The following is a 139290-nucleotide window of genomic DNA, read 5'->3' on the forward strand; positions in this document are numbered from 1 at the left end:
AGTACAGAGATCCTGAAGCAAAGAGAACACATCTGACAGGGAAATTAAGGCATTAAAAACAAATGCATAACTCTGGGTGCTTTTATTTTCAGACAAACAACACAGGAGTTAAAAGGAGTTAACACACAGAGTACTTCCCTCTTGCAGCCCACCCTGTGGGGCTGTGCAGCTTTGATCAGCAGATTTATGGGGAAGCTGGACTTGAACTTTTCTCTTTGCTGTGATTTGCAGCAGTTGGTGCAGGGAGGAGACGGCGCTGTGGGAGCCTGGCCCTGCTGGGAATTGGTGTCTGAGCCCCAGGAGCAGCTGTGGCAATGGATTAGTGAGTCCTGCCTGTAGATCTTTTCAGCTGCACCATCTCTGCTGCTTTCCAGCTTGGGATATTTGCTTAATGCCAGATGCACTTGTGCTGTGCTGCTGTTGCCTGCTCTGCTCTGCCTCCAGCCTGGCCACAGCACGAGCAGCAGAACTCATCCTGGAGCATGGTTTTTTTGTGATACACCCCAAACAGCATGAAATTGCACAAATCCCTTGTTGTGTATTGTAAGAAAATCCTTTCAAGTGTGGAAGAGGAAAGAGAAGTATCTGCCTGCTCCTTCTTTCTTCAAGGGCAGCTCTGGCAGCCACATAGCAAGGCTCCCATCCTCCTGGCTCCTTTGTCCTTTAGCTTAAAAAGTCATTTGTCAGCAAAAGCAGCAAAGTTTTGTTTTTCAGTCTAGGTCTGGCTGTCCTCCCACTGAGACTTTCAGCTCTTTATCTCAGGAATTGATGGGCTCAGATTCTGATCCTTTTTTCCTTGGTGTTTGTATTGATTTTTTTTTCCAGGAGGGTTATTTTCACTGTGGTTTCAAAACTATCTTTCTGTCTCCACTTAGAGCAGGTAATAGCTCAGCTCAGTGAATTACACATTTGCTGGGGCTGTGCTGGTCCCAGCTCTTTGCAGAAGTTCCCCTGCCAATCTGGAGCCTGGAGGCATCTGCTTTCACATTCTCATCTCTCCAGGCTCATCCTGGGGCTGTGGTAGCACTCAGGAGCAGGGGAAGGGAAGCTACCTGAGTGCTGGATGTGAGTGACAGCCCAGGGGTGTTCCTCTCCCTTCACTTACAGAAACTGGCCCCTCACTGTGGCACTGGTGCTGGAGGAGATAGCTGGTGTGCTGTGCCATCCTGGGGACAGCATCCCTCTGCCCTGCTTGCTGCCCTTCATCTCTGCATCATTTGAATCACAGAATCATTAAGGTTGGGACAGACCTTCAAGATCATTGAGTCCAAGTCCCCTCACCCTGACAAGCCCATGGCCCTCAGCACCTCATCTGTGCACCTTTTAAAGATCTCCAGGGCTGGGGACTGCCCCACCTCCCTGGGCAGCCAGTTCCAATGCTTAACAGCCCCCTCAGGGAAACAGTTCTTCCTCAGCTCCAATCTCAACCTCCCCTGGTGCAACCTGAGCCCCTTTCCTCTCCTCTCCTCCTGTTTCCCCTTGAGCCCGTGGGGCCGTGTCCTTGGCACTGACTTGGCTGTGCCACAGCCCATGTGTTGGCTCAGAGGCCCATCCCTGGTCATCAGAAGCCTCCATCTACATGGAAAACACTCTTCCCTGGTTTGTTCTTTGCTGGCATGGATGTGTCCACCTCCCACGGGCCTTGGTGGTGAACGAAGCTGTCCCAGGGCTCTGGATCAACTTGCCTCATGACATGAATATCTTCCAGTGTAGCAGCAGCAAGATCCTGGGCATGAATACTAAATGGTGGCTGTTGTGCCCCAGAGGCTGCTGAGCAAGATCCCATCTATTACACCATGTGAGCTGTGTGTTATATTAGAGCCATCTAGGTTTAAAGGGCATCTTTCAAGCACAAACCAGCTTTTTCCCTACACCTGACTGATCACACAAATAACTGTGATTAAAGGTCAAGTGCTTGGGTTTTTCTGGTTTACTTCTTAAAAATTTACATGCAAAAGCAACCCCAGAAGTTAACATGGCATGAAATTGTGATGCAGGCAGGAGCCTTTAATGACAACTAAACATCACTTTTCTTCCTGGGTGGCTTGGAAAACTCTTCAGTAATAATGGGCCACTTCTTCTGGCTTCCACTAGAGGAGGATTATAAATAAAGCCTGTCTTTTTCTTCCCTGCCCTGGCATGGAGGGAGAGTGTTAATTGAATGAACTTGTAACCTCAGCCAGCAGGGCTGTACCCTCAGCTTGCTGGAGCTCCTGGGCTGCAGGTAGGAGCACCTATGGAAACATTAGGTGTTAAAAAATGCTTGGAAAGGCAAGATTCCTGTGGAACAGGTTAAAGAAACAGAGCATTTGGGGTTTTGAGCTAGTACCTGGGTCACTCAGGATTCCTGATCCTGCAGGGACTTTCACACCTGCTTAAATGTATTCACATGGGTAGTCTTAGTAACTTCAGGAAGAGAGCACTTGGAAGCTGGAGTATGAGGCAAATGAACTGCAATCACCATCTCTAATTAATCCTGTTATGCAATGTGTAAATCTGAGTCTGGCAGCAGGCAGCAGCAGGATACCTGCTCCAGTAAAATTCTGCATGTTGGGACTGTAATTTGACAGGGCAGGACAGGCCCTCTCACAAGGGCACTGGGATATTTGGGAACAGGCTGGCCAGCTTGATCAAGAGGGCTTTAAACTGAAGGACTTGGGGGCTGGGGAGTGAAATGGCAAAGAATGAGCCATCAAGAAGCCAGCAATGTGGCCTTGTGGGCAAGAAGGCCAATGGTGTTCTGGGATGCAACAAAAACAGTGTGGGCAGCAGGTTGAGGAAGGTTCTCCCCTTCTGCTCTGCCCTGCTGAGGCTTCAGCTGGAGTCCTGTGTCCAGTTCTGGGCTCCCCAGCTCCAGAGGGACAGGGAACTGCTGGGGAGAGGCCAGTGCAGGGCCACCAAGATGATCAGGGGACTGGAGCATCTTCCTTATAGGGAAAGGCTGCTATTTTATGAGGAAAGTACCTGGGGCTGATTAGTCTGGAGGAGACTGCAGGGGGATCTCATTAATATTTACCAGTACCTAACTGGTGGGTGGCAGGAGGTTGGGGCAGCACTTTGTTGTATCCAGTGACAGGACAAGGGGTGATGGGAAGAAGCTGGAACACAAAAAATTCCATTTAAACATAAGGAGAAACTCTTTGAGTGCTGAGGTGAGGGAGCCCTGGCCCAGGCTGCCCAGGGAGGGTGTGGAGGCTCCTTCTCAGGAGGTTTCCAACCCCATCTGGACACGTTCCTGTGCCCCCTGAGCCAGGGGAAGCTGCTTTGGTTGGACTGGATGATGTGTACAAGTCCCTTCCAGCCCCCACCATTGTGTGATTGTGTGAGGCACTGCAGAATTCAGGCTTTAGTGCCTAACACCTGCAGGTGTTGAAGGGTTTTGCAGACACATGGCACTGCTCTTCCCCTGCAGGGCTGTGCCTACGCCAGCTCACACGGGCACATTCAGTGGGCCTCACACACCTCATGGCGTGGGTGGTGATGGTTTAGCTGGGCAAATCTTTGCTGCCAGGGCAACCCAAACCTCAGCTTTCTGTGCCCAGGCACAGCCCTGTGCTCTGAGTGCTCTTCATGCCTGTTGTCAGTGGCTGAGGCCTGCATTGCCCACCGTGGGGGCGATGGCTGCAGGCAGGGCCTGGGCTGTGGTCAGAGCACCCACCCCCATGAGCATGGGTGTACATGGAGTGCCACAGCCTGGCCAGGCTGTGTGAGGTCTCCAGTTGGCAGCTGGTCAATAGTGATCTTCCCCAGGGCTCAGTGCTGGGGTGTTTCACGTCTTTATCAGTGGGTTGGGGAAAGGGCTTGAGCACACTCTCAGTTCACTGATGGGAGTGTAGATCTGCTTGAGGGCAGCCAGGCTCTTCAGAGGCCTGGAGTGATGGGCCAAGGCCAGGTGTATGAGGGCTAACAAAGAAAAGTGATGGGTTCTGCACTTGGCCATGACAATCCCAGGCAAAGCTACAGGCTTGGGGGTGTGTGGCTGGAAAGCTGCCCAGAGAGAAAGGACCTGGGGGTGTTGATCAGCAGCAGCTGAACAGGAGCCAGCAGCGTGCCCAGGGGGGCAAGAAGGCCAAGGGCATCCTGGCTGGGCTCAGCAGTGGGGTGGCAGCAGGAGCAGGGCAGGGATTGTTCCCTGTGCCCTGGGGAGGCTGCAGCTCCAGGGCTGTGCTCAGTGCTGGGCCCCTCACTCACTGCCACAGGGACACTGAGGGGCTGCAGCGTGGCCAGAGCCGGGCACAGAGCTGGGGAAGGGGCTGGAGCACAAGGGGCTGGGGAGGGGCTGAGGGAATGGGGGTGTTGAGCCTGGAGAAGAGGAGGCTGAGGGCAGCCAGCAGCACTCTCTGACACTCCCTGACAGGAGGCTGCAGGGAGCTGGGGGTCAGGCTCTTCCCCTCAGTGATGAATGACAGGACAAGAGAAAATGGGCTGGAGTTGCCCCAGGGGAGGTTGAGGTTGGAGCTGAGGCAGAACTGTTTCCCTGAGAGGGGTGTCAGCCCTGTGCCAGGCTGCCCAGGGAGCTGGGGCAGTGCCCAGCCCTGGAGGGATCCCAAAGCCGTGGAGCTGAGGTGCTGAGGGCTGTGGGTCAGTGCAGGGCTTGGTAATATTAATGGTCTTTTTCACTCAAAACGATTCTATGATTCTCTGGCTAGATGGAGACACAATATTTTTAGTCCAGATTTGCCACGTTTTACACCTGACAGCACATAATGACAGCAAAGGGAACATCCCACAGGGACAAGTGCTGCCACACAAACAAGCTCTGGCGCATCAGGTGTGAAACTGATGGGCATTCAGCCTCCCTGAATTGTGCAGGGACTCACAAAACCTGCTGCTTACAGCAAACCTGGTGGAGTGTCTCCCCCAGCGCAGGAGGCTGTGGGCCTGGCAGCACACAGCTTGTCTGCACCCCCTGACAGCCAGCCTCTCTGCACTCTCCCTGTGCCTTGCTGGCTGATGCAGCGCTGCCCTTTGCAGGGCTCTGCCAGGACCTGCCCTGCCAGGACCTGCCTTTTGCTGTGGGGTTTTTTTCAGGCCACTCTGATTTTTACAGCAGCCTCTGGGGCTTGGAGGAGCTTGGCACAAAGTCAAGCCAGCAAGGCAGAACAGAGCGTTTGAGGTGAGACTGGCATTCCTGGGCATGGCCTGCAGGCAAGGGAGGTGTTGAGACCCGTGCTGCTGCTCTCGTGGTCCCTGCAGTGCCCAAGTAACACAAATAACGCTCTGAATCGTCACCAACTGCCTGCCAGTGGCAGCTGGGAGCAAATGTCATCTGCTGCGAGGGTCCCTCAGCACCCTTAGTTACGGCTTTGACCACAAGGACAGAACGTTTCGGCATCGCCAAGGGCTGTCCGTGCTCCGGCCGTGCCCCGGCTTGCTGGGGAGGCCAGTCGCGGCTGCGGGCGGCGGGCAGGGGGCAGCCCCAGCTCAGGATCCCGCAGCGCGGCCGCTGCGGCAGGAGCCGCCGTTGCCATCAGTCGGCTCCGGAGTGAACGGCGCGCGCCGCCCCGCCCCGCCCCCGCCTCGCGCCCCGGCGCTCGCCGCCGATTGGCCGGCGGGCGCCGGGCCACGCCCCGGCGGCGGTTGGCGATTGGCCGCGCGGGGCAGGGGGCGGGGCGCGGCGGCCGGAGCGCGGCGGCGGCGGCGCGGGGCGCGCGGAGTCGGCGGCGCCATGGCGACGGCGCGCGGCGGCCGCGGCGTTCCCCGCGCGCTGCTGCCGGTGCCGCTGCTGCTGCTGCCGGTGCTGCCCCTGCTGCTGCCCCGCGCCGCCGCCGAGCAGGGTGAGCCGCGGCGCCGGCAGAGTCCCCGGGGCTCCGGCGTTGCCGGCCACGCCGCGCCGCGTCTCCCGTGCCCGGCGGCGGCTCCCGGCGTTAATCGCCCGTGGCGGGTCGAGCGGCGCGTTGCGGTGGCCGGCGCCCCCCCCCCCCCCGGGAGAGGCGGGCGCGGCTCGCTGGCAGAGCCGGCGGGTCCGTTCCGGTGGCGGCAGGTCGGATCGAGTCCGGCCGCGCTTCTCCTGTGTCCCCGCAGGGTCCCCGGTAACCCCCCGCGGGCGCGGCGGTGGCTTCGGGAGGGGGGGGGGGGGGGATGTGCCGCCGTTCTCCGGGGCGCGGGGACCCGCGGGAGGAGCGGGACGAGGCGGGAGGCTCCGAGCGGGAGGACTCGGGAGTCCCGGACCCTGCGATCCCGGGGAGGAACGAGCTCCTGTCGGTAGCGGCCGGGCGGGCGGGAACGGCTCCGGGGCACGGACCGTACCGGGCGGGGCCAGAGCCACCGTGCCTCGCTGCCACCTGGAGAGGCATCGGCGGAACGGCTGCCGAGGATGTGTCCTCCGTGCGTGGTGTGAGCCGAGTCTGAGACCAGCCAACTTGCCGGTCGGGGGCTGCCGCTGCTTGCTGGCTCTGGAAGGATCGTGAAACCTTGAACATGGGGAAAACACCTTCTCCTGTCAGCCGGAGAGTGAGGTGTTCTGTGGAGAAAAGGACATCGTCTGCCAGGGAAGTTGTGTCTTCCGAGCGGTACCTGCAGTGGTGCAGTGGCACCCTGGGCTGCTGGTGGCAGAGGGATCGTCCTGCAGAGTGCCTGGAGAAGGGCAGCAGCCTCCCCTGGGATGTCAACCTCCCTAGGTCAGGGTGCTCATCACCTCGCTGCCACATCACCTCGGGATGCTTTGCCCAGAGCTCTGCAGCCTGTCGTGCTCCGTGCCGTGCTCGCTGGTGGGAGCTGCTGCCTGTGCTCTGGGGCACGTCCCACCGCTCAGGCAGGGGGTGTCTGGGAAGGGGTGCAAGGGGAGGTTGTTTCCTGAGTCCCTGAGTTTGCTCTCTAACGTCTTGTGTTCCCTGCAGTTGTCCTGCTGGACTCAAAGGAATCGCAAGCGGAGCTGGGCTGGACCTCGCACCCATCCAACGGGGTGAGTGTGGAGGTGGGACTGTCACTGCACTGCTGCAGGGCTTCTGCCCTTTGGTGCTCAGTGAGTCCACACGTGGAGCTGGGGAAGGGGGTTGGCAGCTTTGGGGTCTCCCTGAGCTGGGGGTGAATGGGCAGCTTGGCATGAGCTGTTGATCAGCACTGGGGAGCTGTTGATCAGCACTGGGGAGCTGAGCAAGAGGTGAGGTGCTGGGTATGTGAGTGGGAAGCCTCCTCAAAACCAGCTGTGTGCTGCTGTAGTAAGCAAATGAACACCATCCAGTGAAGGCTTTACACTGCAGTTTGTGTGCCAGTGTGTGCTCCTGGGGAGCAGGCTGGCTCTGTGGCTGGGTGGGATCCTCAGGAGCTCTGCATCGTGTTGGGTTTGTTTGATCAGGTCCTTGCACTGCTGCCAGGGTCAGTCTGTAGCTGCTCTCAGGACAATGTGTTGGGAAATGCCACTTTGGATTCATTTTCCAGAGTAGAAACAAAGCATCCAGAGGGAATAGTGTTAGATCCTGGTGTCATCTGCATTGCCTGGGTGTTAGTCTGCAGAAGAAACTCTGGTTTGGGTATGTTTGGCAATCTTGTGTAAATGTACCCCCAGAAAGAATAGCTTTGGGAATTGCCAGGTCATCCTTAAGGCTGTGAGGGTTGAATCATCAGATTGGAGGTTAGACTGGAAATTAGGAAGAACTTTTTTACTGAGAGGGTTATTAAGCATTGGAATGAGCTGCCCAGGGAGCTGGGGCAGTGGAAAGATCCCAAAGCTGAGGTGCTGAGGGCTGTGGCTTAGTGCTGGGCTGAGCAGGGTGAGGGGAGGGCTGGGACTCCATGAGCTTAAAGGTCTTTTCCAACCATCATGATTCTGTGACCTTCTATAATCATTTCACTAATCAGAATGTCTGCTGGTAACTTTGGGGAAACACTATTTCACTTGCAGCCAGGAGTTGTCCTTTTCCAGCTGAAACACCTGCTGGAGAAGCTGCTGTTGACAATATCTGTGCTTGTATGATGGTGTCACTGGTGTCACATCTCCTTTGACTTCTCTGGGTAGCCCAGCCCCCTCTGGCATTGCTCTGTGTGGTAGTGCTGCACAGGGACAGGAAAATCCAAGGAGTGTGTGGGAGACAAAGGCTCTGCCTTCTCAGAAGATGATGTGTCCAGTTTCATGTTAAGCTTTGTTTAAGAAGGTCTGGTGCCAGTGCCTGGTGTCTCTACATCTGCACCAGTGCCTGGTGTCTCTTTCTGCTGGTGTCTCTACATTTGCACCTTGTGAAGGGCTCAGCTGGGTGACGGTCCCACAGCACTTTGTGGGTTTGGTGGGCTGAGTGCCTGTGACACAGTGGCCTGTAGGTGGAGAGGCTCGTGCTGGTGATATTTATACTGCTGGGTGTGTTTCTGCTGGGGCAGCTGGTTCTTGCTCACAGCAGCTCCTGAGCTGTCACAGCTCTTTGTGTTCTTTCCCCAGTGGGAAGAGATCAGCGGCGTGGATGAGAATTACAAGCCGATACGCACGTACCAGGTCTGCAATGTCATGGAGCCAAACCAGAACAACTGGCTGCAGACAGGCTGGATTGCCAGGGGTGATGGGCAGAGGATCTTCATCGAGCTGAAGTTCACCCTACGGGACTGCAACAGCATCCCTGGCGTGACAGGCACCTGCAAGGAGACTTTCAACCTCTACTACATTGAGTCTGACTCTGACCTGGGCCGTGGTGTCCGTGAGAGCAAGCACACCAAGATTGACACCATTGCTGCTGATGAGAGCTTCACACAGGGAGACCTGGGGGAGCGTAAGATGAAGCTGAACACTGAACTGAGGGAGATTGGGCACTTGAGCAAAAGAGGCTTCCACCTGGGCTTCCAGGACGTGGGTGCGTGCGTTGCGCTGGTCTCTGTGCGGGTCTATTACAAGAAGTGCCTCAGCACCGTGCAGAACCTGGCCCTGTTTCCAGACACAGTGTCAGAAACAGCCTTTGCCACTTTGGTAGAAGTTAAAGGCACTTGTGTGGCTCATGCTGAAGTGGATGTGGATAACCCCCCCAGGATGCACTGCAGCGCAGAGGGCGAGTGGCTGGTCCCCATTGGCAAGTGCTCCTGCAGTCCTGGCTTCGAGGAGAAGGACGGGGGATGCAGAGGTAAAAGTGCCTGTCAGTGTCCTCTGCCAGTCTCTGTCCCTGTCAGTCTGTGTTGCTGCCAGACCTCCCCAGTCTGCCTGCTGCCTGAGAGCGGCTCAGAGGAGTGGGATTGCCTTTTGTCAGCACTGTGACTCCTTTAGTTGATTGCAGCTCCCCAGCTAACAGCCAGACCTTCATTTGAAGGGTGGCAGTGGGGTGTGTTGCTGGGAGCTGCTCTGCAGAGTGGTGTTGGCTGGGCAGAGGTGCCAGAGCTCTGGATGCTGTTGGGCATTTCCCACAGCTTTGTCTGTAACTGTCAGATTACTCTGGGACATTAACATCCCCTTGTCATGCTTTAGACACAATAATTTGGTCGCTTTGCAGCTCACAAGGTTACATTTAACAACAGCTACAAGAATGGTTATGAGCTCTGCCTTAATGGGGATCTCTAATGGATCTGATGCTGTGGCCACTTTGATCTTGTGTTCAAAGGCAGGAGGGAGGATCAGCCCTGGGGGTGGGATAGCAGCTGCCCTGCTCCTCTCAGAGCCTGGGAGCCTCTGAAAGCAGAGGGGTGCTGGGCTAATGTCTCCTCTTGGGCACCCTCCCAGTTTGGGATGTGGTCCCAGCGTGGTCTCTGTGGTCCCAGGTGAGCAGAGGCTGTTGTGAGTGTGATGTGGAGTGCAGGTGGACATCTCCTACCCCAGGATCAGGGGGTTCTTCTCTTCCTCTAGCTGTTAGCACCTTTCTTCTCTGAAAGGTGTAATTGGCTATGGGGTGCTAACTGGCTGTGTGCATGGCTGGCCTCTTAGTGAGGCTCCTCTGGGGCAGAGGAGATGGCAGACCACCAGCTGGGATGTGTGAGAGCTTTTCTTCAGTGAGATACACCTGAAAAGACCCTTTGCTCCCTGTGCCTGGTGCCCAGGGGATACCTTGCACCTCTTCCTTTTCACCTGGTAGAAAATAAATAGAGAGAAGAATAGCAAAGTAAGCCCCAACCAATCCATCTGCACTGCTGTCAGATGTGGTAGGAGAGAGGGAGCTTTTCCTGAGGAATCAGAGCTGCCCTTCAGGAGCTACTTGAAGCTTTTCAGGTTTCAATTGTGTCAGCTGTGCTGCTTTCCTCCAGGAGGTGGGAAACCTCCCCCTGTGCTCTGAGTAGCTGCTTTTTGCTTGGTGCCCTCCTTAAGAAGACCTTATTTAAACTATCAGATTGCAATCTCAGGGCTGTTGGTTGCTTCAGTGGCTGTGTGGCAGCTCACCATGCTTTCCCCATCTGTTTGGAGGGGGGAGAATTTACACAGTGAGTCCCAGGAGGCTTTTGCTAATGTTTCAGGTTTCTCTGTGTTGAGCTTAAATAATTCACATTCTCTGAGGACAAATATTTGAGGTAATTTAATGGACATAATTAAGTTTTTCTCCCCTCTCCCAGCAAGCAGGTCATTAGTCACTCTCTGTGGAGCAGTGTGTGATGTCTGGTCAAATATCAGAAAATGGCTTTTTAAGGGTTGAAAGTTTCCTGGTGTGTTGTAGAGCCCTGCATTAGCATAGTGCTATGGGAATAATTTTGGGTGCTTGCATCAGAAATCTTTTAAGGCTTGCAGAAAGTCTTTACCAAGGACAAAAACCCCTGAGCTAGAGGCAGGTCAATATGATGGGAGTTTAGGGGTGTTAAACCAGCCAAGGTGATGGCACAGCAAATCTGGCTCTGCCTCTATGGCCCTGTGGTGGTGGCTTTGGAGGGCTCAGTGGGGGAAAGTCTGCTGGATCCTTCTTGCCTGTGAAACTTCTCAGCCACTGTCTTTGTTGCAGCTTTTGTAGCCACGGGAGGTTGAACCCTGAGTTTGTTCAAGGGCTGGTTGCTTTGGGGAGCAGAGACAGCCCCAGGGCTGAGTCCCCACCTGGCTGGCAGCTCTCTGAGCTGTCTCAGGTGCCACTTTGCAGCTCTGGATCTTCTCTCTTTATCCTTTGATCTTCTCCAAGGACTTTCTGGCTGCACCTGAAGTGTGGGATGTGCTGGTGTCTGAAATCACTTGGCTCACCCTGATGGGCTTGGCAGTGTGAGGTGAATGGTTGGACTTGATGATCTTAAAAGTCTTTTCCAACCATGGTTCTATGATTGTAGGGCTGCTGAGGTGTCTGTGTGTCTGGTGATGCCGTGGGGCCTGGATCTGAGATGGATCTGGGATGGATCCAGGGTGCTACTTAGGGCCAAGCACATGGTGCAGCTTCTTGTGTCTAAATCCAAAGGAAATCACCTGGCAGAAGCAAAGGGGAAGTTTCTCCACACCACTTGCCATCTGTGGGGACTCTCTGGGGCTGGGAGGTGAGGGAGGGATGGGCTTCTCTGCTCTGATCTTCATTTCCCACTGAACTGGGGAAGCTGTTTGAGCTCAATCCCCAAGCCAGCACGCCTGTAACCATGATTTAAGTGCTGAAATCATCCTGCTGCTGCAAGAACATTTGTATCCTCACACTGAAATTAGGAGAGATGAGAAAAGACTAATAGGATTTATGGCACTGCTAATTACTGCTGTGTGGAAGCTGAGCTGCTTCAGCATCCATCCTTCTGTACTGCACCTCTGCCTGATGGAACCCCCACGTACCTGACAGGCTTCCCTGGCTTTGCACCTTCCTGATGGATCATTTCAGGGACCACTGAGATGCAGCCATCTCTAGGGTGGAAGGGAGTAGCCTTGGCATCTGTTTAACATCTCCTCTCAAATAAAAAGAGAGGTTCTGTCACTGTAAATACATTTAGAGTGCTTTTCTTGCCTAATGCACAGCTAGAGCCAGATGCTGCTCTGCTCTTCACTCTCATCACAAACCCTATTTCCAGCAGGTGCTTGGGAGGCGAGTGAGAAGTTCAGTTGCACTGTGGATGATCACCTGTCCATCCCCATTTTGGTTCTGGTAGGCTTCTCAGCACTGATGCCTTTGGACTCCCAATTTCAGGAGGCAGGAGCTGTGGCCCCTTCACACCGTTTCCTCTGTGGTGGCCTTGCAATGGCTTTTGTGTAAATGAAACGGTGACCTGCAGGATCTGCCTGACATTTGCTGTAAAGTTGTCTCTTTCTGCTTCATCTTTTCCATCCAATCTCTTGTAATATCTGCAAGGAGAATTTCAACAAAGCCCAAGGTTAATATTTACCAGGCAGATTTGCTGCAAATGAGACAACTTCAAGCTGATGTTGAATTAATCTGATGGAGGCCAGGTTCCAGAAATAGCTGTCAGCCACTCTGCTTTGACAGGAACGTGCATTTGTGCTGTAGATAAGTTTCCCTCTCAGTTTATTTCCCTCCATTTCTGACAGCAGGAGCTGGCTTTGCTGGGGAGGTGCCCTGTGTCCTGCTCTCACTGTGTGGGACAGCTTGGCCCTCACGCTCCTTAGGGCTGGTGATGGTCTAACTAGTGGGCTGTGTCCCTGCCCTACACAGAGGTGACACTACTGAAACCAGTTTTAGGGAGGAAACAGTTTCTAGTGCTTTGTCAGGATGTTTAAATGGTATTTTAAAGTGAGTTTGCTGGACCAGGTTTGACACCTCTGGCCTTGGGTAGCGAGGGAGGGAGCCCAGCCCAGTTGTGTGAAGGCTCCAGCACATGAGGCTGTTTGGGTGCATCTGAGGTGTTTTCCTCTGGCTGAAGTGTCTCCAGTCTGTGCTGGCTTCATCCCTGGCAGTGTCTGTGTGAAGGACTTTGGAGGCTTTACAAGGTGAGCTGGCACAGCTGCTGGTCCCACAACACAGAGATAAGATGAAAGGCACAAGTCAATGCTCATTAGAAGAAAGGAGTCTCTGCCAGTAGTAACTGGGAGTGATAGAAAATGTAACTTGTCATGAATGCTTGACACTGTGCAGCAGGCAAGAAGTGGCTTCTCTGATCTGCTGTGGGATTTGTCAGTGGTCTGCTGAAAAATGAAGGACACAGGGCTGCAAGTGCTCTTTGCTCATCAGCCTGGGGGGTGTCATTAATGGCTCTAATTGCCCCATGAATCTAACACTGTGTGTAGCATAATTATGCTTCATGACAGCTTATAATTGTTGCTGTTAATGAGGAGACAAGATTTGTCACAGCTCAGCCTCTGTTGTGGCCCTTGTTGCTGTTTCCCCAGCCCATTTCAGCCTCACCCCCTTGGTAATTCCTCCCAGACTCCAGCCTGTGCAAAGGCATCTGGCTGAGCTGCTCCCTTCAATTCTGCCTGCTGGGGCTCTTGGGTGCTGCAGGTCTCTCTAGGATCAGCTCTGCTGAGTGTTTTTCCTCCTCACAAAGCCCTCCACTGATGCCTTTGCTGCCTGCCCAGGCAATCTGTCCTAGCACCTCTCTCTCATGTCTAACACAAATCTCTCTTGCAGTCACTTAAAGCTTCTAACTCCTTGTCCTCTCTCCAGTGAGCAGTGAGAACTTTACAGATACCCCAGGAAAGTCAGGGTTAACTTTGCTCTGCTTGGCTTCTTGAATAGCAGGAGAACAAACAGATGAGCAAAGGCTTTGAGAGGACTGTCCTGCCTGTGGTGAGTAGGTGGTTTGTGGATAAAACCACAGCTGTAAATACTGTGAAATGGAGTTTCTTCCCTGCTGCTGGCCATTGCTTGGGCAGAAACTTGGTCAATGCTTTGAGCAAATTTAAGGGGAAGTGTTTCTTTTTCTGTAAAAAAGCAGCTTTGGATGAAGTCTTTGGTGCTACACTAGAGAGAGTGCTTGCTTTAGTTGGGTCCTGTTGTACCTGCCTTTTTGCTGCTGCACATCACAAGCTGAATGTGAGGAGAGCAGTTGCTCTGCTGCTGGACCTGATTGTTTTATGCTGATCCATTGAGGCTGCCACAATGAGTGTCTTTGCCTTACTACTGGTATCCAGATGAGGCCTCAGCAGGGCAAAATAGAGGGGGAGCAGAACCTCCCTTGACCTGCTGCCCACACTCTTCTTGCTGCCCCCAGGCTGCCATTGGCTTCTTGCCCACGAGGGCACGTTGCTGGCTCATGTGTGGTTTGTTATCACCCAGCACTGCCAGGTCTCTCTCCCAGAGCTGCTCTCCAGCAGGTCACCCCCAGCCTGTGCTGCTGATGGAGTTGTTCCTTCCCAGCTGCAGGACTCTGCCCTTGCCCTTGTTGAACCTCATCAAGTTCCTCTCTGCCCAACTCTCAGCCTGTCCAGCTCTGGCTGAATGGCAGCACAGCCTCTGGTGCATCAGCCAGTCCTCCCAGTCTGATGTCATCAGTGAACCTGTTGAGTGTACACTCACTCCCTTCATCCAGGATTTGCTTGGTAGCAGAGAAAGAGGGAGGAGAACATCTGGAGACTTCCTGAGCTGTCTCCTTCTGGAATGTTTGTGGGAATGGAGTGCACATGTGCTCTGCCAGGCCAGAGCTTTTGCTGAGGAACAGTTTGTGGTGTGAGAGCTGGTGCTGGTCAGATGCCTTTCTGTGTGCTGCATATGGGACCATCGAGGCATCATGTCACTCCAGTGTCTTTTAGATAGCAAAGAACCAGTTCAATTGAAGTTTAGGATAATGAATTGCAGTATTTGGACATTTAGTGCAAAGATTCCCCCTGGAGTCTGCTTCCTTTGTTTAAATACACAGCAGATGAATCCAAACCCACAGTGCTTGGGGCTTTTGATTTGTTTCATCTTTTATACATTAGCTCATAAACCTGTATGTGCTTCTGGAGTTTGTTTTATCTGCTGACTGTTGCTTGAGTATTATGCATGAGAAGTTTCTTTTCTCCTGGGATTCTATAAGTTGCACAAAGCACCAGGTTTTGCTTCCATCACTGATGCTGCCACTGGCATCCTGCACAGAGAGACTCTGCCCTGCTGGGGCTGTTGCTGATGTGCAGTTTTAGCAGCCCCTGTCAGGGTTGTGTCCAAGCACCATGTGGCTGCATTGATGGGGTGAGAAACAGGGGCTACACAAGTAGGAGCTGGAGGGGGTGAAATCTGTGCCTGTAGCTGGGGAAAGAATCACTAAGGAGCTTTAAACTTGAGTTTCATGGCTGGATTCCTTGCTTTCTCCTCCTGGATGTTGTGTTCTAGCAGAAGGTGGCTGGAGCACCTTTGTGACCTGGATAAAGTGAGAGTTTGAAGGCATGGAGAGCTTTGTACTGAGTTCATTTGGAGTCTCTCCCTCCATCTGCCCATTAGCAGTAGCCTCAGTGGTGGCTGTTGATGCCTTCTGGTGGATGCTGCTTTCCATCAGTCCTGCCCATGAAACACCCATGGGAAAGATGCTTTCTGCTCAGTCTCTTGTTGGAGTAATGCTCAAGATGGGAGGTATTTATGGTTGGGGATTGGGTGTGCCATTGCTGTTTGATGTGTCTGAAATGATGATGGCTGTGGAAACTGTGGCCCAGCCAGACACAAATCACTGGCTGACAATTTTGGAGCAAACTACTCCTAAAATTACAAGTGTCACAATTGGTTTGTTGGATTCTTGTCGGGCTGAAGGTTACAGATACTCAGCTGCTGCATGGACATGCTGGTTATCCTCTTGAAATACAAGGGGAAACACATCTTGCCTAAAGGGGAGTGTGAGTGAGACAAAGCCCTTGGCAGGAGCAGGGTGTTGGAGACACAGGTCAGTCAGCCCTTTGCAGGGAATCATTTGGTAGATCCATTAGAGAACTGAAGGAGACACCAGTAAATTGCAGATGTGCCTACTTTAGTGTGTCCTTGAGGAACATTCCTGCATAACTAGCAGTGAGGGTTCAGTTCAGTGCTGCCCTACCACTGAATTCAAGCAAATGCATTCTTTTAGCTAGTTCAGACTGCCTCACTAAATATTTCTGGGTATTGAATTATCCTCTGGACTCAACCACTGCATTTGAATTTCAGCTACTGAGAGCTCATTGTTGGAGATGCACAAAGCCCCTGGACACAGGTTTTGCATTTCAGTGCTCTTCAAATTACTTAACAAGGGTAAAAATGACTGAGTAGTGTTGTCCTGAAGGTTGCAGAGATGCTGGGAATGTGTTGGACTGTGGAGAAGGCTGCTGGAAAACCAGTTGTTGGAAAGAAACAAGTGTGAAAGACAAGCTGCCTTTGAATTGTCTTGGGTGGTGTGTCCTGAAATGGCCATGCTGGCAGGCCAGGTACCAAGGTAAGAGGAGCTGGAGACTTGATCCAGGGCTGGTATTGATCATTCCCTCACACTGACTTTGTTCCTCTTGCACAGGCACAGAGATTGGACAGGATTTCTTTCCCTTCCTCACAGTGGGGCTCTGTCATGGCTTTGCTCTCTGCCTGCAAAGTATTGATTACAGCTTTTGCAATAAGACAAGGCAAGATTGCAAACCCAGCACATAAAGAGAAAGACAGGAGCCTCTCTATTACCTGAGGATATTTGTTGACAAGGCTCTTTCACCAGCTTGATGCACTGCTGGAACTTTACTCTCTTGGTGTGTTTCTGCACAAGGTTCCCTGTCTGGTTTTGGGGTAACTTGTCCTTTGTGTGCAGGCACACACTGATAGCCACCCCTCTGGGGTACCTGCTCCAATGCTGCTCTCTCTGCTCCTCCTTGGGGCCTGCTGCCCTGTCCCTCCCCCTGTGCTGGCACCAAGCACCTCTCCTCTTCAGCACTGATGAAATGCTTGGAACATAATAAACAGTGACTAGTTTGGCTTGATAATGGATGAGAGCTGGAGGCTGGATGTGCCAGCCTGGTCCAGGGAGGGGTCAGCAGTAGCAATAGCTCTTGAGAGACACATTGAAAACAACTTCATATTTTAGATGGCATGAGAGCAGTGAGTTTGCAGAGACATGGGAGATGGATGTTGATGCAGCGTGTGGTGTGAGCATTGACTGCTGGTCTGGGTCAAGGGGAGCAGAGGGCTTCTTCCCCTTGATGTGAAAAGGGGCTGGTGTGGACCTTTATCATAGAATGGTGGGGTTGGAAGGGTCCTGCAGAGCTCACCCAGCCCAAGCCTCTGCTAAAGCAGCTTCCCCTGGCTCAGGGGGCACAGGAACGTGCCCAGGTGGGTTTGGAACTCTCCTGAGAAGGTGCCTCCACACCCTCCCTGGGCTCCCTGGCATCTGTTCTGTGTCCCCCAGGCACAGAGACCTGCCCTGCCCCACTGGAAGCATGGAGCCTGGGAGGAATGATGTGCAGTTACAAGTGGACTGCAGCATTGGAAGGAAGGAGCCTGGGGTCTGGAGGCTCAGGCATGTGTGTGGGGAGCTGGGAATGGGGATGCTCTGCATCCTGCCCACACTGGGCAGAGGGACAGGGCAGAGCTGCCTGCAGGACATCCTCAGAGGAGCCACCTTGCCTGGGGAGGGATGCTTTCCAGTTTGACCACAGTGCAACTGAGACCTTAATGAATCTAGTAAAGGATTTTGTCACATATATTTTTCCTTGTCTCTTTTTTTCATGGTTGCAGCTGCAAATTGGACTGTTGCTAGGTGAGAGTTGGATGCAAGCCTGAGAGCTTGGGGAGCCCAATGCTCTGAGGTTATCCCTCACTGGGAGGCACTGTGGGTGCTGTGGTAGCCCTTGGTGCTGGCTGCTTGCTTCCCTTAGCTGCTGTCTTTCCTAAGTAGCATCTCCACAAATGGCAGAGCACATTAGCACATGTTAAAAGCAGATGATCTTTGTCAAATACAATTTCATCCCTCTAAAAAAAAAGAACCAAAGAGAAAAGAATGGCAAGGAATTGATTTGGGAAGAGAATGGAGTTGTAGTGTTAATTCTAAATGAGTGGCTGGGCCTTGGGAGTGGAGCTGCAGGTGTTATTGATCCTGCTGGCACACACACCACGCTTCCAGCAGGAGCTCAGCAACCTGCAGTTCCACAGTGCTGAGGCAGGCACTGGCCTTCCTGGCTTTGCTTTTTCTCTCTTCAAAGCTATCTGTAAGGTTTGTGGGTCAACAAGCTGCTGGGAGATGGTTGGAGAAGGAAAAAAAACAAAAGACAAAAAAGGCAGAAGGTATGGAAAGGGCTGAGGAGGGATGCTGAGGAGGGATGCTGAGGCTGGATGCTGAGGAGGGATGCTGAGGAGGAGGATGTAAAGGAACCAACAAACTGTGGTATGAGGAAGATGTAACCAAGATGCTGAGGGGATGGAACATGTGTGTGAGGAGGAAAGGCTGCAGGACCTGGGCTGTTCAGCTTGGAGAAGAGAAGCCTGAGCTCAGGGAGACCTCAGCAACACTGACAGGTACCTAAAGGGTGGGTGTCAGGAGGATGGGGGGACAGTTCCTTCTCTAATGTCCAGCAACAGGACAAGGGGTGATGGACATGAGCTGGAACACTAAAAAGTTCCACTGGAACACAAGGAGCAAGTCCTTTGGTGCTGAGGTGAGGAAGCCCTGGCCCAGGCTGCCCAGGGAGGGTGTGGAGGCTCCTTCTCAGGAGGTTTCCAACCCCACCTGGACACGTTCCTGTGCCCCCTGAGCCAGGGGAAGCTGCTGGAGCAGGGGCTGGGGCTGGAGCAGCTCTGCAGGGCCCTTCCAACCCCACCACTCTGGGGTTAAGGAGGGGTAAGCATGGCTATGAGAGCACTGCTGGAGCCCACTGCTGACACAGCAATGGCCTTCCATGACCAGCAAGGGCTTTGTCCTGCAGGTGCCCAAAGGAGCCAAGCTCAGGCCATGGTCTTTGCCAGGTGCAGATGCCAATGTGGCCATGCTTGTGCTGTGGCTGTGCTGTATGTCCCTTCCTGCCCTCAAGGGGAGTCACTGACAGACCCTTTGAGAGTCCTGGCTGCCCTGGCTTGGGTGCTGTGCCCCAGCAGGGTCACTCTGAGCAGAAGCTGCATTGATATGTACAGGACCATTAACAGCATCATCATTAGCAAGTGGCATCTCCATTGCATGGTGTGAGGCTGGGCTCTGAGCATCCTGGTGCTCCATATCTGCATCTGGGCCCAGGAGGGGAAGGGGGGACATGGCTGAAGATGAGAGGAGCCTGTGCCAATGCTGTCACTGGTGGTGTGTGGGCTGAGAAGTGCAGACCCAGAGCAGCATCCTGAGATGTTCTTTAAGAAGATTCTCCTGAACTCCATCCCAGTTGGGTTCTTCAGGCGAGTCTTTCTCTGTCTGTGGCATAGCACAGCACACCTGAAAGTGGAGCAGGGAACATGCCCCTGCACACATGTGTTTTCCAGCTGTAGAGATGGGCAGGAAATGTGTTTGATGGGTTTTGCCTCATTTTTGTATTGACATTAAGATGAAGGTGACTGGGTTAAGTAGCTTTATTCCTAAATCCATTCTATGAAGCAGTTCCAGCCTAGTATTTAATCTTCCATCTATGCTCATTCTCTTAGTATTTGATGCTAAGCTTCAGTATTTACTTGGGTCTTGGCCCCTTCCCTCTGCTAAATGATAAACACTTTATAATTAGAAGAGACTTGTAAGCTGCAGGAGATGGCTGTTTGTTTTTACAGGACCCTGCAATGTGTCTGTGGCAGTGCTGGTGAGTGTTCCCCTACTGCAGCTGATGTTTGTCTATTGATACCCACTGCATAATTTACAAACCATTTTGCAGCTGATGCTGCTGCATTGTGCAGAGCAGCTGGACACTCACACAAGCTTGGGCAAGGAGGAATTACTTCACTGCCTCAGCCAGCAGTGGCATCAACACCATGTGTGGGTGCAGGGCTCAGTTGAACAGGGGGATGGAGCTGGGATGGAGCTGGAGAGCCTCTGCCTGGCTTCCTCTGTGGAACTGGAATTTGCTTCTGCAGTATGTCTGTCACAGGCATGTCTGGGGGTCCTGCCCTTCAAAGAATCCCTGGATGGTGGGGTTGGAAGGGCCTTGCAGAGCTGCCCCAGCCCCTGCTCCAGCAGCTTCCCCTGGCTCAGGGGGCACAGGAACGTGTCCAGGTGGGGTTGGAAACCTCCTGAGAAGGAGCCTCCACACCCTCCCTGGGCAGCCTGGGCCAGGGCTCCCTCCCCTCAGCACCAAAGGACTTGCTCCTTGTGTTTATCTGGAACTTTTTAGTGTTCCAGCTGATGTCCATCACCCCTTGTCCTGGCACTGGACACCACAGAAAAAAAGCATCCCCCCATCCTCCAGACACCCCCCTTTAGGTACTTGTCAGTGTTGCTGAGGTCTCCCTGAGCTCAGCCTTCTCTTCCCCAGGCTGAACAGCCCCAGGTCCCACAGCCTTTCCTCATAAGAAGGATATTCTAGTCCCCTGATCATCCCATTGCTGCTGCCACCTGCAGCACCTTCCCTAGGGGCACAACCCCAGCTCCCTGGTCCCCAGCCACACAGCCCCTGGGGTTTCCTTTACACTTGGGGAGCTGCAGGGCTGCAGCTCTGCTCTCTCAGCCAGGCTGGCTGCTCTTCTGCAGAAGATTGTCTCTTCCCAAGGAGGTGAGTTACTGCCAATGCAATTACAGGCAGAGACGTGCTGCTCAGCTCTGCCCTCAGCAAGATTGCATGTGGGAGCCATGAGCCTGCAGGGAGGGGGATGCTCTTTGGGCAGCAGCTTTGCATTGGGCTGAGCTGCTCCATGGGAGAGTGTGAGCAGGAGCAGCACTTGTCCAAGAGACTGCTGGAACGAGGTTCATTGCTCTCATTTGCTTAAAAGCCTTTCCCCCCTCCCCCTTAGTGTGTGTGTAAACCAACATGCAGAGCATTTGCAGAGGAAAGCTGTGATCTTTAAGGGTCAGCTTCTGCCTGTGGTTGTGCAGTCAGCATGCTGGCTGGACCTCTGCTGACCTGAGTCCTGCTCTTGGGCCTGTTTGTCTTGCATGACTTTGTGTAAATCATACACAGCTGCTCTGACCCAGTTTCTTGTCAGTGTGGTTGATGTTTCCACGCTTCAAAGAGCAATCAGAAGCTAATGTAATTGTCTGAGATGCTCATCACTGCAACACTGAGGTGCACAATGTAAAAAGGCTGCTGACCAGCTGCCAGGGTGACAAATGATTTGACTGCTGCATGCAAAATCTTGGCCATGCTTCACTCAACAGCAACTGCAATGAGCCCTGGAGCTCACACAGCCTGTGTTCTGCACTCAGTGTCCTGCACTTAGTGATCACTGTTAATCGCTGTTCATCTGTTAACAACATAAAGCTGGTTGGACTCTGATGCCCCTTTGGCTGGTGAATCAGGATCTCTTCTGCCATTTTTAAGCTAAAACTTGAACATACACAACCAACTGTGGCTTAGCAGATGTTGAGATCCTTCCTGGTGAAAGGAGAAGCTTCAGCATCCTTGGAGCTGTGGCTCCAAATGCCTGGCTGGAAAGGAAGGTTACCCCTAAGATCTGCTGATGGCAAAAACTAGTTGGCAGGCAACGTGGTGCTGTGAGATGGAGATGTCTGAGCTGCTGGGGAGGGGAGAATAGAGCTGTGCCATGCATGCATTTTTCCACTGTGCATCCTCAATTGCTCCTGCTCTCCCTGTGGCAAAGGCTGAGCATGAGAGAGGATGATGCTTTCCCCTCGTCCAAGGAACCGCAGCTGAGTTGGTGAGAGAAACCCTTCCCGTGGGTGCATCCTGCCAGATCATCTGCCAAGCTGCAGCACAAATCAATGTTGCTTGTTCTGCTACTGGTTTGCTTGTGTGTGCACACACAGTGTTACATCAAGGAGGGAACATGTGCTCTTTCTGTCAGTGAAATGAATAAGGCATGGCTGGTGTACGGGGAGTAGCTTGTGTGGGCAGCAAATGATGGAGCTGGAGAGAGGCAATTAATCTGTCTGACCCATCCAGCTGCTTCTTTTTGGCTCTTGGAGAGTGTATTATTGAATTTTATTGTTTAATAATGAAGTTGCAGTAGTAGCAGAGGACAAGGAACAGGATAGAGAACAGTGTACCCAAAAGAAGGAGAGGGTTTTGTTCTATAAATGGATGGCCTGATGGCTCGAGAGCTGTCACATACCCACTGCAAAATAACAGGGACACCTCAGCCAGCTGGGTACCTAGAAAAAGACTTGTAGGATGAGGTGGAAGAGGGTGGGAGTTTATCTGAGAAAAGAAGAGGGATGCACACATGATGCATCACTTGTGCTGGGGGTACTTTTGTTCTCAAGTGGAAGATTCAGACAGCCAAGGCACAAAATTAGCTCGTGGGACACTCTCAGGCAGGGTCCTGCTGCCTGTGTTAGTGGGCTATACAGATTGGGGGTGTTCTGTAGTTATTAACTGACATACCTTCTGACAGACACTTTTATAAACTCTTAGAAATCAGGGAGGAACAGGCTGAAAGGAGCTTCTAATTGAAACCACTCCATTTCCCCCATGGAGGTGTCAGATCCGTGTGGCTGTCAGGCTTGCCTTTAAATCCAAGGGATGGTGGCAGGATGCTCTGGGTTTAGTGCTCAGGGCCCATCAAGTTTGTAAACAAGATTGATTTTTTTCTGTTCTGCCTGACAGAGGCTGTGAGCAGGAATCTTGTGCTGGGATGCAGTAACGAGATGGGCTTCTCCCTGTGGGGAGTGATGAGCTGGAGCTGTAGTGAAGGAGGCTGCAATTGATGTGCAGCACCTGTGAGCCCCCAGCTCGAGGTGACCATCTCTCTGGGTCCTCAGCCATGGGGATACAGGGTGGTTCTGTGCTGGGGATTGTTCTATTTAACATCTTCATCAGTGATCTGGATAAATGGATCCAGGGCACTCTCAGTCAGTTTGCAGATGGCACCAAGCTGGGTGGTTGCATAGATCTGCTTGAGGGCAGGAAGGGTTTGCAGAGAGCCCTGGCCAGGCTGGAGCCATGGGCTGAGGCCAATTGCATGAAGTTCCACAAGACCAAGTGCTGGGTCTTGCACATGGGCCACACCAACCCCAGGCAATGATCCAGGCTGGGGCAGAGGGGCTGGAAAGCTGCTGGAGGGAAAGGCCTTGGGGGTATTGACAGACAGTGGCTGAACATGAGCCAGGCAAAGGAAGGAGCCCAGGGAACCATCTCTTCTCTCCAGTAATGAATGCCAGGACGAGAGGACAAATGGGCTGGAGTTGCCCCAGGGGAGGTTGAGGCTGGAGCTGAGTCAGAAGTGTTTCCCTGAGAGGGGTGTCAGCCCCTCTGCCAGGCTGCCCAGGGAGCTGGGGCAGTGCCCAGCCCTGGAGGGATCCCAAAGCCATGGAGCTGAGGTGCTGAGGGCTGTGGGTCAGTGTTGGGCTGGGACTTGATCATCTTAAAGGTGTTTTCCAACCAAAACTCCGTGATTCTCTGTGGCAGTGTGAGCCCCAGCACTCAGGTCACTGCTCTGCACAGCCAGGAGGAAACACTTGAGCATTCAGGGAGGTTCAAACCTCATCCCCAGCATTCAGGGACTGCAGGGTCTGGGGTCACCTGCTTCTCTGCCTCTTTGGGAGATGGGCACAGCATATGCTTGACTCACAGTTGGTGGCTCTTTCAGCAGAGACCTCAGTGCCTGTGCTGGATTTCTGTTTGGAGACCTTGCTGCCTGCTCCATCATGGAAGGATGTGCTCTCAGGCTTCTGCTCCCTGGCAGTGGCTGTGCTCAGTGCAGGCAGAGCATTGGCATTTTTAGCAGGCCACTGGTGGTATTTCTGCCCTGAATTGTGGTCAGTGCTGCTTAACTAGAGGAAAAAGCAAGCTGTGTCTGCACTGTATGAATGGAGCATTGAGTTTGGGTTTGATTTCTCCAATCAAAGCTGGAAGTTTGGGGAGCAATTGAAGCACTTGCTAGTTTTAACTGGTTTATCCAGCAGCCTAGGCAGGGAGTGACATTTGCTCTGCATTGTGGCTCACTGTCCTCATTCCCTTCTCTGTTGTGTTTGTCAAGCCCATGCTTGTAAAGGTTGTTATCTGGTATTGGGAGCATGCAGGCTGTGTGACAAGAGAGCTAGATACACATCCACAGGCTCTGCAGCCCCATACTGCCAACAGCAGCTGCTGAGAGTTTGCAAGATCACAGAGCAAATGTCAATTCTTCCTGGAAGCTCATGTTTTCCTAGAACTCCCTCTTCCAGCAGCTCTCAGGAGAGGATGCTCCAGCTGTCTGGCAGGTGGTGAAGGTGTCTGAGCTTCCCTTGCAGCCAGTGAGAGCCACGAGGGCTCCTGCCATGGGGATTGTCTCAGCCAGCACAAGAAATGCCCTGTGTGTCTCTGGTGCCTGCTGCAGGGTCCCCAGCTCAGCCAGAGCCCACTGCTGGGGCTGCCCTTTGTGTCTGGGCTGCAGCCTGTGCTCAAAGGCTTTGCTTGCTGAGCCAGCAATCACAGACAAGGGAAGCCCAGCACTAACCTGCTCATTTTGATCCCCTCATTTGTAAAAAGTGGGTGGGTTTTGATTCTTTTCCATTTGAATCATGTAACTCCTCAGTTTTGCTGTGGAAATGGAATGCTGAGCCCACAGCAGGTGGGGAGCTGCCATTTCCATTCCAGATGCAAAGAAGTCTCTCTTCATTACATGGGTATGGCTGGAATGGCCCTGAGGAGCCCAAATGTGTGGCTTTCTGCTGGCTTTGCTTGTGCTAGGTGACAGAATCAGATCCTGTCTGGCAAGGAGTGAGGCTTTTAGCTCTTGGAAAGGCTCTGTCTGTTATGTAAGGGAAGCAAAACCACCCCATGTGTGTTGCTGCCTCTCAGCTCTGCCAAGCTGCTGCCTGTGCTGTGCCGGGGGATGGAGGGACAGCTGGGGGTACAGACCTCATCTGTGATGCTTGTGTTCCTTCCTCTGAAGTGAAATAACCTCCTTTAAGTGCTCACCCATTCTCAGCATCCCAAGGGAAGGCTCCCTGCTGCCCTGGGAGGTGTCTGGTGCTTTGTCCTCAGATCACAGCTGTAGCTGCCAGTTTTCTGTCATGCTAAAATGTAATGAACCAGAGTGCACTGGAATAATCTGCTGTAAAAGGAACAGTCTCAGCAGCCAGCTCCTTAAAAATGATAAGAGAGGGGACTGCCTCAGTGGAGCTATTCATCTAGGAACTTTACAAGTGATTAAGTTGAAGTATTCAGGGAGCTGATGAGGGGATAGCAGACAGCAGCACCACAGCAAGGAGATGAAGCAGTCAAGCAAAACACAAGTGCATCTGTATGGTTTGAGATCCAGTTGAGACAAGATTCTACACCTCAAGCTGGCCCTGCTGGGGCCACCCCTCAGCCTGAGGGGACCCCTGTGCTGTGGGTAGGAGCCAGGATGGCACACCAGCCCCATCCCCTGTTGCTGAGGACACCAGCAATGACAAGCACACATTTGTGTGCAGGCTGCTTGCTTTTCAAATGCTTTAGGGTCAAACTGAAGCTGTTGCAAGCTGCTGGATGGAGTTTTGCAGCCTTTCTTGTTGTGTTTTTTGTGTCAAGTGATGTTTCATGCAGAAGTGGCTTCTGGGTGTCCTGCTAGGAGGCTACATGCTGCTTGTAGGGAAGATCAAGCAAATCCTTGACTGGGCTATGAATTATTTGTTTGTTCATGTATCAAAGGTCCTTTTCAAAGGATAAGGGAAGCTTGTGCATGACCTATAAAAGGAGGTTTATACTACTGTGGTTTCATTTCAGCCCATACCTCACTGCCCACAGTGGCTGTTCCATAATCCACAAGGATAAAGCTGTAGCTGCTGGCCTGGCCTCGTGGCTTGGGTTTGTAGATGAAGCTCTGGTGACTGATGAGGTCTCCATCTTCTCCATTTTCAGTATTCCTCTCTTTCTGGGGGTTGTTGCTGAGTCTTGCTGTGCTTCCCATGTAATTTCTGCTCTGCTCACCTGACTCTAAACCCCAAGCCACGTGTTTTCTATATTCTGCATCTATCTGCACCCACCTCGTCCCCCACGTCCCTCTGGAACCTCCAGCTCCCTTCACACATTGCCTCAGCTGATGTCTGACTTCTTCCAGTCCCTCTCCAGCCCCTTGGAAGGGTCCCTCAGCCTGGAAATCCAAACAGAGCTACAGCACCCAAATGTTCCTTCTGGGTCAAACCAAAGGCACATCTCTTTTGGTGCCAGGATCATGGAAGTGCTCAGGGAAAGTAGCTTGGAGAGTGGTACCTGCTGGCCAGTGACAGGCAAAGGATGTCCCAGGAGACAGGGGAATGCAGTCATCAATGTGTCCTCTATTCACCTTGTGGTGTTCTCCCCATAAATCCCTCTCTCTGTCTTTTTCAGCTTGCCTGCCTGGATTTTACAAGCTTTCCCTCCGTTTGCCTCTCTGCTCTCCTTGCCCTGAGCACAGCTTCACACATGAGGAAGCCTCAACCTTCTGCTCCTGCCAGAAGAACTACTCCAGGTCTCCATCAGACCCACCATCTGCTTCCTGCACACGTAGGTCCTGGCAGCTCGTGGGGACACGAGGGAAGGGGCTGCGGGTGCCATGTCTGGGGCACAGATCCTGCTGGGCTCTGGGAGGCTGTCAGAGCTGGCTCCTGCCAGCATGGTGTGCCAGGGCAGCTGTGCCTGCCCATGTGTGTGCCTGGGAGGGCCTGCCTGCACTAGGGCACTGCCACAGAGGGGGATGAGCCAGCAGGATGCCCTCATGGGCAAGAAGCCAGTGGCATCCTGGGGTGTGTTAAGAAGAGTGTGGGCAGCACATTGAGGGAGGTTCTGCTGCCCCTCTGCTCTGCCCTGGGGAGGCTCATATGGAGTCCTGTGTTCTGGGCTCCCCAGCTCAGGAGAGACAGGGAACTGCTGGAGAGAGGCCAGTGCAGGGACAGCAAGATGCTGAGGGGATGGGACATGTGTGTGAGGAGGAAAGGCTGCAGCCCTGGGGCTGCTCAGCCTGGAGAAGAGAAGGATGAGCTCAGGGGCACCTCAGCAGTGCTGATAATCCCTAAAGGGTGGGTGTCAGGAGGATGGGGACAGTGTTTATTGTGTGGTGCCCAGTGCCAGGACAAGGGGTGATGGACATGAGCTGGGACACTAAAAAGTTCCAGTTAAACACAAGGAGCAAGTCCTTTGGTGCTGAGGTGAGGGAGCCCTGGCCCAGGCTGCCCAGGGAGGGTGTGGAGGCTCCTTCTCAGGAGGTTTCCAACCCCTCTGGACACATTCCTGTGCCCCCTGAGCCAGGGGAACCTGCTCTAGCAGAGGGTTTGGGCTGGATGAGCTCAAGACCCACCAGGACACATTCCAGCATGACCTAACCTAGGCAAGACCTACTTTGGCAGTGGGATTGGACTGGCTGATCCCTAAAGATCCCTCCCTTACCACTCAACGTTTGCTTCTGCTTCCAGGCCCTCCCTCAGCCCCGAGGAACCTGGTGTACAGCCTGCGCCAGTCCTCGCTGGTGCTGCGCTGGAGCGCTCCCGCCGACGCGGGCGGCCGCAGCGACCTGACCTACAGCCTGTGGTGTGGCCGCTGCCCGCCGGCCCCGCGGGGCGCCTGCCAGCAGTGTGGCAGCAGCGTGGGCTTCGTGCCACAGCAGACAGGGCTGGTGGATCCTACAGTGACCCTGGTGAACCTCCTGCCCCACGTCAACTACACCATCCGTGTGGCGGCCGTCAACGGCGTGTCGGGGCCCTCAGGGCAGCCCTACGCCGAGGTGAACGTGTCCACGGGCCTGGCAGGTACAGCTCAGCTGGGGCCTGAGCTCCAGGCCACTGGGGAGTGGCTCCTGTGCTGCCTCACAGCTGTGTGGCACTGCAGGTGTTTGGGGGGTGCTTGGTGGTGGGGTCACTGGGAGGACGTGGGGTCTGGATGAAGTGTTTCCATGAGAGGGGTGTCACCCCTGTGCCAGGCTGCCCAGGGAGCTGGGGCAGTGCCCAGCCCTGGAGGGACCCCAAAGGCATGGAGCTGAGGTGCTGAGGCTGTGGGTCAGTGCTGGGCTGGGTGAGGGCAGGACTGGGATTTGATCTTAAAAATCTTTTCCAACCATAATGACTCTATGACAAGAATCCTATGATTTCAGTCATCTGGTTCCACAACAAGTGGCCTCAAGTTGCACCTTTGGAGGTTGAGGTTGGAGATTCATGAAGGACTTTTTCCCTGAGAGGGGTGTCAGCCCCTGTGCCAGGCTGCCCAGGGAGCTGGGGCAGTGCCCAGCCCCGGAGAGATCCCAAAGCCCTGGAGCTGAGGTGCTGAGGGCCAGGGGGTTAGTGCTGGACAGGGTGAGAGGAGGGCTGGGAATTGATCTTAAAGGTATTTTCCAACCATAATGATTCCATGACAAGAATCCCATGATATGAGTCATCTGGTTCCATGACAAGTGGCCTCAAGTTGCACCTTTGGAGGTTGAGGTTGGAGATTCATGAAGGACTGTTTCCCTGAGAGGGGTGTCAGCCCCTGTGCCAGGCTGCCCAGGGAGCTGGGGCAGTGCCCAGCCCTGGAGGGATCCCAAAGCCCTGGAGCTGAGGTGCTGAGGGGTGTGGGTCAGTGCTGGACAGGGTGAGGGAAGGGCTTGGATTTGATAACCTTAAAGGTCTTTCCCAACCAAAATGGTTCTAAAGGCTGCCCAGGGAGGGTGTGGAGGCTCCTGCCTTGGAGGGCTTCAGGACCCACCTGGACACGTTCCTGTGTGACCTGATCTAGGTGGGAGCTGCTTCTGCAGTGGAGTTGGGCTGGATGAGCTCTGAAGGTCCCTTCCAACCCCCACCATTGTGTGATTCCATGCTATGAGTGTCATCTTGGGCTGTTCATGTCCAACACTGCAGCAACACCCTGGCTCCTCTGGGTTGGCTCCATGGCTCAGCAGTGGTGCTTAGCAGGGGTGGGCAGCCCAGGCAGGATGGGGAGATGGAGACTGACTCCATCAACTCCCAAAGGAGATGAGATTGGTGCCACAGGGAGAGGAGGAACTGGCTGTGCTGAGGGCATGGCATCAGCCAGCCTGCCTGTGAGGACAGGCCCCTGACTGGCTGGAGGGGTTTGATTGTTCCTCAGCTGTGCCTGGGGAAAATGAGCCCTGGCTTGTTGTGTCCTTGTCTGTTCCTCTGCAGTTACATTATTAATTTGCATGAAAACCCTTTGCCAAGCCACAGTTAATGGAGACAGATGATCCTCACATACCTCTTGGCAGGAATTGGCCAACAATTTCATCTGAAGAGATTAAACTTTGATCTTGTTATAAATAATTCTCCCACCACTTGATCAAATGGGGGTTTATTTTACATGTGTTGTTGCTTTCTCTTCCCTCACATGATGATCTGTGTGAATCTGTTGGGTGGATGCTGTGCCACAGACTGCTCCTCAGTGGAGGTGTCATCCCTTATTAGGATCTTTGCTGTTCAAGGATGGATTCAGCCTCTGGGAAGATCTTCTCTCTCCTGAGTTCAGGCTATTCCTGAGTCAGTGTACAAGCTAGTGAGGGGTGAGCTTGATGAGATCTAACAGGTTCCTCCAGAGGCCTGGTGTCAAGCAGTGCTCCATCCCTAGAGCTTCAGGTTTGAGTGGGGACAAGAGGCCAGGTAAAGGCAGCAAGTGCCCCATCCTCTGTAGGGAGTGAAACACCAAGTCCTGATACCAAACCATGCCCTGGCCATTCATCTACTACAACTTCTGAGTCGGTGGGAATCTCTGCCTCTTCCTCATCACTGCATACTCCTGAAGGAGCTGAAATGCACAGCAAGAGTATGGCATCATTAATCTTGTAATCTGTTCAAAATCAATGTCTCTTGTCAAGCTGTCAAGTCTCTGGATGCAGATGGTGCCTCACAATTGTTTGTGCAGCTGAGCCTCAGCAAGTTTCTTGAAACACTGAGGGGTTTGTGCTGCTGAAGGTGTCCCCTTGCAGGGGCAGTGCCAGGCTGGGGCTGCTCGTGCCCAGCTGCCCCAGTTCCTCTTGCTATGGCACTGTGAGCAAAAAGGGACAGTGAGGATGATTAACTTGTGCCTATTGGCAAAGAGGTGGAGAAAGTCATCTCCTAGGGATGGGTTTCTCTGGCTTCTCAGTCAGGTTTGCCTTGAGCACCCCTCCTGAGCAAGATTCCCCCCCTCCCACTGTCAGGAGTGGACCCTGTGTGGGCAGGACACAGAGCTGTGTCTGGCACAGGCAGCTTCAGAGCTGCTCAGGGGACTGTGCCATCCCCAGGGCATCCTGAGCCCTGAAGTCCCTCATGGTTACAGCCCAGCACAGAAGTGGACATCAGCACAAAGTGAGGCTTTGGGGTGCCTGGAGCAGCAGTGCCTTCCTTGGCAGCTGTGATGGCATGGTCTTAGAGAAGTTATTTCCAGCAGCAGGGAAGCTCTGGCTGCAGATATGCAGATTCAGAGGGGAAAATGAAACAAGCCCCCATTTAGCTGTCAGATCCCTGCTCCTCTGCATGTGGCTCTGAGTGCAGCTTCCCCTCTGCCCTTCCCCTTCAGCAGCTGCAAGAGGGAGTTAGCACTTGTTCATTGTATTTGCAGGGGAAAAGCCAAGATGCTGTTTAGTCTCCAGGAGGCAAAATTAATACTAGGGCTTTTATTTTTCTAATCTGGCCCCAGCATGGGACTAAATCAAACTGTTTGAGGAGAGAAGGAGCTGTTTACCTGCAGGAGCAGAGCTGCATTAGCTATGTAAATGTAGACTCTGGGACGATGTCATTTGTATTCCCTGCAGGGATCAGCTTCTGTCTTAAAGGGCTTTTAAATCTGTTGCAGATTAATAATGCAGCCAGAGCTGAAATGCATTCTGCTTTCTGTGACTGTGGAGATGCTGTTTGTGCTGAGTTAGGTCCTCTGACACAGACTTCTCAGGGCCTACTTGGTGGTGGTGCAGCAGCACCAGTCCAGCCCTGGGCAGGGAAGATGAGCTGCCTCTGGGGTGAGGGTCTGCACCCAGGGGACATGGAGGAGCTGCACTGTAACTGATGAGGCTGCTTCCCTGCTTGCAAAGACAGACCTTGAGGCAGGAGTTGCCTGGGACAGTGCTCAGTGCATTTTCCATCTTGGGGTGTTGATAACTGGTGACAGAGGGGTGAAACCATCTCTGCCCAGCACGAGCAGTGCCAGGGCACAGGGTGGCAAAGGTGTTCAGGAGTGATGGGAAGGTCTGACCATGCAGTGACCACCCAGCCCATCTGGGGAGCAGCAGACAGCACAGTGGATCAGTTGCTGTCTGCTCTTGTTCACTGTGTGCCTGCTCAGCTGCCCTGGCTCTGGAAAGGTGGGGAGAGAGTGTTCCTGGGGATGGCTGAGTGCAGGAGCTGGAGCCCAAAGAGGCTCTTCCAGCTGCAGCTTCAACTCCATCCTCAAGTGCTTCCTGTTGTCCCTCTTTGTTCTGCACCAGGGGAGGCTGAGATTGGAGCTGAGGCAGAACTGTTTCCCTGAGAGGGGTGCCAGCCCTGTGCCAGGCTGCCCAGGGAGCTGGGGCAGTGCCCAGCCCTGGAGGGACCCCAAAGCCCTGGAGCTGAGGTGCTGAGGGCTGTGGGTCAGTGCTGGGCTGGGCAGGGTGATTGCAGCAGCTTCCAGGGCTTTAACAACCCAAACAATTCTATGATTCAGTGATGGGGCACAGTGCCCACACCTGGTTTTATGCCTTTGCTGCTGAGACACTGGTTAATTAAGAGGAATAAACCCATACACAGCAGAATGGAGTTTATCAAATGAGGCAGAGTGGTGAATAATTTAATGTTTGCTTTTCCAGGAGAGAGGCAATGTTAGGGGACCTTAAAATATTGATGGCAAACACATTTTTTCCCCCCAGTGTGAAATGCTTTATAGCCTGTGTGATTTTCTTTAATGCCTTTTCAACATGTGTGAGGCTGGTGGCTGCTCTTTGGCATGTGCTGTGGGTTCTGCTCTGCAGCCCAGCAGCAAGCCAGTGTGATTTTTCCTGATGACTTTGTTAACAGTCAGGACCACTTGTTCAGGCTTCTTCAGGCTGTTTGTTAGAGTCAGAGCTACAACAGGGCATCTGTGTGATATTTTATTGATAGGAAACCTGTAAAACAGCAAGGAGCACTTAACTTAGTTTACAAGAGCAAACCCCAGATAAGCATCAGGCTGCTTTGGCTGTTTGTGTCACTTGTCTGGTGAAGCATGTGGTGATGGTCTCTGATGCAGAGGCACAGGCTGGTGGTAGGGACCACCCCAGCCTGAGCTGCCAGCAGGCCCCTGGCTCAGTGTGTGCTTGTGGGACTGATGAAAGAAGTAGGGAATGTTTCTCTCTTATTTCTAACCTTACATGTGAAGGGCTTGTAGGACACACCAAGGCTTTTCCAAGGCTGTTTCAGCCACCCTGGCACAGGCTCTGGCTCACAGCACCCCAGGCAGCTGGGATCTGTGACCCTCCCTGCTGCTGAGCACACAGCCTGTGCCCCAGGAGCTGATGGTCACTTCTCAGTTTGACATGCTCCACACTGAATCTTCCTTCCTGGCATGTGTGCTCCTGTTTAGTTCCTCTCACTATGCAAGAAGACCTTGCCAGCAAGTCCCTTTTTAACCAGGTTTGGCTCCAAACAAGCTGAGCTGACTTCCCCAGTGTGCAGCAGGCAGCCTGCTGGCCCCAGCTGGCCCCAGCCTCTGCCTGATGTGGTGCCTTTGCTGTCTGTGCAGTGGGAGTGAGTGCCAGCCTGAGCCTGCTGCACCCAGCTCTGCTTTCCCAGGGCTTCCTCTGTGCCATCTCCTTCTCTGACCACTTTCAGTAGCCTGGAGGAGGCTGAGGAAAGACAAGATCACTCTGCAACTCCCTGAAACAGAGCTGAAGTGAGGTGGGGATCAACCTCTTCTCTCCAGTAGTGGATAGGACAGGAGAAAATAGGCTCAAGTGGCCTCAGGGGAGGTTGAGATTGGACATTAGGAGGGACCTTTTTTCCCTGAGAGGGTTGTCAGCCCCTGTGCCAGGCTGCCCAGGGAGGTGGGGGAGTCCCCAGCCCTGGAGCTATTTAAAAGATGCACAGCTGAGGTGCTGAGGGCTGTGGCTTAGGTCAGTGCTGGGCTTGGCAGTGTGAGGAGAGGGCTTGGACCTGATCACCTTAAAGATCTTTTCCAACCATTAGGATTCTGTGGTTCTGTGAATTAGGGCATGTTCCTTGCTTTCACACAGTGTTACTGGCTGCCCACAGATGACAGAGCTGTTGTATTTTTACCACCATCTTCTTCTGTTGGATGATCACCAAGCTTGGAGTTACCCTGTTTCAGCCCTGATCCAGAGGGAGTGATCTGGCACTTGCAGGAGCAGCACACTCTCCAGCTCTTTAAATTGTTGAAGTCTTTACTGTGGCATCCCAGGGCAGAAGCAGAAGTGGAGTAACCACAAGTGACCACGTCTGTGCTGACATGAGACTTGCAGCCAAGATGAATGTGAGGGTGGGGATGCAGAGCTGTGCTGGACGGTGGGAACCAAAGCCTGCTGGCTGCGTGCCCAGGGCTCTGCTCCAGGCCAGCCATGCAAGTGCAAGGGGTGCTGCTGGCAGTGGGGAGGCTGTGGAGCAAGGGGAAGCTCTGCAGTCACCTGCTGCTTTCCTCTCTGCCTCTGCAGCACCGACTCCTGTCACCGACATCCGCACGGATAAAGTCGAGCAGAAGAGCATCTCCTTGTCCTGGCAGGAGCCGTCCTTCCCGCCTGCCAACGGCACCGAGTACGAGGTCAAGTACTACGAGAAGGTAGGCTCAGGGATGGGCTGCAGCTCTGCCCTGCCCCAGCCCTCCCTGCCTCAGCCCTGGGGGCTTCTCTCACCAGCCACCGCTGTCCCTCGGGGCCACGGTGCATGGGGGGAGCTGCGTGTGCAGGGGGCTGCATGTGTGTGTGTGTGCAGGGATTGCAGAAGGTGCTGCACATGCAAGAGGTGCTGCAGGTGTGTGGGGATGCTGTGTATGCATGGGAGCTGTGTGTGCAGGGGGTGCTGTGTGTGCAGGAGATGCTGCTTGTGCAGGGAGTGTTGTGTGTGCAGGAGATGCTGCATGTGTATTGGGACTGTGTGTGCCTGAAGGGCTGCATGTGCATGGGAGCTGCATGTGAAGGGGCTGCTTTGTATGCAGGAGATGCTTCATGTGCAGGAGGTGCTCTGTGTGGGGAAGGTGCAGCATGTGCAGGGGCATGCTGCATGTGTAGGGAGGCTGCATGCATGGGGGTGCTGTGCATGCAGGAAGTGTTGCATGGGAGCTGCTTGTGCAGGAGGTGCTGTGTATGCAGGAGCTGCTGCATGTGCAGGGGGCTGCACGTGTGGGACATGCTGCACTTGCATGAGGTGCTGCATGTGCAGGGGGCTGCATGTATGTGGGAGCTGCATGTGAAGGGGGTGCTGTGTATACAGGAGATGCTGCACATGCAGGAGGTGCTGTGTGTGCACAGGGCTGCTTATGTGAAGGTGCTACATGTGTGTGTGGGATGCTGGGTGTGCAGGGGAGGCTGCATGTGTGCAGGGACTGCATGTGCATGTGTTCAGGGGGGCTGCATCTGCTGCCAGTCCCAGGCAGCCACCTGAAGGTTAAGAGAGCTGCTTCCAACAGCCTTTGCCTCTCCCACAGCATTATACAACCTGCTCATGCAAGTTTTAGGAAGTTTGGACTAGTTGTTAATCAGTGGGTTCTCCCCCCATCTGTGCAACCAGATTTCATCCAGTCCCCACGTTGGCATCTCCCTGGGACAACTAGTGAAGCTCATCATCTCCATTCATTCTTTCCTATGACTTTTCTATGACTTCTTTTTTTTCCAAGGACATTAGAAAGCTGAGGTTTGGGGACTTGCCATTAACCAGCTGGACAGGAACTGCTAAATCCTCCTGGGTTCCTAAATCTTTGGTGAGGTGACCCTGATCTTCACAGCCTCTTGCTGGGAAAGTGTTTGGCCTTGTGGTCTTTGCTGGTTTGGGGCTGAGTGCCCTGACTTTGGGGAGCTGGGAGAGCTCTTCCACGTGGGAGAGGACACAAGGAAACAGGTTTTATTGCCAGTCTCTGGGTTTCAGAACTAGCTGTTATCTGTCAGGTGTGCTGGGTTGAGAGTTTCAAGAAGAAATAGCTCTGGGCAGAGGGAGCAGGGCCAAGGCTCTAAATCAAAAGGAATGCAGTGTGTGACACAGTTCCACAAATTACCTTATCTGCCTGTGCTCAGGCTTATTATGAGACTGATTCCATGTCAAGCAAGGCATGCAGGTGCTGTGCTGCTGTTCTGGGCTTAGAAAGCAGCCACCTCGAAGCTGATCCATCCTAATGTGATTTTCAGTATCTGATAGATGTGACAGGAGGGATCTGTGGCTGAGGGCAGACACTGAAGCCTGACACAGTAATTCCTGTGCAAATGGGCTGCAGATACTCAGGGACAAGATACTGAGGGGGTTGTGAAGCCAGGAAATGTCCTGCTTGGGTAGGGAATTCAAACTAGAGATGAGCAATTATTCACTGAAATGAGGCTCTTGATTCTGACATGAAAAGCAACCCAGTTCCTAATCTTTGGTGTTAGAGCCTTGCTTTACCTGTGGAGACTGGAGGGGGAAAGTGTATTGAGTGGAAAATATGTTCCTCAGTGACATCCCCAGCCCTGGAGAAGCTGGTGCCAGATCACAGGGATGCTCACCAGGCTGCTCCCTGGTGTGATGAGGGTGCAGCACACACGTGGGATCTGAGAGAGGCCAGTGCTGGGGTTGTGGGATGTGGCCTGGGCTTGCTCCTGGTAACAAGTGGCCTTAGATAACCCCAGTCTGGGACTATGGCAGCACCAGCCTCCTCTTCTCAGGGGGGATGTTGCTCAGAGATACCCAACACAGCTGAGAAAATGCTCTCCAGTGACAGCTCCACAGCAGCATGGGAGGTTCTGTGGGAGCTCACAAGAGGTCTGGGGCTTCTTTTGCTTTGCAAACCACGGGAAGCAGAGGCACAGGGATCTGCTCTGGCATGTCCAAGCCCCTCCTCTGCCCTCACTGCCTCCAGCAGCCACTGCAGGAGGGGATCTGCCCATCACACTCTCACTTCACCCAGGCAGAGGGATCTGTAGGTTGCTGGACAAGTGAATAAAATCCCAGGGGCAAGGACTGTTGGCAGATCCTCCTGCCAGCCTGGATTACTCAGCATGTGCTCAGACACACTTGTTGCATGTGCTCAGACACACTTGTTGCATGTGCTCACACACACATGTTGCATGTGCTCAGACACATGTTGCATGTGCTCACACACACACACACACGTTTACTCCACATCTGGAGCAGGGGAGGGGCTGGATGGTGCCAGCAGCTGAGCCCTGATACTGGGGGCATGTGGGATGCAAGGAGCCATGTGGGGTGGCACAGCTGCTCCCCACCACCCCATCCTCTGCCTGTCCTCACAGTGCATCATCTGCCTCCATCTGCCATTCCACATCACCTTTCCATGTACCTCCTCTTAACGAGACCTCTAGCAAACGTCTTCTTTCTGCTGAAGGTGTTGTGTTTGTCCTGATGGGACCCAGGGGTGAGGTGCAGACACAGCTGTGCTCTGCCCATGGTGCAGCTGGCAGCCCAGCTACATCTTGGGTATCTCATTATTGCACAGGATCAGAGAGATCAGAGCTACTCGACTGTGAAAACCACGTCAACGGCCGTGACGGTCGATAACCTGAAGCCTGGCACTCTCTATATTTTCCAAATCAGGACATCTTCCTCTCCAGATTATGGAAACTACAGCCCTAGTATTGAAGTGGAGACACTGGCAGAGTGTAAGTGTTGGTGAGGCTTGTTGTCTCTTACAAGCACCTCTGCAGACATCAGGTTGTGAGCTGAGGGGGTGGGGATGCTGCTCCTCGCTGCTCCTGCTCCAGAGGAGCTTGGTTCTGGGGAGCAGCATCTGTTGCTGTGGTTCTGCTGCTCCAGGTGTGTGATACTTCCCAGGATTTGCTTGGAATTGTGATTTCTTGTTGGGTTTTAAGGAGCTGGTCATCTTGTCCTGGAGGTGGCAGTCCTGACTCTTCCCAGTTTCACTGTGAGGGGAGGGAGCCCTGGCTCAGGCTGCCCAGGGAGGCTGTGGAGGCTCCTCAGGGGGTCTCCAAACCCACCTGGACACATTCCTGTGCCCTCTGATCAAGGGGGAGCTGCTTTAGCAGGAGGTTGGGCTGGATAATCTCTAAAGGACCCTTCCAACCCCCACCATTCTGTGACCCAGTGATCAGTGAGGCAGAGGCTGGGGACATCTCTGCTCTTTCACTGAGGTCTCCCAAGTAGGTACTTGGCAGAGCCAGAGTGACTGGGGCTTGTTTTGCCTTGCCATGATGTTGGTGCTGGAACAGCTCTTGCCAGATCCCTTTTATGGGGCCACCAAAGAGGTGCTGGGAGGGAGCTGGTCAGTGCTGCTGTAACTGCAGAGGGCATGATCCTGTCTGGGCCTGTGAAGCTGCACAGCCCACAGTAGGTGCTGCAGTGACAGGGTGGGTGGCTGCACAGGCTGCAGCAGACAAGGGGCAACCTGGTGATGCACCTGGCCTGGGATGCATGTCCCAGAGATGACTGCAAACCCCTGCTGCTGTGCTGGCTCGTGAGCCCCTTGCCTTGGTAGCCACCTTGCTGCTTAAGGTCAGCCAGCAGCAGTGTTCTTTGCAGGAGCTTTTCTTTTTCACAGTTCCCATTCATAACTATAGTCCAGAAGCATCTCATTTCACTGACTAAAAGAGAGCTTGGAGAGCTGGAAAGGCTGCAGCTTAATAACCCACCCTGGCTGGAAATGAAAGCCCTGTGATGGCTGGCTCAGTCCAGCTCTCACAGATTGTGTTTAACAGGGCTTTAAATTGCATCCATTTGCCACACAGAAGACATTTGCAGAATGAATTGAAGCCAATAAAAGTTTTATATAGAATGTAGCTTTCTCATAGCCCTGTTTGCAAAAGCAGGAAGGGAAAGGGATTAATGTGATGAAGGAATCCTATTTGTAAGTCATAAATTTTAATATGTCCCTCCAATAAACAGGAACCTTCCCTCAGTGCTGGTGAGCAAAAGCTGGGGTGGCAGAGCTGGGGCTGTTGTGCCCACTCCTGCAGCACTGCCCTGTGTGGTGGACTGGCTCCACCAGCTCAGCTTGGGCACTGAACCAGGGTGTGGCTTGCTGTGAGGATGGGGAAGAGTGAATGGAGCTGGGGAAGGGGCTGGAGCACAAGGGGCTGGGGAGGGGCTGAGGGAATGGGGGTGTTGAGCCTGGAGAAGAGGAGGCTGAGGGGAGACAGCAGCACTCTCTGACACTCCCTGACAGGAGGCTGCAGGGAGCTGGGGGTTGGGCTCAACTCCCAAGTGACAGGACAAGAGGAAAGGGGCTGGAGTTGTCCCAGGGGAGGTTGAGGCTGGAGCTGAGGCAGAACTGTTTCCCTGAGAGGGGTGTCAGCCCCTGTGCCAGGCTGCCCAGGGAGCTGGGGGAGTGCCCAGCCCTGGAGGGACCCCAAAGCCCTGGAGCTGAGGTGCTGAGGGCTGTGGGTCAGTGCTGGGCTGGGCAGTGTGAGGTGAGGGCTGGGACTTGATCATCTTAAAGGTCTTTTCCAACCACAGTGATTCTGATTCAGCCTGGTGCTGCAGGTAAATTGTCCCATGGCCTTGCTGGAGGACACAGGCAGCAGTGGGAGGTGCAGCTGGGGCTGCCCTGTGCCCTGGACCTGCCCCAGGCATGTTCCTGACCTGCTTTGCTTCCCTCTGCAGTGACAGTGGCCTCCAGTGAGCAGAACCCCGTCCTCATCATCGTGGTGGTGGCCATCACAGGGCTGACAGTGCTGGTGTCCATGGTGATTGGTGTGATGGTCTGGAGGAGGTGAGTGGAGCTCTGGCTGAGCTGGGACTTGGGCTGAGGAGGTTTGGGGCTGGGGCTGAGCACCAAAGGCTCTATACTGGGGCTCTCAGGGGCGTGGGGCAGAACTGCCTCCCAGTGTGGGAGCTGAGCTGCACTGCCTGCTGGCTCCTTGTGCCCTGAGGCTGGACTCTGTCCCTGAGAGCTGCAGCTTGTGACTTTTATACCCAGCAAGAGGCCACTGCCCAGATAATGGTCTGCATCTTCCTTCTCCTTGCAGACAGTGTGGGTACAGCAAAGCCAGCCAGGACGGCGATGAGGAGCTGTACTTCCATTGTAAGTGGAGCCTGGCCACCATGGCTGCTGTGACTGTGTGGGACCCCTGTGCTCATGGCTGTTAATAACCCAGCTCTCAACAAAGCTGCCCTCACTCCTTGGGGTTTTTTTGCAGTGGTGTCATCCTGCATTATCCCCAGGCAAGGGCTCAGCACAGCAAAGCTCTCTGGGGATGGTGGCCCTGGCAGCTTCATAAAGCAGTGGCTGTCCTTCCTGCACACAGGTCACTGCTGGGATGCTTTCAGCTTCCCACAGGGCACAGGAATGATGCTGTCAGCTCTCCACAAAGTGCTCCATGAGAACACAGCTTTGGTTTTGGGGGGGAGTGACTCTTGATTATTGAGCAGCAATAATTTTACAGCCAGCAGTTGTCAAAGGAAGTTCAGATATCAGGCTGGATGAGTTTGGCTGGCTCCTGGCATCTGCCTGCAAAGCACCCACAGGCTCTTCTGCTCCCCCAAAGCACCTCAGAAGCAGCAGAGCCTCTGTGCTTCTCAGGTGCAGCTTGGCCAAGGGTGAGGAGAGTGCAGCAGCTGCCCAGTCTTGGGAAGGCAAAAGGAGCTGAGGTAGAAGAGAAGCCCTGCATGGTGTAACCCCATTCCTGGAGCAATCTGGCTCTGCTCTTTGCCCATGTGCTGGTCCTGGCTGTGCCAAGCACCTTGTGCAAAACATCCATCATCCTCCTTGCCTTGCCCAGGGAGAGGAGGAGATGTGGCAGCACTCTAACACATGTGAAGTGGAGTCTTGAGGAAGCCCCAGCACGCAGGGAGCCAATTCCCCTCTGGAGCTTTGCAGGAGCTCCTGTGAGCAGGGCAGCTGAGGCTGGTGTGTTCTCCTGGCTCTGCTCCTGTGAGCAGGGCAGCTGAGGCTGCTGTGTTCTCCTGGCTCTGCTCCTGTGAGCAGGGCAGCTGAGGCTGGTGTGTTCTCCTGGCTCTGCTCCTGTGAGCAGGGCAGCTGAGGCTGCTGTGTTCTCCTGGGCAGGGCTGCTGGCTGTGCTGCAGATGGTAGGTGCCTGTGGGAGGTTTTTGCTGCCCATGCTGCTAATTGAGGGGACCTGGGACATGGCTGTTGCTCATTATGATAATTATCTGTGCTGGAGGTCTTGGGAACTGAGATGGTTTGGATGCTTGAGGATTAGAAGGAATGGCAGAGTCAGTCTGAGAGGGAGCTGCACTGGAGTGAAGAGGCTGCTCTCCTCTAACCCAGGGGTTGTAGCAGTGGAACAGAACAAATAGGTTCATTTAATCCCACAAGTAATTTATGAGCAACCTTAAAGCTGAATCTTCTGCTTTGCTTATTAAAAGGTGGCAAGTTAATCCTGCCAGCCCAGCTGGAGATGGGCAACCTGTGAGGGTGTTTCCCAGGCCAGGCAGGCAGGAGCTCTGCCAAACCTTTCTCATGTTGCCCTTTGCTGCCTTTCCTGCAGTTAAAATACCAACCAGGAGGACTTACATCGACCCTGACACGTGTGAGGATCCCATGCAGGCTGTGCACCTCTTTGCCAAAGAGCTGGATAATGCTAGTGTGAAAATTGAGAGGATCATTAGGACAGGCAAGTTGCTCCTTGCTGGCTTCTCTGTGGTGGTGGCCATGCCATGGGGGTGGTGGCCATGCCATGGGGGTGGTGGCCATGCCATGGGGGTGGAGGCCATGCCATGGGGGTGGTGGCCATGCCATGGGGGTGGTGACCATGCCATGGGGTTGGTGGCCATGCCATGGGGGTGGTGGCCATGCCATGGGGTTGGAGGCCATGCCATGGGAGTAGAGGCCATGCCATGGGGTTGGAGGCCATGCCATGGGGGTGGTGGCCATGCCATGGGGGTGGTGGCCATGCCATGGGGGTGGAGGCCATGCCATGGGGGTGGTGGCCATGCCATGGGGGTAGTGACCATGCCATGGGGGTGGTGGCCATGCCATGGGGGTGGTGGCCATGCCATGGGGGTGGTGACCATGCCATGGGGGTGGAGGCCATGCCATGGGGGTGGTGGCCATGCCATGGGGGTGGTGTTGGAAGAAGCTGCTCAGGGAGCTGATGGAGTCCCCAACCCTGGAGATGTGGCAAAGATGAGGTGCTGAGGGCCATGGGTTAGTGGTGAGTTTGGCAGGGTGAGGAGAGGGCTGGGACTCCAGGAGCTTCAAGGGCTTTAACAACCCAAAGGATTCAATGATTCAGTGACTCAGTGACCCTCTCCCTTCCCTGGCTGTGCTGGCAGTGCTCTGAGCACAGGGTGTGCCTCATGGAGGGCACACGGCCGGGCACAGGCGGCTGTCGGTTCACACACACACACACAGCCACAGCCACAGGAGAGGGCTTGGCCTTGATGATCTTCCAGGTCTTTTCCAACTGGAATGATGCCATGATTCTACCAGGCTCTGTGGGCTCAGAGCCAAGCTGGGCCCCACGTGAGGGGGTGAAGCCCTGCTGTCTCCTCAGCTCCTGCTCCGGCAGAGCCCGTCGTGACCCCAAACCAACACAACACCCCCTTGCAGGGAAGCTGTGAGGGCCAGCCCAGCCTGGCTGCTGTGTAACCCCTCTCTCTGCTGCACAGGAGAGTTTGGAGAGATGTGCAGGGGAGGCCTGAGGCTGCCCAGCAAGCGGGAGCTGCCCGTGGCCATCCGGACGCTGCGGGCCGGCTGCTCGGGCCAGCAGCAGCGCTCCTTCCTGGCACAGGCCTGCACCATGGGCCAGTTCGACCACCCCAACGTTGTTCGTCTGGAAGGGGTCATCACCAGAGGTAAGGAGCTATCTCCAGGGCACAGGGTCATCACCAGAGACAGGAGAGTCATCACCAGAGGTAAAGGGGTCATCAGTAGGGGTACAGAGTCATCACCAGAGGTAAGGAGCCATCTCCAGAGGTAAAGGGACATTACCAGAGGTAGGAGAGTCATCACCTGAGGTAAAGAGTCATCACCAGAGGTACAGGGTCATCACCAGAGATAGGAGAGCCATTACCAGAGGTAGGAGAGTCATCACCAGGGGTACAGGGTCATCACCAGAGGGAAGGAGCCATCTCCAGAGGTAAAGGGACATCACCAGAGACAGGAGAGTCATTACCAGAGTACAGGGTCATCACCAGAGGTAGGAGAGTCATTGCCAGAGGTAAAGAGTCATCACCAGGGGTAAAAGAGTCATCACCAGAGGGAAGGAGCCATCTCCAGGGGTACAGGGTCATCACCAGAGGTAGGAGAGTCATTGCCAGAGGCAGGAGAGTCATTGCAAGAGGTAAAGGGCTCATCACCTGAGGTAAAGAGTCATCACCAGAGGGAAGGAGCCATCTCCAGAGGTACAGGGTCATCACCAGCGGTAGGAGAGTCATTGCCAGAGGTAAAGGTGTCATCACCTGAGGTAAAGAGTCATCACCAGGGGTACAGGGTCATCACCAGAGGGAAGGAGACATCTCCAGAGGTACAGGGTCATCACCAGCGGTAGGAGAGTCATTGCCAGAGGTAAAGGTGTCATCACCTGAGGTAAAGAGTCATCACCAGGGGTACAGGGTCATCACCAGAGGGAAGGAGACATCTCCAGAGGTACAGGGACATCACCAGAGGTAGGAGAGTCATTGCCAGAGGTAGGAGAGTCATCACCAGAGGTAAAAGGTGTCATCACCTGAGGTGAAGAGTCATCACCAGGCGTAAAGGGGTCATCACCAGAGGTAAGGAGCCATCTCCAGAGGTAAAGGGACATCACCAGAGATAGGAGAGTCATTGCCAGAGGTAGGAGAGTCATCACCAGAGGTAAAGAGTAATCACCAGAGGTAAAGGGGTCTTCAGTAGGGGTACAGGGGTCATCACCAGAGGTAAAGAGCCATCTCCAGAGGGAAAGGGTCATCACCAGAGGTAGGAGAGTCATTGCCAGAGGTAAAGGGCTCATCACCTGAGGTAAAGAGTCATCAGTAGGGGTACAGGGGTCATCACCAGAGGGAAGGAGCCACCTCCAGAGGTAAAGAGTCATCACCAGAGATAGGAGAGCCATCACTAGAGGTAAAGGGTCATCACCAGAGGCAGGGAGTGCTGGGCCATGCAATGCAGGCAGTGGAGGAAGGCTCCTGCATGTGCAGTGAGCTGAAGCTGTGGCTTTGGAGGTGCAGTGCTGGTGCTCTCTGGAAATGGAGTTTCCTCATGTATGAGCTATTTCAGCATTCTGATTAATCAAATGCTTACAGCTGGATTAAGAAATGCTGGTGGCAGGACTGGCTCAGCAGCCAGACTGTGCACTCTTAATAAAAGCCAACTGAAGGCAGGTTCTGTCAGTGAAACAGATGACTCTGACTGCTCCAGGCTCTCCTGGGAGTGTGTGGTGCTGAACTAGTCTGCAGATGCTGTAGTTAAATGGCCATCCATGTAAATCCAGAGCAGTGTGAGCATGTGTGTTGATCTTAACTACCCTTTTTATTAGCTGAGGCAGCACTTGTGCCCTGAGCCTGGGGCTGAGCTGCCTCCTTTTTGCTTCCACTGAACAGCACCATCCTCTTTTTGGGATGTGCTTCAGCATCCTGGTTAAAAGAAGCATCTGACCTTGGGAATGCAGTGAGTTCCCAGCTCAGACCTGCTGCTCATTGCCTGCTCTCTGAGATCTTGTCTCCCTTGCTAGCCAGGCAGTGTGGGCTGACCACAGCCCAGGTCAGCACCCCGATGGCTGCCCCTGCCTGAGCAACAGGCAGGACTCACACAGTGCTCCTTGTCTGCCCATGCAGGGAGCACCATGATGATAGTGATGGAGTACATGGGGAATGGAGTGCTGGACTCTTTTCTCAGGGTGAGTGCTGTGGGAGGTGGTGGGGACTGTTGGGGGGCTGCTGGCAGTGACCCCTGGAACTGGCCATTGCTCACTTTGTTTCCTCCTGGTTCTCTCCACAGAAACATGAGGGACAGTTCACAGCCACCCAGCTCATCTGCATGTTGCAGGGGATTGCCTCTGGCATGAAATACTTGGCAGAGATGGGCTACATACATAAAAGCCTTGCTGCCCACAAAGTCCTTGTGAGCAGCAGCCTGGCTTGCAAAATAACTGGCTTCAGGCAGCCCCAAGAAGAGAAGCTGGAGACCATCTTCTCCACCATGGTAAGCTGCATTTCACACTCTGTTGGCAACACTCCACAGGAGCAAAATGCAGAGAGAGTGGCTACAAACCCCCCCTGCAGAGGTGGCTCTCCCTGGCTCTTGTGCACAGCCATGGGCAGCAGGGCTTGGGCAGGGGCCTGGCATCACTGCAGGGCTTTGCAGGGTGCTCTGAGTCCTGAGCAAAGGGGCCACAGCTGAAGCCAAGCAGCTTCCAGAGGTGGAGTTAGGAACAGAGCAACCCTACTCCAGAACCAGGATGGTTCCCAAGGCTCCTGTTCCCTGCCTCAGGTGTGAATGCAGGCTGTGAATGAATGCATTCCTCCTATGGGGGGAGGCTGCAGGACCTGGGGCTGTTCAGCCTGGGGAAGAGAAGCCTGAGCTCAGGGGCAGCTCAGCAACACTGAGCAGCACCTAAAGGGTGGGTGGCAGGAGGATGGGGCAGCACTTTCTTCTCTAGTGTCCAGCAACAGGACAAGGGGTGATGGACATGAGCTGGAACACAGAAAGCTCCCCTGGCACAGGAGGAGAAAGTCCTTTGGTGCTGAGGTGAGGGAGCCCTGGCCCAGGCTGCCCAGGGAGGGTGTGGAGGCTCCTTCTCAGGAGGTTCCCAGCCCCACCTGGACACGTTCCTGTGCCCCCTGAGCCAGGGGAACCTGCTGAAGCAGGGGCTGGGGCTGGATGAGCTCTGCAGGGCTCTCCCAGCCCCCACCATGCTGTGATTCTATCCCAGGGGGAAAAGCCTGTCTGCAGGGTTTGGGCCACTCTCTGCCAGCAGCTGCTGTCATCTGCCAGCTCTGGGCAGGCTGGTGGCAGAAAGAACCCTGGAAGACTTTTGCAGCCATTCTCAGCAGCCACAGGGAGGCAGAACCATCCCAAAGAGTCCCTGGCAAAGCACAATCCCCCTTGGCTGGATAGGGAGAGCAGTGCCTGCAGAGCTGGAGCTCAGCCCTGGCTGTTGTACCACAAAGTCACAAGCAGAGCTGTGGGAGCAGCCCTCTGAAGGAGGAGGCTGGGCACTGGCAGGAGCTGTGGCTTCTCTGTGCAACAAGGCTGTGGCTCTGGGGCCAGGCTTTGGAGCCTGGCTGTTATGGCTACACATGATGAGGTTCAGGATCATTGAGGGCTGATGGCTTTTGGTGTTGAGTCAGGCTGATCAGGTGCAACTGTCACAATGGGTCAGGTTCTCCCAGCTGTTAATTACAATTAGCTGCTGCCTGTCACCTGCATCCTCCAGTGCATGCAGAGGGCTCTGCAGAGGCCAAGGTGGGCACTGCTGATGGTGGCAGAGCAAGCTCAGGGTGGAGGGACTGAGTCTGCACAGCTCTCAGATGCTTTCTGTGAGATATTCATGCATGAGAAGCCCTCAGCTCTTCCCAGACACCTTCTCCTCTGCTGTTAAGCTTTCAGGACTCACACTGCCATGTAGCAAGTGTCACTTGGAGACCTGAGGGAGGCCAAAGGTGTGTGTTAGTCCTGAAGCTGCAGGTGGGTGGGTGCCTTTGCTCAGTGCCTGCCCAGTGATGCCACCTGGGAGCTGGGTGAGCTCATCCTTTCTCCCTTTCTGCCCCTGCAGCATGGGAAGAGCCTGGTGCTGTGGTCAGCCCCTGAAGCCATCCAGTATCACCACTTCAGCCCAGCCAGCGACGTCTGGAGCTTCGGCATCCTCATGTGGGAGGTGATGTCCTATGGAGAGAGACCCTACTGGGACATGTCCAACCAGGATGTGAGTCCCTGTGTGCTGGCTGGTGCTGCTCCTGGGGCTCATGCTGTGCTCCACAGGCTGGGGAGAGAGCTGCTGCTGCTGCTTCCCAGCTGGGGTGTGAGCAGAGGGGGTTTGCCCCAGGGGTTTGCCTTTGGTCTGCATCACAGTGCCTGACCCAGTCCCATCCCCTCCCCTGCCTCCCCCTGCCTTCCTATCCCTTCCCTTCTCTTGCCCTCCTATCCCCTCCTCATCCCTTCCCCATCCCCTCCTCTGCCTCCTCATCCCCTCCCATCCATTCCCCATCCCTCCCCTGCCTTCCCCTGCCCTCCCATCCCTTCCTCATCCCTTCCCCATCCCTTCCCTTGCCCTCCCCTGCCTCCTCATCCCCTCCCCATCCCTTCCTCATCTCCTCCCATCCCCTCCCCTGCCCTCCCATCCCCTCCTCATCCCCTCCCATCCCTTCCCCATCCTTCCCCATCCCCTCCCCTGCCCTCCCCATGCCTTCCCCATCCCCTCCCATACCCTCCCATCCCCTCCCATCCCCTCCCATCCCCTCCCATCCCCTCCCATCCCCTCCCATCCCTTCCCCATCCCTCCCACTGTCCTCCCCTACCTCCCCATCCCCTCCCCATCCCCTCCCCATCCCCTCCCCATCCCCTCCCCATCCCCTCCCCATCCCCTCCCCATCCCCTCCCCATCCCCTCCCCATCCCTCCCCCATCCCTCCCCCATCCCCTCCCATCCCCTCCCATCCCCTCCCCATCCCCTGCCCTGCCTGTCCCTGCTGTGGGTGCTGTGGGGTTCAGGTGCTGAAGGCAGTGGAGGACGGTTTCCGCCTGCCGGCCCCGGCGCGCTGCCAGCGGCCCCTGCACCAGCTCATGCTGGACTGCTGGCACAAGGACTGCAGCCAGAGACCCAAGTTCTCCCACATCCACAACGTGCTGAGCAAGATGCTGCAGAGCTCGGAGCCCCCTGAGTGCCCCAGCTCCACGTGTCCCAGGTGAGCACCCTCTCTCCTGGCTGCCTGCTCGCTCTGCCCTGGCTCCCAGCTCTGCTCCCCCCTCACTGCCCTGCTTCCCTGGCAGGTCCCACAGCACATCCATCCCCCTCACTGAAAGGACCTTCTCAGCCTTCCCTTCTTTCAGCTCCGTGGGGGAGTGGCTGGAAGCCATAGAAATGGGCAGGTACAAAGACAACTTCACTGCTGCAGGCTACTGCTGCCTGGAATCCGTGGCCAGGATGACAGCCCAGTAAGTGAACTGGTTCTCCCTGTGTTGCTGGGTGCAGCACTGAGTGAGCTCTGCTTTTCAGTTGCAGCCAGCTGACACTGAGGTGGCTTTCAGAACACTTCTGCAAGAGCTGGGTGGTGTGGGGAGGGCTCTGTGTGGTCTGTGTGTTGTGCAACTGGTTTTGAAGCTCAGTCTAAGCCTGGAGTTTGGGAGCTGAAGCTCTGGTTTCTCCCAGCAGTGCTCCCACAGAGCAGAGTGGAATGTGGCTTACAATGGGATTTGCTGATAACCTGCAGTGCAGCCAGCACAGGGTGACAGGGTTGGGTGTCATCTGCTTTGTGTTGCCCCTGGATTCCCTGGCAGGGTCTGTGTTGCTCTGGCTGACACAGCAAGAACCTGATGGTCTGACACTTGTGCTGCCCAAGCCTGGGAGCTGTTGGTGTCAGGGCATTTTTACACTCAGCCTTTGTTTGCCATGGCTTGTTTTGCAGAGATGTCCTCAGCCTGGGGATCACAGTGGTGGAACACCAGAAGATCATCCTGAGTGGGATCCAGAGCCTGAGGGCTCAGGTGATCCAGATGCACGGCCGAGGTGTGCAGGTGTGACACAGCCCCTGCAGAGCAGCAGAGCACTGACCCACAGGAGGAGTCAGCCCCAAAGCACACCACATCCCTCAAACCTCAGGGTTGCAAGCTGGGGTGTAGGGAACCACTGGGGCTGCTGCCAAACAAGTCATTCCACGTGGCAGGAGAGCAGGGCTTGCCGACCCCGTGCCAGGGAAGGTGAGGATGCCTGAGCCTGGGGCTGGGGCTGGGCCCCTGTGGCTCTCCCCAGGGCTGTTTTGTAAGATGAGTTGAACTGTAATGATGCCATTTCATGTGGTAGTTGGGTTGACAAGGTGGATGGACATTTGTGCACTGTCTTAACCCTGAGCTGGCAGCATTGTCCTGGCACCCTGCTGGTGAATCCTTGGGTGTGTTTCTACAAGGTGACACGTTTTAGCAGCCCCACAAGGAGCTTTTATTGCTTTTCTTTTCAGAGGCCTGAGCACAGCTCACACCCAGCACCCAGCTTCTGGAAGGTGACTTTCCCCATCTGCTGTGCTGAAGGAAATTCTTTCCCTTCCTCTCCAAGAGTTACTTCACTGAGCCCTGACACCACCCTTGGTGAACACAATCAAACAGCTCAGAGTACATGATGCTGAACAGAGCCATAGCCAAGAGAGGGTGAGCAATGGAGCTCTTGGGCTGCCCTGCTGCTGCTCTCAGCCTTCACTGCCTCTTCTGTGGCTCCTGCTCTTTCATTCTACTGTTGGGGCAGGAGCTTCCAGCCCAGAGCAGCAGCAGGCAGCACCCTGTGCCCACCTGCAGCCTGAGCCCTGTCCTCCATGCAAGCCTGGTGCTCAAGCATCACTTGCTACTTCAGCCCCTCTTCCCCTGCTTCCTGCCTTGGAGTTTTGTGGGCAGTGCCCTGCACCTTGGCATTGTGTTGTGGGCAGCTGTGGTGGGCTCTGCCTGCTGTCCCCAGGCTGCAGGGCAAAGCAGACAGAGTGTTGCTGCTTGTCCACAGCAGTGGGCTGATGCCAGAGCCTGGGGACTGGCTGCTGCCAGCTGAGCTGGAGCATCTTGCTCTGAAGTGTCCAAAGCAGCTTTGGGCAGCAGTGGATGGATGAATCCTCTTCCCTCTCTAGGTCTGGAAGCTTTTGCAGGGGAAAACATTTGATGCACAGCACTTCTTCATCACAGGGCAGCAGAAAGGAACTTGCAGATTCAGCCAGAGATGGGATGGAGAGCTTGGAACTGGAGGCAGAGAGACAGTGGGCATGGCTGTGCTTTGGCTGCCCTGACAGTGTGCCCCTGCCCACTGGAAGGGCCACCTCAGCTGTGCCCAGTGCTCTTCCCCTCCTCCTCCAGCTGCCCTGTACACAGCTGGGAGCAGGGAAGGACAAGGTTGCTGCAGTGTCCTGCTCCACTGTGCCAGGGCATCAGTTTCCCCCCTGAGGTTAATCTCTGGGTGCAGATCCATGCCCAAGGGCTGCAGTGCCAGTCCCACAGCACCCACAGCCCCTGCTGTGCAGCACAGCCCAGGGCTTTGAGGTGGCAGCAAGGGCTGTGCTGAAGGGATTGCACACCCAAACCAGGCACTGGGGCTTGGGCAGAGCTGAGCATGGCATCTGTGGGATCCCTGAACTCCTGCTGTGTGCTCCAGGCCAGCCAGGCCACAGCAGCACTTGGTGTTGTAGCTGATGGTAGCACAGGGCCAGCCTGAGCCCTGACACACACATAAGGAGCTTCTGCTTCATAATATGTGTCCCTGCAGTTAATGGAATGGGTCTTTGCAGCCTTGGACAGGCTTTTGTGGGCCTTTTGTTATCACCTTTAATGATGGAAGGCACAGATTTACAGAGGATGCTGTGGGACATGTTCCCAGTGCAGCTGGAAAGCTGAGCATGAGGATGGGGCTGGCAGCTGGGTGAAGGGTCCTGGGGCAGCTTCTCAGGAGGCTGGCACAGCACCCACCCTGCCCAGGGGGCTTCCTTCTCTCCTGGCTACATGCTCAGGCACTGTGGCACAACCCTGGGTGCTGGTGGCTGTCCTGAGCCCACAGAACATGTCACTGTAGGGATCCAGCCTCTGGTTTGCTTTTCACCAGCCTTTCTTGTGGCCAAGCTGGGTCCAGGAGTGCTCAAGACTAGAAGCCTTCACCTTTTTCACATGGTTTAGCTTGGTTGGGTCAGAGATGGGAACCCTCTGCCTCAGGTTCACCCAGCAGTGGCCTCCAGAAGGTGCCAGCACCACACTCAGATCCACAGCAGGCTGCCAGGGAGAAGGACACTCCCTACACACAGGTTCTGAGTTGCTGGTGGCCACATGAAGTGAAGTGTGAGCCAGCACAGTGTGAGCCAGTGAAGTGTGAGCCAGCACAGTGTGTGCAGAGCTCAGGGCAGCAACACACCCTGGCAGGGGGCAGTTGCTGGGAGTTTGCTTCACTCTGGGTGAGCAATCTCCTTCCTGCCACCTCTGAGGTTTAAACACCATTCCCTCAGTGCTGCTGGGTTGGTGTTTTCACAGAAATCATTTGTCTTTCAGTTTGGCCCTTGTCAGGCTGGTTGGTCACTGCCCATCCTGCTCCTTCCCACCCACAGCATCCAGCTGAACCCTTCCCTTGGTGGCAATGCCAGGTCCTGAGGATCAGGTGCCATTGGGATGCTCTTTATGTTTACATGTGATTTATAGAGAGTTCTGGAAGCAGGGAGCTGAAGCAGCTTCATTCCAGATCCTCTCCCTGCTCTTGTCCCAGCTGCCAGGGCTTCCAGCAGCCTCAGGGTGCAGGAGCAGTGCTGGGAGCTCAGTGCCCAGGGGCTGGCCCTAGGCTGGGGTGGCTGCTTGCAGGGGGAGCTGGGGGAATCCAGGACTTGATGCCAAAGGGACAGAATGCTTCAGAGGGTGGGAAACAGGACTGGCTGGGAGCAGACAGCAACATGTTCCTCTTGAACCCCCCAGAACAGAGGCTGTGGCTGAGGTTGAGGCTGCAGAGGGGGAGCTGGAGCTGGCTCTGGCTCTGCCCATGGGTGCTCCTGGACCCCTCTAAACATTGCTCAGCTGGGGAAACCCAGCACAGCTACAGTCACAGCAGCTTGTCTGGGGCTGTGGTGGCCAGTGGCCCTTTGGGAAGCTGTGGTGCCATGTGGGCAGGAGCACAGGGGCTGCTGCTGCAGCTGAGCTCTGCCAGGGCTGGCAGCCCCCAGGCTGCTCTGCCAGCTCCTGCTGGGGCTGGATGATGTTTGCTCTGTGCTCCAAGGGAACATGGGCCCATCTTGCAATCCCTTCTGTAGCTTTTCCCCCAGGGATTTAGGCTCCAGTACTACATTCTCTAGCACAAGCAGAACTGAAGGTGCCATCTCTCTAGCTGTTGCCAGTGTTCACTCCCTCATCTGACTTCCTCTGGTGGGAGCCCCAGCTGTGGTGGCTGGGAATGCTTTGCACAGGACAGAGCTGTGCAGGGACCATGCTCTGACCCAGCAGAGACAAGAGGTGTTTTGCTTTCATGGCCTCTCCTTCAAGCAAAGGCACAGCACATGGTGCAAGGCTGCTTTCCAGCCTGGCTTCTTGCAAGAGTAAACACTGAGCTGAGCTCCCCATCACCACTGGAGATAACAGAAGGAGCAGATGAGGCTAGAGATTGTTGCTAGGAGTTTAGCATCAGCCTGTGTCCTCTCAGCACCTCTGCTGGGCAAGTGTTCAATGCCTTGCAGTTAATTAATTACCCACATTGCTTCAGCCAAGGGAAAAGCCTCAAAGTGGTTGCAGGAGGCTCTTCTGGGGCTGGTGGGACCTGATGGCTGGGGAGCAGGAGGTGGTTTCCATCAGGTCCAGTTCTGGGCTCCCCAGCTCAGGAGGGACAGGGAAGTGCTGCAGAGAGGCCAGTGCAGGGACACCAAGATGCTGAGGGGATGCAACATGTGTGTGAGGAGGAAAAGCTGCAGCCCTGGGGCTGTTCAGCCTGGAGAAGAGAAGCCTGAGCTCAGGGGCACCTCATTAATACTTCAAGAGTGTCTAGAGGATGGGGACAAGGTTCTTTCTGTGGTGCCCAGTGCCAGGACAAGCTTGGAACACCATTTCCCTGAGTTCCTGGCACCCTGCAACACCCCTTCCCCTGAACCCAAACCTGGAATCAAGCTGGTTCACCCCCAGAGGCTTTTTGATACCCATTGGCCACGTGTTCTCTACTGTAAATAGGTACTGCAGAAGCCAAGATATATTTTTATAAGCTTGAATGAGATGTAACACAAGGCAGGGAGGAGCCACTGTGTACATGGCATGTTTGAGCTCCAGTCAGACCTCTCCAGGGACCCACAGTTGCTTTGGAAGAACAATAACCAGTAATAAAGAGCTGATGACTTTTCTTTGGTGGTGGCAGTTTTGTTCTTATTGAGCTCTGAGGATGGGAATGATGAGAGATCCCAACAGCTGAGGGAAAACAAGCTCTGCTGCTGTCCTGCCTTGGTCATTTCAGGAGTCCCCTGCAGCCAGGGGAGCAGATGCAGGTGAGGAGCAATTGCAGTGGCAGTGAGGTGAGAAGGGCTGCACTGTCCCACAGAGGGTGGCTGCTGAGCCAGAGCCTCCTGCTGCAGAGCTGTGGGACTCAGGGTGCTGCTTTGCCACTGGCACTTTGTTAGAGAGGGGAAAGAACTGCAGAGAGCCAGAGGTGGCTGAGCTGGCCTGATGCTCTTGGGGCAGGCAGGAATCCCCTGACAGCCTGAGGGCTGGGTCAGGTTGGAAGTGCTCAGTGAGGAGCTGTCAGCACAAGTGCAATTGTTGGCCTAACAGATGTGTTGCTGTGTGAGTGTGGGGCTGCTGCAGAGTTCCAGTGCTCAGGGCATGTCATTAACTGTTTCATTGAGCAAAGCAAAGCAGTGCATGGCCAGTGTGTCAAATGCAAGCACTGCACCAACAGCAGCATGGAGGAACAATTCCCTAGTTCCCTTTTCCTTCCCTTAAGCTGCTTCATGCCAAAGCACCTTTGTTCCAGAGGCTCATCCAGGATGCTGACAACAGTGACAGCTGCAAGGGAAAGGGAACTCAATGGCTGCTTAAAGTTGGGGGGAGTCTATTTGCCTTCTGTCCATCAATTAATTCAGCCAGTGTTCACCAGGAGCCTGGCCAGGGCTGTGTTGGCTCTGTAGCTAATCATTAGAGCTCTGAAGCAGGGTTAGGAAGAGTGCATTGTGCATTTTTGCCCAGAGCTGCCTGCACTCGTGGCTCCTGTGGTCCCCAAGGGATGCTGCTGTCCCCCTGGGGCCAGGCACAGCCTTGCCACTGCTCACACAGCAGGGATGCAGCTGCCAGGCTCAGGCTCAGCTGGTGGGAGAAGCTGAGGCTTGGCTGAGCCCATCACACAGTGGGGACTGGCTGAGGGGTGCTGGTGGCATTGGCACAGGGCTGGGTGCCCACCAGTGACCTCCCCTGCAGCCCCTGTGGGCAACCTCAGCTGCCTTTGCCCTTCCTGACAGCAGAGCCTGGCTGCAAGCAAAGCCTGAGGCAGGGGAGCTGGTTAATGACACTGTTGTAAATGCCTTTGGCCTTTTTATCTTGCCCAGGCTGACAAACACCTTCAGCATCAGACACAGAGCAGACATTATCTCTGAGAGCAGCTCTGCCTGCCTGGGCAGCAGCCACAGCTGAAGGGGCACAAACAGAAGCAGGGCACAGCACTGAGTCAGCAGCCTGGCTCAGCCCCTCCAGCACCACCAGTGCAGGCTCCTGAGCTGCCTCTTTGCTGCCTTGGGGGAAGAAAAGGGGATCAGGTGGGGGGGGAAAGAAAGAAGAGGGGAAGAAAGAAGAGGGACAGGAAGCTTTTCAGAGGGTTTCTGCTGTTTGTGTTCCAGTGAAGAGCCTTTAGAAGGTGTCCCCAAGCACCTGCCCCCTCAACCCTTTCTTTGGCTGGCATCTGACAGAGGATGGAAGTAATTAAAAGGCCATTTTAATGGGTCCTGGGTTATGAGCAGAGCACACTTGCAGGAGTCAGGGGTGAGCACAACTGCTCCCAGAGCTCAGTGCAAAGGGGCACTGTTGAGGCAAGCTGGTGGGCTACCAGAGCAGGCCAGTGGCTCCTGCCAGCAGAAGCAGATGCCCTCAGTGCTTGGCTTGGTAGGACAGGCTGAGGGACCATCTGTCACCCTGAGGAGACACAGGCCACTGGGACCATTGCCAGGGCCAGTCCCTGGAGGCTCCTGTGCCCTTGAGGGCACCCTGAGCTGCCCACAGCAGCAAGGCTGGAGTGAGGCAGGGGCTGGGTCCCTGGCTCTACATCACACCCAATACAACTTGCATTAGCTGAGAGAAAGTGGGTGAAGTGCTGGGAAGTGGCAGCAGCTGAGCAGATGCATCCATCAGAGCTGCAGCTGCCTGGAGCTGGGGGTGGGGGGATGCTGCAAATGGGGATGTTCACTGTCACACTCTACAAATGGGTGATGAAATATTTACCCACAGCATTCAGCACAAGGGAGCAGAGTGGGGCTGCCTGGCTGTGAGGGACACTGGGCTCAGGGGCAGCCTCCAGCCTCCCCAGGAGCTGCCTGGGCACCCAGGAGCAGGGGAACACAGCCTGGGAACCCCCTCTGGGTGCTGTGCCAAGCCCCCAGGCACCTGCAGTGTGTGAGGAGCTGCTCCTGCTCTCAGCACAGTGTGATGGCAGCACAGCCCCTGCTGCTTTATGAGCAGTTGTAAACATCCCCATTAACTCACAGTCTTTAAATTCCATAATGGGGCTGAAATAAAGCAGCAGCAGCTCATCCCTGCTGGAGCCCTACATCATCTGCTACACAGGCACTCTGGGGACACCTTCTGCATTTGGGTAAGGAATTAGAACTGGGCAATTCCCAGAATCCCAGCATGGGGGGGCTGGAAGGACCCTGCAGAGCTCATCCAGCCCCAGCCCCTAATAGAGCAGCTTCCCCTGGCTCAGGGGGCACAGGAACGTGTCCAGAGGGGTTGGAAACCTCCTGAGAAGGAGCCTCCACACCCTCCCTGGGCAGCCTGGGCCAGGGCTCCCTCAGCTCAGCACCAAAGGACTTGCTCCTCCTGTTCCAGTGGAGCTTTTTGTGTCCCAGCTGATGCCCATCACCCCTTGTCCTGCCACTGAACACAAGTGCTGCCTCATCCTCCTGACACCCACCCTTTAGGTGCTGATCAGTGTTGCTGAGGTGCCCCTGAGCTCAGGCTTCTCCTCTCCAGGCTGAACAGCCCCAGGTCCTGCAGCTTTTCCTCCTCACACACATGTTCCATCCCCTCAGCATCCTGCTGCTGCCTGGGCTTTGCAGTCAGTGGGGCTCTGGCTGTGGTTCTGAGCCCTGGCACGTGGTGGGTGCCCAGGCAGGAGCTGAGCTGACAGGAGAAGTGACAGAGGCATCTCACAGGTGTGTCCAAGCCCTACAGCACCAGCAGTCAAACCCCTGTGCTGGTGAGGGCTGTGCTGAGCTGGGCAGAAAGACAACAGCCTTGCTTTCCAAGCCATGATGGAGTGCACAGGGGCCCACAGTGGCTGCAGCTGGGGCAGATCCTGCTTTCCATGTGCTTTGTTTTACAGAGCAGCTCTGTCACAACTGGAACACTTGCCCACAGAGGTAGAAGAGATTCCCTGAGCCTGGTGAAGTGACTGCTAACAGCATTGCTCTTGCCTAAGAAGAGCAGGGTGGCTCTCCAAAGCCAAACTCAACACAAAGCAGAGCGAGGTCTCAGTCTCTGCTTTGACTGGTGGGGAGCTGCAGGGTGCCAGGTGGCACAGCTCACTGCAGCCAAATGGGATGTGGCATCATGAATCAAACTGCCAGAAATAACCCTTTCTCCCCAGCAGCTTGTCCCTGGCAGTTCCAGCTCCAAGAGTCGTGATCTGATGGGAGTCACTTCTGCCAGCAGTGTACCAAAGTGGGTGGCTTTAATTGCTATTTATAACGAGGGAGAGTCTAGAGAGAGACAGATATGAAGGTGTCTCTAGCCAAACATGCCTGAGCTGCACCAGAGAAACCCCAGAGCCTTCACACAGCTCCAGTACAGCAGAGGTTGAGAGGGAGAGAAACTCAAACTACTCAGAGCAGTCAAGGGAAAGGAACTCCCCTGCACTCCCACTTACCCCCAGCCCACAGAGCTGCTTTTGCTCCATCCAGGTCTCCTGCCCAGTGTGGGGTCCCCTGGCTGCCCCTCAGCAAGTCCCTGAGGCAGGAGGGTGCCCAGGAGCAGGCAGGGAGCCTGCTGGCAGGATTAGGGGTGGGAGCAGATGGTCCTTCCTGGCCCCACTCCTGCAGGCTCTGCCTTGTGCTGGGAGCCAGCCTGGCCCAGGGAGCTGGAGATGCTCAGTGGTGGGGGCACTACCCAAGGGCCAGCCCTGGAAGCCAGCTGAAAAACACAGAATCCTTTGTTTGTTAAAGCCCATGAAGCTTCTGCAGTGCCAGCCCTGCCCTCACCCTGCCCAGCCCAGCACCAACCCACAGCCCTCAGCACCTCAGCTCCAGGGCTTTGGGATCCCTCCAGGGCTGGGCACTCCCCCAGCTCCCTGGGCAGCCTGGCACAGGGCTGACACCCCTCTCAGGGAAACAGTTCTGTCTCAGCTCCAATCTCAACCTTCCCTGGGGCAACCTGAGCCCATTGCCTCGTGTCCTGCCATTCAGAGAGAGAACACTGAGCCTCACCTTGCTGCAGCCTGTCAGGGAGTTGCAGAGTGCTCCAGTCTCACAGGGCAGAGGATACAGGCAGGGACAGCTCTGCCAGCAGCTCACTCATGCACAGAGGCTGCAGCTCACCTGGGTGACCTGAAATGGGCCAGTTTTTGTTTTACAAGCAGTGAACTCTCCTGCAGCCTCGAGTGCTGCAGCTGCTGCCCTGCTCCTGCTGCACTGGGAAGATGCATCTGCTGCTGCAGCTGGGAGCATCCCTGGGCAGGGCTGCAGGGGCTCAGTGCTGCCTTCTAAACCAGCATCAGCAGAGGAGAGATGACAGCAAGATGCATGGGCTCAGATCACAATGTTGTCAGAGTTCCCATGTCAGCAAGGAGCTGGGAATGAAAGGAAACGTGTCAGAGAGAGTCTGAGAGCCTAACACACGAGCCACTGCAAGGAGCCAGGGTTATTGATGATGAGAGCTCTGAAATTCAGCTCCTGTGCATCAGTGGCAAAAGGTTCCACATGTTCCCCTGCTTTTGTCTTTAAGGAAGAAAAGAGATGATCAAAATTCAGCAGCCTGAGGGATTTCAAGTGGTTATTTAGAGACAGAAACTTACAACATGCTGCAAGGAGGGAAGAGATGCTGCCTGTTCAGTCTCCCAGCCTCAGGAAGGGAAAGCCCCAGCCTGGGAGTGATGCTGATTAAAATGGGTGCTAATCACTGTGGGTGATGCTGATTAGGATGGGGGCTAATCACTGAGGCTCCCACCTTCCTAGCTCTGGTTCCAACCCAGGTGGCAACACAGCCCCAGGCAGCCCCTCACCCACTGCCCCTGGGGAGGGGAATGGAGAAGAAAATGCAAACTGGTGGGTTAAAATGAATATAATAAAGAAACTGAATGTAATAAGAGTGAGAAGAATCAAGTACAATGACAGGAATTAAGAGAAACAAGCCCCAAGCAAAGCCAAGTGCTGCCCAAGGCTGTTGCTCCCACCTGCTGATGCTCCAGCAGTGATTCCCCCTCCCAGTTTCCACACTGGCCATGACTCCTGTGCTGTGGACCAGCCCTGGGGCTAGTTGGGGTCAGCTGTGCTGGCCATGCTCCCTCCCAGCTCCTGGTGCACACACCAGCCTCCCCCCTCCCCTCACTGCTGGGACAGGCTGAGGAGCAGAAAGAGCCTTGATGCTGCAGCCCTGCTCAGCAATGACCCAACAGCCCTGTGCCATCAACCTTCTCTTCAGCATCAACCCAAACCACAGCCCTGGGGCAGCTGCTGGGAGGAGAATTAACTCCATCCCAGCCCAACCCAGGCCATCTGTACAGTCAGCCCTGACATCAGCAGGGAGTGCTGAGGTGGGGACATGGTGCTGTGCAGGCAGCAGCTGGGCAAGCACCCAGGGGAGGTGTTTGCACCATTCTGTGGCTGCTGGCACCCACCAAACCAGCCATCCCAGCTTTAAATTGGGGAGTGAGATGCACTGAGCATGGGTCTCAATGGGTGCTGGAGCAGCTGAGCCCTCCACAGCCCCCTGAGCAAAGCAAACAGCCCTTGAGCAAAGCAAACAGCCCTTGAGCAAAGCTGCTCTGTGTTGCTGGTCACTGTCCTCACCCACAACCACCCTCCCAGAGCCTGACCCATCCCAGCCCTGTCCCAGCTCTGCCAGGACCTGAGGACAGGCAGGTGACACAGGAGTGAGGTGGCATTGGCCAAGGGCTGGGGGCAGAGGAGGTGCTTTGGTGTGTCTCATTGATTTGAGGGGTGTCTCAAGCCCATCATTTATTTTCATTAGACTTCTGCTGACACCTTCATCTCAGTGTCCCCTACCTGGCTCGACATCTGTCCTCAGGAATGCTTTAATTGCATTTTCCTGGCTCTCAGCAGCTCTTAGCTAATGCTTTCTGCCTTCATTAGATTAGACACCTATTGTCCCAGGGATGTTGTCATGTTTTCAAATGGCTTCAATCAGCACCTCCCAGGCACTGGCTATTTCAGGAGATAATAAAAGTGAAACCTCATTCAGGATGGGTGAGTAATGGAGGTGCATTTCCACCCCCATCCAGCTTGGCTTTAAATTTGAGTGGCTGACATCCCCCCTGGATCCTGGCAGAACACAATTAAAGCTCTTGTCTTTGCAGCCATGGTCTGCATGGTTACACACTGCTGGGGAGGGAAGAGCTCTGCCACAGGAACCAGCTTCCTAATGATCTTGTCATCCTGAACAGCACCAGAGAGATGAAATGAGAGACTGAGGGAACAGTCAAGATCAAAGCTTCAGATTTCCAGCTGTCCAGAGCACGTGGCAGCCCATCTCCTCAGCCCCAGCCTGGCAGCTCAGGGGTGTGTGGGCATTTGTCCTCTTCATGAGACCTAGAGCAAGAGAACCAGAGCCCACTGCCACCAGCACTGCTGGGACCTTCCTTGGCAGCTCCAGCCAGAGGCTGTGCTCAGACTTTGTTCTGCAGAAGCTCTTTCCCCTCAGCTGAGCCCAGGGATCCTTCACTTACAGCAGCTCCTGTTCCCACTTCATCACTCCAAAATGGTCCCAGGTTTGGGAGGGATGAGCAGAGGCAGGAAGGGACTGAGCTGGTGCCAGGCTGGGGGCAGGGACCTGTGAGGACAGCACAAGTGTGAGGACTGATGGCTCAGGGATGGTGCCTGTGCTGTGGGACTGGCTCAGCACACAGTCCCCAGCCAAGGCACCTCCTTCCCTGGGGTTGCCTCAGCTCTGTCTCCTTACCACAAGCTGCTGCAGTACCCACATCCATCCTTTTCACCCCACAGGCAGGATTCTGACTTGTAAAATCCATCTTACCTAGCAAGGGCCTCTCAGTGTGTCCCAGACAATTTCCTCTCCTCATTTGTAATAATCTCCTTCAGCCTTAAATTAGTTTGTGAAAATATGTATTGGGATGATAGGCTTTTAATCACAGCTGATGGGCACCATCCATCACCCCCTGTCCCAGTCCTCACCACACACACCCCTCCCTCACCTTGGTCCCACATCAGCTTCAGCAGCACTTCATTCATTACAGCTCCATCACTGCCTGTGCAAGCTCCCACAGCAACCTCCCTGGCCATTTGTCACCCAGGGCCCTGCAGGCAGCTCCTTGAGCTGTGGGATGGGATGGGATGGGATGGGATGGGATGGGATGGGATGGGATGGGATGGGATGGGATGGGATGGGGTGGGGTGGGATGGGATGGGGTGGGATGGGATGGGATGGGGTGGGATGGGATGGGATGGGATGGGATGGGATGGGATGGGATGGGATGGGGTGGGATGGGATGGGGTGGGATGGGATGGGATGGGGTGGGATGGGATGGGATGGGATGGGATGGGGTGGGATGGGATGGGATGGGATGGGATGGGGTGGGATGTCCCTGCTCAGAGGGGATGTGTCAGGGGCTCGTGTGGAGCTGTTTCTGGTCATGGGGAAGGGGCTGGAAAGGTGGCTCCTGCAAGAAGTTGCTTGGAACTCTCCCCAGCCACTGCTGGGGCTGAGACAACTGGGCACCTCCATCATCACTTTTAAAGAAGAAGAAGCTAGAAGAGGAGAGTTCTTGTTCTTTCACCAGGGGGAGTGTCAGCTCTGTGCTGGAGCCAAGAGCAAGTGACATGATCTGGGGGCTGGTGACCAAAAGGAAAAGTCCCTGAAGCCTGAGCAGCTCAGCAAGTTGCATTGCAGGGTGTGCTGCAGAGATGGTGAAGCTGCAGCATCTGTCATGTCCTGGGAGCCAGGAGTTGTCTCCAATCAATCTTATCAGAGCAGCTGAGACCAAGGATGGGGCAGCCTGATCCCCAGGGCAGCTCCTCTCACTGCTCTGTGCCTCTGTGGAAGAGTGAGCAGAGGATTTACACTCCTCAGCCCATGTGCCAGGAGGTTTATGGCACCATTAAATGGTTGAGTGCTGAATAAACACAGCCAAGCAGCTCTGCAGGGCCCTGTGGATTCCAAAGCTGCTCTGCAATTGCCCTTCATGGGACTGATTTCCCTGCAGTGCCTGGTTAAAGCAGGGCTGGGATGGTGAAAGTTCCCTCTTGCTGGGGCTGCAGGGGCTGCCAAGGGCACTCACCATCAGCAGGGCCATTAGCAGCTGCTTAAGGATGGGAATCCCTTGGTAGGGGGTGACTTGTGCAGAGAGACTCTGCCCAGGCTGTGAGGGATCACCCTGAGTGTCCCATCCCAGGGCTGCAGCACTCCCTGCACAGAACCTGCCCAAGCAAACCTTACCCAGGGCTGGGAGTGTGGTGGGGAACAGATGGTGAGAGCCAGATGGGGAAGGTGCCTGAGGAGGGAGATGTTATTATGTGGAGTGAGCCACAGGCTCCAATGATCCTGCTCTAAACAATTGGCAATTAACTTCAGGCTATTAGCATCAAACTTTTGTCTCCAAAGTTTCCTCCCTCCTTGCTTTGCTGCTTGGCCTCCTTATTTCTAGGTGGATATTTAATGAGGAGATCAACCTGTAATTCATTCACAGCAAGGTGCCAGCTTTCCTCAACCAAGCAAAAATCCACCAGAGGGGTTATTTGCCAGAAATAATGGGATTGCTCCTGGCCAGCCCCAGCCCAGAGGGGAAGGGAAATTGCTTCTGCCTTGCAAGGGCTTTTATTTATAGTGAGCAGGTGGAGCTTTGTCACTGTTTTGTCCTCTGCTGGCACAGGCTTGGGATGTGTCCTTCCAGTGCATGTCTGAGGCAGCATTCTGCCTGTTCCTCACTTCTGCAGGGGGGAGCTGGTGCTGAGCTCAGCTCAGGATCCCCCAACTCACACCTGCCCTGTGACAGATTTCCTTGGGGCTCAGAGGGAACATCTCCAGCCTCTCTCCTCCTCTCTTCATAGAATCCCAGGATGGTGGGGGCTGGAAGGGCCCTGCAGAGCTGCTCCAGCCCCTGCCCCTGCTACAGTAGGTTCCCCTGGCTCAGGGGGCACAGGAACGTGTCCAGGTGGGGTTGGAAACCTCCTGAGAAGGAGCCTCCACACCCTCCCTGGGCAGCCTGGGCCAGGGCTCCCTCACCTCAGCACCAAAGGAGCTTCTCCTGGTATTCCAGGGGAGCTTTTTGTGTTCCAGCCTGTGCCTGTTACCCCTTGTCCTGGCACTGAACACAGAACAGTCACCTCATCCTCCTGACACCCACCCTTTAGGTGCTGCTCAGTGTTGCTGAGGTGCCCCTGAGCTCAGGCTTCTCTTCTCCAAGCTGAACAGCCCAGGTCCTGCAGCCTTTCCTCCTCACACACGTTCCATCCCCTCAGCATCTTGCTGTCCCTGCACTGGCCTCTCTCCAGCAGTTCCCTGTCTCTTGGGCCACCTGCTCTTAAAGCCCCCTACAGCAGGGCACTGCTGGCTCCTGTGCCAGGCTGGCACTGCAGTGTGCAATGGGGCATCACCCCTATGCCAGAGGGACCCCCAGCCCCACTGAGCACATCCAACACAGGGCTGAGGCATCAGGGAACTGTTTGTGTGCTGTCTGAAGGAGCTGGGCACTCATGTATGAATTAATTGGGCACTTATGCACAAGTTAATCTGGTGCTCAAGTGCTGCAGCAGGTGATTTATGCTCAGCACCACTCGACTTCCCCTGTTGGCTGCCCTGCCCCAGGGAGCTGAGCTGAGCTGCCCAGGAGGGAAGGGATCTGCTCCCCTCATCCTGGAGGTTTCTGTTCTCTCTGGGCTCTGCTGTGGATATAACACACAGAAAGGCCTCACTGCTGCCCTGCTCCCTTGGGATGCCTCCAGCATCTCCCTGAGCAGCTCTCAGCACCTCAGAGTCGTGACAGAGTGACTTCACTCTGCACTGGTTGCTGTGAAGTGCAGAGCTGTTGTGTTTCAGACCTCAGCCCCTTTCTGCCTGCTGGGGTAACCACACCTCTGTTTTATCTGTAAGAGCTGGCAGGACTCAGAGCTGGCAGCTCTTGGCAGGTGGTTTCTGTGCCCTGTGGAGCTGCAGCTCCTGTCATCCTTGTGTGCAATAACTGAACAGCAGAAAGAGAAAATGGGAGTGTTGGGGAGTGTTTGTGAGCCCAGGGCTCAGCACTGCCCTGCCCAAACTTCCCTCCCAGGCCCCAGGCTCCAGTCAGAAGGCATTTTTCCATTGCACTTTCCATCTGGTGTTGATGACTGTCCAACTCCTTGTCCCTTCATTTGCAGTCAGCAGAGGAGGGCTGACTGACACTGAGGGAGAGCAAATCCTCTGATCCCATCAATCAAGTGCCATCAGGATCCAGCTTCCCAGGCTCTGGGGCCACAAAGTCACCCCTGGTGGGAGATCAGCTCTCCATGTGAAGCTGGGCCTTCCTCATCCCCCCTTCCCACTGCACCCTGCCTCTGTGCATGGTGGGCAGGGAGGGAGACCCATCTGCAGCTGCCTTTGCTCACTGTCCCACTCCATCCTGCCTCTGGACCCTCAGGGCCTTTCAGGGAGAGTGGGAAGACAGCTGCTGCAGTGTGTGTGTACTGCTCAGCCATCCTTGGGGTGCAAGGCAGGAGGGAAGAGTTTGTGCCTCTCCCCACAGCTTTGGCTCATCCTCACACACAGCAAAGGGAGAGGCTGCCATGAGTGTTTCAACCCCTCACTGCTATTTAGGAGTGATGCAGCAAAGCTCTTCCCCTACCACACACCTCTGGGATTCACCCAGAGTCCTGCAGCACAATCAATTAGAGGAACAGGAGCTGCAGCTCAATCCCCAGCAAATGTCAGTGTGGGATTTCTCTGCTGGCATCCCCATCACACACAGTGACACACAGTGACACAGGATATGGCAGCAGCTCAAAGGCTGGAGGGGCCCCCAGGGAACGCTGCCTCACAGCACTGGGGATGGGCAGAGCCTGGAAATCCCCCCCCACCGCCTTCTAATTAATATATTGCCCCTAATTGAGCCCCCAACTGCTAAATGAGGTCAGTCAGGTTAATTAAATGTTAAATCTCTGTCAATTAGCAGAACCACAACCAAACTAAAACCCACCCACTGAGAAAAAGCCCACAGGGAAAGGAGAAAAACCAAAAGGGATGTTTCTGAAGCTCCAGTGGCAGACTGTGCCCTCAGCTGATGAAGGGTGACTCAAGCCTTTTGACTCTGCTCTTGGAGCATTCATCCCCTCAGCAAGTGCAGAGAGAAAGGTCTGCTGAGCCACAGGAGGCAGGTGCAGTGCTGAGAGACCCTGCACTCACCTCTGCTCTGGCTGTCACTTCCCTTGCCAGGGCTGGGCTCTGCCCTGGGAAACAAACTGAGAAGCAGCTCATGAACTCCTCCATCTCTCAGGGGTGCTAAAGAATATTTCCCTCCCTTCTGTCTTCACCCAGGAGACATGGGTTTCTGGTGGGACTCTACAGGTCAGCTGGCAGAGGAGCACGTGCTGTCCTGCCCCTTCAAACCAAAACACCCTGCATGAAAACACCTTGCCAGGGGACAACTCTAATTTGTTCTCAGCAATCAGCCCTTCCATCAGCAAGCAGGGAACTGTTATCTATTTCATTTCTTCCAATGTCACTGCATCAGTGACCACCTGCAAGGTGTCCATGATGATAAACACTTGCTTTGTGGACAGAGCTATTTCTGACAAGGCTTGATAGTGCCCATCTGTCAAAGTGCCTGCAAGAGCCACCTATTAAGATCATTATCTACCACAGTCCCTTTGTGGGAGTTCAATGTCAGCACATCCTGGGAAGGTGCCTCACTGCTTCTCTGTTCTGCTCATTATTTCTCTAGATTAATAGTTGCACATTGCTCTTATGAATTTGGGATGAACTTTGTGGGGTTTTGACACTCTGAGACCTCAGCAGCCTCCCAGCACAGGACAGCCTGCTGCACCCTTGGAGCTCCTCTCAGGAGGGCTGCCTGAGCTCTGTGCCAGGGGAAGGCAGGAATGCTCTTTCCTCTGCAAGACTCTAGTTACCCAGCACTAAAGGGCCTGGTGAATCACTGACCTGCCCTGCTCCTTGCTTCCTGAAGGCACCACCAGCTCTCCTTGCTTGCTCTGTCCCAAGGAAGAATTATTTTGGGAGAGCTCTGGTTCAGGTCAGGAGTTTGGATCTTAAAAAGTCAGCACTTGGTATTCTTGTAGCAACCCATGGCCATTGCTCTCCAAAGCATCCTTCTTACAGAAAAGCCACAGCTCTGACTTAATGACTGAAATGATAAGCAGGAAAACCACGTTTTCTCATGCAACCAGCCACAGAAAATGGAGCCCTGAAGCCCTTCCTGCCACACAGGCCCTTAGAGGACATGGAGCTCCACTCTTGGGAAGGTCATTCTTGAGAACATCCATGTTATGAGCAAAGGCTGCAGGACCTGGGGCTGTTCAGCCTGGACCCAGCCCCCACCACTCTGGGATTCTATAAGAAGGTATCTTTGGTGTCCTATTGCCTTTCTCAAGACCAGCTCCTTGTCCCTTCAGGTTCAGGAATGGATGCAGCCTCTTGTAACCTGACACAACACTTACTGCATTGCTTTCTCTTTCCCATCCCTCAGTTTAAACAGCAGTTCAGCCAGGCCATGAAACAAACAACATGCAAACAAGACTTGCCCCAAATCCACAACTGTCACCCAGCTCTCTTGTGTTGTCCCCATCACCTTTGAACTGCAGAGGGAGGTTTTAGTGCTGTTAAACAAAACACAGCTGCCATATAAAGTGCAAAGGGGCCAGAAGTGATGCCAACAGTTTACATGAGCAACACAACTATAGTTCCCAGGGTGCAGGCAGCATGCAAAGTGGATTTAGGTGATGGATTTGTTTAGCTGTTAGCTGCCAGATAGCTTTAATTCATGTCAGATGCAATTAGCTCACTCTGGCAATTGGACAAGGAAGCTTGAGCATTACCAGCATTGCTGGTGGTGTGCTGGGAATGCCATCCTTCAGGAGTCCTGAGCTGCCTTCACACCCTGGAGAACAAATTCAGCACCCAGCCAGCCCAAAATGCCATCAGAACTCCCTCCAAGCTCTACCAAGTCTGCTTCCTCCAGTCCTCTCAGTGCTAAATGCTATTGTGTGAGCATTTCTGCTCATGTAAATAAGATGTTAACCCCATGAGCAGCACAAACCCTTCATCCTCCAGGGGAGTCAGGAATGGATAGCAGAGAAATCCAGCAAGGTATGATGGAGAGCTGAGCAGGCAGCTCAGGGAGGCATGAAGCTTTGTGTTGGAGAAGTCTGAGGAAGCAGTCAAGGCACATCTGCATCATCTCACTATTTAAGACTCACTAATCTAAAAGAACAGCACCACAGTCCAGTAGTAGCAAAACCATTAAAGCCTGGATTCAGTAAGTACCACCACACCTCAGCATTCACCAGGAGACAGAGGTGACTGATGGTGCAACAAGCCAGCTACAAAGGCAACTGAGATCTTTTTATCCTGGTGAAGACATGTTTAAAGCAGAATCCAGACTCACACCTCTGCATCCAAGCAAGTGCACTCTGGTTTTATTGACAGCTTGTCTAGGGGTCTGTAATTAGCATGTTAACAACTCAGTGACAGCAAGGCAAGGGTACTTGTAGCTTAGTAGTTGACAACGCTGCCACCTGCAGTTAGGACTTACAAGCTGCCAAAGTCTCTTCAAAAGCCATCTCCAAACACACTGTGTGTACTTGAGGTTTGCACCAGTGACACATTTGCCTTATAGAGAGATTCATGCATGAGTGCTGTTCTACAAACTCCCTCCCACAGCACAGGCTCTACACCAAAGGGTAAGTTACCTCTGCCAGCAGCTTTTCCCAGTCTTCCTCCTTGTGCTGTAGCTTTGGCTCTGTCTCAACATCCCTGTTTATAGCTTCAAAACAAGGCTTCCATCAAGGACAAAGAGGCACCTTTGGAAAGGACAGTGTGCTAGCTAAAAGAAACAGGCTCATTTTCAGGAAAATAAGAGTCTTAGACAAAGTTACAGAAGCAAAGTTGTTTACTCTGAATGCTCTCTTAACATGCCAATTAAAACATTCTCCTGTTAGCCTCCCTGCTGAAACACAGGAAGGATTATCAGGTTGTCTCCTGCAGATGCCATGGGACATATTTGCCTTTACATGATCCATGCAATGCTTCAGGAGTCAAAGTGAACCACACTTTTAAGAGATTCCCTCAGAGAAGTGTCCTCTCTCATCCTGCACCAGGGACAAAGTGTGGCAATAAAAATGAAACCCTGGGTTTTGAGAGGAGGCTTTTACATTTTAAGACCTCAAACAACCTTCCCAAGAGAGAGTAAGTGCTTGATAGAGAGAGCTCTGCTTTTCCAGGCTGTTGAAAATAAGATGATGGCTACAGGAAAGAAAACACATGACTTGTTCCCTGCTTTTATTTCTTTGATAAAAATACAATGTGTGAAGTTCCCTATAAAACCCTCAAAGGCTGCCACAAACACAACAGCTGCTGTAAGAACAAAAGGAATTGCAGTTCCAGCTGAACTAAAAGCTTTCCATTTAGCCCCAGGCACCAGCAACTTGCCTTCAGGTGTCTCAGGTGCTAAACTGAGTGTCACATTTGCAGAGGAAGGAAGTGCCCAGAAGGAAGCACAAGAAATCTGATTTGTTTCTCTTTGCCCTGACAGACACCAACTCCAAGTCACTTGTGTCCACTGCTGACACCTTCTGTAAGATCCCAGAGTAGCCTTTCTGTCCCACAAGCCCAGGAGAGCTGTACCTTGGGCTCAGCCTTTAAGGAAATGGGAAAGAAAAGGTCTTCTTCCTCAATAAAAATAAAAGCCATCTATTCTAAGTACAAAAATCAGTTCTTAACTTCCATTCTGTAAATTAATGGAAGGTAGACACAGATTAGAACAAGAACTAAAAGCAGCAGTCCTAAGTGTAGCATTGTGTATTTACAGAGGGATGTTGACATTCACTGAGGTTCATCTGTGGGTGCTGACTCCACCACACGCCTGTGCGAGACGCACCTGGAAAGAGAGAGGAATGGATGAGTGCTCAGAGGCATCCCCCAGCCTTTCACAGCTCCTGTCTGAGGCAGAAGACACTTCAGCTTTTGATTCAGTTCCTCAAAACACTGATAATACTCCTTGATAACCCCTAATAGCATATGGCTTATCCAGTTTCAGCTAGCTATGATGTAAAGCTGCTCTTCTCACTTCATGCTGCTTGACCACTGACATGAGCCAACACACATGACAAGGGGAGGGATGGTAAGGACTTTCTATTACAGCTCAAGAGTGCAGTGGCTAGTGACAACACTGCCTCACTGCTTCTGACAAAACCAGACTTACTGAGAGCTTCTTCATAAATCCTTGAGCCTCTGGATTCAGATGAAGAAGATTCTTCTTGGTCAAATCATTTGCTGTTAAACGAATGCTCTGGGAAAGAAAACAACCACAACTCAAATCTTTGGTTTTCTGTTTGGTTCAAATCAATAACCAAAACCAAAGTCCAAGCATAGAGGCAGAGAACTACATTCAGCCTGACGAGCAGCATCCTAGGAGACCACATAGAGGCAGAGAACTACGTTCAGCCTGACCAGCAGCTCACCTCACACTGCATTGACATGGTACTGCCAGCAGAAGCTACTTTAAATGTTACTTCAATGCACATAGAGCAAGACACCATCCTACAGTCTGCTCTGACCAGCTTGGCCAGCTCTCTCTTCTGACTAACAATCTTCCCAGGTTCTTTTAAAGGCAGATCGATGCCCCTGATGAACTGCAGTGGCACAGCTGCAGAGACAGCAGTGGATGGCCTGAAGCTGGTAATGCCCCTGGGGAGTTAACAAGTTATCCCATCAGCACAGATGGCAGTTGCTGCTTTACCTCCCCTCCTCCCACGGGGACTGTGATGAAGATGTCGCTGCTGTCCGCCAGGGGGCTGCCGTTGGCAGAGATGGTGTAAAGCCGCTCGTTCCCGGCCGGCGTGCGCAGCCCCGGCGTCTTGAAAATCCTGAAACAAGGGCACACTTCAGTCACCTCACTGCAATTGCTCCAAACACTTCCATTCAAAGCCTTTCATTTCATAAGCACACTCTGCAACACCCTGAAGGGAGGCTGTAGCGAGGTGTTGGGGGGTGGTCTCTTCTCTCTAGTAAGGAATGAGAGGACAAATGGGCTGGAGTTGCCCCAGGGGAGGTTGGGGTTGGAGCTGAGGCAGAACTGTTTCCCTGAGAGGGGTGTCAGCCCCTGTGCCAGGCTGCCCAGGGAGCTGGGGGAGTGCCCAGCCCTGGAGGGATCTCAAAGCTATGGAGTTGAAGTGCTGAGGGCCATGGGGTAGGGGTAGACTTGGCAGTGTGAGGGGAGGGCTGGGACTGCAGCAGCTTCAAGGTCTCTTCAAACCAAAATGGTTCTATAACTCTAAGATTTCAGGTTCAAGGGATTGTTGCAAACAGGTGACAGACACATAAGATGAAGCAAAAGGCAAGACACTCCCCTAGATAAGAGATTAACAGGGAAATTTACCAGACACCAACCTGGAATCAAATTTGGGTGTAATAAAGGAGGTACCTCCTTGAGCACAGACAACAACGTTTCTGCCAGTAGCTGGAGTGATAAAGTTGCTTTTGCTTGACCTGTTAAATAAACAGATATCTGCTCATAATAATAATTTTAACAAGTGCTATCATGTTCCAGCCCCTCAGCATCTTGGTGGCCCTGCACTGGCCTCTCTCCAGCAGTTCCCTGTCTCTCTTGAGCTGGGGAGCCCAGAACTGGACACAGGACTCCAGATGAGGCCTCAGCAGGGCAGAGCAGAGGGGGTGAACCCTCAATTCACTGCCAGACCACCAATTTTTTCCTGTAGCATGGCACAACCACATCAACCAGCTCACAACACCCCAACTCCACTGCACACTGGTTCTCCCTTTCTGACACCCAGAAGGACAGGCCCCTGTTACCTTTTACTCATACGCTTCACTCTTGAGGAAGGAGCTCTTCTGCTCCTGGACACTGGCACTCTTTTAGTGGATGCCTTCACCTGAAACACACATCACTCATCAACTCAGTCCCTCCACTCCCATGTGACAGCTGAGTCCACAACAAAGAAATGCTTCCATGGAAAATGCTTGGCTCAACAGCTCCTTCTATTGGCACAAGGCTCCAGAAACAAACACCATCAAAACCTCTGTGACTTATCTGAAGTCCCTCTCAAAGTATCCTGAACAGCTGTATCATCATAGCCACGACCTCAGGAAGGGGTTTACACCTTGGGAATTGACTCATCACAAAGAGTAACCACTTACCTTCCCAGTTCCTGGATTTATGTTTTCAGCTTCTAGCTCTGGAAGACTTTGGCTGTCATGCTTGGCTTTCTTTGCTACAGGAAGCAAAGGAGGTTCTGCTTCTTCTTCAATAGTTTCAATATCTTGTTTGGATTTTTCCACTAGAAAGAGAAAGTGAAAGAGAAAAATAAACAATACCTTTGTATCATTAGTTAGCAGCAGAAGAAAACCACCACAGGCTTCTTTTGGCAACAACTTGATTCTGAAACACAAATTTCAAGCCAATCCAAATGGGTGACAGAGCACTAGTTCCAATTAAGTGTTTTAATTAATTACTTAGAGCTACTGCAGATGGCAGGGATAAAAGCAGGATTATTTCCCACTCTTTCAGTAGATTGAGATGTAAGCACAAACTGATTCATCACTCACAGAGTGTAAACCATGACCTGCTTCCAACTGCTTGAACCCACCACAGTGCTTAAAACCAACTGACCTTTCTGGATGACTTTTAAAGGAGTCTGGATGACTTCTGCTGTTAACTTGTTTATTTCTGTTATTTCCAAGTCTGCCTATAATTAAAAGACAGTCATGACACCGTTAGGATCAGCAGCAGCATCCTGCCGGATTTGGCTGACAGAGAGGTCATTTACTTCTTAGTTGCTACAGGGCTGTGTTTTGGCTTCAGGCTGAAGGAACTTTGATAACATAAGGACTCATTGGCAATTGCTCAGCAGTCAAGGACTTTTCTGCTTCTCACCCCCCAACAAGGAGGCTGAGGATGCACAAGGAGCTGAGAGGGGGAAGAGCCAACCCCACTTGCCCCAAGGGATGTCCCAGACTATATGATGTCCTGCTCAGCAGGTAAAGCTGGAGAAAGAGAGAAGAACAAGGGGATGCTTGGAGTGATAGTTTATCCTCCAAAATAAGTGTCAGATGGGATGGAGGCCTGCTTCCCTGGAGATGAATGAACAGCTGCCTGCCCATGGGAAGCAGTGAATAAATTCCTTGTTTTGCTTTGCTTGCATGTGTGGGTTTTGCTTTACCTATTAAACTGTCTTTATCTCAACACACAACTCTCCTCTCTTTACTCTTGATTCTCTCTCCCCATCCCATTGTGGGGGAGTGAGTGAGCAGCTGGACAGGGCTTAAAACCTGAGAGGGAATCAAGCAGGTAAGGAAAGATTGACAGGGAGCAGGATGAACATGTATCCAATACAGGATTTGCAACAGGCATCTCTTACAGCATTTGTGAAAGTATTTCTGCAACCTGTGCTACTGCAACACTCCCACAGACTCATGAAACCCCCATTTCCTACAGTAGGAAAAACAACATCACCAGAAAAGCTTAATAGTTCTGCTAGATACCTACCGTTGCTGCCTCTTCCAACACCTTCTCACTTCCTCCTTTAGCTAAAAAGAAAATCATAGAATCACAGAATGGTGGGGCTGGAAGGGCCCTGCAGAGCTGCTCCAGCCCCAGCCCCTGCTCCAGCAGCTTCCCCTGGCTCAGGGGGCACAGGAACATGTCCAGGTGGGGTTGGAAACCTCCTGAGCAGGAGCCTCCACACCCTCCCTGGGCAGCCTGGGCCAGGGCTCCCTCATCTCAGCACCAAAGGACTTTCTCCTTGTGTTTCAGTGGAACTTTCTGTGTTCCAGCTTGTGCCCATCACCCCTTGTCCTGTCACTAGAGACAGCGGAAAGTGTCCCCCCCACCCACCCACCCTTTAGGTACTTGTGTTGCTGAGGTCCCCCTGAGCTCAGCCTTCTCCTCTCCAGGCTGAACATCCCCAGGTCCCACAGCCTTAAATACGTTTTAAAAGAAACCCACACACGCCCAAGGCAGCCCTCACACCGCACTTCACAGGCTGTAACACGGCACCACGAGCGCGCCAAAAGAACCCAGCACAACCCATGTTTCTGGGCCATGAGTGGGCAGCTCAGGGAGAGCAGCGCTTCCCCACAGACACACACCGCCTGCGCTGAGAAGATGCTTTTCGATTGCCCAAGGGAAAGCGGCCCCTGCCCTCCCGGTACCACCCCGGCCCCTTCCCGTACCGATATACTCGAGCCACTTCACTCCGCGGACCGCCACCGGCAGCCTCAGGATCTCGATATCGTACAGATTCTCCACCTCCTTGATGAGGCGCTGCCCATTCGCCTGCAGCTGCTCGACCCGGCTCCTCACTGCGGGGACACACCACCGCCTCAGCCCCAGCCGCGGGCCCGGGGCTCGCTCCCCGCCGCCCTCCCGCCCGCTCCCGCCGGCCGCGGCCTACCCTCGCGGTCGAAGTCCTTGAGGAAAGCCGCCAGTTTCCTACTGCGAGCGGCGGCGCTCGCCTTCTTCCGCTTGGGAGCCATGGCGGCGGGGCCGGGGGTCGCTGCCGGGGGTCGGTGGCCGGTCCCGGAGCGCTGCCGGGGGTCGGTGGCGGGTCCCGGAGCGCTGCCGGGGGTCGGTGGCCGGTCCCGGAGCGCTGCCGCCCGCCGCGCGTTCGAACCCAACGGCCGCGGCGCGAGGGCCAATGGCGGCTGCGCGCGGGCGGTGACGCGGCGGCGCTTCCGGAGCGACGGGCGCGATGGCGGCGGCGATGGCCGCGGCGCTGAGGGAGTGCGCGGCGGCGCTGGCGCGGCAGGACGCGGGCTGGCGAGGGGCCGTGGCGGCCTGGGCTCCGCTGCTGGGCTCGCTGGCCGGGCTGGCGGCGCAGATGCGGGCGGTGAGGCGGCTGCCGTGGGGAGAAACGCCGCTGGGAGCCTTCGGGGACCTGCGGGAGCGGCTGTGGCGGAAACAGCGCGGAGCGGCCGAGGCGCTGCTGGAACAGCTCAGCGGCCGGCGGTGAGAGAGAGCTGGGCAGGGAGAAGGCTCATGGAGCTCAGCAAGGGCAAGTGTAGAGCGTTGCATCTGGGAAAGAGCAACCCCGTGTACCAGCGCAGGCTGGGGAAGGAACAGCCCCATGTACCGGCACAGGCTGGGGAAGGAACAGCCCCATGTACCGGCACAGGCTGGGGAAGGAACGACCCCGTGTACCGGCACAGGCTGGGGAAGGAACGACCCCGTGTACCGGCACAGGCTGGGGAAGGAACAGCCCCGTGTACCGGCACAGGCTGGGGAAGGAACGACCCCGTGTACCGGCACAGGCTGGGGAAGGAACAGCCCCGTGTACCGGCACAGGCTGGGGAAGGAACGACCCCGTGTACCGGCACAGGCTGGGGAAGGAACGACCCCGTGTACCGGCACAGGCTGGGGAAGGAACTGTTAGAGAGGGGAAAGGGTGCTGGTGGGCAGCAGGGTGAGTGTGAGCCAGCAACGTGCCCTCGTGGGCAAGAAGGCCAATGGCAGCCTGGGGTGGGTTAGAAGAGCTGTGGGCAGTAGGTCAGAGGTTCTCCTCCCTCCCTCTGCTCTGCCCTTGTGAGACCACGTCTGGAATATTGTGTCCAGTTTTGGGCCTCTCAGTTGCAGAAGGACAGGGAGCTGCTGGAGAGAGTTCAGGGCAGGGCCATAAAGATGATGGAGGGAGTGGAGCATCTCCCTTGTGATGAAAGGCTGAGGGAGCTGGGGCTCTGCAGCTTGGAGAAGAGGAGCCTGAGGGGTGACCTCATTCATGTTACAAACCCATCAGGGGTGGGTGTGAGGAGGATGGAGCCAGGCTGTGCTCTGTGGTGGTCAATGACAGGACAAGGGGCAATGGGGACAAGCTGGGACAGAAGAGGTTCCAAAGAAACATAGGGGAAAAACTTGTTCCCTGTTGAGGTGAGGGAGCACTGGCAGGGGCTGCCCAGATGGGCTGTGGAGTCTCCTTCTCTGGAGACATTCCAGCCCAGCTGGATGAGTCCCTGTGTGCCCTGCTCTAGGTGGTGCTGCTCTGGCAGGGGGGTTGCACTGCTTGATCTCTCAAGGTCCCTCCCAGCCCTCAGCATCCCGTGCCTGTGTGTGGTGCTGTGAGCTGCTGTGCTGTGCAGGGCAGAGCTGCGGGCCGTGCGTGACGCCGTGGGCGCCGCCGTGGCCGCTGTGCTGCGGCTGTACGAGGAGTGGGCGGCAGAGCTGGGGCTGGCAGCAGCCCTGTGCCGTGGCCCACGCTGCCCATCGCTGGCTGATGCTCTGGAGGGGCTGCAGGACGTGGAGCGCTACTATCGCCATCTGTATCCTTGTGCAGCCGGGCTCCCGGGGCAGCGCTGGCGGGTGCCTCTTGTGGTTTGTGGTCCTTAGCGGGTGTGAAGGTACCTGGAGAGCAAACTTCTCCTCCTCCGTGTCAGCTGTGACAGCCTGGCAGACCTGGAAGCCCTCCCACAGTCTTGGGAGAGGATTTTGGAGCGCTACAAGGAAGACATTGTCCAAGGTAGTTCCATTTACAGCAAACCCCAGGTGGTTCCATTTACAGCAGACCCAGGGTTGTCACCTCGAGGCCTCAGCCCTGCACACAGCACATAAGACCAAGTGTTGCTCGCTGTGTTGGTCCCAGTCATGCTCATTTTACAGCTGATCTGTGCTCTGAGATCTTGTGCATGACCAGTTGTAAATACTCATCATCATACCCAGGGCACAGCTGGAAGCAACATCCCTTTTTCTGTGGTATCCAGCAGCAGGATAAGGGGTGATGGGATGAAGCTGGAACACAAAAAGTTCCATTTCAACATAAGAAAACCCCTGTTTCACTGTGGGCTGAGGGAGCCCTGGCCCAGGCTGCCCAGGGAGGGTGTGGAGGCTCCTTCTCTGGAGGTCTTGGAGACCCACCTGGACACATTCCTGTGTGACTTGATCTAGGTGGGAGCTGTTTCTGCAGGGGGATTTGGGCTGAATGAGCTCTAAAGGTCCCTTCCAGCCCCCATCATTCTGTGATTCTATGATCCTCTTTCAGAGTGCACCAAGGGGCTGAGTGATGTGTTTCACTTGTTCTGCTGAGTTAGTTCTACTCTTTAACTTTGTCATGGTTGCTTTTAGAAACAAGTGTTTGTGGCTACCCAACACATATAAAGTGCATTAAGCTAATGGGGTTGTTTTTTCCTCCCCTTCCAACTCAGATGCACTTCTTAAGGTCTCTCTGTTTGTGGACAACCAACGAGAGCTGTGCTGCTCACCAGGCTCCTGACAGAGAACAGGAAGGACTGATGCTGACCAGCTTCTACGAGCCTCTGCTGTGTTCTGAGGTGACTACAGAGAGGATGATGAATTGAGGAAGCTTGACTGGTGCTTTTTGGAAGCTGGATGCCTTGGGTAATTGCCCTCAGCAGGAAATGCTTGAACTGTTTAATTTACCAGTGGAAGAGACTTGGTGCCTGAAGAAGATGCTGAGCTGAACAAGCCATGAAGACAGAAGGGAGTTATCTTCAGCTATGAAGTTACCCTTTCTTTTGCCTGCTGTGGATGTTTTGTATACTGAAAACATGTTGGGAGTTCCTGACATGAGGTGTGCCTCAAAGAAGTGAGTGTGGCATAGGATACCCTGTGAGAAAAGTGTTTAGCTGCAGTCCTTACAAACAAATCAAAGATGTCAAATCAGGGCTTAGAAACAGTTTGCACCTCGTGCCTCTGAGCAGTGGGTTTGCTTTCATCCCACTTGTACATTGAAGAGGAAGGAGCAAATTTGGCTTGAAAATGTAATTGTGGAGGTGCACAAACACCTGGGTTCTGGCACAGGCACTTTTCAAGTGTGCTCCTCTCATATCTGCTGGGACATGCTTAAATCACTTCAGACTCCACACTGTGTGGCAACAGCAGCTGCTGCCACCTTCTGTGGATTGTGACACTGATCCTCTGACATTCTCAGAAGGTGTTGGGATGCCTGTCCCTAAACAAGATAGTGGGTAAGAAATTGCTTCCCAGAGAAAGCCAAATAAAGAGTTCTTCCTGGGCAGCTTGTAGATGTGCCTGTGTTTGCTGATTTTTATAGTGATGCTGGTCCCAGGTCCAGGGGCTGTTTGACCACCTGAGGGCACTGCCTGACCTGGGCTGAGACAGAGTGCCCCCAGCTGCTGGGCTTTGTGGGATGGTGCTTTAGATGCAGTTCCAATGGCACCAAAAAATCCCCATCACCCTCCTGTAGTGGGTCTGGCTTCTGGGCTGATGACATTGATGATTGCCAAGGGAAGGGAGTTCAGCCCAGGGAAGTGAGGTGGGCTCTGCTCCTGGTGTGTGTGGAGCAGGGCAGGGGGGAGCTGCCTCTGGGATTCTCCTCTGCTGCTGGAGGTGGTTCTGTGCTCCTGCTTGCTCCATGTCCCTTCAAGCCCCTGACCTGCTTGCTGGTGCTGCCCAGGGCCTCTCTGCTCCCAGCATCTCCCATGGACCCTGTGTGAGGCTGCAGGGTCACTACATGCTGAGAGTCACAGTACAACTGTTCTGAGCTTTGTCTTTGCCATCCCCTCCTCGGGAAAGTGAGGAAATGGAGTGAGTCTCCTCCTGCTGCTTCAGCTTAAGATGAAGCAGATGATGCAGTGAAGTTACTGGTTTGGCAGATGAGCTGAGAATGCAGTTTATGTAGCAAATGGCTGCACAGCAGCCTCAGTGCTGACACTTGTGTATGCAAAGCACTTCCCCTCCTCAAGCAGCTCTGTCACCACCACCTGTCACTGACTCATTTTCTCAGTGTGTTGCTGGGGCTGTGCATTGCATCACAGCAACAGTTCAGTATAAGACCTTTATTTTCCTGTCCACAGTGAAGTGGGAAATTTCATCTGGTTCATTTTTAGAGCTTTGATTCCAGCCACAAACTCCCATATCTAGAAGTTCACATCCTGTGTTGTGGTTTCAGACAGGTAAACTTCCATCAGCCATTGCCTGCTACTGGTGTTCAACCCATGTGTGCTCCCTGGGGAGACCACTGACTCCAGGTTTTAAGGGAGGGGCAAGTGTGGGATGACACAGATCACAGTAGGTTTAGGTAGGCACCCTCCTGGCTACCTCTGAGTGCTGGTGTCTGCAGAGGCTGCCAGTCCAAAATCACAGAACCATACAATTGTTATGGTTGCAAAAGCCCTTGAAGCTGCTGCAGTCCCAGCCCTGCCCTCATCCTGCCCAGCCCAGCACTAACTCCTGGCCCTCAGCACCTCAGCTCCATGGCTTTGGGATCCCTCCAGGGCTGGGCACTGCCCCAGCTCCCTGGGCAGCCTGGCACAGGGGCTGACACCCCTCTCAGGGAAACAGTTCTGCCTCAGCTCCAACCTCAACCTCCCCTGGGGCAACTGGAGCCCTTTTCCTCTTGTCCTGTCATTCAACACTGGAGAGAAAAGAGATCAACCCCCACCACACTACAACTCCCTTTCAGGTAGCTGCAGAGAGTGCTCCTGTCCCCTCTCAGCCTCCTCCAGGCTCAACACCCTCATTCACTCAGCCCCTCCCCATCACACTTGTGTTTCAGCCCCTTTCCCCAGCTCTGCTGCCCGGCTCTGGACACACTCCAGCCCCTCAGTGTCCTTGTAATGAGGAGCCCGGACCTGAGGCAAATGAGAAAAGAGCAGAATTAGCCTCTGAGTCCTCTCCAGCTGCTGGGGGAGCCTGAATGGTGGTATGGGGGGTCCAGCCTGTGTGGTGCCTGAAGGAGGCCAGTGGGTAAGGGCAGTATCAAGGGCTCTGTGAGACTAACTGCTAACCATAAAAATAAAGCTGAGTGCCTTCATTTTTGGAGCAGAGCTCTTAAAGCAGTCTTGCATGGAGATCTGCTTCTCAGGAATGCAATAAAACAAAGTCAGCAGCTGGAGCTACCTTGTTAAAGTCACATTTCCAGGAAACACAAAGCTCCTGCTTTGATTTTCAGCTTTACCTCCTGCTAACTTCATTTGAAAATAGTTATTTCTCACTTACAGGGAAAGCACGAACTGAAAGGAGTTACTGGAGTTGAATATGCACAAACATTTATAGAGAGCATCTGACTTCTATCTGGTTAGTTTGTTTTTCCATGTAGGGGAGAAGCTTCTGGTGCTGTGGTGCCTCTGCACAGTTCTGCTTTAGCAGTGAGGACCCACTGTGGCTGAGTCCAGGCTTTCCAGAGAAACCCAAAGGCTTCAGCACAAGCTCCTGGATTTCAAAGAGATTTTGAAACTGAATTTGCTACCTTGTAAGTCCATAGTTAGGAAAAAGACAAAGGGTTTGGCACCTGCCTTTGAATGTGGAGTGAATCAGAGGCAGAGATACGTGATAGAAAGCTTCATGAGTCATTTGCTAAAGCAAGCATGGGTTTCACAAGCCCCTGTGGTTTTCATGCTTGTTCTTTGAGACTTTCATCTTGGCTCAAAGCAAAACTCTTCTGTGATGTTGCAGGGCCCAAGAGGCTGCATGAGTGCTTGGAAATACAAGAGGCATTCTCCCATCACCATTCATTGGATGTGTAGCTCTGTTCCTAGTGCCTGGCTGCCCACACCTTACTGTTTCTCTGCTGCTTTCAACCTTATCCCAGCATCTGGACTGTTGAGTTGTTTGTGAGCTCCAAGGGGGGCAAAATCTGCTGATCCTGTATCTGTGCTGAGTGGGGGTGCATCTGGCTGAGGAGCAAGAGTGTGCTTTCCTGCTCAGCACAGGGTCTGTTGTCTGCCCTTGCAAAGATGGGCACAAGCAGTTGGGCCATCTCTTTCCCCCTGTGATTTACCCCTTGTTGCTGCACCCAGCCCTTTCTATTCCAGCAGACCCTCTAGGTCACCTGTTCAGCACTTCACACTCTGCAGAATAGAGGCAGTTCCCATCACTCACCTTATCTGCCAGTCCTGCAGAGCTTTTATTTCAATCCTCCCTTCCTGCTTTTCCCCTCAACCCTTTACTCCTCCTCCCTCCTTCTGTGGAAACAAATCTACAGTAGGTGTTTCCTGAACTTGCCTGAACTCCTTGTCCCAAGCACCTTCCTAACTAATCCTTTCCAGATGTCCAGGAACTTTCATGTTTAGCAGTTTTTCTCAAGTTCCTCATTCATTCTCAGAGGGAGCAAACATTGTATTTCCTAATGCTATTTGAAAAGCAAGACTGCTCTTGGCCTTCTGAGAAGTCATTGCTGCCTCAAAATGCAACGCTGCAAGCACCCCTCTAAGCCTTCTAACCACAAACTGGAGCACAACAGATATTCCTAAGTAGCTGACTGTGTTCTGGGGCTGTCCATGAAGTCATGGAAACACTCAAGCCTGCTCTTGCACCCAGCCAAGTGACAAGGGGCTTGGCTTGCAATTTCCCAGCTACAGCAACATGGAGAAATTAGATCTGTCCATGTTCCTCTCACAGTGACCCAGCAATGGAAAGCAGGTTTCTCTGCCCATTCTCTCATCTAGTTTCCAGCATAACTTTGGTTTTAGGGAGCTGGCTGTGACTTCAGGCAGGGGACGTGCTCAGTGGCTTCTTTTGCTCACGCTCCCTGGGTGACCCGTGTGTCCTGTCCTCAGCTGTTGAGGATGCCAAGCTGCATGCAGCCTCAGGGCTTGTGCATAAGTGCTGCCTCCAGCACAGGCCTGTGGGGAAAAGGGCTGTCTGTCCTCCCAAAGCCCACTGGGGTGATGAGATCTGTGAGACTGGAAGCAGTGTCTGAGCCAGTTTACAGCCCTGGGGACTGCCTCTCCAACTTGTCCTGTGGTTCCCTGTGTGCATCCAGTGGCTTTTCATCCTTCCCACTCCACTCTGTGGACAGCAGGGCTTGTGCTGGGTTTTGCCTACTGGAAAGAAACTTTGGGCTGTTCAGTGTTCTGTCTTTTTCCTTCTGTTTTTCTTTGCTTCAAGATTCACCTGGCACGTTACTGTTTGATTGGAAAATGCTGGTAGTAGGAGAAAGACCCTCCCTAGGTCCAGATTCCTGCTATGGAGTCGTTATCTGCTTGGAAATACAAGAGGCATTCTCCCATCACCATTCATTGGATGTGTAGCTCTGTTCCTAGTGCCTGGCTGCCCACACCTTACTGTTTCTCTGCTGCTTTCAACCTTATCCCAGCATCTGAACTGTTGAGTTGTTTGTGAGCTCCAAGGGGGGCAAAATCTGCTGATCCTGTATCTGTGTTGAGTGGGGATGCATCTGGCTGAGGAGCAAGAGTGTGCTTTTGGGGTCCAGGGATGGGTGTGTGCTGGTGGGATGAACCTGCTTGTGCTCCCATCAGCTCCACAGTCATCATCACCTTCCCACATGAGCAGCACTTACAGGAATATGAGGTAGCTGTTTAATCTCACAGCAAAGCAAAGCTCTGGGAGGCTTGCTGCTCCTCCATCCTCTAATATATCACAGCCACCTTCCTCACTGGGGGCAGCTATAGGAGAGCTCCCTGTTCCTCTTAAGTCCAGACAGTTTCTAGGCCACCTGTGGAAGGCAGAATAGAGAACACCAAGTTTCCCAACCATCCTGCTATGTGAGGAATGAATCCAAGAGCCCTTTGCACACTGTTAATCTTTTCCAATTCCTAAGAAAGCAAATGATCTCCTCCCACTCCCAGAAATCCAATCTCTCTCTCCTGCTTCCAACCCCCCCCTCAGTGTTTGAACTGTTTGCCATGAGCTTTATTAAAAACTACAAGACAGAGCTTTGTTTCTAACTGAATCCCAAGCAACTGTGTTAGGTGGAGGAGAAACATTTGGTGCAGTCAGCTTTGGAGCATTTTTGTGTGTAGTCCATAGCTACTTGTCAGCCAGAGACCAGACTCAGCTCTGCACTGAGCATGACAGGACCTTTTCCCTCTTTTCTTCTGAGGTCAGGAGATGAATTCAAGCTGGTCAAATCTCCCAGCCTCCTTTCCAAGAGCACCTGGCAGTGGCTGCTGGGAGTAAGTCCCACGGATGCTGCCCCTGAGCTGGCTGCGTGGCCTGGCGATGCCTCACCCTGCCCTGGTTGCGTGACCTGCTCTGCTGCTGCACTTCAAACGCTGCTGTTCTCTGCAACGTACCATCAGCCCCGGGAACAAGTTGTGCTGTGCAGCTGCCAGGCCCAGGCAGCTTTCCTGCCCTTAAGGGAGAGGTTTCTGGCCGTGCTGCAGATCCTGCCTCCTGTCCTCTTGGCACGGCCCTGGCCAGTGTCACTTCTGCGGGAGGTGTAGAGCCACAGGTGATGGTGCCCAGCTTCTGAGTGAGCAGAGCAGTTGTCCTCAGTGCTGGGAGGCAGGGAAGGAGGGTGGCTGAGGGTGTGCTGGGGTGGCAGCGGGGTCTGGTGCACGCCGGGGTCCCCGCCAGCTGCCGTGCGTCAGCGCCATTCCTTGGCACCGCGTGTGATGTGTCACAGCCTTCTCCCTTTCATTTCCTCACATTCCCTCAGTCTGAAACCCATCAGCCAGTGCAGAGAGAAAACATTTGCAGAAGAAGCCAAAGCAGAAGTAAGCAAAGCTGTTCCTTTGGCTGAATTTCTCCAGCTCGTTGTGTGCCACTACTTGGTCTGAGCCAGGGGAGCCAGCTCCTGCCTTGTGCACCTGAGCCGTGGGGAGGGGACAGCAGCCACAGCAGTCTTGTTTCTTGCTCCCACTGGCAGAGAACATCATGTCCCTGTTTTGAAAACAAATGGGTGGCTCCATTGTAATGCAAGAAGAATCATGATTGTGGAATAAATCCATGGGGTTTATTGTTTTGGGTGTCTGAGAGAGAAAAATCCCGTCACTCGTTTCCTTTATGTCACCCTCAAAAGTGAGCTCCAGCATCTCCCTGTCCTCATGCAGGAACTGGAGTGACTACAAAGTTTAAACAGAGATCATCTTGAAAGCAAAAGAGAAAACTGAAGGCTTGCCCATCAGGAATTGTACTGGAAATACCTGCTGGTGCCACACTGGGGACAGGGGGAAATGTTGAAAGAGTTGTCCAAGGCAGTTCTCTGCACAGGGCTTTCCTCAAGCAATCCCCACGTTGTGCAAAGCGAGGCAGAGCTCACCTGCTGTGCTTTGCTGAGGAGGACTCTGCTTCATGACACAGTTTTGGTACCTCTCTGCCCTAACACCCAAGAGAGAGGGTGAGAGGAGATTGTGCAAGTGGGAAGGTGGGGCTGTGGAGTGTGGCTTACACAAGGAGTGCTTTAAACTTAATAAATCTACCCATGAGTCAGATGTCAGGAGCAGGGGAGGGGAGAAGTAGGGGATGGAAAAGTCCAGATAATTGTGTGCAGAGGAAAAGCAATCTGAAGCAATTCTGGAGCTGGGGAGCCTGTGGCTGCTCTGTCTGGAGCAAGGGGCTGGGACAGCATCCGAGGCAGCCACAGAGCACTTCTGCTAATGAGCAACCTGAAAACGAGCCCCTGCTGCCATTCATGTTGGTCATGTCTGTGGAAGCCAGGACTTCAGGTGGGCCGAGGCCCCCAAAGCACTGGGGTCTAGGCAAACATCCCCATCCCCATCCCCATCCCCATCCCCATCCCCATCCCCATCCCTGCTCTGCATCACGCCTGCAAGTGGGGGCTGCCGCATCCCCCTGCCTGAGGCACAGAGCGATGGGGAGCCAGCGATGTGGAAACAACCCCAGAGGCACCCAGGGAATAATCCAGACCAGTTTTTTCCTGGACATGACTTCCCCCAACCCTAAAAGGCTTTTGGGTTGAGTTTAATAAGATTAGTGTGTAAGCTCTGGAGATGTCAGCTTGCTGGCAGGTCTGTGTTCAGTAGTTCCTCACGTGCCAGGGAATGCTGTTGCTCATTTCATTGGCCTTGACTTTGCTGGATCAGGTTGTTGCTTTGCTTCTCAATTAGCCACATCTGCACAGCAGTAACAAGCTGGAGATTAGAAAGCCCGGAGAGGGGTGCAGAAAAGTTCACCCATGTGGAAGGGAGCTCCTGGGAATGCTGAGGCTCTGCACCCAACCTGACCTCTGTCCCACCAGGAACCCCACCAGGACCCGCCCCCCCCCCATCACTACAGCAGTGACACTGTACAGCTTGTTCTGTTTCTGCAGACTGTGTTCTCTCTAAAGCTCCAGTTTAGGTCTGTGCTGACATTATTGAAGCTACTGGTAGTAAAACATGTTCACTACAGGGGCCAGGGCCACAGCTAATCCTGCAAAGGGAATGCAAAAAAAAACCCAAACCCCAAACAACCCTCAAAAACTCCAAAAAACCCAAAAAGAAACCAAACACATATTGACAGAGGGTTGGATTTCCAGGGATACAGAGCACTTGGTCCTGCTGCCCAGCCCTGTGCAGAGGCATCTCCCAGACCTGCTGGCTTGGCTGTGCAGGAGGGATGAGAAGCACCCGAGTGTGACAGCATCCCCGTGCAAGTGTTGAACACTCCCAGTGCAACGAACTTACAAAGAAACGCTGTTGATGCTTCTGCCATGCTGTCAGGGATTAGTACATGCTGGAGCAATTTGCATGGGGATGAAACTTGGAAGAAAGGGTAATGCTGAGGGAATACGGTGTTATTTATTATTGCCAGTTGCAAGGGAACAGCAGCAGCCTCCAAGCTTGTATAACTCTGGAACATGACTATTATTAGAACGGAAAGTTAGCAAGCAATTAGCTAATTGCAACTCACATTGTCTGTTGGCAATTATAAGGAGAACAGTTATAAACTCCAACAGATGGAACTCAAACGGGTCAGTCTCTCTTGTTTCTTTTTTTCCATCCCCAAAGGGCATTTGCTATGAACTAAACTACAGGTTCTGAGCTGGGATTTGTGGAAGAAGCCAGTCCTGGGAGTGTGTGTGCCAAAGGGCTCCCTGCAGACAGCTTTGCCTGGAGAAGAGGAGGCTGAGGGGAGACAGGAGCACCCTCTATAACTACCTGACAGAAGGTTTTAGTGAGGTGAGGATCAGTCTCTTCTCTCCAGTGTTGAATGACAGGACAAGAGGAAATGGGCTGAAGATGTCCCAGGAGAGGTTGAGATTGGAGCTGAGGCAGAACTGTTTCCCTGAGAGGGGTGTCAGCCCCTGTGCCAGGCTGCCCAGGGAGCTGGGGCAGTGCCCAGCCCTGGAGGGATCCCAAAGCCATGGGGCTGAGGTGCTGAGGGCCAGGAGTTAGTGCTGGGCTGGGCAGGGTGAGGGGAGGGCTGGCACTGCAAGAGCTTTCCCAACCAATTCAACGATTCTATGATTCCCTGGCTGTGCCAAGGCTGAGCAGAACCTTTCTGTGGCTGTGCTCACTGGCAGCAGCCCTGCCCTCTGCTCACAGCCATGGCTTGGAGGAGCTTCTCCATTGTGGACTTTCCCAAATGGGACACCTTCGAGGCTGGAAAGCTCAACTCTGTGGTTTCACCCATTTACTCTGCTGGGGTGATATTGGTTTAGTAGCCCTGGGAAAAGGAGGAGCAGAGCAATCTGGCTGAAATATGAATTATTTCTCATCCATTTGTTTATAGCTCTATATAACTTCAGGTGATACCTTCTTTCTGCAGCAGTAACACAAACCAATGGTGCCTCACTTTTAAGGTAATGTTATAGATAGATGTCTAATGAATGGCTGAGGAATTGTCATTTACCTATGAAACACTTTTCTGTCAAGTATGTCAAGATCCAGACAGTATGGACAAGAACAGACAGATTTGGCCTTAAAAATAAAGCATCCCAAGCAATATTGTGGGGCAAATATCTGTCTGAAGAACCTCCAGTCTACAGCCAGACTTTCTATGGCCATGAAAGAGCTTTGTTCCTTAACTCTGAATGTTGGTGATGCCTTTGGCTCTGTCAAACGAAGAACATCCCAGTTTCAGGGCAAGCTGACATTGATAGAGAGACAGATGTGGGGTCTGAAACAGATTAAGCCCAGCTAGATGGATTTCATAAATAGTAATACAAACCCACTGCACACCTTGGGCTGATATTAAACAGAGGGTGGGTTGGTATTCATCTTCAAGCAAATGCATGATAAGGGAATGAAAACAGCAGGTTTTACTTATAAACCCCAGGTTTCCCATAGGAGGCAGTTTATGGAGTGACCATTTATTAAAGACAAATGCTATCATTTGAAACATATCTCATGCAGAGCAGAGGGCTGGCTGGTGCAGAGGAGCAGTAACTGGAGCTGGAGCTTTGCATTTACAAGCCATTGATATAAGCAGGCTCCCAGTGTACAGGAAGGTGTGATGATAGCTGCTGGGTGCCCGTGTGGCCTGAGGGCCACAGCCTCTGCCTCCCATGGCCCTGACTGCCACAGCCCAGGCACAACAGCCTCAACTTTCACGTGTGTTTAACAGCAGGCAGAAAGATGAGCCAGTTATCTTGTGTCAGACCAGTCCTGTGCTTAAAATCAGTGGGTAGGGGATGGGTCTCAGCTCTGCTGCTCAGGATGAGGGTGCTGAGCTCTGCTCTCTGATCTGGAAACCCCCAGACGTGAACATGGGGCTGCAGAGAACCTGGTCTGAGGGAGAGCAGGGGAAGAGGATTCCTGCCTCTGCCTATGGATGTTGTTCATAGAATCACAGAATGGTGGAGGCCCTGCAGAGCTGCTCCAGCCCCAGCCCCTGCTAGAGCAGGTTCCCCTGGCTCAGGGGGCACAGGAACGTGTCCAGGTGGGGTTGGAAACCTCCTGAGCAGGAGCCTCCACACCCTCCCTGGGCAGCCTGGGCCAGGGCTCCCTCACCTCAGCACCAAAGGACTTGCTCCTTGTGTTGAAGTGGAACTGTTTGTGTTCCAGCTGATGTGTGTAGTGTCCTGTCACTGGAGACTACATCAAAAAGTGTCAGCCCGTCTTCCTGACACCCACCTTTTAGATGTTCGTAAACATTAATGAGATGTCCCCACAGTCTCCTCTTCTCCAGACTAAACAGCCCCAGGTCCCACAGCCTTTCCTCATAAGGACGATGTTCCATCCCCTCAGCATCTTTGTAGCCCTGCACTGGCCTCTCTCCAGCAGTTCCCTGTCTCTCTTGAGCTGGGGAGCCCAGAACTGGACACAGGACTCCAGATGAGGCCTCAGCAGGGCAGAGCAGAGTGTGGGGGGAAGAACCTCCCATGATCTGCTGCCCACATTCTTTTTGATGCCCCCCAGGATGCCATTGGCCTTCTTGGCCATGAGGCCACACTGCTGGCTCATATTTAGCTTGTTATCAATCAAGACTCCCACATCCCTCTTTGCAGAGCTTGTTACCTCCTCCCAGGTCCCTGAGACTCTCAAGTGTCTACTTTGAGGTCCCTGCTCAAAAAACCTCAAAGAGAACATTCAAAAAGCATTTTGGAGGAGAGATCCTCCCCATTTGAATCTGTTCCTTTTGGGGCATACCAATGTCAGCACCCACTAGTCACCAGCCTGCTTTTCCTTTCATTTCATGAGTTAGTGATTTTGAGCTGTGGGGCAGATGTTCAATGTTAACAACTGCTGCTAAAGACACATCTGTAGGTAATTCTGCCAGTCACCTGGAAAGAAACAGTGCTCATTCCATTAATTGAAAAAGTGCATGTTGCCTTTCTGATGTCTTTCTGGATGGGTCCTGGCACCCTGACAAGTCGGTGCTGTTTGTTCTTCAGTTTTGAAATCAGAAGTCTGGGACAGGAACATCCTTCACAGGCAGTAGCAGGTACAATTGCATGCTTTCTAGAAGCATACATTCCGTTGGTTGCGTGTAGGGGAACTTTCTGGCTCAATATAGGATGACATTTGCAAGCATTTAATTTGAATAAATTCCATCTTTATGCTCCATCTGGCTTTCAGTATATCAGCCAAACCATTCGTAAGGGACACAATGTAAATCCTGCTTGTGTTTCCCCTCCTGTGCTATCATCAGGGATCTATCATGCTAATGCTGCTGTTCCTTTTGCTTTCAGAGCCCTCAGAGGTCAGCAGTTCAGATCCTGGAGTTCTGGATGAAACCACAGCTGCTCTGGAGCAGGAGATGTTTGGGAATCTCCCTGGTGCTGGGTGCTGGGGCAGATCCCACTGAATTGCATGGCTTGGGGCTGCAAAGGAGGGAATGGGAGCAGAAGTTGCTGATCTTGGGGAGTTGCAGGAGCAGGGACAGCCCAGAGTGGGGACAGCCTGGGGCAGGGTAAGCCCAGATCTGGGATGATTTCAGCCACAGAAACAGCTCTTGGAGAAGGGGAAGAAGATTTTCTCATAGGAAACAACCAACAGCAAGGTCTAACCCCTTCCAGCCCTGGGGCAGGCAGCTGTGCCAGCAGCAGGGTGCTTCCTATGTGCCTGTCTCAGGGACAGCCCTGACACATGGGCTCGTGTGCCAGCTTCCAGGGCAGGCTGCTGGCATGGCTGGCTATGGTGGCACTACCAGCTGAGAGACTGCAAACAGCCCAAAGGGAAGAAGCCCTGCTGCAGAGCTACAATCAGACAGGCTGTTATGGCCAGCTGGAAAAATAACAGGCTCAGCTTTCCACAGACCAAAACAGGTGTCAAACATGTATATCTGGGCGTGCAGCCCCAGGGGTTCCTGGGCTCTGTCATTCTGTGCCAGACAGGACAGGACAGTGGATCCCTCATTGTGGAGTGAGTGTGGAGGGTGACCAGAAAAGGCCTCTCAGCTCTTGTAAGAGGGTTCCAAGAGCCTCACATCTCTCCCATCTTCTGCTCTTCTTCATTATAGATTAGACACCACCCTTGTTTTAGTTAAGTGCCCTTTCTGATGGCTTGGAATTCCTGTAGCTCTAGTAATTCAGGAAAGAATACTTAATTTGGATGCAGATGTGGGCACTATTGGCACTGGGCAGTCTTCTGTAAAGATGCAGGCAGAAGCAAGCTTTGGTTGTGCTCAAGAGCCATCACCTGGCATCTGTTCATGAGAAAATTGGATCCTCTCCTGCAGAACTGCATGTTCCAGGTGACCTGCTCCTGGGAATGTAGCTGGAGGAAGGTATCCATCCATGCTGAGCCTGCCTGGCCCCTGCACGGAGGGGAATAAGCAGCAGCCCCCCCAAAAGGCAAATTGTATCCATCAAGGCATCTCCTAACTGCTTTATCCTCACAGCTCCACATCTGGCAGGGAGAGCAATGGGGCAAGGGAAATGCATTGCCTCCCTCCTGTATAGCTCAGACAGGCTGGTGACAGCTCAGCAATGTACATGATGCATAATAAGCCCTAAATAAGGTGTGAGGAACATGTCTGGGATCAGTAAATCCATCCTGACAAGAAGCAGCAAAGGAATGAAATCTCTTTTCCCAAAGAGGCTGATATGTCTGTGGAATAAATGGAATCTAGTCCCACTTACAAATGGCTCCTGAAGGTTGCTGGTTGCAATCTCCCTGCTCTGATCTGCAGGGATGCGTGTGAGCATGTACCAGGCAACGGGGCAGGGAGCTCCTGGGGAGGGTGAGGCTCAGCTCAGGAGTGAGACTCACATTCTCCTCCTTGAACTGCTCAGGTTTCATTGCTTTTCTTGTTGTGATTTATCACCCCAAGGGGTGGCTGCAACCAAATGTCCCCCTGGCCTTCAAAGAGCTCTTGGGCCTTTCTTCTCTGCTTAAGTGACAGACTTAAGGTAAGCTCAGGGTCTACCTGCATTTGAATAACCACAGTTGGTGTGATGTCTTACAGGCTGCCAGCTGAGACTCTCTTTGCCATTCTGTTGATGCTGGAGAGTCCATTGTGTCCCCCAGGAATGCCAGGTGGAGCCTGCAAGGCAGCTGGAGCACACTTGCATCATGGCATTGGGCATCATCACAGGCAAACAGCACCTGAGCAGCCACATTGCAGGCAGCAGCGTGAGGAGGAGCCCATGGGATGGTTGTGCTGCTGTCCAAGTCTGGCAATGCACAGCTCTGGATCTTCTCCAGGGAATAAAGACGGCCCCATGCTTATTGCAAAGCCTGACCCAATGCAGCTCACTGGAGCTTTGCACTGCTCATTTCCCAGCAGATTCCTGTGCCCGCTCCCTCTGCTGAACCGCCTGCTCTGGCAGATTCATATCTTACAGGGGAAGCTTTTGCATCCATGGAGGCCTGGATGAGATGAAGGGCAAAGTCCTTTCTGGATTTCATCAAGACTGTCTTTAAGCGTTTTGCTGCATGTTCTTTGTTGCCCTTTCATTTGAGTGGGAGCTAACAAGGTAGGATCTAGATTGCAGGCTCCTAATGGCTCTTTCTGTTCAGGGGCTGCTGCTCTTGGTCTTTGTGGGCTGCAGCCAGGCTGTGTCACATTCCCCAGACCTTGGAGACCACGGTCTCCCTCCAACCTCTGCTGTTTGGGGTGCTGTGGGTCAGGCAGTTATTGTCCCAGGCCATGGGGCCACGCTGACAGCTCGACATGCAGGCTCAGAGCGAGGGAGGCTGCCAGGACACCTCACCAGATGCACATTGTCTCTTTGTTCCTCTGAAAAACCACAAAAAAAGTTTCTCCCTTCATAGTTCAATGATGCCCAGACAAAGATGACGTGAAATCTGTGGGAAGACTTATTTTATTACAATATAGGAATTCACAGAACCAGATGTTCAAACTTAGCTGTTGCTTCTCCATAGGAGCGCTGCTGCCTCTGCTCAGTGGAGCTGTTTGCAAGATTATTTACAATGCTTTAAACATGTCCACTGCTGCCTGGGTCTCCAAAGGCTGCTGAAGTCAGGGCAGATGCCACAGAGAGTCCCCTGTATTCCTCAGTGCCACAGGACCTGGTGGAGGTGATGCTGGGAGATGCCCCTTGGTGACCTCAGCACATCTGGCAAGAGAAGGGGGACAAAGAGCAGTCTGCACGCAGTTCCCAGCGAGGAAATCATCCTGCCTTGTGGGGAAGTGTTTTATAAACCATGTTCCCCAGGGACTGTGTCCTCTCTCTGTGCTGGGACACCATGGGCACTGCCCATGAAGGTGCTGGCAGAAGCATCCCTCAGGCTCTCTGTCCCCGTGGGGTCCTGAGGTCGGGAAGCCTCTCCAGAGTCTCCTCAGTCAACCCCCTGCACCCTGTTTTCTCTCTGTTTCTCCCCCAGGCTCCTGCAACCAGGCTCCTTGGCTGGAGCTGTGTCCTTGGTGGGAGCTGTGCAGCCAGCAGCTGCTCTGCAGCAGCCTGGGACAACCTCTCCAGCACCAGCCAGCACCTCTGAGTCAGCCCCAGCACAGCGTCTCTGTGCTCAGGCTGGAACAGGGAGCTGAGGCTCACACGCACAGCTAGGCTGGCAGCCTTTTCTGTTTTCCCAGCAGCCAAAATTTCATCTTTTCCACCTTCCTGCTGCCAGCACAGTCCTTATCCACTGCCCTGACACCTCTAGGGTTTATTTCAAGCTGAACACGCTGCTTCCATATGGGCTCCTGCCAGGGGTTGCTGGTTATTAGAAGTTGATGCTCTTGTTGGTCCTTCTTGTGTCCATTCAGGAGTTGTGGGTCCTTAAAAACTCATTCATTTTATACAAGCTTAGTGGCAATTCCAGCCACCCAGCAGGATCCATTAACTCCTTCTGTCCCCTTAGCCCAAGGTGCATGGTTGTAATTAAAACAACGCAGCAAATTAAGCAGGTTCCCTGCACTGCTCACAAGAGACATGTGGGATGGCTACAGAGAGGGGGGAAACTGCTTGGGGGTAGGAGATCTGCCAGATTATTGCAACTGAAGATCATAGAATCATAGAATGGTGGGAGTTGGAAGGGAACTCCAGAGCTCATCCAGCCCCAGCCCCTGCTACAGCAGGTTCCCCTTGCTCAGGGGGCACAGGAACGTGTCCAGGTGGGGCTGGGAACCTCCTGAGGAGTCTCCACACCCTCCCTGGGCAGCCTGGGCCAGGGCTCCCTCACCTCAACAGAAAATCTGACCCTGTGCAGAGCTGCAGATGCTGTGGCACCTCACTGGGGAAGGCCACAGCTCCATCCCACAGATGGACAACATCTGTAAACACGGGAGCGAGGGGAAAGGGAAACGGGGAGCCCTTTGCTGTGATCCGAAACAGCAACGTGGGCAAGAGCATGAAAATCCCATTTCCCCAGCAGCCCTTGTAAAATGAAATTGTAAAATTATCAATTTGATCATCACTTATTGCCTTCCCACCCCATGGTCCTGGCTGTCAGAAGAAGAATTAGCAAAGAGAGAGTGTCAGAGTCCATTCACTGACTCGCAGGAGGTTTAGGCTGTGAATATGGAACAACAATGAACTGCCTGGAGAAGTGCAATGCACACAGTGGATTCCCCAGTCCCAGTGCACAGGAGGAGCTGCTCCTTTAGGCATGGACATCATTTAACATTAAAAAAAACCCTCCAGCAAATCAAAAGCTCTGAATTAGTTCCGAGTGCCCAAGACAAAACCCCAAAGCACGTTGATTTTAATGACCAGGAAGGACTGAGCTGAAGGTCTGTGGCCCCTCAGAGCACATCATTTGCAAACCCTTCTGCTCCAGAGGTTTCTTCAGGGCTTCAAGTCACAGCAAATGCTAAAAAAGAGATATTTTTTTTAAATGCAAGATCAACTCTGGAGTGAAACACAGAAACACACAAAGAAATCTCAATTGACCATCTGGCTCGATCATTCCCAAGGCTTGGAGCCATTTATCTCCATCCAAAAGCGTGCTTTAAAGATGCAACAGGGATCTTCCTCTGTGGGGAGAATTTGTGAGTGTGTGTTTGGCCTTCAAATGCTAAACTGAACACCAAAACCTATGGGAAGACCACAAACACCAGAGAAGGAACGAGCTCCCTTCACACCTGAAATGAAGCTCGATTTGGGATGCAGAGATGTGTTTATTTTCTTGGAAGGAAACAGGCTCTGGCCTTTCAGCTGTTCCAGATTTCCTCAAGGGGATAATTCTTCTAGCAAACCTTGTTCCTTCTGTAATTCTTTGTAACAACTCACTGACTCAGGCTGCCCTAGCTTTAAAAATACATTCTCAAAGCCCATTAGCAAATTCACAGGTTTTTTTTTCTCATACACTGAGAATTAAAGTGGAAACATAAGACCCAGCAAATTATTTTCGCTTTATATACGGTCTCCCCTAGTAAACAAGTGTTGCAAGAGCCTGTGTGCTGTCTGCAGAGCACTGAGGGATGGAGAACAGAATGTGGTCACATGTGGTTTTATTCAGCAAGTTATTTATATGATCTGAAGTATAGTAACAATCTCCTTGGATCAAGAGGCTCCCAGCTCCACAGGCTCTCAGATGTTGCTCCTTGGCTTCCCCACGGTGTCTACATGGATGCCCCTGAGCTCCAAGGATCAACTGCTCAGCCAAGATCCTTATTGTCAGGAGTGAGCTTGGATCCACGGGGCTCTTGGGTGTGTTTCCAGAGCTGTGGCCTGGCACTGCCACAGTAGAGCATCTCATGGCCTGCTGTTCTCCTGGTACAGCATCGTGGCTTCTCCCTTGGTACAGCACCCCACAGCCTGGTGCATCCTGGTGCCATGGCCGTTCTGCAACACTTGTGCCTGGGCTGGACAAAAGGGTTTTGTGACAATGTCTGAAGGACAGGATGTCCCAGGAGCCAGCAGGACCTCACCCTCCCTTGTTCCTACCTCCTCCTGCCTTCCCAAAGGCCTGATTTTATGCCTAGAGATGACTGAAAGCAGAGTGTCTGTCTCTTCCCTTCCTCCACATCCCATGGCAGCCAGCGTCTGCTCTGCTGCCCACCCACAGCAACCCCACAGGAGCTGTTGTTCTCTTTCCCACAGACTCTTGCCCACAGGCCTGAGGCAGCTGCATGGTGATGGGCACTGCTGTGCCCCATGTGTGTGTCCTCTGGGGCTACTGGGCAGCAGAACCCTCTGACTTGCCCCCACAGCATGTCTCCTTTCTCCAAGTGGCAACAACACAAGAGGTAGTGGCTGATGCTGTGCCTGACACCAGAAGTTGGGGGCTGGTGGTGATAAGCTCAGCCCTCAACATCTGGGCTGGGAGTGAGCTCTGGTTGGACTTGATGAAGTGGTTGGAGTTAGAATCATAGAATCATTTTAGCTGTTATAACTCTTGAAGCTGCTGCAGTGCCAGCCCTGCCCTCATCCTGCCCAGCCCAGCACTAACCCTGGCCCTCAGGACCTCAGCTCCACGGCTTTGGGATCCCTCCAGAGCTGGGCACACCCCCAGCTCCCTGGGCAGCCTGGCACAGGGGCTGACACCCCTCTCAGGGAAAAAGCCTTTCCTAATCTTCAATCTCAGCCTCCCCTGATGGAACTTGATTTCCCCTTCTATCTTCCATTACTGGGGAGAAGAGATCGACCTCCACCTGGCTACAATCTCCTGTCAGACAGTGATCATGTCTCTTCTCAGCCTTCTCTTCTCCAGACTGAATAACCCCATCTCCCTCAGCTGCTCCTCATTGTTCTCCAGACTTGATGATGTGAAAGGTCTTTCCCAACTGAAGTGATCCCGTGGCTGTGCTGGCAGGACGCGGTGTCCGTGTGCTGGCGAGCCTGGAGCGACGGCTGTCAGGGCGAGTGGAGCTCAGCAGTGCCCTGGCTGACCTCGGCTCTGGGAATGCCCTGAGTGCATAGCACACACTGGCTTATTTTCTTAGTGAGGCTGAAGAAGATGCCTGTGCTTGCTCTTCCTCCTGTGCCAAGCTGCTGGGAGCAGAGTGAGGAGGAAGGTGCAGCTACCAGGCAGCTCAGGGGTGCAGGAGCAGCCAAGCGAGCAGCAGTGCCCAAAGGCCTCTCTGCCCTCAGAGCCCAAAGGACCCCCTGCCCTCAGCATCCACCTCCCTGCCGGGTTCCTGCCTGGGTATGAGCTCTGCCTTTGCTTCTGCAGCATCAACTATGCAACATTGCAGACTAGTGGTGCGAGAGCAGATCAGCGGCGGGCGAGTGCTGGGGAAGGACAGATGAGCCTCAGCAAACCCATGGCTGCCATCAAATATCCCATCCACTCACACTAAAGAGATGTTTTCAATCTCAGTGGCATTAGAAGTTACAGTCAGTTGCTCTCCAGGCAGGTGAGTTGAATTCTTTCCTGTGGCTATTTGGTTAGATCTTGAATTGCAATAAGGATTATCCTCCAGATTTCTGTATCTCACTCGGAGCCCAGAGCATGTGTTTGTAATTTCCCTCTCCCTTTCAGGCCATGCCAGCAATCTCCTGAAGTTCTTCAGCTGAACCTGTGAAACCTAAAGGCTGGCCAGTGTATCTGACAGAGTCTTCTCAAATACCTTTTCGAGTGTACATCTCACATTGATTTACAGGCTTTCATTTCTTCCAACAAAGTATCCTCTGTATTTTATCACGGGCATTTCTCATGCCATTCTTTGTCAGAAAGGAAAGTCAGGCCAGTGATGCTTCTATGAATTTCCAGGGAGGAGCAGTAGGTGGCTGGCTTGGATTTCTTTAGTCTGCCTGTGCTGATTTACACAGGCGAAGGCTCTGTCAGGACAGGTCTAGGGCTGGCCAGATTCTGCCCTTGACCCGAGTGCTGAAGCCCTGAGTGGTTACAGACAGGCAAAGAGGAGCAGGTTGGGGTCCTGGGCAGTGGCACTGGCCTGGCACCCGCTGCCAGGTTTGGCGGTGCCGTGCCGGAGCCGCACAGGCCTTAGTTCCAGCACACAGCTCAGACCTGCTCCTGGTCACTTTTCTTTCATGAGCCATTAGTTTAAAGCTTGAACCAAACAATGGTAATTGCCTGATCTGAGGGGAAGAAGCTGCTTCTCCCCCTGAACCAAAGGAAAGGCATTTTGTCTGAACATAAAACCACCACAGGCCTTCCCTGCACAAATGCTGCTCCTGGGGCAGTGGCTGGGGAAACTGGGACATTCCAGTGACCCTGTACCACATTTTAGGGAACCTCTTGTGTCACGTTGGCACCCTGGGGCACACTCAGGTCTGGTGCTTGGCATGGCACAGGGGCAGCCGTCTCGGCTCCAGACCAGCACATGCAGTGGATTTACGGGCAGCGTTCGGTGGCAGGAGGGATGCTGAGCTCCATGGATCTGTAATTGCAAATGTAGGGTTGTGGTAAGGAGGGAATTCAATGAATCCACAGATTTCATATCTCCACTGACCCTCTGTGGCCCATAAATGATCGAAATACTGGTTCCTCTCGTCTGCGGCCAAAAGGGAACAGTTAGTTCTTGTGTTTTTGAACAAGGAGGCATCATCTGGAAGTGGGTTTGAGGCTTTTTGGAGTCATTAGCTCTGTTTCTCAAAAGTATTTTCAGAAGTAACTTCTTTCATGGAACATTTAATTCCTGCCCTTGTCCCCTCACAGCCCTTCCCCGCTTTCATAGCATCCCCAGCCATCACGTTCTTGCCTGATGTGCATCTGCTCTTCACAGCACATACAGTGAATGATTTAACCTAAATAGGCTCCACTTCCTGCCCTCGGGCACACACAGATCCTGGCTCTCGTCTCCTGAGAAGCTGTGAGCAGGCAGGAGAAGGTGGCAACGTGGAGACAAGGAGCAGCTGTGGGATGTTGCACAAGCAGGAGAGTTTGCAGGAGGGATCCGGCTGCACCACGCACCAGCGCATGCCAGGAGGGGGCTGGCAGAGAAACTTCTTTTCTTTTCTATTCAAATGGTCATCCCGCCCCTGTCACCACTGCCACCAAGTGTTTCCAGCTCCCACATGAAATGGCACAAGGCAATTTGCCTCCTTCCCCTCTCCCATGCCCATGGGTGAGCCGCAGTGCAGTGGCCTTGCAGCGCAGGGGCTCCTGCCGTGCTGTCCCCACCACCCCTCTCCTATCCCTGCCCCTCCAGTCCCTCCTCAAGCCCGGTGTCTGTGGCAGAGGGGTGGCTGCTGCCTCCTACCATTTGCAGCTGCCCAGCCTGGTGCTCAATGCCCAGCCCCACAGCTCCAAGCACCCTGACCATGGCTTCAGCAAGCTGCCAAGCTCAGGACCCGCAGCCTGGGACGGACAGGCTCTTTTCCAGCTGAGCACAAATCCACGGCTTGGGTCTCTGCTTCCTCCCATCTGCCCAAGTTTATTTTCCTTGTTTTCTGTTTATGAGTTAGGCGAGGATTGAATTTCCCAAAGTCATTGCCATCCATTGCCACAGGTCTTGCACACAAAGATTCCCTCGGTGCCAGGATCCAAGTTTTGCAATTGGACGGGGTCCCTTTCCCTCCAATCATCGTGGAAACGGCCCTTTGTTTTGCTTCTGGATGATGTTCATCAGGCCCAAATCAAGGGCCACTCTCCAAAGCATGGGGGTTTTTGAAATCTGATTTCAGTGCTTTCATGAGAACAGCATATTTCAGGGCACAGGGCTGAGGTCCTTGACAAGCAGGAGGGGGTGTTTGTTCTGCAGGACTTCTGTATCCCTGCAAAAGCTCTCTGTCCAGTCCTGCCACTTCCCTCTCTATAGCAGAAACTGGAGGGATGAGGCACAAAGGTTCCTGAGGGACTTGTTAAAAGAGGAAACTGGCTCAGAATCTCCATCCCAGCTGCAAAATGACAGCTGAGGCTCAACACCCTGAGTCCTCAGTGAGGTTGGGGAGCTCGGCAGGCTCCAGCCCTTCCCGCCGTGCGCGCTGGGACTTGGGCTGCGGTGGCAGCGGGGGTGGCGCATGGTGGCACAGGCTCTGCTCCATCTGAGCAGGAACCACTCCAGGCCTTAGTGCTTCTCTGGCCCCAAGGAATGTGGCTGCTTTCACCAGAGCCGTTCATGGCAGAGACGCCTCTGCGCCGTGTCCTGGCGAAGGGCGGCTGCGCTCCTCTGCCCTGCACGAGGCGGTGGCACCGACCTCAGACCTTCCTGGGGAAAAGCCCATTCATTTCAGGCTTGTAGGAGAGGAATCCCCTTAGCTGCGTGCTCAGGCATGTGCTGCCACTGCCCCTTGTGTATGTCAGAGCCAGGGAACCGTTCTGTAATCACCCATTTTCATTTAATTGTAACGCCCCTGTCCCACTAACTGTTCCAGATGCTCTAATGGTTCCTAGCTCTGGGCTCTAAAACATGCTGTTCTTTTCACCCTGGTCCCCGCCCTTCAAGCACAAACAATGGTTTTGCTGGTTTTTGAGCCTTTTGTGTGCCAAGGGGATGTGGGGAGAGAATCCCCTCCATGCCAAATTCAGTTGATAATAGAAAACAGGAAAGGAGTTGGATGCCAGCTTGGGAGGAGAGGAGCAGGCCCCGGCCTGCTCGCTGTGGCGTGCGGATGTCGCCATCGCCCAGCAGCAGGGTGGGATGTGGGGAGAGGCCAGGCCAGAGGGAGGGAGGGGGCACAGGAGGCTGAAGTTTCACAGAGGGCCTTCAGCTCTGGCAAAGTCCAACACATGGCAGCAGCGATGTTCCCCATGGCCCGTGGTGAGGGCTGGCTGCTCCCGCTGAGCACCGGGGATGGTGTGGGGGTGAGGGGACCGTGGTGGTGTGGGCAAGAGGACTGTGAGCATCCTGTGCCCTGGCAGAGCCATGGGCATCCTATGCCAGGGCAGTGCTGGTGCTGGCACACCTGCAGCCATCCCTGATCACAGCCACAGCCTCATGTGCCACACACACACTGCTGGCACCGCTGCCCTTCACTGGTGGCTACCGGCCACGGGCAGGTGGCAAAGGCTGATCCCCGTGAGACCCCTGGCTTGGGCATAAAGCCTGGCTATCCATCCTGCATGGCTGTTGTGTGGTGCTGATGGCCCTGGTGACTGACAGCCTGGTGTCACCTCTGCTGTCCCTCCTGGGAGAAGCCATCCCTGTCTCTATGCTGATGAGGAACAGTTCTGGCTGCAGCTGGGAAACCGGTGTTATCAGCACTGGGAGCATGTGGGGCTGGTGGCCAGAGGAAGAGGATCCTGGCTCCCAGGACTGATTGTTGCTACAGCCTCTGCAGGTTCCTACATCTCCTCTTTTATCCCTTCTTTATATATATTTCAATATGATATAAATTCTCCTCTATGAACCCCACTGTGTGAGCACAAAGGAGAAGTTGCAGGCGGGCCCAAGAGAAAGGGAGGATAAAAAAAACCACAGGAGAAAATTAATAAAGCATTTGAGAAAGGGAGGGGACGCCTCGCTGGGCAAGTGTGTAGCACACAGGGCTCCCCAAAGCACATCAAAGCCTGACTCTGAAATTAGCCCAACTGTTGGGAATGTAAAGCAGGGGATTCTCCCACTGGGCTGTGGATTGAGAGTCCCCCCATGGGCTGCGAGGCACTGACATTTGTATTTATCCAGGCTAGAAGCTCCATCATGGAGCTTTTCAAAGGGCACTGCTGGGACCCAGCAGGCCACCTCCCCAGCATGGCAAACACTGCACTTTTAATTACTGCTCCGAGACGGCACATGTGCCCGACCCCCACACTAATTCTTGTTGCAATTACAGCGATCTAATTGAGTTTATTCACTCTCTGCAGCTTTGGTGTCTTTCTTCCTTGCACTCCCTGCCGGTGAGAGCCGAGGCCTCCATTGATCTGTTAGGTAGTAATACAGGCACTGCAGCCCCTCGGGGTCCCACCAGCCTCATTGTGTCCATTGAGCTGCTGTTGCTGCTGGGAAATGCCAAATCCCTCCCAAGGCAGAGCCCGAGCCGGGCCTGGCACCGGGGTGACCCCTCCGACACGGAGCTGCAGCCGCAGCCTTTCACCACATCCACCTGTGCTTCACAGAGTCACACAGTCCATGCTTCATGCTTTGCTTGGAGAAGCAGTTTTATATTCTATAGGAAAATAACTTCCAATTAACAGAGAAATGATGCTATGGAAGTCACAAGTAGGCTCTCTGTGCCCAGGGATGGGGAACTGCCCGATGGGGACCGTGAAGGTCTCCATGCAGCTTTTGCAGACCTTTTGGCTCTTGGGCAGACAGGAGGCTCCAGGCTGCCCTGTCTGTCCCCTGCTTTGCTTTCTGCAGTTGCTCCAGGAAGGTCTGAGACCTGTCAAGTTCACAACCAGAAAATGCACCCACCTGTTGGGAAGGAGAGGGCTTTTGGGAAGGGGAGAGCCTGAGTGCTGCTGCTGTCTCCTGGGTGTCTGTGTGGTCTGGGCCTGGTGAGCATCATCCCTCTGCAATGCTGACACTGGATAGTGCTGGGAAAGTGCCTCAGCAGTAACCCAGGTATTAACCAAGTACCCAGAACTGTGTCCAGCAGATACAATGACGTCTGACATTCTGGGCTGTTCAGCCTGCAGAAGAGAAGGCTGAAGGAGGACCTCATCAACACTTACAAGTACCTAAAGGGTGAGTGTCTGGAGGATGGGGGGACACTATTTTTTCTGCAGTACCCATGCCAGGACAAGGGATGATGGACATGAGCTGGAACACAACAGTTCCACTGAAACACAAGGAGAAACTCCTTTGGTGCTGAGGTGAGGGAGCCCTGGCCCAGGCTGCCGAGGGAGGGTGTGGAGGCTCCTTCTCGGGGTCACCAGACCACGGGGTGAGCCAGAACCTCCAGTGCACCCCCATCCCCAGGGGCTCCTGGAAAAGAACCTGCCTGGAGAGCCCTGATGGGAACATCTGCCCGTGGCTTCTGTGGATGCTCTCAAAGAGGGAGCTGAGCAGACACATGGTAACTGGCGACTGGCCCAATGAGGGAGGAGGGGGAGGAATTAACTCTCATTTAAGTCCACTTTTGTTGTAAATAAACTATAATCACTTCAAACCTTTTGCTTAATCAGAAAAGGATGTTGAACATTAAGCAAACAGTCGGCAGGCTTGTCTTACTGCTGGATTAGAGATATTAAATGCCAGTGATACTTGCTTTTTGTTAATCTGTCCTGCAGCTGCATTATTAAAACAAACACATTTGCAGACCTGCAAAAAAAAAAAAAACCCTAAATGAAAACAAAAGATGAGATTGAAGCTTTCCCAAGGGCAAAATCTGAAATGTGGACAATTTAAACCCCTGCGTTTAGTCTTCATCTTTTGAACCAAATAATGGAGGGAAACGACACGTAATGCAATTAACCACTGGAATTAGCAGCACGTTCTCTAACAGAGCCAGGTGAGAATCTTGTATCCTCTCTGTGCAGAGATGGTATATCCAGATCCCAGTGGGTAACCCATTGGCATGACCCAGGGCTCCTTCGTTGGTCCTTGCTTGCTGCTGGAGAGAGAGCAAACAGCCTGGGCAACTTCCTGCAGTAACTGGTGGGGTTAAACATCCAACTTCTGGACTGCAGTGAATGAGCCCAGAGAGACTCTGGCAGGAGTTGATGACACTCTCACCTCTGCTGGAAGGTTCCTGTCTTCCTTGGTGCCACAGAAAAGCTTGGAAGTAAGATGCCTAAGAGTCCATCTGGAGTTGGAGAGAAGAACATAGACAATATCATTGCAAGATTGGAGCACTTGTCAGGGAGCAGCAGGGAGGTCCCAAGAGCTTCAGGGGAAGCTGAAGTGAACTGGCCAGTGCCTGCCAGTATGTGAAACTCTGCTTTCCCAGAACTGCCCCCAAAATAAGTCACAGGGGAATAAAAGGGATGGGCAAGGGCACAGCCCGGGTGCAGGGGAGATAGTGGAACAGCCCTGGCTGGAGAGAACAGATCCCAAGAGCACAGCATGATGGGCAGTGCCCAGCTTGGGACTCAGCCCTGGGAAAGCATCGAGGAGGAGGCATCACCCTGCGAGGGCAGGGAGCAGAGAGCAAGGTCCTGCCCTCAGACTGGGGTGTAAGCAAGCCCCTCCTCACCCAGCTGGAGTTACACAGCTTCTGCCACCCTGCCCAGTGCTCTGGCATCCTTTTGTTCCTCCCTCCAGCCCCAGGGACAATAAAACCAGATTTTAAAGGAACCAGAGGCAAATGCCAGCTCCACAGGGCTGAGCAGGCAGGGACATGCAGCTGTCTGAGGGCAGCAGAGTTAAAGTGAGTGTCCATTGCTGACAGGGATGCCAGCCAGCAATTTAGTTTCCACATTAATTTTGACTATGAGTTCTTATATGGTTGCAGAGTCCAATTTTCACAAGAGAAATTTCCCTCTCCCCCCCCCCTCAACCTCTGCACACACAGGACAACAAATCAGATTGACCCAGAGTTGTTCTTTCCTAAATTTCTTGTGGAATCTTGGCTGGATACAAGTTGTCTCAAATGCAATTACACTGTCATAAATAATTTTCCACCTCTTTTTTCTGTCTCAACCATCCTGCTCCCCTGTGGTCAGTGGAAATTTCCCCCTTTTATTAGGTTAGACTTGTTGGCACTGAGAAAAACTCTGTGCTCATGGCATCATTGTCTGCACCGAGCCAAATCCTCAGAGACTTCCCTCCTACTAACACAAAAGCTGGGGCCAGGGGTGGATGATGAAGCCTGTAGCTGGGTGACAAGCTGCCACCCTTCCACGAGCCTGAGGTCTCCTTGCCCTGACTAAACACCCACCCAAGTGACATAAACCTCAGGGAGCTCAGGAGCATCATCTCTCCTTTGGGTTAAAGCTCGTGCTTCGAGTCAAATCCCTGCTAGAGATGCTTTGCTGCAGTTAGACATTTGCACAGGGTTATTTTACACACATTTCTCAAGGTTTTGGCCAAAACACATCATTTTCTAGTGCCTGCTCAGCTCCTGAGCTGCTCCCTGCACTTTCCTGGGTGGATGTGGCCGAGTCCTTCCAGACAAAGGGCTCAGCAATGTGACTAACATCTGCCACATGTGGACACGTCCTTCTGCTATTTACTACTCGACTTTTAGTGTGCTATTTAGTGCTCTCTTTTACTGTGCCTTTCATAGGAGCTGCATCCACAAACCACTTCACAGAGCAGACTAATTAAAATCATGGATATAAAGCCATGCAGGGAGGAGGAAAAAACCCCTCTTTAAGGCATGCAGAGAGTAGGGGTGTCACGTTCAGGCCCCAGGGTGCTCTGCAGGGTGAGGGGCAGATCTCTCTCCCTGGGCTCAGTCACACCCAGGCCATGTCTGGGCAGATTTCATTAAGTCAGCCCTTTCAAGGGCTGGTAAACAATTTTCAAGGGTCATTAGAAGTATTACTGGTCCTAAAAGCCCCATGTCCCTCGTAGCACCAGCACGCTACACTGCTGGTAGGGGCCAGGCCAAGCCCTGGTGTGGGACAGCCATGGTGGGGCTGCTGGGGGCTGCCCATGCCCCTCTGTTTGGCCCTGACAGCCAGTTCCTCCTGGACATGAGGCCACTGACTCAGGAAGGAGTCAGTGAGGGAGGAAGGAGTCAAGAGAGACAAGGACTGAGCATCCCCAGCCTTAACAAACCGCCCCATGTACCTGCCAACAGTCTGCAGGGCACCAATGGAGCATCTCAGGCCACAGACCCAATTCTGCAGCAGAGCCTCAAAGAGCTGGATGCATCTTCTGTAGGGAGAAGTTTGTTTCTTGACACTTCCTTCACTGCTGTCCCGGAGGTGGAACCACCTTTCCCCGGCTGTACACGGGTTCTGGTTTCTGTCTGGATGAGGAGAGCTCATCCTCATCCCGTTCCCATGGCTGTGTGTTTCCAATCAAATCATATCAGAGACATTCAGGAAAGTGTGAAGTAATTTTTACTTTAAGAGGATGAAGAAGTGTGTGGGGAAAATAAAAAAGGAGATGATGTGATGAAATGGTGCCGTCCAAGATCAGTAAGTGAGGAACAGGGAAAGGCAGAGGGGCCTGCAACCATGAGCCGTGCGAGAGCGCTGCCAAGGCTCAGAGCCACATTACTCAACAAGTGGAAAGTCCAGGTAAAGCCCATCCCCTGGCTACACATGTGGTAATGATTTGGGCAGATGCTCTGTCAGAGTGGCTGACATCATGGCAAGAGGTATTTACAGCCGACAAGGAGAGCTCCGGCCTGGACCTTGGCCCTCCTCCCTCTTCTCTTCTCTGATTGTGAGCCGTTATTATAAAGGATTATTTATGAAGTGGTGAGAGCATGAGCAGCACAGCCCTGCCAAACTTAAAGCACTTTTCATTGAACAGAATGAAAATGATTTTAACATGAGTACCTGAAGCACAGAGCTGTGGATTCTGGACAGCTTTACAGAGGCAGGCTGTAAATTCTGAGCTCACAGACGGATTTTCTTCACCAATAGGCTCCTCTTCACCTCTGCAAGTTTATTTTCAATAAACACAAGCTAAGTCTCCAGCAGTTTCCAGAGGAGGATGTTAGCAGCTATTACTGTATCTAATCATCTGCCATCAGTGAACCGTTTCCAGAGACACTTGGGGATGTTTTCACGCCGCCCCAGTGCTGTTGCACGAGCCTCAGCTCCAGCTGTGGAGGTTTAGGGGAGCATCTCTGAGGGCTTGTCCATCACAGACCTGCTCCAAGCCCACTCAAGGGAGCAGGACTCTTCTGCTGGTAACCCTGAGCTTGCCATGAAGCTGCAATAGGACAAATCTCTCTTTGGTGCACCCACTTAACTCCTCTGACAGAGGTCAAGCTCCAGGTCCATGGGAAGAGGCCAGCCCAGGCTGTGAGCAGAGCCCTCATCTACCTTCAGCTCCAGCAGCACCATCCCTGGCCTGGCTCCCTGTGCCAGAGAGAGATTTGCTCAAAGAGAAAAGAGAGATATGCTCTGCTCCCTTCCTCTCCCCAAGCCACCACCGTCCTCGTGCCCAGGTGTGTGTAGCCTTTGGCCACTCAGCCCTTGGGTGACTCAAGGACATGCCTGTTCCCTGCCATGCCAGGAGCCTTCTCCTTGTCTGGACATTACTCCCTGTGCCCACATTGATGCAAACCATCATGTGAGTGAGGCTGACACCAAAGGTGTCCTGCTCACCTGTTTATTTAGGAAGATATTTTCCTCTTTTCCAGTCTCCTTTTCTCCTGCTGGTTCTCCCTGTGACTGCCAGGGATGTGTGGCAGCGAGGGGCTGTGCTGGGCAAGCAGGGTGATGCTCCTGGCAGAATGAGGCCAGCCTTAGGGGGCTGGGAGGCAGAGGAGCACAGCAACAGTGTGCCAGGACAAAACCAGGAGGGAAAAACCTCCATGGATGGCAAACCCTCAGAGCCCCTCTTCTCCTGTTTGTCCCCACACCACAGCACCATCTTCACCAGGACCCAACAGCAGTGGAATCATACGATGGTTTCCAACCTGCAGTTGGGCTTTTTTAGTGATCAGTCACAGGCTGGTGTGGCTGCAAGGCCTCTGCCCACCCTTGGCTACATTTTGCATAGAGATGGAGACCCAGGATCTCTGGTGACCTCTGTTTCTGACACTCAGAAGTGACCTGCTGACATGGGGATGTTTTGCTTTGCTTCCTTGGCCGGGCCAGACCCAGCCAGCGGGGTTATTTGTATTTTCTTTCTCACATAGCTTAGAAGGCCAATTGCTGTCATATTATTTTTGTTTGGGATTTCATGTCAGTTGAGTATGCTACTGAAATGTATCCTCCCCACAGACCAAGGCTGTTGGGAAACCACAGGCTTCGTGAAATTCAGAGCTGGTAAGCAACAGCATTATAAAACCACAGGAAATGAAAGGAGCAATTCCTGCAATCCTGGCTTTTCCCTCTCAACTCCTCCACTGCTCTTGGAAAAAAAACCCAACCCAACTGTGCATTAAGTGAGGCATTAGCAAATGCTTCCTGTCCTCCAGTGAGATTCAGAGTGTTGAGTGGGTGCTGAGCAGGATGAAGGGGAAGAGCTGTGGAGGGGAATGCTGAGTCATGCTGACACACACCACAAAGCTGGGAGGGGATAAAAAACCCAGCATACCTCAGGATGAGTGTGAAGAGGATGACAGGATGCCAGTGGGCAGTGACATGTGTGTCACTGAGCAGCACACACCATGCACAGCCAGGGCAGCCCCGTGACTGAAGGAGCAGGAGGCCACTCCTCGCTCTGCTCTGGATTCTATGGGCTGAGGTTTCATCCTGATGTTTCCAGTAGTGCACAGTGAGTCTGTACAATGCCAGCCCTGGGCAAGGCACTTGATGTCTTGGTCAGATGAGGTGTTGGTCCTTCCCAACCTCATGGGGAGAGAGCTCAAGAGTTTGGGAGCGTTAACCACTGTGCTGTGACCCAGGCCAGGTGCAACGCAGCTCACAGCACAACTGGCTGAGTTGAGCCTTGTCCTATGATATGGAGCCCTGGATTCCTTCATCCTCTCTCAATGTTTGTTGAGTGGCAAAGCAGCTGATGTGATTCTGACCCTGGTTGCCCTGCTCTACTGCAGTTTGGTTTGTGTTGCACTGTCGATGCTTTAAGTGGGCGATGATGTGGGGGCAACAACCATGATGGGTATGGGAGAGCATCAGCAGTTTTTCCCCTGTCTGAAGAACAAATAGGCAGGAGATGGAAGTTGTGGAACAAGGAAATCCAGGACTCCCTAATGCTGTGAGGCAGGACTCATGCTGCTTCACAGGAACAGTGACCACAGCAGCCTCAGACTGTTTCTTCACATCACCAAGGTGCAGCTCTAGCTGGGCTTTGGGAATGCAAGTCAGCACCATGCAATCAAGCCCATCAGCAGGGTGCTACTTGCAGCCATTCTTATACTTCATCTTGCATTTGGCCAGAGAGAGAGTGATGGTCTGTGGGCTGCAGACATCCACGCTACATCCCCAGGCACAAGGGTTTGCAGACAGGTTGTTGGAGTTCAAGCTGCAACATGCAATTCAGTGAGTTCCCCTTCCAGGGCAGACTTACTGCACTCCTCATGAACAGTTTCAGCCATGATGTCAAAGTGATGACGATGAGACAACGATGCTGTGGCACAGGCCCTGTGCACTGGCCTGTTCACATCCGCGTGGAAGAGCATCGCGGTGCTGCTTTGGTCAACATCATCTCTGTGGGGTGAAACAGGGGCAACAGTGAGCCCTGCTCTACAGATTCCTCCAAATCCCTTTACCAAATGGCTGAGTGAGGGCCAGTTCCCTTTAGGAATGCCCTTTGCCACTTGAGAGGCTGTCAGAGCCTGCAGAGAGCGAAGCAGCAGCTCCTGCAGCCCATCAGCAGAGCGGCCGCCTCCTCCCCTCGCATGTTGCTGGCTCAGGGCAGGATGTGCTGGTGCCTCAGATAAGCTGCAAGTCTCCAGGATTTCCCCAAGAAATGTCAAGGGACAGTGCAGAAAACGATGCTTTTCAATAACAAGGAAATATTCCCTGAATGAAACCAGATCTGTTTATTTTGAGTTCACTGTTGCGAATCATTGCAAAGGGAACCCGGTCCTGCAGAACGGATCCAGCGTGGATGGGAACCACATGAGCTGCAGGTTTGATCCAGCACAGAAACAGTTTGAATTTGCTTTTGTTTCTTAAAGAAACCCCCCCAAAAAAATCCAATTTCTTATTGAAACAATGTGGTTTGCATGAAGGTTTGGATGTTTGGTTTTAAAGCCACACATCTCATTCGAAATGTTTAAGGCTTATAAATAATGCTGTAATCTCCATGCAGCCAAGGAAGAGCTCATGCAAGAAACAGATAAATCAGTAAATCAGGACCTCATTTACATGGTTAACGTGTGCCACATTTCATTCCCTTCTCCTCCTTGGATGGGACTCAAAGGGACTCTGCAAAGAATGTGCCCCCACATCCCTGCTCCAGCCTGAGATAGAAACAAATCCCAGTTTGGAAAAAAACCATCATCTTTTATCACAGATGTCAGCAATTAAATTGTCCTTTAAATAAAACATTCACTCACCTTATTTTTTCTCATTGGCTCAGTTGAGGAATATTTCCCCCCCATCACTGCATCCCTCTGGGAAAGGATCCCAACACATCCCTGGGCAGCACTGGCAGCTCTGAGGGGCTGTAAACTCGTGGGGGAATATAGAGCTGAGCAGCAGCTGAGCCCATGGACCTTGGGTGGGATCAACCCAGGGTGTTGCAGCCCCTATGGTCAGTTGTGAGGCCTCAATAGGGTGGCCAAAGGTAGGATGAGGCCCTGGGGTGTGTCATGAGCACACAGCGAAGCAGTAGGCAGAGGCGAAGTGGGAGCTGTATCCTCTCAGGGACAGGTCCCAGGAGTGAGTGTCTGCTCTGGAGGCTTTGGCTGCTGGCCTGAATGAAGGACACAGCATAAAATGAAGCTTTAAGGAACTAAGAAATAATCTTAGATCACTACAACATACCTCTGCTTTCCATACCTGCACCATCATCCCAGTCAGGCCACCCAAACCAGCCCTGCTCCTCCAGAACTGCCCATTTTCACCTGCTTTCACGTCTGTCCTCAACCAGTCAGCCACCACCCCAGCATTAACTAATTCCTCCTTGCTTTCACCTAAGATAACTGCTGCCTCCTGCAGAAGGGTTAATCTCAGTCAATTAATGGCAGCCTCTCCAGCCCTGAGAAGGAAGGGTGCTCCAATTACTCCTCTCCTCAGAGAGTGTCAGGGTGAAATCTCATTAGCACTCATCTACAACTGAGAATGCACTAATGGGGGTGTTAGATGTGTTAATGGGAAACATTTCCCCTTCTCCTTTGGTAAATCCATCTGTTTCCACCAAAGAAGTGTGGGATTTGATCTGGAAGAGCCTGCATGGCCAGGCTTTGAGGGAATGAAGTATTAAAAAGAATGGAGCACCAAGCAGTGCATTAATTCCCAGCTCATCCAGCACCCCCTTGCTTCCCTCAGCACCATTTCCTCTGTCTCTCTGCTCCCCTACAACCCATCTCTTTGCTCACCCCACTCCTCCAGCACCCATCTCTCTGCTCCCCTCATTAGTGCAGATACCACAGGGTGCAAGAGCTTGAACTTTGGAGCTGTTTTAGCAGCTGATATGATTCACCACGTAGCTCTCAGCACCTTTAAGTCCAGCTGAAGGGCTGGCTAATCCAAGAAGGGCTTTGCATTGCCATTACAAATGACATGTTGTTTTGGCAATCTCCATATTTCACTGCAAAGTGGATGAGGAAAATGTGATAAGTGAAGCCTGAGTACTTTTAGGCCCTGCTGAGTTATTCCTGTCCCATTTCTATTTACATTTTTATGTGAAATAAAGAATACTGCTCTGAAAGCTGGAGTCAAATGTGATGCCAGCTCAGCTCAGCCAGCAGTGCTAGTCCCTGCTCTTAGTTCACATGCAATGGAAAGCAGAGGTTTTCTACCAAGTGGAAATTCCAGACTGTAGGATGATACAACTGTGCCAGCTCCAGCTCCAGCAGCTGTGCAGAGGGAGAAGCAGAGTATGAGAGGAGACTTGGCACATCACAGGCTGAGGGGAGGAAACTCTCAGTCAGAGAGTCAAAAATAGCAGAGGGATGAGTGCTACGAGGACAGATAAATCTCTTTATCTTAATGTGACAGCACAAAAATGTCTCATGTCAGATAAAACAGAGGCAGGTGCACTATGAGGAAGGCAAAAACAGGCTGCAGAACATCCTAATGGCCCAGAGACATGGCTCAATGATCAGCTGCATGCTTGAATTTTAAGAAACTGAGTCACACACATTTTCATCCTGGTAATTCAGACACTCTGACGATGGAGCTGGTGCTGCCCCAGCTGGGAATGGTTTGTGTTCCAGGCTAATGCTCCTCCCCAGAACAGGAGGCTGAGTCAAACAGATAACAATTAATTCCACCTGAAGCTGCTCAGGTGCAGGATGGGGCTGTGTGGGGCTGAGACTCATATCAGCAGGGAGTGAGGGTGTGAACTCTCTGTGGGGAACGAGACAGGGAAAAAGCTTTGATGAAAGCCAGAAGAATGAGCATTAAACCTCAGGGGTGTATGCTCTCCTCCAGCTGCCTCTTTGTAGCTGAGGGCTACCAAGATGCTGAGGGGACTGGAGCATCTTTCTTATGAGGAAGGGCTGTGGGACCTGGGGCTGTTGAGCCTGGAGGAGAGGAGACTGAGGGGGGAACCTCATCAACACTTGTAAGTACCTAAAGGGTGGGTGTCAGGAGGATGAGGCCACACTTTCTTCTCTAGTGTCCAGTGACAGCACAAGGGGTAAATGGGCACAGGCTGCAACACAAAAAGTGCCACTGGAACAGGAACAGTCCCTATGGGCAGAGCAGCCCAGGCAGCCCACCCTGAGACCACGTGCTTGCAAGAGCTGCCTCCTGCCTGCAGTGTGCATGGGCAGACCTCCCTCAGGGAGGCAGGTTAAAAGCATTCTTGATCTGGCCCCAGTGCAGATCTGTATTAGAAATAAATGAAAAAGGAGAGGAGTGTTATCATTTGACTTTTATTAAAGTTTCAGGAGGGATACAGGCCAATATAACTCTCTTTTTATTACCAGAAGTGTTGTTAAACGTTCCATTCTCCCATCCCTTTCCACTTTTTGCTGTAAGGTGCCTGGCAGCAGATGGGCAGAGGAGTGTGCTGCTCCTTTAGGGAGTCAGGACATTTTAGTCCAAGGAGCTGTGTGCCCACTGAGGGCTCCTGTCCCCTGGGCATGGCATGGGGAGCATCAGCAGAGCAGGGAGTGACAGCAGCACCGTGCCCTTTGCCATTGGTTTCCCAGGGATGCTGTAGCCTTAACCAAAAAGATACTGCTTGTTTAATTTGGCAAAGAAATGCACTTTTCTTTGCCTGTGTTTATGGACCTGTGAATCAGATCTGGCACCAAGACTGAGGACTCAACAGTTGTGTACAAGCAAGTGAGTGTGTGTCAGCACAGTGAAAGCTGCACTAATGGCATTATGAATCATGTCACTCTGTCAGGGGAAACCCCCCAGTCTCTGTGCATGGGACACTGATGCTGCTCTGCAAGAAGGAGCCCTGTGATGTGGCTGCTGTGTGCTGTCTCCAGCCCAGGAGGCATTGCAAGAGGTGTGAGTTGGTGCCACTGCTGTTGTGCTGTGGGGGTCCCACTGGACACCCCAGTGAGAGCTGCCCCAGCCCTGAGGTGTGCAGGTGCTGGCTGTGGGACTCAGTGTGCCACAGTCCTCCTGCACTCCTCTGACCTTTCTTGAGTGCTGAGATTATAATAAGAGTGAGAGGAGTAAAGTACAATAGAAGAGAAACAAGCCCCAAGCAAAGCCAAGTGCTGCCCAAGGCTGTTGCTCTCACCTGCTGATGCCCCAGCAGTGATTCCCCCTCCCAGTTTCCACACTGGCCATGACTCCTGTGCTGTGGAGCAGCCCTGGGGCTAGTTGGGGTCAGCTGTGCTGGCCATGCTCCCTCCCAGCTCCTGGTGCACACACCAGCCTCCCCCCTCCCCTCACTGCTGGGACAGGCTGAGGAGCAGAAAGGGCCTTGATGCTGCAGCCCTGCTCAGCAATGACCCAACAGCCCTGTGCCATCAACCTTCTCTTCAGCATCAACCCAAACCACAGTCCATAAACCCAAAATTCACCAGCTATGAGAAAGAAAATTAACTCTATTGCAGCCAAAACCAACCCAGCCTGAAGCAAGAGGCTGGGCTGGTGTGGAGGTGAGGGAGATGGAAGGGAGGAAGCAGCCAGGATAGGGCACAGGGGGCTGCAGTGGAGCTGGGCACCAGAAAGCCCATGGCACTGGGCAGCCCATGTCAGTGTGACAGCCCACACTGCCACAGTGCTCGAGGGAGCTGATGATGGGGTCAGTCCCACTGGCAGCAGAGCGTGGAGTGGGATCTTGGTGTTCCTCCTGCCCCTCCATCCCCAGCCCCATCACACCTCTGCAGGGCCACCTCCCAGCACCCATCCTGCTCTGACCTGTGTCCCCCCACACCTCAGCTCTGCCCATGCTGGCAGCTCCTCTCTGCTTCCCCATGCCCCTCAGCACTGCCCCTCCTGCTCTTCCTTCCCAGAACTATTCAGGGCAGGCAGTTAACACAAAAAGGCAGCAACTTTCATTCAGGATTAGCAGACATTTTTAGTGATTATTTTTCATAACTTGAGAGGATTTCTTTCCTTTGATCCTGGGATGTAAAATGTTCCCCTTCAGGGAAGTTCCCACTGCAAGGACCAACCTAAAGCAGAGGTTTTCTTGTAAAGTCTCAGCATTCTTTGGAGTCAAAACGATGGCATTTCAGGGGGAGTTTGCAATGGGAGTTTCACTTGGAGTGCCACACTCAGCTTGGCTTTGATTCTGAATCTGTCCCTGCTGCTTCATTAAACAGATAAAATAAATAATAACAAGAAGCAGATTTGCTTAATGTCACTGTGGAGTCAGTGGGCCAAGTTCAGTTCCACTGAAGTGCTGCATCAATGTCTCTGCTTAATGCTCTGAGCATGATGAATGGTGTTGGCTGTGGCATGTGGTGGGGGCAATGCTGTAGGAGCATCCTTCTCCCCTGAGGTCTCCAGGAGCCTGTTGCTCCCTTGTAGGCTGTGCCCATGGGATGTTGATGGCATCTGTGCTGCAGGAAGAGGGTACATATTCTGTTGCATCCCCACAAGACTATCTTTGAGCAGCCAAATGTGCAACAGGCCCAGCTTGTCTGTGCACCACACAAAACGACCCTCTTTGTGTTCACCATGTGCCAACAAGAAGGTTAAACCCTTCCTCAGTGCTGTGGCTGCTCTGGTACAGCTTGGTATCAACAGACTACTGGAGGAGGTTGGTGAAATCAGGAAAACACTAGATTGTGAGCACTGTGCTGGGTCACCCATTAACAGCCTCTTGGCAAATGGAGCACTCATCACAGCATGCATTTCATTTCTGACAGCACAGCCCCAGGCCGGCTGCTAGCAATTCATCCTGGGGTGGATGAAGTGAGATCTCTCTCTGCTTAACTGCAATCACATGAGGAGAATGCTGGTGCCTGCAGCCCTGGCTGGGGCTTGGGCTCAGCCCTGCTTGTGCAGCCCATCTCCTTGCACAACCCCAGCTCACCCAGCACGTGGTCCTGCCGTGGGCTCTGGGTGCCCATCTCCTTCCCCTGGCTGTTGGGGGTCTTGGCTGGGGAGCTGCATCCTGGGGAGGGTCAAGGTGGGGAGCTCTGGAGGAGAGGGAGGATGGTTCCAGGTCTGGAAACTGTGGTCTGTGGGAAAGGATGGGCAGGACTGGATTTGTTTAGTCTGGAGGCGTGAGGACCAAGGGAGATGTGATTTAGTCCTCAACTATGCAAAAGGTTATTGCAAAGAGTATGGAAATAATCTGTCCTGTGGGGTGGGTTAGGTAGTGGTGGGCAAACACTGCAGACTGGTCACTTGGGCTAGACAGCAGGGCCATGCAACAGCTCCTGCCTCAGCCCCAGGTGTCTGCAGCCTGTGGCAGGGAGGCCATTACCAGCAGCCCAGGGTCACCCTCAGCCCATTGTGTCTCTCTGGGGCTGCACTGGGCACCCTCCAGCCTCTGAATCATAGAACCATGAATTGTGCTGGTTGGGAAAGACCTCTAAGGTCATCAAGTCCCAACCCCCTTCAGTTGGTGCATTTCACAGGTCCACAGAGCAGGGCAACACAGCTGATGCCAGCCCCTGAGTGCTCTGAGATGACACCCACAGCCTTCTCTTTGCCCAGCTCCCCAGGACTGAGGCCAGGGCAGCTTTCCCCAGCTCCCAGGGGCTCATTCACCCCCAGCTCTCCAGCTCAGATGTTTGTGTGTTGATGCACCAAGAGTCACAGCTGTTTCTGCAACACAGACATCACCTCATGAATGCTCTGAGCCATCCAGGCCAGCTTGGCATGGGCACTTGGCCCAGGGGCACAGCTGGATGTGGGGGACAGGACCTGCAGCCTTGTGCCACCCTGGCACCTACTCCCACACACCCAGGAACCAGCTCCAGAGGAACAAATGCCATCACTGAGGTTCATCTTCTAGCTATTCTGATTAGAACAATGCAGCTGATTAATGCAAAACAGATATGAAAAGGAGAAGGAGGAGGAGAGGGAGGAGGATGAAAACCACTCCTGGACTTGGCACTTGAGGGCTGTGCTGGTGAAGTGGTGAACACAGGCTGTGGCAGGGATGTTAGAGCTGAGTACAGTGAGTGTTTCCAAGAAGGTCTGTGCTCTAAGGGAGTACAGGGTAGGGCCAAGATGTGACACAAAGCACCAACTAAAGAAGATGGAGAGAAAACCCACCGGTTCCCATCTCAGTCCTTGGGAGAACAAGAGCTCTCCACCCTCAGCATATAAATTAACTTATAAAGCAAACATGAACTTGAAGCTGATGACATCCCTCTAAACAAACAACAACATGGGTATCTTGCTAGCAATCAGCTCCTGATCAGCTCTCTGTGCTTTCCCTGGTGTGCTGTTGCTGGCTGGTGGCTGCAGCTCCTTCCTTCGCTGCAGCATCCCCAGTCAAAGGGACCTTTCACACGAACATCCCTGTCTGAAAACAATAGAACTGAGCACCACTTCTTCAGCTGCAATTGCTAACAGACCACTCAATTAAAGAGATTTTTTCCATCTGAGAACTTCCCCATTGCAGGAGCTCATGGAGGACTCGTTAATATCTCTGAATAATGGCTCAGGAATTGGGTCTCACTCACTGTTGCAGCTTTTGCTCAGACGTGGGGGAGTTTCAGCAACCAAACCCCCCCTGGAGCTGTGCTGTGTCTGATGCTCTGAGTCTGTGCATTGCCTGTGGCATTCTGCCACCTTCCCTGATGGATTTTGGAATAAGGGATGGGATAATTCCACCCCACCTCTGGGGCTGGAAGTGTTGGGGCTGTGACCTCAGGTCACATTTGTGCTGCTCTAAGATGCTTCTCAAAGAGAGTTTGTTACCCTGCAGCTGCCTGCTCCAGGGAAGCTGTTCCTGGGAAGGTGCCTGAGCTGTGCTGCTGCACAGAGAGGGCTGGAAGATGAAAGAGATTCAATCCCATCCCATGCCCAAGAGTCCTGTGATGGAGACTTATTGTGGTGGCACCTGCTCCTGCCCTGAACCCACCTGAGCAAGCTCCCAAGGATGTGGTGGCTTTCAGTCACATTTTGGGCCTAAATCTCAGTCAGGATCCTGGGCTGTCATTCCCAGTACCCCATATGTGATGCCCAGAACTCAGGCTGTGATGCCCAGGACATGGGTGTAATGCCCAGGACCCCATCTACAATAGCCAGAACAGTGGAGTATGATGCCCAGGACCCCGTGTGCAATGCCCAGGACTAGGGTGTGATGCCCAAGACTCCATTTGTAATGCCCAGGACCCTGTGTGCAATTCCCAGGACCAGAGTGTGATGCTGAGAGCTCTGTGTGCAATGCCCAGGACCCAGGCTGTGCTTCCCAGGACTTTGTGTGCAATGCCCAGGGCCAGGGTGCAATACCCAGGACCCCATGTGCAATGCCCAGGACCCAGGCTGTGGTTCCCAGGACTCTGTGTGCAATGCCCAGTGCCAGAGTGCAATGCCCAGGACCTTGTGTGCAATGCCCAGTGACAGGGTACAATATTCAGGGCCCAGTGTGCAATGCCCAGGACCCAGGCTGTGGTTCCCAGGACCCTGTGTGCAATGCCCAGGACCTTGTGTGCAATGCCCAGTGACAGGGTACAATATTCAGGGCCCAGTGTGCAATGCCCAGGACCCAGGCTGTGGTTCCCAGGACTCTGTGTGCAACGCCCAGGACTCCATGTGCAATGCCCAGGACCCAGGCTGTGGTTCCCAAGTCCTCATGTGCAATGCCCAGGACCCAGGCTGTGGTTCCCAGGACCCTGTGTGCAATGCCCAGTGGCCTGTGTGTGATGCTGTGGCTGAGCTGCCCAGCAGCCTCTGCTCTGACCATGTCCCTGTGCCTGGGGAGCTTTGTGCAAGCTGCTCTGTGCTGGGGATTTGCACATAACTCACAGGGTTTAACCCAAATCCAATTTGCTAGAGAGGAGTGTTGGTTTAGATTATGGAAGAACAATTCAGTTGTGGGATGGTGGGGAGGGGTGTGGGGGTGAGGCCCTTTCCCTGCCCACCTCCAGGTTCGGTGGAGAGTTCACTGAGCCTGAATGAAAACAAATGTAAGGCTGATAGGTACATTTGTAACCCATTACCAGGCTGGCTTTATGAAACCCTACACTTGCTGGCAAGGGGAGGGAGGTGGTGGCTTCCAAAAAAGAGGGGTTTTTTTTCTGAACTGAGAAAGTTGCTTCAGCTGATGCTGGTTCTGATGTGGGTGATGAGCTGGGGCTGAGCTCAACCCAGGCAGCCCCAGGAAAACAAACCCCAGCTCCACCCAGTGCCACCACAGAGGCTCCACCTCCCTCCCCTGAGGCTGCAGCCACCCCAGGTCCTGGGGCAGGGGCAAGGGGCTGGGATGCAGGTGCTGGATGTGGGTGCAGCTTCATCCCTGATCCTCTGCTGACAGAGCACCTGAGGGATGTGGGATGCTGGTGGGAGCAAGGGCTGCAACTCCCACCTACCAAGAGGAGCTGGGAGATGCTCTCAGTGCTTGATGTGGCAGAGGGAGAGGTTTGTAGAGGACTGAAGTCTGTGGAGGTTTGTGGTGCAGCTGGTCCCAGCTCTAAGGTGGGTGTGTGAGCAGGTATTGGCCAAATCTGGGTGGGCTTTTCTCTTTCAAAAGGACATCAAAAACTGCATCATAGACAGGGAGGGCTGGAAGGGAGCTCTGCAGCTCATCCAGCCCAATCCCCTGCTAAAGCAGGTTCCCCTTGCTCAGGGGGCACAGGAAAGTGTCCAGGTAGGTTTGGAAAACCAAACCCAGGCTTTTTTGAAGCCTACTGCCTGCCAGATTTCACTCCTCTGGTTCAGGACCCTGAAGTGTGAAGGATCCTCAAAGATGGGCTTTGCCAGAATATCTTTTTAGGCATCATAAACATTTTTTTTGCCTCATTCTCAGACAGAACTGAAGGATTTCAGGTGAAACTTCCCAGAAACCAGCCCAAAATGCAGTGAACTCAAATGCATCCTGAGGAAGGCACACAGTGGAGAACGTGTCAGTCCACTTGCACCTTGCAGGTTGAATGGCAATTGCAGGCAGGTGCTCATAATAGCAGGAGCTGGGGCTGGAGCAGCTCTGCAGGGCCCTTCCAACAACACCATCCTGTGATTCCATGATTAAGACAAGGGGTCCCTGTGTGTCCCCACATGCAGCCAGGCCAGAGCAGGCAGCCAGAGCCAAACTGTGGGCTCAGGCTCTGATCTGTGTCAATCCATTCACGTTATTTCAGCCCTCACCAGCACAGAATCCAAAGCCCTTCATGCCTGTGGAGTTGTGATGCTTCTCCCTCGGGGGGGGGACATGGCTGGGGAGCCCTGAGCTGCTGCAACATGGGCATGGGAGTGAATTTGTACCGTAGCAGCAGCTCCCACGAGCCCCAGCACACGTTCTCGTGTCGGGTTCCCGAGTGTAAATGATGCCACTTGCCAGGGCAGGAGCTTTTCATGGATGTCCTCAGAGCTTGGAAATGTGACCTTAGAATCTTGTGCAATGAATTTCCAAGGCAGAAATATTGGGGTTTTGTTTCTTAAAGGAAAAGAAATGTGATTTCAGAAGAAAGCAATAGAACATGACTGTGCTCAGTGGAACCAGCCAAGCGGAGACATGGAAAAATAAACTCTTCCTGACAACTCCTGCTGAAAGATTCTCATCTCTCCAGGTCATGGGATCAACAGCAAGAATGGCAGCCACTTGAACTCTGGCAGGCAGCCCTGTGTGGCTTTGACAGATGTTGCTGGCACTGGAGCAGGAGGATGCTTTGCTGATTGCTTCTGGTCCAGCCAAAGCTCCTGGGCAGGCGCCGAGCCCCTGTGTGCTGTGCTGGGAGGGTGCAGCTGGGAGTGCTGCCTGGCTTTGGCTCCTCATCAGGAGCCTGGTGCTGGGCATCACCTAGCAGGAGGACACCCCAGATTCCTTGAGCCTCCTCCTGCAGCCCATCCTGGAGGCGTGGGGGTGATGGGCTGTGGCAGCATCGCCGGCTCAGGGGTTCAGACGGGTGTTGGGGCAGTGGGAGAACAGCTCAGGCATCACCAGCAGCCTCTGGAGATGCTGAAGCGTATGAAGGGCTCTGGAAGCACCAGGGGACTGTGCAGCCACCTCCCTTCGTGCTGTCTGTGGGTTTGGATACCCATGTCCTGGGAGATGAAGGGCAGGCAGCCTGGCCAAACCCTGGGTACACCTCAGGGGAAGCCCTCCCTGCTTTCTCACCCTCCCCACCCAGGAGATGAGGGTGTTAACCCAGCCAAGCTTGGCAGGACAAAGTCCCACTGTGAGCTCCAAAGGTGGCACCTGGAGCCTCAGCAAAGTCCCTGAAACAGGGAGAGATTCTCATTTCATTTGGTTCATTTGTTGTAATGATTCTTCACCGTGGGCCACATTAAACACTTCAGTGCTTTTTGCCTCTAAACCCCACTGGCAGGGATCGTGATGAAAGGTATATTTATTGTACTTCAGCTTGGAAAGTTGTTTCAGATGTTTCCAATTCATCAACCAGTTCAGACATCTGTTCCTGGTTGGGGCAGAAAAGCTGAACTTGCACACACACACACACACAAAAGCTCTCCTTTTGGAGGGTTTTATGATGAGCTTTCTAATCCTAACAAGTTGTCAAATAGCACTAATAGTCAGGTCACCCCCAGCCCTCACCATGCCCCAGACAGCAGGTAAGAGCCTGCAGAGGCTGCTCAGCCTTAGGGGCTTGCTGGTTGCCCCTGTGGGGTTGCCCCCAGGGCTGTGCATCAAGCAGTGGGCTGGTGGGCAGAGACCCCCCTCAGTGCCACCTCAGGAGGGGCTGGGCCAGGCTCCATGTGTCCAGGGCTGCCCAGACTCATCTTGAGATTGCAAAATCTGGCTTTTTAGAACAAAACAATGCTGTTTAGAAAAACTCCCACTGCAGAAGAGAAAAACCTCAAAGCAAATTTTGAGGGAGGGGGACTGAAGCATGTCAAAACCCAACGGGCTTGGCTTTGGTTCCAGCCTCTCCATGATCTATTTTACCCTACAAAAAAAAGAGGAGAGAAATAAGGCAGTGAGGTCATTTCAAAGCAAAAAGTCGAAATGATTCATTCAGAAAATGTCAAAACAGGATGTTTTGATAGTGTCAGTAGGCTAGCTCCAGATTTCTTTCCAAAGATATTTGGATTCAAGCAACCAGGTTGCAGGAGGTGCTGTGATTTCTGAAGAAGAACCACATGGTCTGCCAGGGCACGAGCTGACACATCTCCCTCCACTACCACTGCTCCAAAGCTTTCTTCCAGCAGTCATTAACATTGGCTATAAAAGGACTGCGGCTCTGATGACCCTCAAACAGCTCCCAGCCCAACAGCTGGGTCATGAGGCCAAGCTGAAGGCTTTGCAAAAGGAAACCCCTCCAATGCAGGCAAGAGGCACACAAACACCCTTCCCCAAACCCCAGCAGCTCCTGGGCACTTCAGGCTCTTGCTTTACCCCTGTTCTCTTCCAGCAAGACTGGCCCTGCTGTGAGTCCCTGGGGCTGTGACAGTGCCAGGGGGAGCAGAGCCTCTGACCCTTCTGAGGATGAGAGCATGGTGAGAGCCCTTCACAGCAGAGCTCATCCAGCCCCTGCTCCAGCAGCTTCCCCTGGCTCAGGGGCACAGGAACGTGTCCAGGTGGGGTTGGAAACCTCCTGAGCAGGAGCCTCCACACCCTCCCTGGGCAGCCTGGGCCAGGGCTCCCTCACCTCAGCACCAAAGGAGCTTCTCCTTGTGTTTCAGTGGAACTGTTTGTGTTCCACTTTTTGTCCATCACCCCTTGTCCTGTCACTGGAGACAACAGAAAAGTGTCCCCTTCATCCTCCTGACACCCAGCCTTTAGGTACTTGTGAGTGTTGATGAGGTCCTCCCTTCAGTGTTCCATCCCCAAGGCTGAACAGCCCCAGGGCCCACAGCCTTTCCTCATAAATGGAATGAGAGATTAAATTAATGCCCAAATTAAATGCATCAATGCTCAGCTGCAGGGATTCTGTCCTGATGGTGCAGAGAAAGCTCCTCATGCTCCAGCCAAAGAGAATGCAAGATGCTCTGAAGGTACCTGAGGAGGGAACCATCACCTACAGCTGCACCCAGCCTCTCCCTGGGCTTCAGTCCTTCCCCTCGAGGTTCTGGCAGTCCCCAAGGACATCCAGGTCTGGCCAGAAAGGACAGGGCAGGGCAGTGCCTCAGCTGCAGGCAAGTGACAGCTTTGGACATCTGTCTAACACATAAGCTGTAGGTTTTGGGGGGCCAGGGCCTCCATGTCTGGATGACCATACCAGGGTCTGCCCTGTGCCCCATTTCAGGGGTCTCAGTGGGGTGATCAGAAGCCATTTGACCCAAAGCACTTCCAGCTTCTCCATGGGTCTGGTGATGGATGTGACTTTGCAGCACAGCCACAGAGAGCAAGGGGTGAGGTGCTGCCTGCTGCAGCCCTCTGGGCTGGCCAGGGGAGGGGGAAGGGACTCTCTGAGAACAACCAGAGTGGGGCTTTGAGAATGTCAGCTCCTTAATTAATCCTGAGCCTTGTCACCTGCCTGGGGTGTGAACCCCCAGCCACACTCTGTGTCTGGCCCAAAGGGAGAGTGAGAAAAGTTAATTGAGCTACGTTCTTGCCATTCACAGAGGAGCTCTCCTGTGTGTCTCTGCCAGGCAGCCTCAGACTCTCCTGGAGCCTAATCCCCAGGGAGAGCCAGACACAAATCCCAGCCACTCCCAAATCCCAGCCTGGTGAATCTGCCCTCTGGTGCCATGGGGAGATTCTTTAATGAAAGGAAAATGTTGCCATGGTGGGGCATAGAAAGCTCTTGACAGATGCAAGCTGGGGAACAAACAGACAATGCACAATCTCATTAGCACCTGCAGCTCCATCTGGTTATTGGATTGGGATGCTTTGAATTGTGATTGTATGGCCTCCTTGGGTTCTCCCTGCTCTTGTTGTATGAGGAGCAGGTTGGTGGCAGGTCATAGGCCTCTCTGCTCTGACCAGCACCTCTCCCAGAGTGATGGCTGTTAGAGAAATAACAGCTTCTGAGCTTTGGAAATGAGGCAGGTTATAGTGAGCTGGTGCCTGGAATGGATGAGAGGTACCTGTTAACAGCCTCTGCAGCTGGCATGGGGTGCAGGTCCTGCCCTCAGCCCAGGGAAGCAATGCCTGAGCATCTCACACTGTCCTCTTGAAGGGATGGGAGAGGCTGGGCTGGCTGCAAGTGGAATATGCCACACAGGACCAGTCACACCCTGAAGAGCTGGAGTGAGACACACTGGTGAAATGGGGTGCAAATGGCACAAAGGGGCTGCAGCTCAGGCAGCCACACACTGTGAGCAGAGTGAAGGGGCAGAGAGGTGCTGCCCATGCTGCAGACACCAGCTCTGCAGGAGTGAGGGAAAAGAAGGTTTGTGCTGGTCTCTGGTTCCTTCTCTAAAGGCCTTTTGTGGCCTTCCAGGTTGGAAGCAATGACACACTAGAGGCTCCCAGCTGGGCATGCTTGCTGTCCCATCCCATCCCATCCCATCCCATCCCATCCCATCCCATCCCATCCCATCCCATCCCATCCCATCCCATCCCATCCCATCCCCCCCATCCCATCCCATGGTGCTGCCTCTGTCCAGCAGCACAGAGCCCATCTGCTGAAGTGCTGCTGAGAAGCCTCTGGCTCAGCTTCTCCCCCACACCCCAGGCAGCCACTGCAATCAGGACAGTTTGCTTTTTGCAGTAATTACCATATTTGCCTTTGCTCAGGCAGCTTGCTTTGTAAACTGAATGGAAATAAGAGGATCCCACTTCAAAGCTGAGGGAGAACACGAGGAGCTGGGCACCACCTGGAGCTCTTACCCCAGCTGATGGTGGTCTGGGGTGAGCAGAGCTCCAATGCTCCCTGAAGTGCAGGGACTTGCTATTTAGCATCCTCCATCCCACCCTGGCTCCCAATCTCTCCCCACAGCCAGTGCAATGCCCAAACAGGGTGTGATGGAGCCTTGGAGGCAGCCTTCAGCCCCCAAAGATCTGGTGCAGCACTTGCTGCTGCTGCTGTGCTTCCAATTAGCTCACATCTGTTAGAGCTATCCTCCCCTCCAGCCCCCACCTCGAGTGCCTGCAAGTGATTTTATGCAGTAATAACAGAAATCACGAAACCTGAAATGAATCTAAACAAAAGGAATCATTCAAATTACCCTTAACCCTTTGAAGCCCAGGCCCTGTCTGTAAGAAAGAGGCTCAGGTTTGTTGTACTCTGTGACACAGACTCAAGCATCCTGGGCAAATGAGTCATGACCTGCAGCTGCAGGACTGTCCCAGGCTCCCCAGCACAATGGGTTATTTATGCTGGGAGTATCTGACACAGATGTGTGGTGCAGTACCCTGTGGTGCACATGGCAGCCAACCCCTTCACTCCATGGGCAGCAAACCCAGCCTCTGCTCTGCTGTGCCAGCTGGGGGGCCCATGGGGACACCTGACTTCAGTTTCCAGAGTGTTCCTGCTGGAGGGAACGGATTGGTTTGTGCTGGGAGAGCTGCTGGAGTGTTCTGTTTTCCCCTTCCATCATGTGGTGCTGCTACATGATGTAAGATGTAATTTCTCCCCAGCCTTGGGTGAGCTGCTCCTGCTGTATTGCTGCAGTGCAGCTGATGGGGAGTGCTCTGTGTGTCTCTCACGTTACAGCTCCCACAGACCATGAAGTCCTGGGAGGGCAGAGGAGCATCCCTAACCTTCCCCAGAACAGTGTGCCAACCCAGTGCCCAGGATGTGGTGAGCTGCCAGTGGGAGTTCCAGGGAGCAGCAGTGCCCAGGGGCTGGTGACACACTGAGGCTGTGGTTCCCAGCCCTGCAGCACGTGGCTCTGTCCCACGAGGAAGGGAAATGAGCAGGTCCTTCACCAAGGGCTGCACTGTGGTTTCCCACAGAAGCAGCACTGACCAAGAGCAGTTGTCTCCTTCCTCTGGAGTTCTGCTTCTGCAGCCACAAGCTCTGCAGACCCACCAAACACTGTCTCCTGAGCTGTCCCTCTCTGGTCTCTGCAGCTGAGATCTCCTACTGGCTGCACCTTCCCCTTGCAAATGTCAGTACTCCCCTGAATGACTCAGGCTGATAGCCACTGTGCTTAGCACACTCTGTACTGACTGGGTTCAGCATTGAGATTCACCAGAAGGCTGTGCTGCCAGTCCAGGAGATCTCAACTGGCTTAAGAGTTGAGCAGAGGAACCTCCTGATGTTCAACAAGGGCAAGGGCAGAGTCCTGCAGCTGGGGAGGAACAACCCCATGAGCAGCACAGGCTGGGGGTGACCTGCTGCAGAGCAGCTCCAGGAGAGGGACCTGGGAATGGTGGTTGATAATAAACTGAACATGAGCCAGCAAGATGCCCTCATGGCCAAGAAGCCAATGGCAGCCTGGGGTGTGTTACGAAGAGTGTGGGCAGCAGGTCAAGGGAGGTTGTGCTGCCCCTCTGCTCTGCCCTGCTGAGGCCTCATCTGGAGTCCTGTGTCTAGTTTTGGGCTCCCCAGTTCAAGAGAGACAGGGAATTCCTAGAGAGAAGTCCAGTGGAGGACTACAAAGACCATTGGGGGATTGGAACATCTTCCTCATGAGGAAAGGCTGCAGGAACTGGGGCTGTTCAGGAGGGACCTCATCAACACTTACAAGTACCCAAAGGCTGGGTGTCAGGAGGATGGGGGGACACTTTTTTCTGTTGTCTCCAGCGACAGGACAAGGGCTGATGGACAAAAGGTGGAACACAGGAGGCTAAATATGAGGAGAAACCCCTGCCAGGCTGCCCAGGGAGGGTGTGGAGGCTCCTTTTGGGGAGGTTTCCAACCCCAGCTGAACACGTTCCTGTGCCCCCTGAGCCAGGGGAACCTGCTGTAGCAGGGACTGGGGCTGGGGCAGCTCTGCAGGGCCCTTCCCACCCTCACCACTCTATGATTCTGTGATTCTATGATCATGGCTTGTGTCCAGGCTCATCCTGGGATGCTCAGATGGTTTTGCCACCAGATCACTTGGTCCTCAGAGGGTAGGCAAGGACTCAACATACTTCTGTGCCAAAGCAGGCAGAGCCCAGTGCCCATGACTCAGCCCATGAATGGAGCTGTCCTACACCATTGCCACCCTGGGATTCCTGGGCCTGGAAGGCTCCAGATGTCCACAGCATTTTTATGACTGTACTCCAGAACTCTCAAAGGCCCAAATAAATACATAGTAAAGATTCTTTTTTCTATTTCCTTTTCTCCTTGTTTTTTTTCAGGAACCCACCAGCTTCTCTCAACGTGGCCCAACACTGAGGCATTTCTGTGGGTTGTTGCAAATGACCCCCAAGCAGGAGGTTAATGCTGGTGGTTGTGGTTAGCAGTCATCCACAAGCTGGAGGCTTCTGACACTGCTAATAAGGCACATGTGTGTGAAGGGAGGATACAGCATGTGGCAGCACCAGGATTTCCTGTGCTGGGGGTTGTCTGAAGCTTTCTGTCATGCTGAGCTGCTGGGCTTCAGGTTTCTCTGCCCTGCCAGGGATAGGCTCCCTGCCCACAGTGCTTGGGCACCCCAACCAAGTGCCACACTTCTCCTCTGGTGCCTGGAGGAGCTGGGCCATGAGCACCAGTTCTGGTGTGGAGGAGGCTGGTACAGGCATCAGCACCTGGAAGGGTGGGCAATGCCTCCCTCCCTCTGTCCCACAAGCAGGTCAGCACACATCTTCTCCTTTCCTGCTGATCTCCAACAGCCAGGAGCCAGAAGCCTCATGTTTGGACTGAAGATCCATCTAAGGCTGGCTGTGATTTAATACTGGTTATTTGCATTAGAGACTCGTGTCCAGGAAGCCATCTGTGGCAAGGAGCATCTCTGGAGCCTTCCCACACAGCCAACACCTCTGTAAGCTCTCTGTTCCAGCAGCATCTCTATCCCCATCCCTGGTCTCCACAGAGCAACCCAACCTCTCCTGTTATCCCAGCTCCCTTCATTTCCAGGCTCCAAGATGAGCCCAACCCCAACTGGAGCAGCTGACTGGGGACACAAAGCAGAGCAGAGAATAGAGCACTGAATCCTCAGTGTTGGTGCAGTGACCACAATGAGTTACTTGTCCTTCTGCATCCCCTGTATGAATATGGATCCCATGTGCACACCTGGCTCATTTAGGGGGGAAAAGAAAAGAGCATTTGAGATGGCATACTCAACAACTGAATGTTCACCTCTCCAGAGGGATGTCAGAAGAAGAAAAGGTGGAGGAAGCTCCCAAGCAGGATGAAGAGCAGGAAGAACACAGGTTCCCCGTGGCACATGGGAGGGTAGTGGCTTGCTGGCCACTGATCTATTGATGAAGCTTATTCTCATCTCAATCAATCAGATCAATTACTCCAAACCCAGAATCCTTAGGAATTTGCCCTACAAACAGTGCAGAACTTGGACAAGTTGCACTGCTGAAGACCTGCCACTTTCCCAGCAGCAGTGTCAACGTTTTGCTACCACACTGTAACAGGGGATCATCTCCACTCCTCTTCCTCTGCAGTCATACTAAATGTGCTTTGCACTTTCTTACCATGCTTAAAAATAGCATCAGCTCTGTGCTGATCACATGGTTGAAAGGGAGGGGGGAAAAAAAGGAAAGAGAAAAGCTAATTGAATGATGCAGGGAGTAAAAACATGTGGCACAGTAAAAACAAATTAGGTTTGCATATGTTTTGTGTAACCCTCAAGACTTGTCTGTATTAGATACCAGTAATGAAAAGAATATTAAACTCCAACAGCACAAATACCAGATGCTCAGGAATTCAAAGAGGAACAATGTCTTTGGGTTGGATGCTCCTGAATGGAAAATACCCACAAATGAGCATTTTTTTCCTCAGCTGTGGAAAAAAAAAACCTCACCCCACATCATTTCTCTGCTTCTTGTGAACTTTGAAAAGGTTTCAGGAGCTGCTGCCGAGTCACTGGAAGCTGCCTGTGCACTGGCCATGCCTGGCAGCTGCTGGCCTGGGGTTGCTGGAGCAAGGGATGTGTGTTGGGGACAGTCACACATCCAGCAGTGGCAGGAACAGGCTGGGAGTTGCTGGATCTTTAGGCACAGTCCCTGCTGGAGGGGCACAGGATGCCCAGGGCAGGCAGAGCTGTCAGCTCCTTGCACAGGCTCTCCTCTGACCCACAGCTCAGGGATGGTTGTGAGAAGAAAGCTTTGCTTTGGTTTTGCCTTGGCATGGGAGAGGCAGATCCCATCCCCATCTCTGTCCCCATTCCTGGTCTCATCTCTATCCTGTCCACATCCCTGTCCCCATCCTCATCTTTATCCTCATCCCTAATCTCATCTCCATCCCTGTCCCCATCCCTGGTCTCTTCTGCATTCCTGGCCCCATCCCTGGTCTAATCCTCATCCTCATCCCTGGTCTGATCTCCATTCCTGTCCCCATCCCTGGTCTAATCCTCATCCTCATCCCTGGTCTCATCTCCATTCCTGTCCCCATCCCTGGTCTAATCCTCATCCTCATCCTCATCCCTGGTCTCATCTCCATTCCTGGCCCCATCCCTGGTCTAATCCTCATCCTCATCCCTGGTCTCATCTCCATTCCTGTCCCCATCCCTGGTCTAATCCTCATCCTCATCCCTGGTCTCTTCTGCATTCCTGTCCCTATCCCTGGTCTAATGCTCATCCTCATCTTCATCCCTGGTCTCATCTCTATTCCTGTCCCCATCCCTGGTCTCATCTCCATTCCTGTCCCTATCCCTGGTCTAATCCTCATCCTCATCTTCATCCCTGGTCTCATCTCCATTCCTGTCCCCATCCCTGGTCTAATGCTCATCCTCATCCCTGGTCTCATCTCCATCCCTGTCACCATCTCTCGTCTCATTGCCATCTCCATCCCCATCCTGCCCCCATCCCCATTCCTGTCCCAATCCCTGGTCTCATCCTCATCCCCATCCCTGTCCCCATCCCCATCCCTGCCCACCCCACCCGTTGTGAGGCCGTGGGTGCAGCCCCAGGCCCCTGCTGGCAGCGTGTGCTTCTCCCTCCTGTTTACGAGCTGCGAGTGGGGATCCTCCATGTGACTCACCACCCACAGCCACGACTCAACCACAACTGTAACTTTCCAGTTTGCCTCAGTAAAAAAAACACAGGAGGGGAGGGGAGGGGGAGGGCAGCATGAAGAGGGAGGAAGAGCTGGAAAACGTTAGGAAAAGGCAGCAAAGGCTCTAAAGAGACCAGAGGCAGCTGAGAAAAACAACAAACAGTCTTAGAAGGATATTAACATTTTAACGAGAATTCCTTTAATTTAATCACAATAAGATTCACCAAGCAGAGGAAGAAACAGAAAAGCTTCATCTGAGCCCTTAATGAAAAAGGCTTCATGCTACAGGCCAGTGCTCCTGCAGTTAATTCCCCTCAGTGGAGCGTTTCCATGTGCACCTCTGGAGCCGGAGCTTCCACGCCTTGGCACTCGCAGAGCGACCCAAGGGGTGGCACAGATCGAGGCACTTTAATCTCCTGTGTCTCCTTGTGATGTCTGTGATGTGGCAGATATTGCCACAGCCACTCTCTGGCATGGCCCAAGTGTAAAACATGGGAGGTGGCAGGAGGCTCTGCCCCGTGTCTCTCTGAGGGGGGACCCAAGGGTAGCAGGGTGGCACAGCTGAGCCAAGGAAGCTGCTTCCTAAGTGCTTCCCTTGCCCTGCCCCAGCAAATCAACCAAACTGGTGGGAGTTTTATGTGGAAGCAGCGTTGTAGGTGCCTCTGAGATGGGCTGTGGTGCCCAGGGAGCCTGAGGCAGACAATGCGAATGACACGTCCTGAACGGCACTTTTCAAAGCTCAAGGCAAGCTTGTAAAGATTTTATTTGCATGGGAGGCTGTAATGAATAAAGGAGTTGGCATCACCACCTCTGCCTCCCTCCAAGAGCCCTGTCTGCTTCCCCCAAGCAAAGGCATCAGGGAGCAGCACCCGTGACACCGGGGCCTCAGCACCCGAGTGGCTGCAGTGTGGGGCTCAGTGAGGGGCACAGCATGAGAGCTGAGGCATGGGCATGGCATGAGAGCTGGGACATGGAATGGCATGAGAGCTGGGGCATGGGCATGGCATGAGAGCTGAGGCATGGCATGGCATGAGAGCTGGGGCATGGGCATGGCATGAGAGCTGAGGCATGGCATGGCATGAGAGCTGGGGCATGGGCATGGCATGAGAGCTGGGACATGGAATGGCATGAGAGCTGGGGCATGGGCATGGCATGAGAGCTGGGGCATGGCTACAGCATGAGAGCTGGGGCATGGGCATGGCATGAGAGCTGGGGCATGGGCATGGCATGAGAGCTGGGACATGGCATGGCATGAGAGCTGGGGCATGGGCATGGCATGAGAGCTGGGGCATGGAATGGCATGAGACCTGGGGCATGGCATGGCATGAGAGCTGGGGCATGGAATGGCATGAGAGCTGGGGCATGGTTACAGCATGAGAGCTGGGGCATGGAATGGCATGAGAGCTGGGTCATGGGCATGACATGAGAGCTGAGGCATGGCATGAGAGCTGGGGCATGGCCTTGGCATGGGGCACAATGCATGGTTACAGCATGAGAGCTGTGGCATGGCCATGGCATGGGCATGGTGCATGACTGTGGTGTGGGTCTCAGTGCATGGCCACAGCATGGAGATTGGTGCGTGGCCACAGTGTGAGGCTCAGTGCATGGCCACACTCAGGGCACAGGCAACTCTGAGCCCCCCTCATGCCCCCCATGGCTCAGGGAGCGGCTCTGGGGGCACCTCTGCCCCTCAGCAGGCTGTGGCTGTGAGCAGGATGCACAGGGCAATGGGCAGAGGTGCCCCCAGCACAGCTCCCCGAGCCCTGGGGGGCACAAGGGGGGCTCAGAGGTCAGGCTCAGGGGCACAGAGTCACTGCTGCTGCTGAGGTGCCCCATTTCCAAGCTCACTGCTTTAGGATGGATTCTAACATAAACACACTTTGCATTTAACCCTTTTCCTTGTGAAACAAGCAGGGCACAGAGCTGCTGAGCACCCGGGGAGGGCTGATCCTGCCAGGCTGCCACTGCCATGCTCCCCAGGCTCCCTGTCCACCTCCCCCCAGCCTCCCCAGCACAAAATGCACCGCTGCCCTTTCCCAGACGCCCTTCCCAGGCTGCACAGGCTGATTTCACCACACTAATCCTGGGCAACTGCTGAACCATTGTCTGCCCAGCGCTGAGCTAGGATATTATGGCTGGGAGAGCTTCCTTCCGAACTGCAAGCTGTGTGAACAGAACTTGTTTAAAATAGCTGCTTTAACAAACAAACAGGAGCAGCTCCATTTCCATCATCTCTCCTCCTCAAACATCAACATTTATGTTTTGGTAACAGGAGAAAGGCTTTAGAGCAGCCTCAGCCTGCTCGTCAGGGCTCTCCCCTGCCTTCCTGGCAAAGGGCAAAGGGAAACCACTGAATGGCCCATTTGTGCAGCAGCAGCATCCCAGGCACCCATCCCAGCACAGCTCTGCTGGCACCCTCCTCCTCACACCTCAGATCCCCAGGGGTGGCTGAGCTGTGAGGGGCACCGTGGGCACCAGGGGAAGGGGCTGATGTTTCTGGGTGCCTTCCCCTGGGGATGGGAAGGAGAAGTGGTGGCGGGAAAGCCGTGAACCACAAAGCATCCTGAGAACAGGCTTTGGAGCCCACGTTGTTTTCATTTGGATGTTGTTATTAAAACAAAAAGAGTCACTTGCATGTTTTCTGGTCAAGCAGTTTGCTTAAATGCTTCCTCTTCTTCAGCTCTGAACAGAAACCAAGCAGGGAGCACACACGGGGCTTGACCTGCACGTGGGCAAGAGGCGAGATGGGGAGATGAGATGAGATGAGATGAGATGAGATGAGATTGAGATGAGATGAGATGAGATGAGATGAGATGAGATGAGATGAGATGAGATGAGATGAGATGAGGCACAATGGGCTCAGCAAACACCTCTGTGAGTAACTGAGGTGGAGGTAGGAGAGAGTCAGCAGCCACCTGAGCATCCTGGGCACTGAGGTGATGTCAGTGACACTGGGGTTCCTGACCTGCCAGCTTGCAGAGCTGGGGCTGGAGCTTGCAGAGGGCATGGCCTCTCTGGGACACTGAAATACCTCTGGGTATTACACTGGCTGTGAGCAGTGCAGAAGCAGAGAAAGAAGTTTTGCAGGAGAAGAAGAAGCCCAAACAGCTCAGCCCACAACTGCTGCCAGCAGTGACAGGCCAAGAACTGGGCAGCATGGCTCTGCATGGCTGGCATGGCTTCCACAGCCCATGGCAAAGCCCAGCCCAGCCCTCTGCAGTAGCTGCTGTGGCCAAGGTGGCATCAGGGAGCTCATGTCAAAGTCCAGGGCAGCTGGGACTCTGCAGTGCCCCTGCAGTGCCAGCCTGTGAGCTTCTCTGGTGCCAGTCAGCCACACAGGGAACACGGCGAAGCTGCCAGGGGTGCTGCAGTGAAACCAGGTTGTATCCAGAGGTACCTGATCAAGCTACACAGTTGGGCTTGTCCAAAAAAGCAGCTCAACATTGTGATGGGCAGGAACCTGAGGGTGCTGCCACTGCCTCTCCAAGCAAGTTCTTGAGAAGAAAGAGTGGCCTGGGCTTTGGAAACCACTTTCACCGACTGGTAGAGCCAGAGGATCCCTGCTTAGCTGGAAACTACCCCTCCTACAGAGCAAATGAATTCTGTCCCACAGGCAGTGCAAGAAGCAGTGAGGAGGCCAGCTGGAAACTGTGCTGAGTCCTCTCACACCAAGGGCCAAGTTCCATTTCTCATGACATCAGTGGGTGCTTTGACTGCCGTGCCAATGTAATCAAGGTCTGTCCCGGGTGCAGACAGCTGCCTCCATGGTGAGGACAAAACCCAGGCCCCTGAATAGTGCTCCCAGCACCAACGGTCCCCTCCCTGCTCCACATTTGTGAGGGGATGTGGAGTTCATCACCCTGTGCTGCAATTCAGGCAGGCTCTGCCCCTGGCACACACAGCATGGCCCTGAGCTGCTCCTGCAGCCCATCTCCTGGAGAGCCTCAGAGAGGAGGAGACAAGGGACAAGGCATCCTTTGCCTCTCCTGGGTGCTGGGTGCAGGGGGCAGCCCCAAGGGACTGGGGAAGGTGGTGGGTGCTTCCCAGGGGGAAAGTGAGCAACAGAGCATGCTGTCTCTTTGCCCTTGGGAGAGGATAAGTATGGCCATGTGAGATGTTTTCAGCCCTGGGGACAGGGAGGGGGACTGTCAGAGATCTGTCCCTGGGGCCTTTCCTCCACCCAGACTGAAGACAGAACAAAGTCCTGGCCCAGGGAGACCATTTCATCACAGCAAACAGCTCTTCATGGGCCACCTCCTGCCAGGACAGTGCTTTGGTGGGTGACACTGTGCTCACAGCCACACGTGACAGGCTGCACATCTTCCCACACTGAGCCAGGCAGTGCCATCCCTGCAGACACAAGGTGGGAAGCAGTGCAGGGGCAGAGGAGAGACCCAGTGCCAGCCCTGAGGGACACTGCAATCCTCCTTGGCCATGGTTGTGTCAGGCACAGTCCCTGCTAAGCATTTCAGCTCCCTGTACCTCTCTCTGCTTCATCACCAGCCCTTCCAGCCCTGCCTGCCTAACATGCAGGATGGGAACAACCCTCCTGGGACCGTGGGGGACGGGCACAGGTCTGACACAGCTTGTCCAAGCCCATCCAGGCAGCCACCCCAGGAGCTGGGGGAGGCCTCTGTCCCCATGCACTGCTTCCCCTGCCAGCAGCACTCAGGTTACACTTGCCAGAGCAAAGTGGCAGCGAATAAAATGGGTTTGATTTAATTGATTCACTTTCAAAATGTAATGATGGAAAACAAAACATGTTGCAAAAGTTGTTTGTTTCGTACCAGCTCAGCACAGACCCACTGAGGAAGGAGTGGCTCCTGGCAGCTCCTGCTCTGCACAGACCGGTCCCTACTGAGCTGACACGCTGGGCCAGGGACCAGACGGCTGCTGGAGACACCCTCCCTCCCCAGGGGCTGTGCCAAGCCTCAGAGTGGGCTCCTGTGCCCACACGAGCTCCTGGGGCCAGCCAGGCTGCCCTAAGTATTGCAGAGAGGACCCAGGCTTCAGGGTGAGCCCTGAGGGTGGATGGAGCCCTAAGTGAAGGTCACGTGCATTCAGCAACACCCTTGGTGTGGTTTGCCCTGCGCTTGCTGCAGGGCTCAGCACCCTTTGGGGCTGGGCATGGGATGCAGGGAGTGTGCCAAGCACCTCTTGGGAGAAGGGGCACCCAGGGCAGCCTCAGGGTGAGGATGGGGTGTGTGGATGAGGGGGGAGTCGTTGGCAGAGCCCACTGGCCGTGGGCAGCACATGGGCTGGTGATGTTGGGGTGCCCAGAGGTATTGGGATGCCCAGCAGTGTTGGGGTGCCTGGTGTGGAGCTGCAGTGGCACAAGGTTGGGGTCTGGTCACACAGGAGGTACATCCTGAGAGCCAGCCCATGCCATGAGCCCCAGGGCACCAGCCCTTTCAGTCCTGATGCTGATGGCCACCCAGGTGCCCTGTGGCACCAGGGTCCTGGCATGGCACACCCAGGGGTGCTGGTGGTGTGGGGACAGAGTCCCCTTTGCTGGGCACTGCCCAGCCCTGGGTCTGTTCTGGGTGCACTGGGGAGGCCCCAGGGAAGCCTCCTGCAGACGTGCTGCCTGCCCTGTGGGAGGGTGCTCTTTCCCAGAGCTTTGGTTAGGAGATACTCACGAGTTAATTAATCCTTGAGTTTTTTAAGCAGAGACATATTTATGAGCCTTGTAAGAGGCTGGAGCCTGGAGAGACATTTCTTTATTCTTCCTCCAGCTCAGCTGAAGGAAACCATAAGGGGAAAGAGCAACTGAGCCACGAAAGCATGGGAGATGGATTTTGGGCTGGTGATGGGGAAACAAAAACCCAACTTGCTTGGGTGGGAATGGTGGCCAAGTGACACCTCCCTTCCCTCTCCTTTGTCTGCTTGTCCTTTGTCTCCAGTGTGCTTGCTAGAGCCTGGCTGCTGCATACCAGGGTATCTCCAGTGTATGAAGTGCATATGTGAAGCAAACACGTGGCATGAGTGCCCACCATGAGCCCCCCTGGCTCCTTCAGGCTGGAGGGTGCAGCTGCTGTGGTCCCATTGTCCTTCCACTGGGGCACAGAGCAAGGGCACTGCTGGATGGGTGAGGGTTTGGTCCCATGAGCTTCCAGCACCCTGCAGCTGGAGCCACCCAAAGAACAGCCAGTGAGGATGAGGATGCAAGCAGGACCCTGCAAGGCCCTGGCACAGCTCTCCCTCTGCCCTCACCTGACAGGGTCAGGGTCACTCTGCCACTCTCCAGACTGCACCAGGAGTGGACCTGTGGATGAGGAAGGTGTTAAACCAGCTTCTCATTCCCTGTGACTCTCCTGTGCAGCTCCCTTCCCCCCAGTGAGCAAACCCTGTGCCCCAGGAGCTCAGCTGCCCCTGCAAGGGGACCTGATGGGCTGTTTCTCTCAAGAGATCTCAGCCAAAGCTGTGAGGGGGTGGAATTGCCACTGGTTGCCTGCAGCCAGGGGAGCAGAGGAGCAGAGTGCTGCTGATTACATCAGCTGAGACGCCGATGGAAACCCAAGAGTAGAAGGAACATCCACTGTGCTTTCACCAGGCTGCAGCACAAGCAGCTCAGAAAGTGCACGATGGGGACAAGCAGATGCCTTCCTGGGCAGGGCACATTTTTCCAGGCTAAGAGCTTGGAACTGAGGCTATTTGGCTTGATCCCTTTCCTCAGAGTGAGCTGCTTAATGCCATTCCCTTGTGTCTCTGCAATCACCAGTTTATCTCTCCACCTCAAATGATGCTTCCTCAGCTTCACTGTGCATCTTGGCCAATAGCAGGAGGGAAATGTGGCCACCACATGTTGGCAGCAATTGAATCCTGGGCACATTTTTTTTTTCTCCCCCCCTCCTCTGCACAGCCTTTAAGCTGTGGGAACCATTTCAAAGGAAAACCATTCCCCCTATAACATGCTTGTGATCTGAAGATGTCTATTTAGATGGCAGCCCGGCATTAATTTAGCAATTCACTACAGAGTTTGGCGTGATGTTTAAAGCACTAAAATAAATTGTGGTGAAGCCCTTTCCCTCAAACCAGATTGTGTGGTTTACATTATTTGTCAACCTTAAGTACAACTGGCATGTTTGTATCACTCATGCAAAGCCCCATTGTGCCTCTTTAGAAGGGGGAAGAATCCACACCAGAAAACTCATCCAAGTTCCTGCCCCGGCAGACTCCTGTCCCTGGGAGATCTGCCCCGAAGGCACGAAGCCCAACTGGCTGGAAGAGAGCCTGGGCTTTCCTCAGGACCATGGGTGTTAAGTGCAGGCTCATATAGGTTATATTACAAAGGGCTGTTTTAATCAGATGCAGATTTGTACTTTCTGCCTGCGGTGCCTAAAATCCACCGAGCCACAATGACTTAGACACGCACATGGGAGAGCACACACATGCACACGGCCGTGTGAACAGGCTGCCTGCCTCACCTGCCTGGCTGCTTGCCCACTGAAGAGGCTGCTTGCCCACTGAGGGGTCTGTTTGCCCACTAAGGATGCTGTTTGCCCACTTAGGGGCCTGTTTGCCCACCAAGGATGCTGCTTGCCCACTCAGGGGTCTGTTTGCCCACTGAGGATGCTGTTTGCCCATTTAGGGGGCTATCTGCCCACTGAGGATGCTATTTGCCCACTGAGGATGCTGTTTGCCCACTGAGGATGCTATTTGCCCACTGAGGGATCTGTTTGCCCACTGAGGGGTCTGTTTGCCCACTGAAGAGGCTGCTTGCCCACTGAGGGGACTGCTTGCCCACTGAGGAGGCTGCTTGCCCACTTAGGGGTCTGTTTGCCCACTGAGGGGTCTGCTTGCCCACTTAGGGGTCTGTTTGCCCACTGAGGGGGCTGCTTGCCCACTGAAGAGGCTGTTTGCCCGCTGAGGATGCTGTTTGCACTGAGGATGGTGCCCATTGGCAGCCCCTGGTGCCATCCTGCCCACTGCCCTGTGCTCGTTGGCCTCTGGCCCTGCTTGACATGCCCAGGAGCTGCAGGGAGGGTAGCTGAGGGGGAGGCTGCCCCACGCCTCTCATGAGCCCACCGGCTGTTTTGGGGCTGCCTTTGAGCAGCTCTCTCTAGAGAGGCTGGTTTGATGTGCCGGCTGAGGGCTCCCAGTCCCACGCAGGGGATATCTGGGGGGGTGTTTGCCCCTGGGCAGACCCAGGCTGGCTGGAGCCCTGGGCACCATGGCGGGGTTCCGTCGTTGCGCTGCCGGGGGCGGTCGGTGCAGCCGCGGGGTCAGGCGGGGACAGCGGCACTTTCACCCGTGATCCCAGCCGGGAGCAGGTCAGAAAGGCTGCTGTGGTGCTGCCTGCCCCGGGGTGAGCAGGAGGGATCCTGTCTGTGATCCCTTTATCCCTTCCCTCTGTCCCTGCAGCCAGAGGAATCCCCCGAGGGCTGCCGCGGCTCTCCACTCCTTAATGCCAGAACTGTCCTGGGGGAAGCAGCCAAGGCTTTGCACTGACACAATTGCACTCAAAAGTCTCCTCCAGCCCCCAGCAACTGCTGCAGGATGCTGGAGGATACTGGAGGATGCTGGAGGATGCTGGAGGATACTGGAGGATGTTGCAGGATGCTGGAGGATGCTGCAGGATGCTGGAGAATACTGGAGGATGCTGCAGGATGCTGGAGAATACTGGAGGATGCTGCAGGATGCTGGAGAATACTGGAGGATGCTGCAGGATGCTGGAGAATACTGGAGGATGCTGCAGGATGCTGGAGGATGCTGGAGGATGCTGCAGGACGCTAGAGGATACTGGAGGATGCTGAAGGATGGTGCCCATGCTGCTAGGCTGCCCCCAGGGCACCAGGACCACAGGGCAGGTTTGCTCTGAAGGGAAGGGGCAACCTCCCCACTCTCAGCTCTCACACTCTCATTGCATGCTCTCGGGGATCACTGTCCAGTGACAGATGATCCTCCCTGGAGCAGTTCAGCAGGCATCTGTCCTCCATCCTCTCCTCCCACAGCTCACCCTGCCACAGCACACACCCTCAGAGATCATCAGCTGCATTTCTTCTGCAGCATCTCTGAATTGTAAGAGACACCCAATTTTCTGGACATTGAATTCAGACAATAAGAAGCTCTGCTGCTCCCAAGCATCGCCCCTGTGTGCTCTGGCCACAGCCATGTTTGTGCTTTCATTGAACGATGGCAGAAACTCCCTTGCTGGGATGGAAACCCAAAGGGATGGAACAGAAGCAGAGGCAGGCTGCACAGACATCTGGCAGCACTGGCTGCAGCTTCCAGCTGCCTGTGCCCTCTGCTACCCTGTGGCCTCAGAGCCTCCAAATCAGTGGCCAGGTAGTTGTCCTGAGCTTTAGACGAGCCAGAGCCCAGTACAAACACATCCTACTAAAGGCAGCACAAAAGTTCCCAGCCGTGGCATTAAATAATTGTCACATTTTCCTTCTGTAAGGATTAACGTTTCCTGCTAACCTTGCAACCCTTCATTGAACTGTCGTCCCCCCCCCAAAACACAGCACAATTGCCAAGGGATTAGGGTGTCTGCGGAGCAGCCTGTCCTCGCTATTGTGCGCTCCCGGCAGGGTGAGGAAATCCTGCGACATCAGCCAATAAATCCCTGGGGCTGGGACGCCAGAGTCCCTGCAGGGCCAGGCACAAGGCAGCCCCGCAGGAGCCGGGGGTGGGGACACCTGGGAGCCGTCCCTGCAGTGGGCAGGGGGATGGGAGAGGGGTTGAGGGGTGGGAGAGGGGTTGAGTGTCTGTGAGGACACCTTGGAGCCGTTCCTGCAGTGGGCAGGGGTGTGGGAGAGGGGTTGAGGGGTGGGAGAGGGGCTGAGTGTGTGTGAGGACACTTGGGAGCCATCCCTACAGTGGGAAAGGGGATGGGAGAAGGGCTGAGGGGTGGGAGAGGGGATGAGTGTCTGTGAGGACACCTTGGAGCCATCCCTGCAGTGGGCAGGGGGATGGGAGAGGGGTTGAGGGGTGGGAGAGGGGCTGAGTGTCTGTGAGGACACCTTGGAGCCATCCCTGCAGTGGGTAAGGGGATGGGAGAAGGGCTGGGGGGTGGGAGAGGGGCTGTCTGGGGATACCTGTGAGCCATCCCTGCAGTGAACAGGGGAGTGGGAGCTGGAGGCTGAGTGTCTGTGGGGACACCTTGGAGCCGTCCCTGCAGTGGGGCTGAGGGTTGGCACCCTCCACTCAGGGCTGCCATCCCACCACAGGCAACCACTGCCATGAGCATTAGGCAGCCCAGCCCCATCCCCTCCTGGCACCAAGTCTCCCTGCTGGGCTCTGCCAGTGTCCAGCCAGTGCCCTCACTGAGCTGCTGAGCTTCCTAAGCCAGGAGAGCACATTCATCAATCTGAATGCTGAGGAAATCCCATTAAAAGTTTAACAGGAAACACAGAGCCATAAAGGGAAGCTCTTGGCATTTCTTGCAGGCTGTGGGCCATGCCCGCTGTGTGCTGTGCTCAGGCACCTGGCAGCACAGCAGGACCTTGGCTGGGACAGCCTGGATTAGCAGCTGCTTCCCACGGCCCTCCCTTTGGAGCTGGAGGAGAGGAGTATGGCAGCAACATCAACTGAGGCTCTTGGGAGCAGGGCTGCTTTCTGCAGAGCTCAGCCTCACAGACACCCAGCACAGGCAGAAAGGCACGCTGCAAGGATGCAAAAGGGAGAAAGAACACTAAAGCAAAGGGAAGATTTATGCACAAAGTTGCCAGGAGGGTCTCACAGTGCTTATAAATGACAATCCATATTGTCATCCCAGTCCCTGTGTTCAGTAGCAAAGGAGTGGGAAGTGTCTCCAGTTCTGGAGCCATTGCACAACAACAGAACATGGAAAGCAATCTCATCTGCTTGTCCCCAACATCCAGGCCCAGCAGCAGCATCCCCACTTTCCCATGAGAAAGAATCAAGCAATGAGGAGGATGGAGAGAGAGGAGAGCCCAGAGAGAGCGTGGTGCTCAGCAAGCAGAGCTCAGCACCCTCCTGCTCAACCAGCCAACACCAAGCTCCTGCTTCAGTCCTCTGCTCAGCACAGACAAGGACCCTTGCAGCAAGGACAGAATGCAGTCTCCATCAGGGATGGGTGGTAGTTTATTCATTCCTAGCAAAGGGCTGGCCCAGGCTCTTGGGGAGGCAGCTGGGTTGAGGCTTGTCTCTTGCAGACCTGCACCAAGAGGATCTGCAGTGGCAAAAGCAGCCTCTGGACCCCCCCAGCCCAGCAGGATCTGTACTTGCCAGCTCTTTGGCAGGACACTCAGTATTTGGAAGCCAGCACTTGCTCATTGTTACTGCTGTGCAGTGGGATTTCATGGTAGTTTTTCATCAGCTTTGCACGTGTTTGATCATCCAAATAGGGACTGAAGCTCCCTACAAGTGACAGCAGCCTGGCTGCCCAAGGTCTGTTGGGGTTTTGGAGGAAAGATGTCCATTCTCATCCAGAAACTCCCTGTATTCTCTGTGCACGTGGGGAGAAGAATTTGGCTGCTCTTTTCTGGCATCATGGAAGGGAAAAGGCTTCTCCCTCTGCCTTGGGAACTGCAGGTGGCCACGTGTGGGAAAAGAGCACTGCTAAAATGTGCTTTCTGCAAGGAAGCTCACAATAAATGTGATGCCAGCATGGACATAAAGAGAAGAAGGTCACCCAAAGCCCAAATAGATGTCCTTTCCATTGGGCTTTGCCAGCAGATGTGAGTGTCCTGGGGAATGTCGTGGGTGGCTGTGGGACCCCCCTGGGCTGCAGGTCTCCCAGGGGTTGCACCTCAGGGCACATGCAGAGGGTTTGGCTGGTGGTTGGCCATAAAGCAACTAGGAGCTCCCCCTGCTAAATCCTGCAGCAGGAGCTTTCCCTGGACACCTCTGCTGGAGGCAACACATGGGCTTTGCATTTTAATCTTTTCACCTGGAGAAGCTTTGAGAAATGAGCCCTGCAGTCAAGCTGGCTTTTGCTGGGCTAATTCATGAGGCTGAAAGGAGCCCTCATGGGCAGAGAGGGACTGTCTGGGGGCACTCAGAGCCTCTGAGCAGGGGCTGCACCCTGTGCTGCTGCAGGATTTCCTCTCATTGAACCCTTCTCAGACCATCCCTCACTTTCTCTCAGGACATCCATTTGCAAAAGCAGGTGGTGGCTGCTTACCAGGCTCCATCCTCAGCCATCTGGCAGGAGGCTGATGTTCAGGAGAGAGCAGCAGATGGGCTGAGTGCCTGTTGAAAACCAGGCCCTTCCTATATCATCCTGAAGTTTCTAGCAGGGTTTTGAAACCACAAGCAGCTGCAAAAAGCTTCATCCTCTGAAGGCAGGAGGTGGTGCTGGCCCCGAGCTCCCATGCAGGGCAGAGCTTGGCCACGCACACTCAGCTGCCCAGGGCTGAGTGGCAAAGCTTCACTGGATTCCTTTTTCACCAGAGAAGGTCACGAGGTCCATGATGGGTGTCCCACCCTGGGAGGAGATGGAAGGCTCCAGCCCTCAGCCAGCAGCACAGCAGGCCCTGCTTGGCCTGGCTCAGCAGGACCGATGGCCATTGGCTATTCCGGAGCTGGTTTCCATGAGCCTTTTTTTGTTGTTGTTGTCTTCTCTTTTTCTTGTGTCTTTTTGTGTAAAAAAAAGTTGAACAATTCTGGATTCCTCCCCATGTGGAGCGGGAAAAATTTTGAAATCTTGACTGGTTGGGTTGGTTTTTGGGTTCTTGGTTTTTTTTGAGGGCTTAAAAAACAATTTCCCACCCAGTTGTAGCCACCAGTCTCATCAGGATGTGTTTGAAAGCACTCCAGCAGGAGCTGAGCAGAGCTGGTCTCAGCTGGATGCTGCTCTCGATGAGAAATGCCGTGGTCAGGGGTCATGTTTCTTCAGGAGAAAAAAACAAAAAGGAGAAGTATCTTCAATAGCTCAGGAAGTTATTAGTGTCTGCTAACAATAAGAGCTTTGGATTGATTCAATAGATGCTCCTTTTAATTGTAAAATGCCAGTAATGAGAAATGTGCCATCCAATGACTCATTTTTCCCCTTGTAAAAATTATTGGACATTTTTATTAGTTTTACAAATGACAGGACCTCGTATTTCTGAGAACACTTTATACAAGCCTTGCACAAGCCCACTCTCATAAAAGCGTGTCTGTGGTGACACCCGGAGCCACAAGAAGGGGAGCGATAGAAAGGCCCAAAGTGGTGAGGACAGCCCACAAGTGGAACTGGCAGGACCGAACCCCAAGAGGGTGGGAAGGGGTGGATACAGCGCCGGAGACATGAGCTTCGGCTCTCCTTCCCAGCAGTGCCTTTCTGGAGAGGCACAGGGCACACAGGGGGATGGGTGCCAGCCGGCGCCCCGAGCTCCAGCCGGCTCAGAGCCCTGGCGCGGGGCAGCCGTGAGCGGGCGATGCGCCGGGCGCAGGGAGGGCACGAGCCAGCCTGGGCCGGGCAGAGCTGAGCCAAGGTAAGGTCTGTCCCCAGCAGAGCTGCACCGCGGCACCTCCTCCAACTCCTGGCTCGTTGTCCATCCTGGTGTGCTGTGGGTGGGCAGCGCCAGGCCGCTCACGGAGCAAGGAAGGAGCTGCAGGGGTCGAGCGAGGCCGGGGGAGCTGGGGCAGGGGCATGGCGACAGCCTCGGACCCAGCCCGGCTGCGGGAGCGCCGCACGGCTTGGCTGGGGCTGGGGGGAAGCGCTGGCAGGGTGTTCCTCCTTCTCCAGAGAATGGAAGAGCTGCTTTGGCCACACTGTGCTCTTTTGTAAAGCCCAAAGCCATTTCCCGTGGAGAATTGATTTGCATGAAGGGAGGAGGGGGGGGAATTCCTCAATTCAGCGTTTGATTTCTCCTCCCTCGTTGCTGTTGTTTGTGTTTCTGCTTCCATCTCCTCGTGACAAGCAGTGAGCTGGCATGATGTGACATAATGCAAGGGCTGAGATAGCCTCCTGCAGCTATTTTAGTTTGGAGGATTATTTTAAACTCTGTGCTGGGCAGGAGATTCCTGAGCTCTTTGTCTCCATTCCAAGGCAGAATGAAAACGATTCGGGAAGTGTCGGGAAGCCGCCGCGAAACAAGGAGCGAGAGCTTCCAGCTCCATCGCTGCGTGTAGGGAGGCCCCAGCCCTGGGTGGGAGGCTGGTGGGGAGCAGTGGGCAACAGGGAATGGGCACTGAGCAATGGGTAATAGGGAATCAGCTCAGACCTGACACATTCCACAGCCTTCCTGGATCAGCCAGGCAAGGGATAGGGAGAGGGATGTGCTGCAGTGTCAGCCAAGGATGATGGAGACAAGGAACTCTGGCCATGGGCTTATGCAGCAGGGAATGGGGAGTAGGCAGCAGGCAACTGCCTCTCCTCGTGCCTGCTGCACCTTGGTGTGTGTTTTCCAGCAGTGTTGTGTGTTTGGGGTGGGGGGTTAAGGGAAGGGATGGCTGAAGGAAGGGCACAGGGATGTGCCCTGTGCCCACGGGCAGCAGCAGGCTCGGGGATGGGGTCAGCTTGGACCCGGCACATGCTACAGCTTCCCTGGATCATCCAGGCGAGGAGCTGGGACAGGGAGCAGGATGAGCTGCAGTGTCAGACAAGGGCAATGGAGACAAGCAGCTCTGCCACAAGCCCATGTAGCAGGCACAGCCTTGTATCTCCCTTCCCATCTGGGCAGGACACAATGCCGGGCTGGGCTGTAGAAGCTGAGTCGTGGCAGCTTCTCCTGTTGCTCTTCTTGGTTGGTGCATTTCTGGGCCTGTCTGTGGGCTCTCTGCAGGGACATCAGTCCAAGCCCCTGGGGCTGACATCCTTCAGAGAAGGTTGAGGCTGTGTAGGGCAGAGAAACAATTTCATCAGCCTCCCGTGCTCCAGGGCAGACGGCTTCCTCAGGCCATGATGTGCCCAAGGGGACCCTGTGGTCACATTGCAGACCTCTGGTTCTTGAGGCACCAGCCTGTGGAGGCAGAGGCTCAGCTGGCAGCTGTGGGGCTGCAGGCAGGAGATCTACTCCGAGCCATCAGTCCCAACACTGCATCCACCAAGACTGTGGGACTGGCAGTGCTTTGTGGGGAC

The 139290-nt window shown here is 53.8% G+C and overlaps 3 protein-coding genes across 4 annotated transcripts; 2 read left to right on the plus strand and 1 right to left on the minus strand.

Annotated features, from left to right (window-relative positions):
• The first annotated feature begins 5668 nt into the window (after positions 1-5668).
• On the plus strand, positions 5669-47379 carry EPHA10 (EPH receptor A10). Its single transcript, XM_062014720.1, has 17 exons — positions 5669-5777; positions 6840-6904; positions 8372-9041; positions 26033-26188; positions 27094-27426; positions 33258-33382; positions 36242-36404; positions 38362-38470; positions 38727-38782; positions 40209-40334; positions 41332-41517; positions 43477-43538; positions 43640-43843; positions 45417-45566; positions 46351-46535; positions 46639-46794; positions 47265-47379. The coding sequence occupies exons 1-17, from the start codon at positions 5669-5671 to the stop codon at positions 47377-47379; spliced, it is 2970 nt and encodes a 989-aa protein (XP_061870704.1).
• Positions 47380-65806: 18427 nt separating this feature from the next.
• CDCA8 (cell division cycle associated 8) lies at positions 65807-71561 on the minus strand. The gene is made up of 10 exons (XM_062014470.1): positions 71346-71561; positions 71125-71253; positions 70439-70479; positions 69563-69638; positions 69091-69230; positions 68746-68825; positions 68323-68421; positions 67673-67799; positions 67136-67222; positions 65807-66811 (listed from the first exon to the last, which is right to left on the minus strand). Exons 1-10 carry the CDS (start codon positions 71425-71427, stop codon positions 66767-66769), a joined length of 906 nt encoding a protein of 301 aa, XP_061870454.1. The 5' UTR covers positions 71428-71561; the 3' UTR covers positions 65807-66766.
• Positions 71562-71637: 76 nt separating this feature from the next.
• Positions 71638-74900, plus strand: AIRIM (AFG2 interacting ribosome maturation factor). Of its 2 annotated transcripts, XM_062014473.1 has the most exons (4): positions 71638-71899; positions 73024-73203; positions 73282-73400; positions 74083-74236. In XM_062014473.1, the coding sequence occupies exons 1-4, from the start codon at positions 71643-71645 to the stop codon at positions 74148-74150; spliced, it is 624 nt and encodes a 207-aa protein (XP_061870457.1). In that variant the 5' UTR covers positions 71638-71642; the 3' UTR covers positions 74151-74236. The 2 variants fall into 2 exon arrangements, with proteins under 2 accessions (XP_061870457.1, XP_061870458.1); XM_062014474.1 differs by lacking the exon at positions 73024-73203 and having other exon boundaries at positions 73271-73400; positions 74083-74900.
• Positions 74901-139290: the final 64390 nt, after the last annotated feature.

This window comes from Colius striatus, chromosome 24, assembly GCF_028858725.1.
Source record: "Colius striatus isolate bColStr4 chromosome 24, bColStr4.1.hap1, whole genome shotgun sequence".
Lineage (NCBI taxonomy): Eukaryota > Metazoa > Chordata > Aves > Coliiformes > Coliidae > Colius > Colius striatus.

Excerpts from the sequence above, each read along its gene's own strand:
- EPHA10 (XM_062014720.1), top strand. The coding sequence starts at position 5,669 with ATGGCGACGGCGCGCGGCGGCCGCGGCGTTCCCCGCGCGCTGCTGCCG. Across the intron at positions 5,778-6,839 it reads CCGCGCCGCCGCCGAGCAGG|TTGTCCTGCTGGACTCAAAG; the intron begins GTGAGCCGCGGC and ends TGTTCCCTGCAG. Across the intron at positions 27,427-33,257 it reads CGTGTCCACGGGCCTGGCAG|CACCGACTCCTGTCACCGAC; the intron begins GTACAGCTCAGC and ends CTGCCTCTGCAG.
- CDCA8 (XM_062014470.1), bottom strand. The coding sequence starts at position 71,427 with ATGGCTCCCAAGCGGAAGAAGGCGAGCGCCGCCGCTCGCAGTAGGAAA. Across the intron at positions 68,826-69,090 it reads TAAATCCAGGAACTGGGAAG|GTGAAGGCATCCACTAAAAG; the intron begins GTAAGTGGTTAC and ends TGTGTGTTTCAG. Across the intron at positions 66,812-67,135 it reads GATTTATGAAGAAGCTCTCA|GTGCGTCTCGCACAGGCGTG; the intron begins GTAAGTCTGGTT and ends CTCTCTTTCCAG.
- AIRIM (XM_062014473.1), top strand. The coding sequence starts at position 71,643 with ATGGCGGCGGCGATGGCCGCGGCGCTGAGGGAGTGCGCGGCGGCGCTG. Across the intron at positions 71,900-73,023 it reads GAACAGCTCAGCGGCCGGCG|GGCAGAGCTGCGGGCCGTGC; the intron begins GTGAGAGAGAGC and ends TGTGCTGTGCAG. Across the intron at positions 73,401-74,082 it reads CAAGGAAGACATTGTCCAAG|ATGCACTTCTTAAGGTCTCT; the intron begins GTAGTTCCATTT and ends CTTCCAACTCAG.